General features: G+C 42.3%; 6 protein-coding genes and 1 non-coding gene across 11 annotated transcripts in view; 3 read left to right on the top strand and 4 right to left on the bottom strand.

Annotated features, from left to right (window-relative positions):
• DISP1 (dispatched RND transporter family member 1) overlaps positions 1-19,399 on the bottom strand; it is an 85,591-nt gene extending 66,192 nt beyond the window's left edge. For both annotated transcript variants that reach the window (XM_042823934.1, XM_042823961.1), the window contains exon 1: positions 19,307-19,399. The gene's annotated coding sequence lies outside the window, so the exon portion shown is untranslated. The remainder of the gene's footprint in view (positions 1-19,306) is intronic.
• An 8,652-nt stretch (positions 19,400-28,051) lies between these two features.
• Positions 28,052-50,798, bottom strand: BROX (BRO1 domain and CAAX motif containing). 2 transcript variants are annotated; one of them, XM_042817630.1, is made up of 14 exons: positions 50,697-50,798; positions 49,256-49,386; positions 48,373-48,479; positions 46,382-46,478; positions 44,852-44,947; positions 44,105-44,177; positions 43,672-43,777; positions 43,026-43,115; positions 42,201-42,286; positions 40,951-41,032; positions 40,070-40,220; positions 38,586-38,745; positions 38,001-38,096; positions 28,052-33,994 (listed from the first exon to the last, which is right to left on the bottom strand). In XM_042817630.1, exons 2-13 carry the CDS (start codon positions 49,354-49,356, stop codon positions 38,010-38,012), a joined length of 1,236 nt encoding a protein of 411 aa, XP_042673564.1. In that variant the 5' UTR covers positions 49,357-49,386; positions 50,697-50,798; the 3' UTR covers positions 28,052-33,994; positions 38,001-38,009. The 2 variants fall into 2 exon arrangements, with proteins under 2 accessions (XP_042673564.1, XP_042673555.1); XM_042817621.1 differs by lacking the exon at positions 28,052-33,994 and having other exon boundaries at positions 34,373-38,096.
• A 198-nt stretch (positions 50,799-50,996) lies between these two features.
• AIDA (axin interactor, dorsalization associated) lies at positions 50,997-77,700 on the top strand. Its single transcript, XM_042830300.1, has 10 exons — positions 50,997-51,167; positions 54,230-54,299; positions 60,132-60,185; positions 62,116-62,170; positions 65,845-65,908; positions 66,279-66,385; positions 71,438-71,560; positions 73,381-73,503; positions 73,954-74,071; positions 74,921-77,700. The coding sequence occupies exons 1-10, from the start codon at positions 51,058-51,060 to the stop codon at positions 75,015-75,017; spliced, it is 921 nt and encodes a 306-aa protein (XP_042686234.1). The 5' UTR covers positions 50,997-51,057; the 3' UTR covers positions 75,018-77,700.
• Positions 77,701-78,418: 718 nt separating this feature from the next.
• MIA3 (MIA SH3 domain ER export factor 3) lies at positions 78,419-103,693 on the bottom strand. Of its 3 annotated transcripts, none has more exons than XM_042830019.1 (29): positions 103,549-103,693; positions 102,762-102,895; positions 97,507-97,593; positions 93,589-96,526; positions 92,340-92,621; positions 91,472-91,584; positions 90,436-90,567; positions 89,267-89,288; positions 87,225-87,313; positions 86,996-87,073; positions 86,793-86,903; positions 85,918-85,989; positions 85,606-85,710; positions 84,723-84,845; positions 84,490-84,613; positions 83,601-83,650; positions 83,423-83,513; positions 83,158-83,296; positions 82,273-82,374; positions 82,114-82,174; positions 81,974-82,009; positions 81,815-81,882; positions 81,405-81,502; positions 81,130-81,261; positions 80,874-80,942; positions 80,670-80,746; positions 80,452-80,523; positions 79,668-79,830; positions 78,419-79,307 (listed from the first exon to the last, which is right to left on the bottom strand). In XM_042830019.1, the coding sequence occupies exons 1-29, from the start codon at positions 103,691-103,693 to the stop codon at positions 78,988-78,990; spliced, it is 6,033 nt and encodes a 2,010-aa protein (XP_042685953.1). In that variant the 3' UTR covers positions 78,419-78,987. The 3 variants fall into 3 exon arrangements, with proteins under 3 accessions (XP_042685953.1, XP_042686034.1, XP_042686113.1); XM_042830100.1 differs by having other exon boundaries at positions 80,452-80,520; XM_042830179.1 differs by lacking the exon at positions 80,452-80,523.
• A 3,252-nt stretch (positions 103,694-106,945) lies between these two features.
• TAF1A (TATA-box binding protein associated factor, RNA polymerase I subunit A) lies at positions 106,946-117,118 on the top strand. Its single transcript, XM_042814888.1, has 10 exons — positions 106,946-107,113; positions 107,398-107,567; positions 108,825-108,938; positions 110,104-110,302; positions 111,089-111,219; positions 112,054-112,212; positions 113,272-113,338; positions 114,533-114,653; positions 115,762-115,922; positions 116,799-117,118. Exons 1-10 carry the CDS (start codon positions 107,035-107,037, stop codon positions 116,918-116,920), a joined length of 1,323 nt encoding a protein of 440 aa, XP_042670822.1. The 5' UTR covers positions 106,946-107,034; the 3' UTR covers positions 116,921-117,118.
• A 1,955-nt stretch (positions 117,119-119,073) lies between these two features.
• HHIPL2 (HHIP like 2) lies at positions 119,074-135,770 on the top strand. Its single transcript, XM_042814878.1, has 9 exons — positions 119,074-120,998; positions 125,215-125,867; positions 126,815-126,958; positions 127,299-127,630; positions 128,940-129,066; positions 129,406-129,551; positions 131,500-131,581; positions 134,371-134,453; positions 135,203-135,770. The coding sequence occupies exons 1-9, from the start codon at positions 120,624-120,626 to the stop codon at positions 135,562-135,564; spliced, it is 2,304 nt and encodes a 767-aa protein (XP_042670812.1). The 5' UTR covers positions 119,074-120,623; the 3' UTR covers positions 135,565-135,770.
• Positions 135,771-136,314: 544 nt separating this feature from the next.
• On the bottom strand, positions 136,315-136,387 carry TRNAT-UGU. The gene has a single exon. It is a non-coding gene; the product is annotated as a tRNA-Thr (tRNA).
• Positions 136,388-142,135: the final 5,748 nt, after the last annotated feature.

Here is a 142,135-nt window from a genome sequence, read left to right as displayed (position 1 = left end):
ATGAAATACAGAAAGATTTAGTGCTCTGCACATTTCCACAGTCGACAAGAACATTTTAGCTGTTCATAGTGCAAATGCTGACAGTGACTTGGAAGAAAGATACAAGTCTGATGTTTAAGATGTTAAGCTTTGTAAGGCTAAACCCATAACAAATCGCTCTCTCTAAGGCAATAAGATTCATAACAAAAAGATTCCAATCCCATACCTACCTCCGGCAGCCCTGGTGCCCATCTGCCCCTGAATTGAGCTGCTTCTGTAGGCAAACACTAGGGAATATTAGCAAAGACCAGTGAAGATCATTCTGTTCTCCTCAAACAAACACCCTAGGTTGCGTTTCTCCCTTGGCATACTTCAACTGCTTCAAAAGTGGATCTGACACATGCCAGAGCTGGTGTGCACACACGTGAACTTTACTGCCTTGTGCTACTTCATCCCAGAAAGGGTAGAGTTTAACTGCTTGCTGAAACATTTATCTTGCCACTGCCTTCATACAGGACATTTTAAAGGTGCAAGTCTTTCCTCACTGATCATAAAGGAAGCCTGGATGACTTGTACTCACTAGGTACATAATCTTTCCAGTAGCCGAACTTACCCAAGAGGAGCTCTGTTCTAAGCTGTTGAGGCAAAAAAGCCTCAACAGATTCTCCCCAGCACAGCCCAGCCACAGGTACCAGACCCCAGCTAGGAAGCAGCCAGGTGGAATGAGACCGATTCAACTCACCCATTCCTATATTCTTTAAATGCCTTTTCTATTGAGAGCACGTCTTATTTTCATAGAATATCCTGAGTTGGAAGGGACCCAAAAGGATCATCAAATCCAACTCCCAGCTACACACAAGACCACCCAAAATCTAAACCCAGTGTCTGAGAGTATTATCCAAACACTCCTTGAACTCCAGCATCCTGTTCCGTGCCCACTGCCCTCTGGGGCAGAACCTTTCCTTAACCCCCACTTGATTCCCCCCCACACAGCTCCATGCCATCCCCTCGAGCCCAGTCACTGTCACCAGAGCGCTGTTCCTCTGCTCCATGTGAGGAGTTGCAGCTGCCATGAGGCCTTTTCTCAGCTCCTCTGCTCCAGGCTGAAGAAAACAAGGGAATCCAGCCACTCCTCGTGCACCTTGCCCTCCAGACTCTTTCTCATCTTTGTAGCCCTCCTTTGGGCACACATAATTGCATTAAGTACTTAAGCTGCGGTGCCCAGATGTGTGGTCAGTGCAGTAGATGAGGCCACACAGCACACAGCAGAACAGGACAAGCTCTCCCCTCACCCAGCAGCAGTGCCAGACCTGAAGCAGCCCAGGGTACAGTTGGCCTTGTGGCTGCCAGTGCACACTACTGGCTCAGGTTCAACTTGCTGCCAGCCAGAACCCCCACAGCCCTTTCCCACACAGCTGCTCGTCAGCCTCTTGCCCCTAGGTCTGACCACGTAGCCAGAGTTGCCCCATATCAGCTGCAGAATCCAACACCTAGTGCTGTTAAACTTCATGCAGTTGGTGATTGCCCAACTCTGTAATTTATCAAGGTCTCTCTGCAAGACCTCTCTGCCCTCAAAGGAGTCTGCAGCTCCTGCCAATTCATCGTTATCCACTAACTTAAATTCTCTCACAATTTCTCTCCTATGTACTTTCCCTGTTGTTCTTCAACTTGCTTTTTCTTCAGCTTTTCAACTAAGCACTCTTCCTGTTTACTCTGTTCCTTTACGCTTGCAAGAGCATTGCTCTTTCTATACACACCTGGCATTTCAACAGACCTTATTAAAAATCAGGACTTTCTTTTACTCTACTTACTCTGCCAACTCCCCTCAAACTACCAGAGTGTTAAAAGAAGAACTGAATAAATTGGTATAGCAAAGGAATACCAGACATCTCTCCCGTTATTAATAAACCTTTTCATACCTTAGGGTAGATTTGAAGTTTCTTTTCATGCTAACATCAGCAACATCAGCACCGTGTTAATATTTGCTTTTACTACCAAGATTACGGTGCTCCCAAAACAGTAATAAATATTGACTGAGTATTCTCAAGAAATAAAGTCCTAAGCTTAATCTACTAAAAATAATATATTTCTTAAATCCTCTAATGACTATTAGAATGGAGAAAGCCATAAAAACCAGAATCTGGCTGAAGAAATTTCAAAGCACCATATTATATGGAAGTTTCTGGTATTTCATGATCAGAAAATTGCGTTCTTCCTTATACAGAGCTACAAAGAGCTACTCAGTCCTCTGAGATTCAAATTCTTCCCATCCATTGAACAACATGGAACCAGTACTACCACAAGTCTCCAACTCAGGCAAGCTATCTCTAGTTTAAACAACAAAAAAAGAATCAACTTGAAGATTAGTATTAAAAAAGTCAAATATTAACATATCATTTGCAAAGTCAGGGTGAAAATCTTGACTTTCAGCCACTCACAGTTCACTACTTGTTTATGATAGATTTTAATCAGAACATTTTTAGTCAATTACAGCCAAATTATTTCATTAAGGTTACACTAAGAAGATACACCCATGAAAACCTGCATCTGTTCTATTTAGTTGTTCCCTGATTAGCTTCTTAGGTTTTGTTTTATATTGTTGCTGCCAGAAGAAACAGTAGTTTGCTCTAGTGATCAATTTCTAATAGCCTACATGAATTAATCTTGTCTTACCCTAATTGCCACTTAACCCTAAGTAATACGCAAGAAAAACCCCACAGGCACCAAAACCCAACATCATTTTGGTAGGCACCACCTACCACAGCATCCTGTGCCAAACACAGGCATTACTTCCTGGTGAAGCAGTTTATGAACACCTGAAACACCCTGGGTGAACAGCAGTACCTGACACAACACCTGCAGCATGATGCAGAATAAGAAATCCTCACCTTATGACACTTTAAACAACCTCCAGCTTCTCCCATGAATGTAAAGACATCATTTATTTTAGTTTATCAAAAACTAAGTCTGCATGCTAATATTTAAATCAGATTTTATTACCATTCTCTCCCAAAAGAAACTCAAGTATTACCCTGAAAAGTGTTTTTGAGAATTTCTGTAAGCAATCTAAGTGCTTTCCCTTGAAAGCAGGATTTCATTTTGTACATTCAGTTTAAAATAAGAAAAAAAACTTTTTTAAAAAAATACACAAACTCCTTGGTTAGGTTCTGGCTTTTCTTTTTTTTTTTTTTAATTAAAAGTACTGAAGCTTTAAATCGTACATTTTTTTCAGAGAACTGAGAGAGCTCTTTAACAAAGCAGCAACCTGTGCTACAACACGAATGCTGCCACTGTCTCCTTTTAGCAGATAGCTTCATTTATTTCACCAGCACCGGTTTTGCTGTAGCTATTTCTCCTCTCTCCAAGCTCTCCTGTCCTAACACAATGCAAACTCAACCTCACCCTCTGAAACAGCTTGGAAAAACCGGCACATGGCCAACTTGCAACTGATACCATGGTTTAAATACCTTCCCAGCAAAGTTGCACAAACTTCAAAATACTCTGGGATCAGTCATTAAAATGTTTTTGTTTCAGTTACAACGCTAATGAAAACCAAATGTCTACATTTATTTTAGCCAGCTTTACGGCCTAGGGACTTTGCTCAAGAGAGAGGCCTGTATCAATCCTCATTTACCCAGCTGAATAGATTAGTCACAACATTGTACAGAGATACGGAGAATACTTTTAAAAGATTTAATTATAAGAGTGTTTCAACCACAGATTTAATTAAGGAGGCTCAATTAATTGCCTCTGAAGTCTTCAATTACAGCGCACTTTCAGCTGCAATTTTACAAGGCTCCTTTTGCAAACAGATTGAAGTCTCAAAGCTAATGCTACAAGATAAGCTCTTACAAACTGGATAGCTTTATCTATCCAAATAAGGCACACAGTAACAGATCTTGCCTGAAATTTAACTTTCCCCAAAGCATTTGTCTGTAAGACCGCAGGAAGATTCATTGCATTATGCAAGTGTATCTCTACATATGTATACATGACACATTCAACAGACAGAAATATTCTAGGTGGGAAATGGAGACCACAAAACAAAGTGCTTTGTAAAAATCTGCCTCTCACCCTGATGCTGTGACATTCTGCTACTGGTTTAATCTTCACCCTCTACAGTTAGGTCAGCAAGTTACATTTTTACATACACGTTCAGCAGCCTATGGCCATATGATGCTTCAGCACCATTTACCCCTAAAATTCATTTTAGAGTACTTTGTACATAATTCTCTCCACAGCAAACAGTACCAAAGTTCTGATAAAACAAAATCAACATGTGCTGACAAATTGCTCTCAAGATTTTTGAAAATGCCTACAAGAACTTTCAACAAGGCGCTATTTACCATCTTCTGCACCTCACGACACCGGCAACATGCACCGCGTGTTTCCAGCTAGCATTCAAACTCTTCAACCTCACAATTAATGACAGCTGCTAAAATGCTTAAAATATCGCAGAAAAGGAACAAAAGCTTCACAGCTAAGTAGAATTCAGGCAAGCCAGAGCCCCTTACTAAATAAGAGACATTAGAATGCATGCAGTACTTGGGTGCATTCATTATGCAGTGTTCTCTTCAAGACCACTACAATCCACAAGCAAACAGTTAATCACATTTTTTCAGAAATTAAATTGTCTGTTTTAGAGGTCTGTATGTTTTTGTCCTTCTCCTCTTACCCAGAAATACAAAGAAATTCCAGTACTATATATGTGAAATGGTTTCATGTTAATCTCAAAATGAGGAGAAAGGAGTAACACAGCAAAATGGAGACTGGAGACTACTGCAGTTACATTTCACAAAAAAAATATGAAAAGCTATCTGAGGCCTTAGGACTCAGTGCTTTCATCATGACATTGAGGATTATTGACAATAGTTATCACATCAAAAGCAAAGAACTTTCTCAAAATTTCAGCTAAATCATCTCCGAAAGCAACTGCCAACATGATTAAGTAGCACAGCTATTTAAATGTGAATGAAAAATTATGAGAATTAAGAAATTATTCTTCCCATTAAGTCTATGCACTTATTTGTCACCATTTTAAGAAAAGAACATTAAGGCAACATTTATTCCTCGTACAAGAAATAAGTATCACAAGAGAAGACTGAGCAGTACGAATTCAACTACACCCTTTAAGAAACTATCTATAAACAATATCATTTCTCAGGACATATTTTCCTCAAAAGCTGGCAGCCTTACAGAACTGTCACAAACTATCCAGCAAAGATGTCCCCCTTTGAAATCTCAGATAGATGCAAAGATGCCTTCATTTATTAAACTGAGCATACCTACAGATCTTAATTTATTTCAGGCACTCGGCACATAACATTAATAAAAAGCATCTGGATTAAACAAGCAATACCCATAGAGATCAAGAATAACAAATCTCCTCAACACAGCCAGAGAGAAGCTCCTCCTAGAAGTGCAAATCACGAGCTTTCAGGGGGCTGCCACATCCTGTCTGCAAGACAGGGAACTTTAGGCAGTTTGAAACTTAGCCTATTGTTTGGGACCAACTTCTCAAAAGCAAATACATCAACCAGCATTCCATGGTCACCCCCCTCCTGTAGGCAAAGAATCACATCAAAAGCAGATTACAGAGAATCAACAATACTGACGAATGCAAATTCAGAATACTAAGACTGATTTCTACAGCCCATAGAAGAAGCTTGTCTCTCACACTGGAAACCACCTATGAACGTACTGAGGAAAAAAATGAATAGTTATTAACCCTTTCTCAGTGGAGAAGAACCTGGTACTTTGAATAGATCTAGCATTCTCACTTTGCAGTTTTATTCACTTCTGTAGCTGGTTCAAAAGACACATTATACCACTCTGATTGTTATGCAGCACTAACGTGGAGACAAGCACAGTTCAAGAACATTGTTCTCAGCTTCCTTCCCACCAACATGTTCACAGGAGCCATCGCTCCTCTGGAATACGAACAGGGCATTCAGTTAGCATTTAGGATTTTCTCCTTCCCGTGATTCTCCGTATCTGAGGTTTCTCACTGTGGGTTACGGGAAATCTGAGAACAGTTAAGGGACATCGCTCTAAGAATATTCCCGATTTCAAGGGCTGGTAGCATTAGCTTTGGAAGCCAGCTGCTGGAGCTGGCTAAAGGTACTGATGGAAAATAAGGTAATCCAGCAGATGTATGCTGCTCTTCGGGTTTTTTTCCCCTGTCACTAGCCCAAGTGGCCTTTCTCACTACAGCACCATTTCCAAACACAGAAAAACAGACACGTGGGATGATTAGAAAAAAGAAACCAACACAAAAAGGTTTTATCTAGAAATCTGCTTAGAGAGGAGGTCTGAGATTAAACCACCAAAGAAGCAGATTACCCAAAGCTCCAATTCATATCCACCTTCTTCCCAAAGAAGTTGAGTGTCGTCCAAGAAAACCACAGCTTGCCTAGCTGTACTGCAAGATGAAGCTTTCCCCACACACAGTGATTGGGTGCTTGGCTTGGAAGAAGGACGCTGTTAATGGCATCTCCAAACATGTACAGGAAGCACGGAACACACAGGGCAGATTCCGAATGGAAATGGAAGGTATTTAATGGCAGTGACTGCTAAGTGGAATTTATCTTGATGAATCACTCAAGATATTTTGCACTACATAGATAAAAGTAAAGCAAACTCTCTATAAAAGGCACAATCCATAACATATCTCCCTGTAACTCTCACTTCAGACAGACACCTCTGCAGCTATTGCTATGGATACCAAATGCAGGTTTATCAGCTCGGAAATTCAGCCCAGATGTACCTCACTAAAATTAGCACACTAAGGGTGTTTTACTTACACATTGTAAAATACACTAGATGCTCCTTTGTGGAATCATTTCAGTTTCATGATACACACATTGTCAAAAAACACCTTTAATACGCTTTACACGCAAAAGAACTTTAAAAGAAGGTCTACAGCTGAATTAATGTGGGACTGGCACCCAGTACTGTGCTACACTGGTGACTATGTCCAAGCTTCTGCCCCTAAAGACACTTTCCTTTGCATATGAAGTGGGATGGGACAGAGCCACCGTGACAGTGGAGTTCCAGAGCAATAATTGTATTCCTGGCACACACACAAGGCTACCTTTCACAAAGAAAATTGCTGCTGGTTTTTTGCCTCATTAAAATGGTTAACTATTTTCCGAAGGTCTACTAATATATGCTCTTCCTGACTCAGCCACGTGAGGACATTCCCATTTTCCACTTTGCATTTTCCTTTCCTCTGTGTTGCTTCTTTACTTCAGGCTTCTCTTTCAGCTTCTTCTGACAATGAAACCAGCCACATCTCCTATAGGAGTTGTTAGCCAAGTCCTTAGCACAGCTAAGGGTAAGATACTACCAGTATTTAGTCTACTTGTACCTTCCCTATAAAATAAAAGACAGGGTTCATTTTCATCAGATTTCAAACATGCCTGACCATGCCTCTACCAGTGTGATTGGGGTGCTAAGCAAGTCACCATTTGACTCCTGTTTTCGTCACACACTCTCCCCAGCAGCAGGCTCTGGCATGCTCTGCAGGTAGTTTGCATGGGCTTGGAAGTCAGTGCGCTGTGTCTCTGGATCAAGATTTGAGCAGCTGCACAAACACGTTTATCATCATGATCCTTATTTTGGAAAGGGAGAAAAATAAATCAGAAGTGATAGTTAAAAAAACAAGGAATAAACCAAAAAGAAACTTTGAGTGTTGTGTTAAGCAAGAAGTCTCTCCCAGGCATTCAATCTATTCACATCTCAAAGTATGCAGGAGATGTATGCTTTAATTTGCTTGCTATGTCAGCTTTTCACAAGACAAAAATCACCACCTCATTTTTCCACATCACAGGAAATTCTGGACCTTCCCTTGCTTCATGAAGATGCACAAAATTGAGCAGGTATTTTGTATTTAATACAGCAGAGGCAGTACTGCATTCCTCAGTTCTTGAGCTCTCATGTCTACCTATTTAAAAGCTGATTGACACAGTTCCAAAGTACTGCAGGGCACACAACAAGCAGGCTTACTTCACCACAGAGGGAAAAAAAAGTTACCTAGAAATGCACCTGGACAACTAAAAAGCTAATACAAAATAAAAATACACACAGACATTTCTGCATGAACTCATTCCAGAATGAGCTTAATCCATTCTCAAAGCAGACAGCAGAATTAATGGCCACTGGACAGGTAACTTTTGGTGAGAACAGCATCGTTTGGATGCAAAACAATTTGAAAATTTGAAAACAGCTAGCAAGAACCTTCTCTCCTTCATTGCTCTGCAAACAAACATTAAGATCCTGACATATCCATGGCAACTTGTGCTGTGGAAACCAGACTTCAACATAACCTTTTAAAATATGATGCCAGTTCTTTCACAGAGAATACACTGAAGGAACTATAAACCCTGTAGGGTGACACAGTAATAATAAATCTGAATGCAAACGTCAATAGAGCCCAAACTTAAAACCCACACCTGCAGAAAAAAACCTCACAGGGATTTCAGGCTGATGCCATCAGCTTTTAAAAAGGCATTTCGTTGTCCTAAAGACTCCACACACCCTCTCACTCTTCAGCACTGCTGGTTTGTCAAAACAGAATTAAATCATAACAGCATGCCCCCTGCCTTCTTAAGGAACTTCAGATTTAAAAAAAAATAATGAAATTGCTGTACCAACACTGCAAGTCACATCAGTTAACACTGACACAATCTCCTCACCTAGAAAGGCAACGTGATACAACAGCACTGGGATTCCAATAAAATGCAAGTTCTACAAACTACCTGTGTCGTTACAGAACTTGAAAGAAGTCAAGCAACTGTGCCACACAGTGAAACTATTTGAGAGAAGAGATTTTCAGCAGTAGTGGGGAGAAACAGAGCAAAGGAAGAAAAGAAACTGCGCTTTTCCAAATACAAAGGTTAAGAGAAATATGAACGGTAAGTCTTCTGTGATGGATATCTTCAAGCTCCTAAAATATTAACTAGTTTTTCTTCAATTTACGATATTGTAAGAGAAGCATCCAAACAACTTGGGAATCCAAGAATGAGAAAACGCTTGGGCTTACATATTACTTTTTTAATGCAGAACAGAGATACGTGTCTGAAGAATTTTCTCATCTGCAGCTACAGACAAAAATTAATCCTTAGAGCAATACACACTGCGCATGGAAAACAGGGCCAGGAACTAAACATGCCCTTCAGCAAATCATAATTCAGTGCCATATCTAAGATTAAGATGCTGACAATTCTGTCTCCTAGGTCCAAGTTCCTGCTGCCAGATTACACCGCCTCTCATTTGTGCATGTTAATTGCTAGTTTTAAGAAAAAGGGCATGCAAGATAAAGGCTGCTAATGAGGGTATGTTTTATTTCATATCTTAATTCTAACTCAGAGGAAGAGCAAAGTAGTCTGAAATCTCAGAGGTTCCTATCAAACTTACCACAGGGGTTTATGAGTGCAATTTCACCCGCGTCTCCAAAATTCTGTATGAAGTTGTCAAAGAAAGATGATTCTGGAAGTTTGTAGCCGCTGGTATATGCTTAGCATGTCAATTAGAAGATATTTACAGTCACAAGTGGAAGTGAGCCAGGAGATTCATAAAAGTATTTTTCCCTTGTTATGCAATATTACTTTTCTTTGAAGGGTTGGGAGTGGAAATGAGAGAGTACAGATGTGCTATTTTGATAGCAAGACCCATTAGCACAAAATGAGAAAGCGATTAATAACCCAACGCTATTAACCATTTTGATATCTCTTTAATTTGTATGGCCCAGCTTTCCAGAAACTATTCTAGGAGTTTCTAGTGCTATAAAGTGATGGTTGGAAAGAAGCTCAATAAATCAGCTAATTCAGCCTCTCAGAATGGGATTAGGAAAGCAAGGTCTAGACATAGTTAATCCATGCCTTAAAAGGCCCTCTGAAAATGGAAATACCACAGTCTCCCTAACCAATCTGTTCCAGCCATCCGCAGTTTTTTCTAGGGTCCATTTACACATCTCTGCTGCAATTTAAACCCATTACTGATGGTTCTGTCATCAGAACAGCTGTAGCAAACACCTTATTTTTTATATCTCGTTTGAACACAGTAGTTCCTTCTCCCTTTAGTCTTTGTTACTTAAAGGAATTTGTTCTCGTAAAAATACAACATCTTTTAAAAATTAAAAATGGTATTTTCAAGACTGTGTTCTCTTTATCTGCATCTATACCCTCTCCAACTGGTCTAGCACGCCTAAATCTAGACTGAAGAGCTATCACATTATTTATGGAGTTATTCTGCTTGTGTATTTCAGTATATCTAACTTACCTGCAACATTTCTGTTAACAGAATCACACCCAGTTTAAGTGCAACATTCCCCAGACCCTTTGCACAAAATTCATTCTATTTTTCCACTGTCCACCAGTGCAGACCACCATTAAAAAGACGACCTCGAGTCCTGCCCTCACCTGAAAGGTGCGTGAACCCCCAGGCTACTTTTCCAGTTCCTTTGAATAATTCAGAACCCTAACCCCACTTTCCAGCACACGTCCAGTGCCCCCCACCTCAGTACCATCTGTTGCTCACACTGCACTGCCTTTACTTTTCACCGAAGCCAAAAATCAGTGCCAGAACTCTGTAGAGACTGTTCAGCCAAGACAACCTTCTGCTCTGACAGTGCACCATGAAACTACTTCAGGTTTTTCACCAACTTTACAGCATTTAGAGAAACGTTTCCTTGCTTTTCCATATAGACAATGTCATTTGAATAAACTCAAACTAAAAACACATTTCATTCTCCCAAAGACATAAGACTTGATAGCGTGTCACGAGAGGAGATTCAACCGCTTGTCAATTTGGCTTTCAGAAAAATTATGTTCATTTACCACCTTTGTACCTTTTTTTCCCCACCAGAAAAGCTTACAAGATAGTTTGTATTTATTGCAGTGGTTTCACAAGCGGACTCCAGCTCTCCAGTAGCTCTTTACTACCTGGTCTCCTTACAGGTCAAACATGGTGAACAGATAGAAGTGATCTCAGTCAATAGTTCACAGAGAAAATCTGTGCTTTCATTCACATACGCAACCAGAAAAGTTCATCTAAACTAACTTTTTCCATCAAGGTTCCAACCAAATAATTTCTTCAAATATTTTCATCACTCAGCTTTACTGTTACTTATTTGAACAAAGTTCAAAGTTAGTAAACACCCAGCATTACGTTCGAGTAATCAATCAATTTGCTACACTGGGAAAACCAAGCCTTAATTTACAAATGGAAGTGATCTAACTGATTGCTGACTAGTTCACCAGCAATAAATAAGGCTTCCACCTCCTGTTCCAGTGAAGCTGTACCCGTCACCCTGCTGTGCATCTGATCACATGTAAAGCTGGAGCACCTCCCCTATGAGGACAGGCTGAGGGAGTTGGGCTTGTTCAGCCTGGAGAAGAGAAGGCTGCGGGGTGACCTCATTGCAGCCTATCAATACCTGAAGGGAACCTACACCCAGGAGGGGAGTAAACTCTTCAAAAGGGCTGACAACAGCAGGACTAGGGGAAATGGATCCAAGTTGAAGGAGGGAAGATTTAGGTTGGATGTTAGGGGGAAGTTCTTTACAAGGAGAGTGGTTAGGCCCTGGAACGGGTTGCCCAGGGAGGTTGTGGATGCCCCGTCCTTGGATGTGTTCAAGGCCAGGTTGGACGGGGTCCTGGGCAACCTGATCTGAATGTGTGTGTTTGGTGGCCCTGCTAGGCAGGGGGGTTGGAACTACATGATCCTTGAGGTCCCTTCCAACCCGGGTGATTCTGTGATTCTGTGATTCTGTAAAGCTCACTCAACCTGCTAACCAGAAAGCTAACCTAAGCAAGTAAAGCAAGTAGTTTCTTGCTGGCTTAGCAAATCGTATGGCCTTAGGCCATGAGTGTATCAGCATGAAGAATTTGCAAAGCAGGAAGCAAGACCACACTGCTGGGAAATTGTTGAGAAATACAAATTAGAAACTTCTACAAGTGTTGTCTTTGCAACTTAGAACATTACCACAGTGAAATCACAGCTGCTGCACGTGGCAGCCATAGCTACAACTCAACTAGCTGACCTTTACATTATAGATAAGAGTTTCAGGAAGCTGGTCTAGACAAGGTCAAGTTCACTGAGAAAAGGCAGCAATGAAAAAGAAGAAATGAAGAAGTGGAACAAAACTGCTGCATCCATGTGCTCTCCCCCTTGTAATGAACACGAGTGCTTGCTTTTGTCTGTGTTGTATTATAACAAAAAAAAAGACATTGCCAAAGACTACCCAGAAGCAGTTCACACAAAAGATAAACGCTTCTTAAGAACAACCAAAATAAATATTTACTTTGTTCAATCTTTTTGCTTACTGTATTTGTTTTCTACTCCACCCTGGTCATTCCGATTAGTTAGAGCTGTGACACAATGAAGAAAGTTTGCAACAAAAATACCAGTACAAGTTTCCAGTAAAAGCAAAGGAGATATCACAGAACATTCTCTTAACAGGGCTCACAAAAGCAGATGGCATTAAGCCTTGAAGAGAAAGCAGCACATTCATTTCAGGATATCATTCAGACCCAAAATTATCAGTCTGCTCAATTTTACCTTGGAAGCTCTGACCACCTACCCCTTTCCTCAAAGGGAGAGGGAAGCACTGAATAGCGGGGTAGACAAGCAGGAGCTCTGGTAATTATTGGTGGGCCTTAAATACACAGACCCCTTATTACAGCTTCAAATCTTTTTTTTGTTTTGTTTTACAGATTTAGCAGCCTAAGTTACACATTATTAAGGAACTTGAAATAGTATATTTGAATCATCACTGAGGGTTAGAGGAAAAGATGACAACTGAAGGAAAAACAAAAATACGCTTTGCACAGGCAAACAGAAGTGAGTCTGTCCTGCTTAGAAAGAAGTAGTTCAAATTTCCAAAAATTAATCCCTGTACCACATATCAGGAAAGCTGTGACAAACACTGAAGAGTCTCTGCAAAGTATAAGATTTTGGAAAGTTAAGAGAGAGAGAAAGACAACCTGCCCCAAAGAGCCACCTTCTAGAGACACTGGTGACGAAAGTCTGTTCCCAAAGAACCTCCTTCAAAACCTCCCCGTTTCACTGTAAAGCACTCTGGCTTGTAGGGCTCAATATTCAGGGCAATAACAAACAGCCATGTGACCCTCTCGTGGAAAGGCCATGGAAAAAAAAATCTGTCTGGAGTTTATGTTGGCTGGGCAGATCAATATACTTAGTCATAACTCGGCAGCACCACTCACAAAGCCAGTATTTGTTTTCACACTAATGCCATCTCTACCATTTTTTTTAAAGAGAGAACAAGTTGCCAAAGTACTGATATGCAGCAGATCTGAAACTGGCTTTGCCTAACAGCAGGTTAAGTAGGGAAAAACAGTTCCTGACCCAACAGGTCAGCAGCTACCTTTGGAAGGGCCAGTTGTGGTGCCTGGCCAACCACAACACTGAAACTGGTGACAAAAGAAATCTATTAACATCATCACAAAGCAATAAGTTTTACAAATACTGTATTTATCTTGAATTCTCCAAAAGCTTTGATGCAAATTCCACATTTTTTTCCTGTTTCCAACCATTAACTTCCAGAGAAAATACATGATGATTAATTCAGGCCCACAAAAGTTCTGTTTTTCAGACTCCCAGACTTTACTCTCACAGAAATGAGTTCTAAGCTACATTAACAACTTTAGCTTTTATTTTAATAATGATTTGTATGTCACGCTGATGCCTTTACAAACACACAATAGAATTAGAACACTTCACATGATTCAACTTCAAAGAGTTAAGATTAAGTTACCGAATTCTTGCAATACCTGCTGGAGTTTTTTTATGGTATTAAAGAAGCTATCAACAATAAGTGAGAACACATGTTTCAGACTAGGGTAAAGTTTATTCCAACAGGAAAAAAATTCCCTTCAGCTTTATGTAATTATTTTGAACAGCATATGTAATATTAAGGAAAATATTTTAACTTAGATATTTAAACTAGGTGGCACGGTACTCCGTAATTTTCTAAGCCCAAAACATCATAGCTGTGGCAATTCTTAATTAATTACTTTTGGTTCTCAAAATCCCCCTCCTTCCTTCCTCCCACCCAAAGCTATTTGCACAAAACCAAGTTCTCATGTGATCTCAAAAAACTGTTGCCCAGCATGCTATTTCAATATTGGAATACCAGCACGAGTATTACAGTATTAAATGCTTTCATCTTCAGAAGCATCTCTCATCAGCCATGTTGCTGAGCACAGTAACCACATTCAGAGAAAAGAAACCAGAAACAATTGAAAGAAAGCCTTCTAGTCTCACTTCTAGAAATACCTTGAGCCTCCATCTACAGGCATCAGGAACCCACCAAGTCTTACAACTAACAGGAACGTGTTTAACTCAGAAGAGCACAGATGAAGCCCCACGAAAAAAAGCTTCAATTCCAGCACTTCCCTGCAGCAAAACTGTAAACTGAGCTGCATCATTCCACTCACATTCCAGGTAGAATGGATTTTGTGTTTACAAAATGCATCTTCTCTAATCTCCCTCTTGATGCTCCATCCTGTACATAAATATTTAATCACAGACAGGCACTTTGTGAAAGGCAGTTTGAACACAGGGAGATCCATTTGCCTCAAGTATAAGCTAAAAAGGTTAAAAAAAAAAAAAAGTATGTTGTACATACAGTCAAATATGACACTGGTTCAGAAACTTTAAGAAGATGTGCACAGAAATAACTGATTTCTTATATTTGTCATATTACATCTGAAATAGTTGTAAAGAATATTCATTGATTAAACGGGTACAAGTTACACGACAATTGTAGCGTACTTGGAACATTCAAACTCAAAACAGTGCTCATCAATACCCTCTTCAAACGCCTAGGAAAACTGCAAATGTGGTACTTTGGGAAAGCAAGCAACAAGAACAGTGTCAGCTGTAGCAATAAAGCTGCTTGCCTTCGAGATTTACTCCTTACAGCTCCAACAGGCACACCTTATCACACACAAGGGCAGCAGCAGCACGGAGAAATATCAGGAAGCCTACAACAGATGCCTGCTCACAGCTCTTGCCCAACCTTAGTTACATAAAGATAGAAGATGAAGAATTAAAGCTCCAGGAGGTCAGAGATCCTTAGCAACGCAGGGATAACAGCAGCTGAATTTCCAACCACCGTGGCTCTGTGCAAGAAAGAACTACTGCTTAGAATACGCACTTGAGCCTGGAACATAAATGTTTTCAGATGACAAGAATACATTTCCTCCTATTAAAGCTAGAGCTGCCTCCTTACCATTTATCTGCATGTCAGGATCATTAACAAGGAGAGACTGTACAAGAAAAAAATACGGCACACATCTGTTAATAATTAAGGCTTAATTTAGTCATTTTTATTAATTTGTGCTACAAAAGCACAAGAATTGTGTTGTGCTAGAGACAGCATAAGAATGGTTTTATCATGCTGTGCTTGCCTGCCTCTACAAAAACAACTCAGTGCTTTAGATTAAGATACACAGCAAGAACTTTCTTCAGATACTTGCAAACAGAAGGCAGTTTCCAGACATCTGCTGAATACACCAGCCGACCAGAGCACAAGCTTTTCACCTTTACTACAGAAATATGTGATGGGAGGAATAAGAAAATGGGGAGCGGCTGAGGCCGCTGGGTTTGCTGAGCTCAGAGCAGAGGAGCTGAGGGGAGGCCTGATGGCGGCTGCAGCTCCTCACAGGTAGCAAAGGGCAGCGCTGAGCTCTGCTCTGTGTGACAGCGACAGGACCCGAGGAGATGGCAGGGAGCTGTCAAGGGAGGGGCAGCTGGGGGCTGGGGACAGGGTCTGCATCACAGGATGGATGGGCAAGGAATGGGCTGCCCAAGGCAGTGGGCACAGCCCCAATGGCAGAGTTCAAGGGGCATTTGGACAGCACTCCCAGACGTGGGGTTTGGATTTTGGGTGGTGCTGTGTGAAGCCGGGAGTGGGACTCAATGACCTTATGGGTCCCTTCCAACTTCGGATATTCCGTGATTCTGTATTTCTCACTCATCTATCCACCAACCAGCTACTCTCTGTCTCCCCTCAAAGCCACCTTCTCTCCCCACAAACCCTCATTCTTGCGAGCTCTATGCTATCCCACATCTCCACCAGCAGCCTTAATGGTGATCACCACTCCCCCACCCCATCCCCAGCACCTATCCTTGCTCCTCTTCACCCTGCTCATCCAGCCTTACCACTTCTGCTTTCAGATCTTCTCCCTCCCACACCACCGACTGACTCCAGTCCTCCTTCCCCACTGTCTACCAGCCAGATGTATTTATCTTAATATTGAATGCAAGAGAATCTGTCTCAGCGCAAGTTAAGCTGCGACTAATATGCACAGATAGCAGAGGATAGATAGCTTCAAGAATTCACCTTTTATCATCATAAAGTTCCTTCACACACAGGTTTCCTAGCTAAGGCCTCTTCTGTTACTCCATATGGGTTTTCACCAAGCCAGCTGCACCGTACTGTTGGCTTGTTGTATGTGGAGTTTCAAAAGTTATTTGACAGATGACAGACAGCCTTTGACAACCGCAAGTCTCAAAATCAAAGTTCAGATGGAAATTTCATCTTGCTGTTCTATTAATATCAGCACTCATTAGTTTATTATACTTCACTTAGGAGAGATCCTTTTAGAAGGGTAAGTTACAGTTACACAGCTTTCATTTTTAAGAGTTAAGAAGTATTTTGTTTACAACAAAACATGAATCTGACAAGTTTTGATTAAAACCCTCAGTGTCAAGCAAGGCTATTTTAGCATTATGGTCTCACTAAACATGTAATTTAGAGGTTACAGTCCACTCTTACACCACAAAGCAACATTATTTTCTTTTGGGCAGAAAAGCAACCAGTCTTTATTCTTTTTCTTTTAATATTAGAAAGAGCATTTTCACACCCTCCAGGAGTGTTTAATTTTTGTTGCACTTCACACCAGAGCACAGCTGACTTGGTAAGAGCTGCTCACAGGAAGTCACACTAAACTCAGAAATACCATATGGCTGCTGAACTAGAAAATAGCCATGGTTACCAAACCAAATTAATTCCATTGATCGCTTTGAAGAGAGATAACTGTGTGCTTGCTAATTATCTGAGGTGCTTATTATGTATTTCAAAGTTTGCAAGTAATTCTATACTTCTATCAAAGCTAATAAATCAATCATCTCTGTTAAAAGCTTAGAGGAAAGCAAAGCTTACGTCTCACATCTATGGTTAACATATGAGAAACATTACTATGAAAGCCATTCAAAAAGACTCCTCATGGGAAAGGGTAACATTATGAGAACTAAGTGTTTTCACATGTTCTTTTTACCTTTGTTCTTTTATGGTCTTATTTTTCACCTCTTCTACAGAGAGACTTTTTTGGAGGCTACTAAGCTGAATTCCATCTCTTTCTTCCCAAGGCCCTTTGGGATTGTTCTCCCCATATCAACATCTTTTGTTCCTGCTACAGTAATTTTCTGATCAGTGCAGAACAGCTTCATGTGCCTTTCTCCAGCAGAGCCGGCAACAGAAACAGGTTCAAAAAGATGAGGAAAAAGTCAAAAGAAAAAAATCTACCTTTCTCAGCAATGTGTGTGTCTGCTAACAATAAACAAATCCAGAGCAAGCTTTCTACTGAACTCATGTATTGCCTATTAATAATTAGCAGGAGAAGGCAAACAGATTGAAACAAAGCCCCTGAACAGGAAAACCCAAACGCCAGCACTGCTCTTCTCCAGCTCCTACACAGGTGAACACGCCTTACTGACACACTGCAACCTGTAAGTAACCTTGCATCTGCACTAGGAATTCAAAAGCAGATTAACAAGAAAAACCCAACGGCTGTGTTTTATTTAGTGCCCATAGACACTGCACCCAAAAGGAAAAAACTTTCCTGAGTTACACTATCAGGTCTCAAATGCTAATGTGGTCTTCAACATACTGCATCACTTTGTATAAGGCCTTAATTTCATCATCCATCTGCTTTTAACTGATGTAACGCATTTAAGCTTCTGGTCCCAAAATAACCATGTTCTCAAACTAGGCTACTATACTACTGCAGGATATCACTCACTTTGCTATGGAAGAGAAAATAAATCTTTCGGCAGGATATGATTCTGCTTTTCATTTAATGATTTCCAAAATACATAATGCAATGCCCTTGTTTAGTTTCCTAAACAGAATACTGTCAGCAAAGGCTGCTGTGCTCCGTAAGCTTCCAGTCTAAAGATAATTACTAAATCATCAAGTTTTTGTTTTGTTTTGTTTAGGCTTTTTAATTTGTATCTCAGCTCATTTGCACCATCAGCCCAGCAGCTTCCCAATAGCAGATGTGGTTTATAGGAGACGCTGAAAAGCTAAAGCACAATTTTTTCCTCCAAGCAAATGTTCATAACATTATTATTTGTTATGGTCAACAATTTAGTGACCACAAACTCGTGCTTGCAGCAAGAGCCTATAAAGGCTGATATTTTAAGTACCTACAGTTTTCTAATAAGCATGGGCAGCCTGATCTGGTGGGTGGCAATCCTGCCCATAGCAGGGGGTTGGAACTAGATGATCTTTAAGATCCTCTGCAGCCTAACCCATACTGTAATTTCATGTCCCCAGTCTGAAGGCTGTTCCACATCCTTGAACCCCTGCAGGCAGTTTGTTTCAGGCTCTGGTCTCTTTGCCAAGTAAAGGAATTCACTCTCAAGAAGATACTGCATGCTTATCTGCCCCAGTTGCTTTCTTGTCCCTTGATTCCCCTGCAGCTCTACTGACCAACACTTCTATAGCTGACCATGCTTAATAATGAGCCCAGTGACAATTAGGATGTGCTATCTCAAGGCCTTGTTACTGATTTACAGGTACATAACAGGGGCTTTTTTCTTCACATGTCCAAGCCAGCAGTTCCGTAAGTGTCCTCTCTAGCATGCTACTTGCACTGTGATCAGACAGCTCTGTTCATTTATAACACACCCACACCCTACAGACACATCTTTTGAGCAACTACAGCTCTTTGTGCCTCTCCTGAGGAAGAAACAGACCCTATTTTGGGCAGTGAGGCCCTAGCACAGCTGCTCACAGAGCTGTGGTGCCCCATCCCTGGAGGTGCTCCAGGTCAGGTTGGACGGGGCCCTGGACAGCCTGAACTGGGGGGCCAGCCCTGTCCACGGCTGGGGGTGAGGCTGGGTGGCTTTGCGATCCCTTGCAACCCAAACCACTCTGTGATGCCACTTGCCAACACAGTTTGAACCATCTCTCTTTACGCAGAGCCCTACTTTTCATTCTAAGCCAGAGGCTGAGAAAACAGCGAGCACCTTACTGCCTTCCACACAGGCGCGTTCTCTAGTGAACTTTTAATACCTTCCACCAGAAGAAGGGAAGAAGCCATCGGGCGCCGTTCCTCACGCCGGGGCAGCCGGCATCCCTCCGCCTCAGCGGCTCCTCCAGCCCACTTACAGCACGAGCCGGCGCCGAAGAGTTGCGGACCGAGCGCGCCGCCCCAGCGGAGCCCCGCTAACAGTCCGCACTAAGGCCAGGCCCGGAGGGAGGGACGCGGCGGAGCCGGGCGGAGCGTGGCCGCGCCCCGCAGGACGCCGTTCTCGAGCGCAGCCTAGTCCAAGCGGCCGCGAGCCGGGCGGGGCGCCAAGTGCCCTCCGGGGCCGGCCGCGGCCGTTACCGCCCTCCCGCCGCGGGGCCGCGCACGCACCTCGGCGCGCCGAGGGACCGCCTCCCCCGGCGGTTCTCCTCGCCTTCCCGCCCCGCACGCCGGGCGAGGAGGGGAGGCGGGAAGACGCCCGCCTCACGGCGCCTACCTGTGGGCTGCCCGCTGCGAGGTCACGGAGGCGGCCGCTGCTGCCCTGCCTGAGCCCGTCGTCGCGGCAGGAAGCGAGCGGCCCCCGCGGCGTCTCCACCGTGGCGCAGTTACCATGGGACGGACGCCCTCTCCCTCCGGAAGTCGGCGCCGGCGGCGGGGCGGGCCGCGGAGGCGGGGACGCAGCCATCTTGAGCGCGGCGCCGTGTTCGGCAGCTGCCGGCCGCCATCTTGAGTGCGGCGCGGCTCTGGGGACGGCCCCGTCGGTGCTGACCTCGGCCGTTGGGATTAGCGGCAGCCGCAATAAAGCCCTACGCCACAAGTCCCTGAGGTCGCAGGCGGCCCTGTCTGAAAAAACAATCCTAGAATCATTAAGGTTGGGAAAGACCTCTAAGATTATCTAGTCCAACCACCACCACCACGCCCACTGATAACATACGTGTGCCACAGCCTCACAGTTCTTGAGCCCCTCCACGGCAGCAAGTCCCTCACCGCCCGGGGCAGCCCGTGCTTCACAGCTCTGAGAATGAAAGTTCCCCAACGTCCAACACAAAGCTCTGGAAAAGAATTTGACAGCAAAAGGCTGACACAAGGGTTTCCCTGGCAGAGTGGCAAGCATAATCCCCGAAGTAGGATCGGTGTGCCTTGAGGAATGGGAGGGAGGGCACAAAGAGCCCAGGGAAGGGGGGGTTTGTAACACGCAGGGCAGTTTCTCCCCTGACGAAACACATCTCCAAAGGTTCCTTCTCTGCCCACCCCAAAAGGGCCACAGCATCAGGCTGTACACACACTTCCAGAACTAACACTTCCAGAACTAAAAGCCTAGTATTGTGCATGAAGTCACATATAGCAAAGGACATCTAGACAATTAAGTGCTGAAACACCAGGAAAAGCTTGCCTCAGCCATAACTGCGCTGTCTTGTGTGTTAGTTTTTAATTGCAAGAGCGGATGCCATTTGGTCCCAGAGGATCTCTGCCTCATTTAGCACACAGTTTGGGCCAAAATGCAGCTGCTCACAGATGTGGCATTGCCTAATTTTTGAGGGCTTGCTTTTACAGCTTAAGTAAAACCGTGTATTCGTTGCTTCTAAAGACCAGAATAAAGCATTACATACTTTGCAGTGAATCCCTCATACACCACAGGCTGCTTCACTTTCACCCCTTTGTGAGGATAACCAGTTCTTTAAAATCCTCTCATAATCATGTGGAACACCCAGGGTCGAACTGCCCATAGCTGGGAAGTCAGTGGTTGCAGCCTGAGTCAGAAATGCTGATTTGCTCCCTGCCCCTCTTCACTGGGCATGGTTTTAATTAAAAGCTCATTATAATTCTGCGTTCTGGCTCAGATTCCATCCCAAACACCAGGAATGTGGCTGTTGTATCAGCCTGATAAGTTGTGTTTGATCAGATGAGATCAGAACATGAAACGCTGTGGAAGATGACATTCTTAACTGTTGAGATTTGGGCTGGAGTATCGCTCTAGGAATGCAACAGTAAACAGGAAAGAACATACAAATTTAAGGAGATACCTCCTTTCTGCAAAGCACCAAGAGCAAATGAAAGAGGAAAGCTCAGCCCTTGCAGCTCCAAACAATTTTGCCGCCAGGCCTCATCACTTAATCCCACACTTTGCCATTTAATCTCTCACTGTGCTGATTTCTTCTCTAGACTCAAGAGACAGCTCAGTCACCTCATCCAGCTTTGTAATTCCTGTGACTCTTCCCCCTTTTTCCCCAAAATATATCGATTTATATCAAACAAGTTTTATTTCCACTCCCCAGTTCCTGTCTTTTATTGCCATCTAGTGTTCATCTTTGGAAGTGATGTAACTGATGGAATCCTTCCTCATCAGACCAATTTGCTGTAACTGACGGATTTTGGAAACTGACAGATGTGACAGGTAAAAAGTACCACTATGAAGAAACTTACCTATGTATAAGACAGAGATATATCTATGCATATGCATTATTTAAAATCAGTAACACTTGTAACTCAGGTATAGATTATATATACTAGTTATTTAGTTCTATCCACACTGCTCTTGGTAACTAATCAAAGCAGTTCAAAAAACACTGATTCAAAAGCAAGCAAACAAACAAACAACCCTTCCTGAAATAACCCTATTTTTATGTTCAGGTTCCCCTAAAAGGAGTAGCCCTGTCAAAATGTTACTTGCAAAGTAACCTTGCAAAGTTTGAATGGACAAATCATTCAATGCATCTGCAAAGGGTATTTTTTGAAACACAGAGAGAAAAAAGGGGGATTACCCAGAGATCATTTGTCTTCATTTTCTTATCTTTCCTGTTTGTTCTATTCCCTTGCAGTGACTTCCAATTCTCATTCTCAGCTTCTATCCATGATCAGCACACCATTCGTAACCATTCAAAACTGTTCTCTCTTTACTGTTAAACGCATAAACTTAAAAAGTTTGCCCATATTTCTATGAAGAGTTCACTGGCTAGTACAGATCATTACCTCTTGAAAAATCAAAGATTCTAAATCAAGTTACAAATTCTAAGTGAAAAATACAATAAAAGGTGTATGTACAAAGAAGTTTGTACAATTTTTTATTATTTTTATTTTATTTTTTTTGCATGCTCAGATCGTTACATATGTTTAAGAAACCTACCATCCCACCTAGTCATGAAAGAATCTGAAAGCTGCTATTATCTGAATTAGTCCAGTTAGGAAGGAGACAAAGCAAGGTGCTTAGCTACTTTCATTCCAGTGAAAATTTAATTTAATTAGAGCAATTTCAGATCACATTCCTGGCAGCTGTGTTTATCACACTTTCTTCAAAGGATAGGAATTAGCGTTGACTGACACTAACATCAAAGCTCATTTATTCACCCACCCACATCCTACCAGCCCTTCTGAGCTTGTCTGTTTATTTAGCACTTTAGTAATGCCACAGTAAATAAGATTTCATTTCAGAGCCTGCATGTTTGTTTTTTTTTTTTGTCAAAGCACTTAGCATAGGCTTCTTATAATATCACATTAGAATACATTTTTGTAGGTTTGATAAAGGATCAGCTAGATGCTTTCCTAAATAGATGTTTTAAATGGTTAGCAAAAGAACAGATGTGTAGACTGGAACCCGAAGTTTGTTTTTCTTTCTGTTTGTCAGCAACTACAAAATCTGGAGGGGAAGGGAGGGATTCCATTAGTCCATCAGCAATGTGGAGGATGTCAGAAATGATCTGTCACCCTTTAAGCTGCTTAAGTCCCAAGCCAGCCAGGTCATCGTGCCTTTGGACACAAGGTCCAGGGGAAGCTGTGTGGCACCCAAGGCTCAGCTCTCTGTTGCACAGCTGTTGTGTCCTTTCCAGCTCAGCTGGAGGCGTTAATGCCACCCCTTCACTCACAGTGCATACATAACCTGTTATCATCTCTTGTGAGCAACACGTAGCTTCCTGCTGGTGAATCATCTTTTATTTCATGTTTGTCCATCATCTGTCAAAACAGGACTTGATAGCCAATTAAAGTTTCTAGAGCACAGGAGCAAGGTAGATGCATCACAGCTCTGCTGCCTCTTTGGAGGCACACAGAGAAGTGCTGCCACATCAGACATGACACCTGACACATCAACAACAGTGATCTGCTGCCTATGCTTCAACCTCAAGCCCCGAGGGTGACAAAAACAAGCAGTTAGACTAGGAGCCCATATTTTATTCTCCAGTCATCAGCAGTATGAGTTGCATATAGTCGTGATTGCTCACAGATGGCCAAGAAAATGATGCCACTGGAAAAGATCCTTTCAATTGCTTTCATAAAAATAAGTAATCAAACAACTCAATTTTCCAACAGGTGGAACCCAACTGGGTTGGTGTACCAGTTTCACAGCTAAGCAGCCTTCCCCTAAAATTCCCTCCAGGCCTTGGCCACTTGTTTCCTCTTTCTCACTCTTACACACAGCTTGCCAACAAGATACCATCAGGTACCAAACAGAAACAGCAAAAAGAGGCAATCTGCCAAAAAGCAAAGAAGGTGCAACAAAACCTCTCTTACCTAGGCAGAAAAGGCTGCCTGCAAGCATCATTATGCTTCCTTCACTCATGAAAAGCAGGACCAAGCTGGTATGAGTGACTCCCCAAAGACACATTGTGACTACAAAAATTCTGATGCCTACCTGTACTTCAGGGCTAGGTGGTACAGACAGGAGTTACATCATATGTAGATTTCCTTGGAGATGCTGAAGAGGAAACTTAAATTCATAATCCACTTGATCCTTCCTTGGTTCTCCCAAAAAAATACAGAGGGCACCTTTTAACCCATTCTACATTCAGTTATTCCCATATTTGTTCCCCTTGGTTTACAGAGAAGGTCTGAGCAGTACTGGAGACAAGTCACTTCAGGATGCCTGCCTGGATTTTCAATGCCAGTTGTATATCCCACCCTTCCTTCTGAAATTTCTACACTTGATACTAGAGTAATTTCAGCTGCTTTGTCAGCATTGCAGGTCACAGTACAGTATATGCTGGTGTATTTTAAGAAGCCTGGGTGCCTTCATGGGTAACTTTTGCAGTGCAGCTGCTGGACCTTTGTGTAGCAAGGACAAGAGCACCCAGAGAAAGGTATACCTACACTGCTAGGAGCAGGAACTCTACCAGCCATAATGCTCTGCAGTCAGGCATTTCCACAAACCCAAGGCTAATTCACAGGATACAGGGCTGAAGAGATACCCCTTGCTCTTGTATTGGGCTCAGTAAAGCCATAGGAATAGCTGAACTGCATTAGCACATTTGCTATCTGAAGCTTAGTACACAAGCAGAAAAAGAATTTGTTCCTCCAGCATTTTCAAGGCTCTGTATTAGAAACAAAAGCCACAACCCCTGCTAGGAGAAATACAGAAGAAAAAAAAAAAAAAAGCAGAAAGAACAGATGAGAGAATGACTAATGGGACTGACAGGAATAAATTCCACCGGTTGGACTGACCACAGCCTTGCACTATAAAATCCTGGGACCTGATGCACAGTAAAGTTATCACAGGACCACAGGCCATGTAATGGAAATCATTTAAATTTCAATATTTCACCTGGTTGCGCAGACAAGGCCTGTGGAGTGTGTCATTTCAGCTGAAATATTTATTGAGGCTGCCCACTGGTTTATACAGCAGGAGTTTAAAGGCTAAGAATTCAACTCTCCAATTCTGAAACTGGGAAGAAACAAATGCTGGAGAAACGAGATACTCAACAGCCTATGAGAAAGTGATGGAAAATTCATTGCTTTCAGTCACTTACAGCACTTGTTATGCAGAAACGGACTGAACTCTTCAGTTTTGCTCGGAGGCTTATGTCATCTCCAATCTTCCCAGTGAGACTCAAGCATGATTTATCACAGCAATTTGCATGTAGATGAACGACATCTCTGCTTTCAGTGATTGCATTTCTGAAATTTGGTTTTCACTAGCTCAAAGAAAACAGCTTCAAAGGGGGAAATATAACTTCCTTAAAAACCCTTGTGCTCTAAACAACTGCACTCAGTCTAACCTGTTTTAAAAAAGGAAAATTAAAGTGCCAGCAGATAAAACAGAGCACCACAAATTTGCATTTTCAACTGCCAATGAAGCAACTGGAGAATTTTGTTTACTGTGTCATCAGCTAGAAATGGCACAGGCCCATGCAGAACCAAGTTTTGAATGCAGGTTGTTTTTTTCTCAAATACCATGGGTCTGTCAGGGAGAAACTATTTAGAAATCCCTTCAAAGTGTTGTCCAGGAAACTCATCCTGCATAGCATTGTTCATAATCCACTCCTCCAGATGTTCTTCTCACTTTCCTAAACACATTGTTGAAAAAGCCCAAGGCCCAGTGGCTTAAGACAGTACTCTGCATCTTGTAAGGAGGTTACTGATGTGGTACATCAACCAAAAAAGATACATTCTTATTTTATTCACTTGGTTCATCTAGAAAGCCAGCTCACCTTCCGATGAATACTGACTGTAGATTGCAAATAAAATACAGAAGCCAGAGAGCACGAATTCCTGAAATAATGATCACCATTCTGCCGTTTGCTTCATTAAATATTTTAAAAGATAAGTTTTACATGTTTTCAGCCAGCTAAAGGTTTCTTGCTTTTTTTCTTCTCTGTTCTGCTGCATTGACAAACAACAAAATATCCACAGCTGTCCAGAACCAAGCAGGACTTTGCAGGCTGATTTGGATGTACCAGAATATTGAATTGCATCATGCTCTCCTGTGCAGCAAGTTTTCCATATTCAGAAGCATCAACTAATGACAGGTCCAAGATTAGTTAAATGGAACCAGATGGCAGAAACTCCAACCATAGCTTAAATAAAGCAGTCAGTGCCACAGGGGCCACCGATGCTCACTGAACTCCTTTCTCTCTTCAGTGATTGTGTTGATTTTTTCACCATCCAAACACTAAAACCATGCTGTGGTTATATTGTGACACTGGAGACATGCTATGCCATAGCCTGCTAATGACTCATTCATAGCCTACAGATTGCCTTACTCAGAGACATATCAGAATGGCAGCATTCAGTATTTAGTAATCAAGAGATTACATGGGTCACATTCTGAAATCCCATCAATATTTGTAAAAGCACATTGAGCAAAACACACCATGTCCTTAACTGACCCATTCCCAACACCCTCTTTCCCAAAGAAGTTTTTTTCACCCAAATAGTCCACATAATTTCACTTGGAAGTTTATCCACCAACTCTGTATTCTAGAAGACAAAATAGAAGATATTAATTGTATAAAAGGTAAATAGCTGTGGTGCTGTCTGTTGAAAGCATAGGCAAACACTGTTCCAAGCGTTTCCAGTTACCATGAGAATTGAGGCTCTACTACACACAGCTGATTTACAGCTGCAGTTCACATGATAAAGACAGACCAACATATTTACAATACCAGAAGCTGGAAAACACATTTAAAACAGAAACTTGAAAAACAGCAGTGTAGAAACACCAGCTGCTGATCTGCTACTACACTCTAGAAGTGGAGCAGTTTTGCTTCAGCAACAACAAGCTACAAGAAGTTGGTGTCAGAGACAGCCTCTTCTGGAGCACTGGTTCTCCTCCGGCTCCGGGTTCTCATGGGGTTCCAGCCTCCTCTGTTACCCTGCTGCTCTCAAATTACTCCCTCCTCTATCTGAGCCTGATAAAATACAATTAAATGGGTTTGTCTGCCAAAGGCTCAGATTTAAGAAAATTACAGATAAAAGAGAATAACAACATTTGATGTGTGAGAATTGAGCTCAAGTCAAGATTGCAGAAAACACGAGCAGAGCTGAGATCTAAAATTTTGTTAAAACGCACCTAAAATTTGGGAAAGCAAATTTAGGAAAACATGCTGACATTTTTAAAGATCCCTTTTTCAAAGTAGACATTCATTTTGAAGAAAAACTGGAGCGAGCTGGCATCTCAGGCCTCAGGGGAAGATGTGCCATGCTCAAATTGCAAGAGCTCACACCTGATTCACCTCCAAAATTAAAATTCAGTTCTCAGAGGTGGAAAGTGAATGTAAAACGACAAAGTTTGTAAGCTTCTATTCCTCTATGTTAAAACAATCTTGTATTTTTATTTCTTTATTTATTTAAACAGAATTTTACTGCTACAAAAACTTGACTCCAACTCAACTTTCAGCAGCTTCCTCAAGAAACACTGGGACCTTGATCAACTAAATGCTGACCCATTATCATAGCAGTCGATTACCTCTCTCAGCATAACAAAGCAGAGCAGGTTATTGTGTTCCTGGCGGGACTTAGTAAAAGAGCTGTTGGAGTTGCACTACATTATTCAGCTGCGTTACCCAAGAGCCAACACCACTATTAAAAACAGGAGTGTTGCAACAGAGCTATACACTCAGAGACTTTCAGAGAGTTGGTGACAGCAAAAGAAAAGCATTCCATAATTTGGTTTTGGGGAATGGTTTTATATCAGTCGCATTCCCAAGAGTCTTTTCCACTTAGACAGTGTTTTCTAAGGTGCTTCTCTATTTCTAAAGATTTTTCTTTATTAGGTACTGCTAACACGATATCCTGACCCCTGTCCCCAGAACTGGGCCAGCATTCATCCCCAGGGCCCAGAATAATGTTGATTTCTGATTCTGCTATCAGAAAGCAGCTCTAAAACAAACAACCTGACTGCACACCTGCATCACCTCCCACCTCATCAGTCTGGGAAACAAACCCCTCAAGGCGGTATTAACTTCTTACCTGTTCAGTTTCATGAAGCATTTACAACAAAAATCCAGCTTCAACACAGTAACTGCAGAACATACCATACAGGACTGGAGCATGCAATAGCAAACTGATCACACTTCAGACTCTGAAGCTTCCAAATAGCTTTAATTGAAACTGCATTACAGAACCAAATTTACTTCAACAATAAATTGTTAAAAGCTGGTTTCAATCCTGAACATCTCTTGTGGCATAAAGCATAGGAGTAAAGTTAAATAAAGCACATCCTCTCCTGTATCCTCTATGGTACTCCTTTACTGCATATTTGTACTTAGGCTCATTCAGTCCATAAAGTACAGCACGTTACCCTCCAGGGAGTTCAAAAGCTGAAAACCCACAAAAGAAAAATAACACCTAGAATGTCATCCTTCTACTCAGGGGCTTTTTGCAAAGGGCATTTTATCCGATAGCAGAAAATGGTACAGCTGTGTTCACACCCATGTGGACATTAAGGATCAGCAAACAAGATGACACAGGGAGCAGCCTATTATATTACTGAAATGCACTTGGGATCCTCCTCTTTACTTACCTTCTTCATAACCCTGCCTTTAAATCTTTTTCCAGAAGGCTGGCCAGCATTTCTGGGGTAGTCAATCCCACTTACCACACTTGCTATCCACACTATGTTTCAATTGAACGAATTCATTTCGGTTTCATCCATTATAGGGTTCAACTGCATCTCATAAAAATGCAGTAGATTTAACTCCAACCCAACTTACTACCTACTAATTAATATACCTTTTAAGTCACACTGATTCTAAAACAGTAATGAAGGTCACAAACTTATCAGACAATATTTTTGTTAGTGCTGAGATATTTCGTGCCACATGGGGAAGAAAGGGACTTCCAAATGTTTGAAAACAGGGACAGGAGTAAAATAATGGATTTTCTCCAGTTCACATTAAAACAATTTAACAGTCATAAACCGTGGGGGAACGAGAGTGTCTCAGCACCTTGAGAACTGACAGAAGGGGTCACAGGTCCAGCTTTTGCTGTTCCTGGGAATGTCTGCCCATGCTCAAATACACAAGCTGTTGAGAAGATTCATGTGTGGAAGGCACACAGGGCAATCCTCAGAAATACTGTTGGTTTTTTTTGTTCCTTTTTTTTTTTTCCTGGAGTAGTTAAACTATTTGAAAAGACAATATTAGAGTGATTAGTTATAAGAAAGCTGAGTGGCAGAATTCAAACTTTGGACATGTTCCAGAGTGTTTCTTGCTGCATCTTTTCATTAAATCCCTTATTTACGTTGAATAATGGAAAAGAGACTGTATAGCCTCTATTTCCCTACATGAGTCACACCTCATTATCAGTGGGACTGAGCGGGCACTGCCTTTGCTGTGGGTCAGGACATCAGGGTGAAGGATAATGCTGTGCATAGGAACCCCACCCAAGGCCATGGAGGGCCTGGAAGATGCAAATGAAGAAAAGATGTTTGTATAGCAGAGGCAGCCTGAAGGTGATGGAGAAAGGTAGGTGCTACAGCAGCCTCTAAGCTAGAACTCCCATATAATCCCCATGTGAATTTTGACTGTTTATAGGTACCTGATGTGTGCTTGCTGGGCTCTGGCTTGAAATACCCACAGCCCCTGGGCAGAAGCCTTGACCACACGTAGCTGCTACAGAAGTGCACAATAGGAACACTATCCCCAATGTTCCATGCTAAGCGTCCCATGACCTTTTTAGCTGGACACTCTAAGTTAGCTGACTGCTGACAATTTTGACTCATCTTTGTATCATAAAAACATACACATGCAGAGCATTCAGATGCTTCCATGCCACCACTCTTTATAAACCCAAGAGGAGATGGTAAGGCCCCATTCTGTATTACATTTCAGCGTAGCACAGTAAATAGAATAAGACTGCACAGATGTATAAAAGACACTGAAAAACAGCCCATGCTCCCTTGAATAAGCAATTATTCAATTATCTTAAGGTCGGGCAGGTGGTGCAGGATCTTGTAATTGGAGCCTGTCAAGTTGCATAAAGACAGAGGATGGAATTCACACTCCGTATAGCCGTAAGTACATAACTTATTCCACCATCTCGGATCCTTTTTGCTGTTTAACAATAATGATTTTAATTTACAATACATCATGCAGTAATAAACAATAACTAATCTAAGCAGCAGCCATAATGCTATGCATAGCGATGTGGTGCTCATTCAAAAATTCACTATAGGAAAAAGCATAGTGAATGTAAGAGAAATGACAATAAGTAACATCGTGTTGCTTCAAATAAAAAGGGTCAGCCATGGGTTGGACTTTTCTTAGAAAAGTTGTTTTTTTAGCGCAAGAGCACGCAGGGATTGGCTACCAATAATTCACTGTCAGCACAAAGGGATACACAGAGCAAAGCTTTGGCTTGGACATCTATACTTGGTACTTTCACTAACAGATGGATTGATGCAATAGATGTACCTATGAATACATTTTTACAAACAGTTGCAAGGAGCATGAACAATGGGAATACAATTCAAAACATTATCTACAAAAGAAACATTCTGGGGGAAAAAAATCCTACCAGGATGTAAGAAAATTTCTGAAAATATCATTCTGTACACAGAGAAGATGGGAAACAGCTGCTTAGGTAGCAGTTATGCACTACTCTGTCTTGGTGAGCCCCAGCTGGAGGCTTCTGTTCTGTTTTGGGCATGACAACATTTGAAAAGCATGTGGACAAATGAGAGAAAGTCCAGAGGACGGCAGCAAGAATGAGTAAATATCTCAGGAAATAAGACCAAAGCAGAAAGATGCAGAGGCATGGTGTTTAGTCTACAGATAGAAAAGCTAAGGGAAGGCATGGTAACAGTCAAATATAGGAAAAGATCATGAAAGAGGATGATTTGTTGATAGGATAAGAGAGAAGCTTGAAACGTAGAAGGCATGATCTACATTAATAAAGAATTTTCAGTGGAAGCATTTCAAACCACCAGAATCAATTACTAAGTGAGCTGAGGCAGTAACAATAACCAGAAGTCTTTGAGAATAAAGTTAACAAGCCTGTCAAGAATGATTTGACCTGTCCTGGGGCAGGAGTCAGACAAAATGGCCTATCCTCAATTATAATCACTCCATTCGGATTCTTCTGCAAGTGTATTCTGCCACACTGCTCTAAATGTGAAGGCAGCACACAATTAACCTAACATACCATATCCTGGTTGTTACCTGCCTGTGTCATAACCAGGTTTTTTCCTACTATTTTCTAATTGCTCTTTTGCTCACAAGTAAGGCACTAGGTACCCAGAGACAAGGAAAACATCTTTCAGGCTACTGTAAAAGACCAGTAGGCTGATACCAAGCAGCCTATTCTAAATTATTTGTTGATTGATTATATTATTTGGCCAGAAGAAAATGCTTACATTTTAAAATTTCTACAGCAGGTCAGAGGTCAATTAAGCAGCAAATGCATTCCAGTTAGTCCATTGGTAAAATAAGAACAAAAAAAGAACAAACCTGAACTTACAAAGAAATGAAGTGGTTGCAATTTAAACTGTCCAAAACTAGAGACATGACCCCCAGGAGAGCAAAGACTACAGAGCAGAAAGCTTTAAAACCTAAAGAGAAGCTCATCCATGAAGTTGCACTAAACACAGTCCTGCATCACCTAGCTCATAATATGAAGTGATCTGAAACTTCACAAAGAAGCCTGTCATTGTGTAAATCCATCTCTCACAGATTGTTGCCCGTGGTTAGATTCAGTTAATATATTATTTATAGAATCCCACCACAAACAGTGTATTTTGGTAGGATAGTAAAGAAAGGCAACATCTGCACAGAAACCTGAAATTTGTGAAAAGATGTGTTTCAGAGATGCACCACCTGGAGGTGCTTGGGAGAGTAAAGCTGTTTTAATCTCTTCCAAGACTAGACCAAAATGAGATCAGCTTTAAGTATTTTTACGAAATACTTTTTCCCTCTCTATTTAGTAAGAACATCGTATTTCAGCTCAGTAATGTCTAGAAACTATGTTTCATTCCCGCGGCACACCCTGCTGGCTCCTGGAGAAACTATAGGGAGCTCACCAGGTCAACAGGCTGCTGCTGCTCCTCTCCCATGCTGTATGTCACAGTCTCACCATTTGCAAAACAATCCTTGGAGATTTTGCTCCATCAGAAACTTCACTGTCCTCCTCATTCTTCTGGAAAGTAGTATCCTCCTCCTGCTCAACAAACGGTATCTACTGGGAGCACAGTTCTAATGCAGCAGATACTGAGGGTACAAGTCAAACAACAAAAAACTCTGCATCACAGAGAAAGGTCAGAATCTCAGGAAATGTAATTTCAGGACAGTGGAAGGGTGACACACAGTAGCTCACAGATGTCACTCTCAAGACCTTACCATTTAAGAACATTACATACTAAATTCATTTATTTATTTTCCTTTCTTGGTTGTCTAAGGGAGTTGAACAGGAGAAACCTCAGTAAGGACTGCTGAAGTTCTGCAGTTCCACCTTGGTTCATATCAAAACCGGGAGATGCTGTAAATTACTCATAAGGATTATTTTGTTCTCTTAAACACTTGGTGCACTTACTTTTGTGTCGTGCCGTTAATTCTTTATATTTCTCTTGCTGTAAGCCAGCTAGGGAGAAGTATATTTTTCAGTGTTTTTACATGCAACTTGTTTACTGGATGAGAGCTGGAAGAATACAAAAAGTATAACAGCAAACAAATTAGTGAAGTTAACACTGCTGTGTTTTACAAGAGTAACGTCCCAAATCTCTTTATGGCAGAAGTTCAGTGTGGAGTTACCTTCTGAAGCTTCAAGAGCTGTAAAGGTTCCAGCAGACACATTTTGGAAAAATATTTGACATCAGTGAATCAAAAAGGAAGCTCACCTGTAGGAATTTACCAGGGACTTCTCATGACATGAAAACGGATGCAAAAGAGGAGTGTTATACAGGATAAACAAACAACCGGCACTAGAATCTGTGTGTTTAGTGATTTTGCAGGGAATCCATTCCGTTCAGATAGACCTGCCTTGTAGCATTAGCAGCAACGCAGGGCCAGTGGGAAATCAGGAAACCCAACCCTAAAGCCACAGGATGCATGGACTGCTTGTATTTGAACTGTGGGTGAGTTCTGGCTATTTGCAAACTTTGTATTAGACTCAGAACAGCTAAAACAGAAACCAGAGCAAGAAGAAGAGAGAAATAATAAAGCACAAAACATGAGCGCGTCAATTGCTACTGCTGAGGCAAGCATTAAAAAAGACAGTTGCAGGCTTTCTGCTTTACATAGCAGTCAGCATCTAATTCCCTTAGGCTACTTCTTTCTTATAGAAACCCAGCTAAACCCTCAGGGGCTGGAAGGCACCAGTAGATGTTTACAGAAAATTGAAACAGCCAGCTGATTCTCTGAAAATAATACATTTGTTACTCATTCATTTGCCACCTGCTGGCAATGTAGTGAAGTGTCCAGCAATCCGCATAGCACTAAAGTCCCTGACCAGAGGATACAGAATGTCCTGCACTCTCACAGGACTGGGTAAGTACTAGGACTTCATACAGGCTCACAGAATCGTGCTTAAATACTAAAAACAACCAAACAAAAACAACCAAACAGCCATGAGGTGCTTCATTATAATTACAATTTCTCTATGCACTCAATTCACGTTACTTCCCTGTGGCCATACTACAGAACCAAAGTATTCTCTATATAATTATTACATTCATATCGAATTGAAGTGACATTCAAAATAGATGCTGCTTCTTGCTACTATACTTAGTATTCTGAGTGGTGAAACAAAACACATTCAGGTTGTTTAAATATTCTGAAACTTGAGGTTACATACAAATTTACAAACCATGAAGCTGAAGATGGCATGGTAATTGTCTTCATAAAATAATGCTGCTTGGTTCAGTCTCATCAGAACTGGTTCTGATGAACTGAGGTTTGATCACAGTACAGATTTGTTTCCTATAGACTGAAATTCACAAGGGCCCAACCACCAAAGGAGGTAGGCCTTCCTACATCAACAGCTGATCCAGGAGCTCCTCAGCTGCCAGGTAACATTTGTTCAACTTCAGAGCACTGCCAGAAGAAAAAGACTTGAGTAAATTAAACCACCACTGTGGAAAAACCTACATTTTACACACTCTAAATCTAGAAACAGATATCCACTATGAGGAGCATCTGACAACACCAGCTGCTACTGCTGTGATAACACAATGACCCTTAAATATGGGTTACAGTTTATTTTTTCAGGGATAAGTAATATACACAAACAGGAGTTAAGTTAATGTTGGAACCTCAAGGTAGATAGGAGTTAGATAGTAGGTGCAGGGGACAAGGCGTAATGATGTATCAGCCCTCAGCCAATATAGAGAAACTTTCAGCTACTCTGAATTCACGTGGAACACAGAGGGATTACTGCCTCCTCTTGTGTTCCCTGAATACTGAAGACAGAGATAAGCTTCATGAGTTTATTTTACACATAGACAATTAAAAATACATTTTAGTAATGTTTCTCATAAAAATCGTATCAATAGCACAGTAGTGAAATCAGTGCAACCAAATCAAAAGGACAGGAAGGAATATTTACAATCACATGGTATTGTGCTAAAATTGTTACATCAGAAATTCTAAAGTGCAAAGGTGACTATATCCTACGCAGATACAGGTATCTGTTTTCTTGCTTATACTATGAACCAGCATTATCATTACAGACACACCACTTATTCATGCTGAACCATCAGGTGATCAAATATTATCCCTAGGCTGACAGGCAAAACTTCTCTATTGAAGGGAATTGGGCATCAGCATCCAAGGGCCAAATGCAGTCCTCTAGTTCTAGGAACCTCCACCCAGTATGTGAGACTAACTACTCTCAACCCAGAAACATGGAACATAGAAGAAGTGTATTAGAGATATTTAAATATAAATCTTACAAATAGTTCAATAGTTTGATTTATAGAAGATTAAAGACAATCAATACATTTTAAAAGGATGAAGTAGAGGGCCCAGCATTCAGTATTTTATTCAGTTGCAGTTTTGTCCTATCTGACCGAGCACAAGTTTATAAAGACTATTTACACCAACACCATTTGAAGGTTTGATCAGCAGAGCTTCTAAACCAGAGAGAGGCCACACAGGCAGGCTCTTGCAGCAAAAGAATATCAAAAGGTCATCTTTCAAAATACCTCACTCTTAAAAATTACAAAAGGAAGTTGTAATTGAAGGAACACAGCTGCTAAGTTTCTGAATTTCCTGAACTCTCAGTCAATTCACCTGTATTCTTGAGCACATTCAACAGGCAATCTATATATTATTTACAGTAATTCTTGCCACCATCCAACAAAACCAGAGGGAAAACTGCTCACCAGCTGGCCACACTCTATACTTTGCACACTAAGCAGTCTCCAGTTCCTTATTCTTGGGCAAAACTATCCAAAGCTCACCATAGGATTTTAACTACGAGTAAACAAAGTTTGTCTTGAAAAGCAACACATGTTAAGTGACTTAGTTTGTTCCATTAGTCTATTTTTAAGCTACTACATCATATTTACCGAAACAGCTATGGCATAAGAAGTTTCACAGCTAGGCTTAAGTAATGCCATCATCTGACACAACCCACTTGGTTATGCTCTGAACTATTTACAACGAGCTTGATTCAAACAAACCACTTGGTTGAAGAAAACGTCCAGGGAATTAAGAATTACAAGTCCTTAAAATAATCTTCCCTAAGCAGTTGTTTGGGAATGATTTAGTCATGATTTGTTCAAGATATTCATACACTGAAATACACCCATGGTCAAAGCCTCACTGGAAACGAGTCCTGGCATCTACATGCGCATTAGCAGACAAAGGTAAGTCTGTGCCACAGAGCGTAGCAGATGGAGAGGGAGGGGAGAAGGAAAAAAATGGAATACAGTCTGTCTAAAAAGAAAACTGATTGGGCTGGGAGATATAAATATTGATACACAGAGAGCTCTTAAGAACAATGAGCAACTACAAAAATTCACGATTTTGAAATGGAGTTTACTGCATCTTGATCCTTAAAGGGAGCAGGCTAAGCAAATGCAGATGACTACAGCTGTAATAAGCTTTGTAGAAGGATTAAAAATCTGTTCTGGCAAAACAGCTCCACACTCCATTTTGGCAAAATTTAAGCTGGTTTTTTTTTTTAAACAATGCAAGACATCTAAAAAGTTAGCCAATCAAGTTACAAACAGATTACATTCTGTTACAAACAGATCTGAATAACTCTTCATAAAATATACCCCAACTAATTCTGCAGCATTAGAAGAAAATGGACCTATTTTGGACATAAATTCTTCTTGATGGTTACTATTCCTACCCACATAAATCCTTAAAGATATGAAACTTCTTCCAAAGCAGCAACTCAGTTGATTTTACGATTATTTTTGTGTACAGACCTGGCCGAAAGAAAAATCCATCAACAGAAGGTGCAAGTTCTGCATTTGATTCACCACCATGGCCAGTATTAGATCCTCTTTACAGCAGTGAATTCTGCACTTTGGTCCATTACCATGAGAAGAGTCTTGGGGCTCATACTAACCTTATCAAAAGGTTTTAGATCCATAGGCCATCAAGGAGCTGTGCTCCAGCTCTACAAACTAAGCTACACTGGTCCAACGGAATGTTGAAAATAAAATAAAAAAAAAATACTGAATTACACCACAGTGGAAAGAGAACCAATCCAGACAGTGCGATGCAAAGAACATTTTTACAGCACACGTCATGTTAAGTGCACATGCCATCATGTTTTCCTGAAACGGGAACATTCTCAAGCTCAATTTCCTTCTCAGGTAGAGTGAAATGCAGTAACTAGTATCTAGAGACTGCAAGGCTCTCACTTCAATACATGCACTGTATTATTTTTTTTTTTCCTCTTACAACAAATTGGAAAGTTTTGTTGACATGGGTGGTGTTGAGTGCTCAGTACTAAAGAATGCTATCACATTTTCCACAGTAGGCAGATACAGAAAAAGCAAGTTCTGCAAAATACTTTCTCAGTCTTGACTGAGCTTGGCTTTCAGCAAAATCTCTTCAAAAGGAGCTGATTTCAGTGCACTGCTACAAAAACCTGACATACAGCACTGTCTTCACACAGCATAAAGGAAATCTAGAGCTTGGTTTCCCAGCTGTTCTTTCAGCAATTCACCTAATCTGACCTGTTATCTTAACTTCTTTTAGGCATTACCTGAATGGAAACACACCATCTTAGTTACCATTCTACTACCTTATGCATTACAGCTTCATATATTCAAACTGAGCTTTTCTAGTGTCAGGAGATTTCAAATATCTGCAGCTTTCAAAGTTACCAGCACTTTAAAAATTCAAAAGTTACGAATGTATGATGTTGCAATGCATCACTTTCAAGTATTTACTTATTACTTGCTGCATTACTTTCACATACAATGTGATAATAAAGGATTTTAATTTAAGGACAGACAAGCTAAAGTGCCTCACCACAAATTCTTATACAAGAACCTTAATCTAGAAAGGAAAGAACAGAGGCTCATAGTTTCAGAAGAATATACATTGTGCTCCAATTATGCAAAACTTAAGGTTTTCCAAGTCCTGTGAAATACCACCGGAGCATTAAATACAAACCTATATTTTCTTCACTCACTGCAATTAAGTAAATTACAACATGGCAAGATGCTAAGCCTGTATGAAAAACCTAAATAAATATAACTGCTCTTGCAAACTTCTGTTTACAGATTGTGACACTATACAGCATATTCTTTAATGGAAAATCCTCAAGCATTACAATCGTGATATTTCCTTTGCTACTTGTGGATAGAAACCCACAAAAAGAAACTCTCTAGAGGCACAATAGGAACATTTAAGCCCATTCATTCTATGATACCCCACTAAAGCAAAAAAAAAAAAAAGTCAGATATAAATAAACTGCTAGAAATGCGTCACATTCTTAAGCAAGATAGATGCATACTAACAAAAGTAAACCATATTAGTCTTCTAAATTAAAAAAGAAGAACCAGAAAAAGGGAGATCAGGAATAAAAGCCCCAGAGTCCAATTAATACAGTTTTAAAGTGAATTCAAAGCACCTATGGCACTTAAGAAATCTGGCATCCACTGTCTTTTTGAGGCTTTATATCTGGTTCCTTCAGAGGCTTTACTTCTTCATCTGGTTTTGGTTTAGCCTGCAAACAAGAAAAAGAAAAACCACAAGTACAAACCGCTGGGTCTCCACAGCATTCAAGCAGCACCAACTTACACACCCTCATCTGACAGCTCTCCCTCTTTTTAAGGCTTAAGACTTTGAGCAAAGACAAGGGAAGAAAACCAAATACTGACTGTTTCAGCATCTTTCAATGAATCATTTTCTTAAAAGGATCACTCTGTAGCATTCTCTGTGATATTATCTCAGCATCTTACATACATTAGAGAATTTCTTTTCATTCAGGACTTCAAAAAACATAACCTCTATTCTCCAGTAGCTGCTAGTGTGGCAGAGGGATTAACCAACTCGCCTCCTTGCACAGGGGAAACTCATAAGCTCAGGTGGTAGCCATGCATCTAAGTCTTTTCCTACTGAGGTGGGAAACATTATACAAGACTAAAATAGTAATTTATTATAGACAGAATAAAGATAATGGGAAAAAAAAAATATATATATAAGATTATCTTACAGTGTCATCCTTTGGTCTCTTGGTGAGATCAAATGCAGCAAGTGTTTCAGGAGTCCAGTGTGCATTCAAGGCAGAAAATTCAAAAGGAACAGGCTCTACTAAGCCATAGTTTGCTTTCAATTCCAGCTGGGGAGCCTCTGCAGGCACCTTCTGAAAATAGCTGTAATAGAATACAGCAACGTATTGAAAACAACACATTCTCTCTGAAAGTTTCATTTGCAATACTAAAGTAAAACAATTCAGGTTTTCACAGCACTACACTCATTCTGTTTCATAAAGGCATCATCCAGCATGCACTGTCAGCAAGATTTGCAACAAAAGCAATTCCTTCTTGGTATTGTTCATCCCCAAAGAGCCAGGTGGGTTCTTTCCTTCTTCGCACCCATCACTCCCAGCACTTCAATGAGAAGAGCATCTTTTGTCCAGAAAGATGTTAAAAAAAAAAATCTGAAAATATTTCCCAAGAAAAATGAAAGCAGCAGCTCTTTTTCTCCACTACTGCAAGACCAACCCTAATGTGCTACACTGAATATTAGCAGCAACACTGCAACACCCACGAAGACCTGACAGAATGCAAAGCCTGAATGAGGGTATAAAACTACCCATAGAAAACTAATATTAGCTGAAAACTGACCATCACTGCTACATGCTACCTTAGTTCCTGTGCTGTGGCAGGGTTCTGTGGCAGGTATATCACCCCCAACAAAAAACTCCTGAGTATCTAGTTTCCTTTCCTATTTGCAGTTCAGTTTGGCACATTTGACAATCCTTTTTTGTTAGTCAATTCTCCTACCACAGTGGTATTCAAATACTGTGAACAGGGGAATGAGCCAACTGTAGAATACTGTATTTATAAGAGGAGAGAAAGGGAGAAAGAAGTCATCAAGATAATTCTAAAGCCAAACTAATCTTACTATTTTAAACCATTACCAAAATCTTTCTTGAAAGGAGCATGAGCTCACAGAGTTTTATTGATGGTATTAATTAGACTTCTCAAGCTCCTAATATCTGAAGTATACTTCTCATGGAAGGCAGGGCTGTTTCATCTTCCCACTAGCAAATCAGAATCAGACACCAGTCTCATCAATTTCCCCTCTGTTCTCTTCTGTCTACTAGATCCCATCACCAGGGAAGAGGGCACTAAAGCAACACAGCAACTGCACAGGACTTTCTCCTGTGCAGAAGGAAAAGGAACAAAGTGGCTGTGGAACAAAGGAAGGAAACAGCTTAACGTTGCCAGTGTGTCAGTCCAACCTACACAGTCAGAGTGGTACAACAGACCCACATAGTCTGGAAAGAGGGAAAAAAAATAAATAAATAAATCAAAGAAAACTGCAATTCTGCAAGTTACATCTTACGCTCTATCACAGCATAAGTATTGGGAAATAACATTTACTGTTGTATCCTGAAGAACATCAGCAAAAAACAGCAGATAAGATATTAACAGGCCGTACAGAGTACTGCACCAATCCCAAATTACTTACATGAATCCATTCTCTCTCTGGCATTTTTCAAGTGTGTTCTTAATCAAAGTTCCTAACTTCCTAAAGAAGAGATGTCCAGAAGGTTTGGCAGTAGTCCCAGGTCCTTTGGTTTCTCCATACTCTTTGCACAGTGCCTCAGCCTTAGCAAAAACTGAGCAAGAAAGAAATATAATAAAAATCAGTTACACGAGTCTGTTAAATGACAGTTCTGATCTGCACTGCTTGAGCTTTAAGAAACATCAGACTCCATTCAGTCTTCTTGCTTCTCAGAAACAAAAATAAACTAAAAGGCAGCACTTCCAGCCAAGATTTACTGCATCCAAAAAATGACTAAGAACAGAAAAGAAAAAAAAAAAAAAAAAGTTTTTTGAGTAAAGAGAAGCGGGGAAATATTCTTACTTTGGGGGCAAAATGCGACAGTAAGCTTGAAAACTGTGCAACACTGTAGAGAACAAGAATAGATAGGAAGGTATCCATACAGAGCAGACATTAAAAAATAAACAATACTTAATATGGAGTTGGAAAAGAAGCACTCTTCTCTGAACAGCAGGCACAAAAAACTCAGTATCTGTTTTACCACAAGTAATCCAATTTAGCTTGTTCTTACTCTACTTTTTTGACTATTTTTAAAAGTTTTTATTGGATTATTTGAGCATTTTTACACATTGTGGTAAAGTTTAGCAGTGCAGGCCACTGGGATACAAAAGAAAAAGCCACCTGCTCTACATGATAAGTACAAAAAGTATCTCTGAATTTGTATGCTGGATTTTAGCCAGTTAAAAGATAAAAGCTTAAGTTTATAAGAAAGAAAATACCCCACAACATAGAAAAATAAAGGGGGCGTGCCATCAGATCCTACAATCCAGTCTCAGTCAACTTACATTTTTCTGATTCTTGAAGAGATCTAATTGCTTCCCCACACTTATCACTGGCCAGTAAAGTTTGACCATGGTAGCAGTAAGCCTAATGAGAGAGGACAAAATTGTTATCAGCGTCACCAGGCACCTCTCATATCAATCCACTTCTGTCCTTACTTACATCAAGTTGGCTGTCTTTGAAGCTGCCATTCCCTGCAGAGAGCTGACAATTTGGGAATGTAAGGCAAAGCAGCACTCACTGATGAGTAAGTACATTTACTTTGACTAACTGTATAATCAAAGAATATTAGGATGCTATAATCACAAAATAAACGAGAGTTAGGTAAAGCAGACTATGATAACAAAAGAGAATAAATGGAAGGCTTTTCCTATCCTGGGCTCACTCACAAAACACCAGCAGAGGCAAACTCCAAACAAGATCCTTCCCCACTGGCAGCCAGCTCTTAAATAGGTCTAGGATGGATGGAGCCTGGCTCCACCCCTTCCAGCAGCACAGGTGAATTGCCTTCACCTGAGCTCCTCTGGCTGACTCATGGCTCGCCTCAGGTGATCAATCAGAGGTTCAGGCCGTGACTCAGCAGTTCCCATACAACTAACATAATTCAACACAAACTCTTGAGCTGGGTCTAAAGCAAGATGTCTCAAGTCTAGCCAGGAGAACTGTGGAGCTTCATAGAAGCTTTCAAACCACAAATAGCGTACAGTCTAGTTCAAATCTCCTTTTCACTGTGTCAGTATGCAGCATTAAACCCCATCTACAAGGGAGAGGGAACTCCAGTAAGTTTACAAAGACTCTCAAAACTTTTGATTCCACCTCTGCAACCAGATCATGTTGCTGTGACATACTACAGGAAATCACCAGCACATTGAGCAGCTGATGATCTCAGTGCTACTATACTAACAGATCAGGCATGTCAAAAAGGACAGTACTTGGAATGGCACTTCACATTTGATGCAGCTTCCCTCAGGACTTTCAGAAAAGATAAGCAGATCTGAAATATGCCTAGAATCAGATTTTGATACATATAATGGAAAACTAATACTACACTCAATCTGATCTGCTTCAAATGTCACAATAAACTCCACAGTGAGGAAATTTCACCTGGCTCAGCAAAAACACTTTAAATGCGACCAACACTGCATAGTGTCTCTTCACAGCATGGAAATAAAAGTCAAGGCAATATGCAAATCCCACTCTCAATCCAGCCCACAGACAACATTAAAAACATGAATTACATCAACAAAATACTTACGTAAGCCATATAGAAACAGGACTTCAAGTTTAAGTACTTCCTCCATTTACCTGCATAGGTTGGATCCAAACTGGATAATGTTTGATCTGAAAATATGCATGTAAAGTTGTAGTTTGAAACATTTTCAAAAAGGAAATACCCCCTAGCCCTACTCAAAGATCAGAGCTCATAAACTTAGCAACAGATCTTAACTACAAAGTGGCTGGAAATCAACGACATAAATTATTCCTGCAGAAGCACAGAGAAGCTATGAGAAAAACAGAAACATGCAATTTACTGAGCTATCATGTAGTTATTCCTAGAATCCTTGAAAGAGCTGCCCACTGAGCTTGGAAAGTTAATTTTACTAAGAATCTTTAGGCAGCACTTCAAAGTTGGCTCCTAGGTCAATTTCACAAAGTGACCTACAGGTACCTACATACATGACAGTATTCTCCCTCGCATATCGACTCACAGACGTTTGCACTTTCACGATTCGTCCTCACAAAGCCACAGATCAGCCTGCTCATCTGTGCAGATGTACACAATTAATTTTTGCCTGGTTTGCCTGCCTGCATCATGCTTCACTGCCCAAAGACAGCTCAACATAGTTCACTTCCCCTCCGCTAACTACAGAAAAAGATTATCCCAAAAACAAAAGGTCTTAACAGAACGCGTTTGTTACAGCACTACCTGAAGACATAAAGGCACTAAATAGAAAACTAAATACACGAAGCATATCCACTGAGAAATAGCATTAATTTTGCAATTAACAAGCAGTTGAAGCACATCTGCTGGCAATAACACATACACCCAGTCACTAAGGATACAAAACAAGACACTCACCAGCTTTTTGGTAGAAGTTAGCCGTCTCATAAGCAAGGGCAGCTATTAGACCTGGATTGTGTTTCAGCTCAATAGCCCGAGCAATTGTCACTGAAAAAGAACCCCACACTATGGTATAAAGCCTAATTGAAAACATCACTCCAAGTTAGTGGAGGCATTTAGCATTTAGGAGTTTAAAACTCCTATATGAGCAGAAAACAAATATTACGTTCAAGCTGTAGGATGAAGATGGTCTGTTTCTTGAACAGACCAACAGCAAGCTAATGGGAAAGCTGGAAAAACATAGTCTAAAGACTAAGCAATGAACTGCAAATATTTTAAAGAAAAAGGACAATTTATAAAAAAGGGAATTTATGTTAGGCAAGCACAGAGGAGACTGCATAAAAGATGAGGAAAAAAAAGAGAAGCAATGTTGCACATAAGTTCTTCCAAATTGAATTTGTAGTATCAGACTGATTTGGGACATTTCCTCTATGTTTGTAACTTATGCTTCATTAAAAGCAACCCACCTCACTAAGACAAAGAACTTCAGTAGAAGGAAAAAAAACCAGCATTGCTGCAAAACAGACTTTGCAAGACATCACAGAAACCCACAGACAAAGGCTGTCACTTCCCACCCCCAGTAAACAAGTATATTTGAAAATACCTTCTTGAGCTTCAGCTTGGCACTGGATGATGTAAGAATCTATAAGTCGAGGTTCCAAATCTCTTCCTTTTTCTACAGGTGTAATCAATTTTGGAATATGACATTCCTAAGTAGAAAGCAAGCTTCTAAGTCAGTTTAGGCTCAATAACACTCGTCAATGCAAAGCACACCCTTTATTCTTAAAATGATAGAACACGCAGTGAAGGCCCCAAACCACCTGGCTGCACTTTTGCAGGCACTGGTGGATAGACAGACTGACTACTCTTCCATTGGGAAAAAGGGACTGAGCGACAGCAAAATACATCAACACATTCTCTTCCCTGAATCATCCAGGCAGTCTGAGATATTTGCTTACTCTATAGCCTCATCAGAAAAGCAAAGGTTTTTCTAAGACAAAAAGTACTCAAAGAACTGACAACGACAGTTTTTCTACCTTCAAATGCTTAAAAATCCCAGCTGCTATCTTCAGGCTTCTGTGAACATCTTTTGCTTCATCTTCTGTTATACTAAGAAAGGACAAAACATAGAATGAATCATTGACATTTTAGTTGGAAAGGAACTAAGTGTCATTTAGTGTCACCTCCAGTTTCGGAACAGGATTACAGCCAACAGCTGATCAGGCTTGCTATGGCTTTGTGTAGCTGAATCTTGAAAATTAAATGGAGAGTCCCCTGTAACTTGTAACTAAGTAACCTTCCCCAGTGCCGCACTACTCTCATACCAAAGAGCTTTGTATAGTGCTCAGACATTTAAAAAAATATATCAAATATAACTCACTTGAAAAAGGAACAGAAAGAAAAAGAAACATAGGACATTTAAGTAGAAGGGAGCCTTAGTGTTAAAAGACAAAGCGTTAAAAATCTGTGGGGCTGAGTCAGCAGAGCAGTGATTTTAAGAATCTGAACTTTGTAGTTAGGAATCTAGAGCAGGAAGGATGTGGGGTTTACACAAAACTGACACTTTCTCTATGCCATAGCCTAATGATATCAATGCTATTTGTCCATCAAAAGAAGAAGGGACTGAAGAGCATTTTGATGTTAAAGGCAGGCAAATGAAGATTAACAATCTCCTTGAACTCCTCCTGTCTCCACCGCACATGAGCTATAGCAAAATTCTGAACCTACTGATTTTTGCTGGAATATTGCTGCAATACAACAACTAAGAAAAGAAAAACACTTACTCTTCTTTTCCAGCGAGTCTTGATGCATATTTTGTGTACCACAGAGCTACATTAAAAGCCATGGAAACCAGCTCAAATACTGCATCCTGCTGGGCACTAAAGAGAGAAAAATAAGAGAGAACAACACCCTCAAACAATTCAACGTTTCCCATTTTGTTCTGACAAACTCTCTCTGCTGATAGTTTCCAGCAGAGGAAGGCATTCCCCTCCACAAGCCAACAATTTCCCATTCAGACATTTCTACTTGCTGAACTGCCTAGAAGACATTTCAGTTTTTACTTATTCCCTTTAAGAGTTCATAATTTTAACTTCCCATGTTCAGATGCCTACCCATACCACTCAGGAACTTTTATTTTAAAACAGTAACTTGAGATTTGTTTAGTTTTGGGTGTGGCTGACATTTTTTCTTTTTTTTTTTTTTTTCTTCTTTTTTTAATTGCACATTTTGTGGAAAGCCTTGCTCTGGAATGTCTTCTTTAAAAGTTGTAGCTGCTAAGTCAGAATCTATTACATCTCTCTCCAGTGAATGTTATTGCAAGTATTTATATAACTGCAGTCAATTGGCATGCACAACTAGGAGGAAGTTTCCAAAGCTAAAAACACAGAATGGTTTGGGACCTTTAAAACCATCTATTTCCAGACCCTGCTATAGGCAGGGATACCTCCCTCTAGATCAGGTTGCTCACAGCCCCATCCAGCCTGGTCTTGAATGCCTCCAGGGAAGAAGCATTCAAAACCTCTCTGGGCAACCTGTGCCAGTGTCTCACCACCCTCAACATGGCCTTTGAAAAGACTGCAACTTGCAATCCTAAATTCAATGCAGTTTAGGTACTAATCATTACAGAGAAAGGTGTGAAGGTGAGGAGAATAATGCTGGCACCAGAACAAATGTTTATATCCATGACAAAACTCTGACCAGCAGACAAGGCAATAGAAGCTTTGAGGAAGTGAAAAAAGCATGACAGATTTGTAAGCATAGTTATACAGCACTATTGCCTATGGTATCAAGAGATGATTGAGTAATCCAGAAGGTTCTCTCTAGACCTACATTCCTACTTAAAACAGCTGCTCTGTTTGCACTAGGAGTATATATACTAGGAGTTTCAGAGGAAAAGAACAAAAGTCAGGCCTTGCTCATCATCTGGACATCAATAAAAAAATTTAGAAGACAGTGGTGCCAAATGAAAAAGTTTTAAATTGCAGTAAACCATGCTTTCATACTCAGGTTCCTTTTTGCACTGTGTTAGCCAACTGCAGATTATAGTTTGTTTGCAAACTAAAAAACAGTGGGGTACTTTATCATTAACAAGCACTACCATGCCTCTACATAAAGCCAACAGATGCTTCAGAACATCTATCACAGTTTGGCAATTAGAAAAAATGCAAAACAACAAATTGTTGGAAACTACTTTGGGTCCAAAGTTCTGTTACATGTTCAAATTTTAATTCATCTGTGCTGTCATATGTACACACACGTAGTAGACCAAAAGAAAATAACTGCATACCACGCAATCATAAAAGCATACGTACCATGGAACATGTCCCTGCAATGTGTCTGTCCACTTGAAATTCTGAATGTATCGCAGCTTGCATTCTTGGGAAGAGTCATCCAGTGAAAGGATAAAACCTATACAATAAAATAAAATAATTTAAACAAAACACTACTGACAGCCAATTTCAAAATAAAGAACGAAAAGTAGTAACGAAAGAACAGGAATTGGTGAGAATATAGATAAAGGAATGTTTATTGCTGTACTGCTCAAAACGCAAACTACCTCCTGAGACTTCTGTTCTTCAGTATCTGGAGAATAAGACTTGAAAAATAAAAACTGGCTACCAGAAGAAAATCTTTGCACACCAGGTTACCAGCTTACAGAATTAGGGAATGGTTTGGGTTGGAGATCTTTAAAATATCATCTATACTGTGGGCAAGGGCATCTTTCATTAGGTAAGGTTGCAGGTCTTCAACCCAGCAAGTCTTCACAGCTCAAGAAAAAACCTTGCACATACCATATGGTGACTAGCTGAAGTTTGACTGAGTTGAGTACAGGATGCTTATGGCTGCTCCCTGCTACTGTAACAATGATAAGTAAAGTCAAGGAAAAGCTGTCTGGTCAACAGGGAAAGAGAAAAGGACTTACAAGCATGGATTTACATAATCACCAGCTACTCTGTCTCCCGGGCTACAAGAAATTGCTTCTGTACATGCAACTGCCCAGAAAGCAGGCATCAGTGAGACTGACCTTGTAGCAATTAGACAGACCAAGACAACAGGAAAGGGTTACAACAAAGATGTGATGACAAAAGGACTGGCACAACAGACAGGTGCTATAAAGGAAGGGAAGAACATTGCTCACCCATATCAAGAGGTTCCAGGTTTGCAGGGGAAAGTTTAACCAAGGAGGGATCTCCAACCAGAGATCCTTCCCCAGGGGCAGTCAGCCCTTAAAGAGGGGTCTAAGAGAGGTGCAGCCAGGCTTCATCCCGTCCAGTCACACAGCTGAATTGCCTTCACCTGTGCTCCCAGGGCTGACAGGATCCTTTCCCTGGTGCCCAATCAGTGGTTCAGGCCACGACTCAACAGTTACCATACAGAGCTCATCACGGATGTTCAGACGCTAGCAGGAAATCCCAGGCAGGAGAGACTAACTCAGCTCTGGTCAGGTCTTACAGATTTTAAGAACTCAAGAATTGCAACAGCAGCTATTTGGGCTACAATTAATTCTAGGTTCTGTCAGAGATTTATAGGGAAAGAAAATACTTTTTTTATATACAAGAAATTTTAGTGACAAAACATGTTTTCCTGAAGAAATTCTAAATTTTACATGCAGTAACTTTGTTATCTTGCTTTTATTTAGAATGTTTCATTAACTTACACCACTCAAGAGACTGAGGAAACTACACCAACTTGAGCTGCTTCCCTTTCCACAGACTGAAGGATAACTGAGTTTTCATCAATCATCTGATTCCTATAAATTTGCTCCTAAGTAACTTGTCTGAGAGTTTTCAAAAACCGTTGCTAAGAGAGAGTTATTGAAATACTGACAGAAGGAGGGCTTCAAGGGAACATAGCAACTACTGAAAATAAGAACCCAGGGACATACCTAAGATAAAGAGCAGAAACATAAGTTTGGAACAAGTTCTACTACCTAGCATTAGATAAACCAGGAGTTTACACTGAAGAGTGACTTATTAACTAAACCGTAGATTCAATTTATACTTCAGAAGCAATTCACAGTGTAAGAAATGACACTTTCTCCTCCAACAGGAAGCATAATGAAGATAAAAGCAAGAGGATAAGACAACCAAAGCTTTCTACTCAGAGTGCAAAAGGACACTGAAACTTGCAGAGAGGGTCTAGCCAGTGTTTGTGACTGGCATTAAGCACAGAGCCCACGAAGATACTCTCCTTCCTGAGAAGGGCAGAGTTTCATATAAGACTAGTTCAACACGTGTTCAGAGAAGCATTATTAAAACTCAAACGACATACTTGATTTATTAGCAGTTCTGCACGTTCCTACCTTGCAAGAGCGAAAAGTACAAGTCAGTTGCATTCTTCATCATCTCTGGATTACAGCTCAAGTCTGTAAACAGCTCCAGCAGTCGTGTCCGAGATAACCTCAAATCACTACAGGAAAGGGAAAAAAGAAGAAAAGAAAACTAAGAAGCTCTACCAAAGAATGTGGTGTTGAACCCACCCACATTACCACCACTCTTTTGGCTAAGGAAATTAAAATAAGCATTCAAGTCAGCCACCTTAACACAAGGAAAGGTACTCTGAAAGGAAGATGCCAATAAATTAAAAAAAAAAAAAAATCTTCCTTTCACCTCTTGATATGTAAGGTTGATTTTCTTTTTAAAAGCACAATCCATTGTGGACAGATAGCATTGAATAACAGCAAATAAATCAATGATTATCTGTAAGTTTTATCACAGACTAAAATGAATATTCCTTTATCTACCAAGAAGTTAGGTGCAAATGGAAGAAAGAACAGTAACAAGTAGGAGCATTCATCACTATAAGAACGGGGTGGGCATATGAAGAGATAAGAATAAATCTGCAAAATAAAGTGTGATTTCTTTTCCTTATATTTCTGACTACAAAAGAACATTTATGTCTTATTCACTTACAGAGTAATCTTTTGCAGAGGAATGCCCAGCCACCAGAAAGACAAAGAAACGTTTAGTCTTTTGCCTCTATATTATTACAATAGGTCTTGATATACACTAAGAAACTTGAAAACTGGATAATTTGTCCTTTGTTCAGTGCTATCAGTATTTCATTGTCTCTCAGCCTACACACTACCTCTAGTTATCTTCAGAACAAAATTAGGAGAACAACCATTACTTTTAAAAACATCCTCCAAACAGAGGCAGGCTTAAGTTGATTATAAGCACACTTACTTGCAAATCTTAGATGAAGCTGGAGTGGTAGCTACCCCATAATAATTGAACTGAACAGGAGCTGTAGCCTTCAAAGGATTGCGATGAAACCAGTGTGTCATTTTCCTCCTGTAATGTTGCTCACACCAAATCTGAAGCATAGAAAGAAACAAGCAGCTATAAGAACACATACAGCTGAGGCATTTCTCAGTTCACAAAAATGCATTTCAAATGCAAACAATCAGAAAATAAAATAATTTGAAAACTTACATATACAATTATACTAAGTATCATTTTTTCCATTTGAAAGATTGAGCCTTTGCCACCCATATACTTAGTTTTAGAATTTCATTCTCTTGGAATACCTATTTTCTATGAGGTAACTATTTTCTATGAGAGCAAAAAAAGCTATACCTTTGTTCTATATTACTGCATACTTTCTTACTCAAAACAATTGTTACTGCCTGTGCAAGGTTAAATATCTCCCATATTTACAGGTTGTATAGAAACTGTTGAGTCATGGCCTAAGCTACTGATTGAGCACCTGGAGAAAGGACAGTCAGCCCTGGAAGCACAGGTGAAGGCAATTCAGCTGGAAGGGTGGACCCCTCTTAGACCCCATTTAAGGGCTGACTGCCCCTGGGGAAGGATCTCTGGTTGGAGATCCCTCCCTGGTGGAGTTTTTTCCTGTAAGCCTGGATCTTTAGAGACCACTGCATATCTTTCCTTTGTAACACTAGTTACCACCATTGCACTAGTCCCTTTGTCATCACATCTCATGTATCACCATTCCACTGTGTTGATCTAATTGTTATGCAGCTGTATCTCAATTCATTGACGTCATTATATTGGAGGTGTTAAAAATATGTGGACGCATGACATTAAAGGATGTGGGTTACAGGTTTTCAGGATGTAACAGGACGAAGCCCTGAGCATCCTGCTCTGACCCCGCAGCCACTGTTGGACTGCAAAGCCCCTTGGAACCTCTCTAGCCTGAACCACCCTATGATCCTTTTTGGGGCTGTAAACTCCCTATTCTAATGCGCTGTGCAGCTTAGCCAAAACCCAAGAGGCCTGCTGAAAAAGAACATCCTGCCGCGTATCCTAGAGTCCAGGCCTTACGGGGGGGACCTTGTCCGCGACCTCTTTGTGCCTGCCCAGCTGCTCGCTGCTTACCTCGCGGCTCACCCAGCCGTTCCCAGCGCGGGCAGGCCGGGCTCCCTGCCCGGCCCCACACGAGATGCGTTCGGTCAGATAATGGAGTGCCCTGGGCACCGCCCCCCGGCAGCACGGCGGCCCGCCGGCAGAGCCCCGCTCATTGTTCACCGCCCCAACGACACCGGAGGCGTAGGGCCGGCCAGGCCGCACGTTCCGACAGCGGGCCCGCGCCGTAAAAGCCCCACCGCCGCTTTCGCTAGCGGCTGACGAAGGGAGGGAGACCTGTGGGAACCCCGCTACTCACCCGGGACCCTTCTGCCGGGAGCGGCGGGGCCCAGAGGAGACGAGCGATTCTTGCCCGGGCTACGGCCGGTTCTCGGCGGCGGCGGCGCCCTGCGCAATCACGTGACCGCCGCCATGACACATAGCGAGGCGGAACGAGGTTCGCGCGTACCGCCTCCGCCTCGGTAGCGATGGCGCGGGCGGGTGCGGCTGGCGCAGCCTCCCTCGCTGGGCGGCGCTGGCGGGAGGCGGCCGCCGCGTTTGGTTGTCGCGGCGGCTGGGCTGGGCCGGGCTGGGCAGGCGGCGGGCGTGGGGCTGGCGGGAGCGGCTGCCCGGCGCGGTGCCCCGGCCCGGGGTGAGCATGGTGCCCTAGTGCTGGGGCTATGTCGGAGGCGGCCCGGAGCCTCCTGCAGCGCTGGGGCGCCAGCTTCAGGAAAGGCACCGACTTCGACTCCTGGGGGCAGCTGGTGGAGGCGATCGACGAGTACCAGATGTGAGTGCGGCCCCCAGGGAAGGCGCGGAGGAGCGGGAGGGCGGGCGGCTCCCCGCAGCGCTTCCCTGCCGCCCGGCACGGCCCCGCCGGGCAGTCCGGGGCGGGGCGGGGCGGGTGGCTGCAGGGCCTAGGCCGCAGCCCCCCCGGCCTCGCTGCCGGTGCCGTTATGTAACGCGGGGCCGCCCCGCGAGGCGAGGCGGGACGCGGGACCCCGGCTGAGGGGAGCGGGGGCGGGCGGGACCCGCCCCGCCGGACCGAAGCCTCCCAGAGTGCGGGTGATTCAGAGCGCGGGGCAGCGTGGGGACCGTGGGGTCCGACTGGGCTGGTGGGCGCGCTGCGGAGTCCGCTGAGTGCCGGCGGGAACCTGAGCGAGCGGCTGGGAGCTGTGAGCTGAGCGCGATCCGTGCGAGCTGAGCGCTCCAGGCTCAGGTTCTCGCGGTGGGCGTCTGGAAGAAGTCCCGAGCGTTCTCCCCCGGTAGAATATCAGCCTAAGGGGCACCGTCCGAGAGGTCTTTACGGCTGCTCGGGGCTGGCGGTGCGGCTGCCTTGGCTCCCAGCTGAGTGCCGTTCCCGGGTGGGTGCTGCATGGTGAGGTGCTCGTCTCCTCAGCACGGTCCCTTAGCGGGTAGGACGGTGCGCGCTCAGTTATCTGCCGCTTGCAGCTCAGGGGAAGCTGTTACTACATGCCTTGGCACGGCAATAGAAAGGCGTTTTAATAAGTGCCCTTACATACACATTCATGAGGAGTGCATTACGACCCTAACGCTGCAACCCCCCTTGGCAGTATTAGGGGTCAGTTTCCTTCAAGGAATTTCCCTCGGAACAGAAAGTCCTCAGGCTTCTCCTTCAGAGCTTGCCTTGCTGAGAAGTAAGTTCACTTAATGATTGCAGCTGGACCAAGGGAAGAGCCAAGGTGTGATTTTCATTCCTTTTCTGTTGTGTCTGATAAGAACTGAGGTGATCTTGGTGCCCGTGCTTTATTCCAACTTTGTAGCAGTATGATATAGTTGTAAGAACGCTCCTCTGGGTAGCAGCGCTGTGAGCTGCCCTTGGAAGCTTTACCACTGAGCTCCTGAAGAGCAGTCAGCAGATGAACTCTGTGGCCCCAGGAGGAAGAAGAACAAAGATTGACAGGGATTTCCTGGGGAGGAGCAGAACCTTTTCAGTCTGTGCATCCACTTCTCTTCAGTGTAGCAGGTAGACCAACAACAGCTTCGATCCCTAGGATAGAGGCTACAGTTAAGAAGTGTAGGGTGAGATACCAGCCTCTAGATCTGGAGAAACATCCCATTGTGGCTTCATGCTACTTGCTGCTTTTTTAAATGGGAATTTGATCACGCTGGTGCAGCTGGCTGGATGCTTTTAGCAATTGGCCAGGTCTGTACAGATCAGTGTAGGAAGAATCATGGTAAACTATGTTGAGCTTGCTTACAATGAGAAAGATTTTTCTAGGCTGATTTCAAATCAGGGCTTGAATGGCTCTTGGCACAACTGCTTGCCTCCCTTGTCCAGGGGGCCTAAGTCTGCTCAGGTGTTTGCGTTGCTCCTTGAAGTTTGGTGCCGAGATTGACCCCTTGCTCATTCAGATGCATGCTTGTGTGCGAGCCTCAGCCACCAGCAGTACCTCCCACCACCTGTAGGACTTGGCCTGGTCCTACCTTGCACAAGCATCGGGTGGGACACCAGAGGCACTTATTTGAATTAGAGTGCTTTTTGTTGGTGGTTTTGTATTAGCAACAAATGCAAAGATCATTGTTGCTGATGTTCACAGAGGTGTTATTGCTAAGATGTTGTCTGTTGTGGGTGGTGTATTGCTGCTATGATTACTTGTTTTCTGAAATTGTTTTTTAAATGCCCAAGTGATGTATGTACATAGCTTTCTGTATCACTTGTGCTGTACCACTGAGGAAGGGATGACCACATGTTCAGGTTCAAGTGCCTGTGCTTTCTGACTTTTCTCTGCCACCATTTTCTTCCATTCCAAGGGAGGATGTTGTAACTAATCTGTGTCATTATCCCATTCTGCTGGTTCTTTGCTGCTTATAGCAGATAGCTACAGTGGCTTCAATCCTTGTGTCTTTTTAATAGCGCTTATTTCAGGAGGAGCAAAGGAACATTTGAGCTCTGCAGTTTATTCCTTTCACAGGCTTTGACTGTGATTGTGTCTGTTTTCACTCCCTCAGAAAAAAGCAGGTTAGTGCCTGTACACCCGTGGCAAGAAGTCGAATTTCTTTAAGAGCACAACATTACAAAGAGATTCCCAGTGGGAGTGTGTTGAGATGTCCACAGTGCTGTTGTTGTCTTCGGTTTTTCCCTCAACCCCTCTCTCCAGTGCCACTAAATGTATATTCACAGAGAATGGCAACAATTGCAGTTTCCAATTGCACGGTCTGGCTTGTTTAATTTTCTCCTTCCTCCCTAGAAGGAAACTGTAACTCTTCCCATAGATTCCCTCTAGCTTCCTTTCGCTTTCGTGAGCTGTTTGCTTGCTGTTACTTCCCAAACCCCTTGACACTGGTCTCTGTGGTGGTAATGGGTGGAGCTGCAGCTCTGCGTATGATGCTGACAGGCCCAAATAGGAACTGCTGCACCCTGGGAGGCTCAGCCACAGTGTCCCCATCTCCCTCATTGGGAGAGCGTGTGGCCATTGCCCACGCTACCTGCTGCTGCTCTGCCTGCACCCACTCCTCCTGGCAATCAGATTCTCCATGAGAAACATAGCACTTGTATCTCAGTGGGTCCTTTTCACAGGCAGTATAATTTATGATAGTTTAATTTAAAAAGATGGATGGGGAAAGAAAAAAGGTCAGTGCTCATAGAAGGGGCTGTTGGCTAGAAGGACCTTCATATCTATTTTGACACACTGTAAGTAGTTTTTCCTGCGTAATACTTTGTCTTCTGTTTGTTTTTATTTGGTGTAGCCTACTGTGGCTATCGAAATCTTTGTGAAAAAGAAACTGCTTGGAGCAGTAGCCTGTGGCACATTTTCTGTAGGTTGTGACAATGATGATGGGCTTCTGTGTTGTCCTCTCACTGTACAGTTTTCTCCCCTTCTCCTCTAGATTAGCAAGACATCTTCAAAAAGAAGCACAGTCTCAGCACAACAGCTCAGAATTCACAGAAGATCAAAAGGTAAGCGTTGCTGTTGGTGTAGTCAAGGAACTTGCCTCACAGATGTTGTTTTTGTGTCTGGCAGACCTGAGCTTTATGATACCTGTTTTCCACTCTTAATATGCAATAACAGAAGCAGAGCCCAGTGTGGCTGAAACTGCTACTGTCATTAGATGTGACAGATGCTCCGCTGTGTAATGTTGAATGTCTAATGTCTCACATGCTGGTCAGTGTCTCTCATAATCTGGGTGTTGTGTTTTCTTTTTTTCTGGTGACCTTATGATAACTTGCTTATACAAAATTAACGGGATTTATGTTATGAAGACTGAATACAAAATGTCTTGAGCTGTAGATGTCGAGGGTGTGTGTGGAGGATCTTAGCCTAATGTGTAATGCCTGACTGGGAAGGATCCTAGCTGCATACTCCTTACTAGTCTCAATGTTATTTATTTGTAATCTTTCAAAATATTGAGCTGTCTACTCTTTCCCCCCTTCTCTCAGCTGAAAAGGCTGGTTTTTGTCTGAGTATCACATAGTTGTCATTCTATGACAGGTTTTAGGAGGAATGTGCTAGTTGAGGTCCAACACACGCAAGTATCTTCAGCAGAATACAAGGAAATCTGGGATATGAGGCCTTGCCAATCTTTAGTACCTTGCATAAAGCCACATTTTTCGTAGGAATACTATATTAGAGAAAATATGTATTTCCAGGTTGTAAATCATGAGATCCCTTGTGTGAGCAGCAGTATTGCCTGAGCAGTGACATTTCCTAGCCTAGAATCCCATGTATGCTAAAAGGGTGCTAGAGTAATGGGGTCTGTGTTTGTTAATGTCACTCCTGAAAACAAGCTCTGGCTACAGAAATTGGAGATGAACTTGATCGTTTATCACTAGGAAATACACCTTTATGTGCAGTCTGACAGTGGTCTGTAAATGTTTTCTTGACGTATACCATCAAAAAGAGCCAAGAAGTGGCCTTCCCTTTTCTATTGCCCTTCTGTGAAGAAGAGGGTAAGGCTCGTAATAGTCTTAAACTGAGTCAGAATCTTGGAGAAGGGTTGGGGCAACCTTTCCTGAACTGGAGGATCCTTGTGAACATTGGGCAGATGTTTACTCATTCATTGCTTCTGCTCTCTATCCCTTTCTAAAATCTTTGTCCATATTTCTCAGCTATTATCATCTTTACTGCATGTTTCTCCTCTGGAGACTTTTGGAAAATATGGTTTGTATGGGAACTGCTGAGTCACAGCCTGAACCTCTGATTGATCACCTGAGGCGAGCCATGAGTCAGCCAGAGGAGCACAGCTGAAGGCAATTCACCTGTGCTGCAGGAAGGGGTGGAGCCAGGCTCCAGCCCTCCTAGACCTATTTAAGAGCTGGCTGCCAGCAGGGAAGGATCTCATCTGGAGTTTGCCTCCACTGATGTTTTGTGAGTGAGCCCAGGATAGGGGTGAGCCTTCTATTTATTCTCTTTTGTTATCATAGTCTGCTTTGCCTAAACTCTCTTGTTTATTTTGTGATTATAACATCCTAATATTCTTTGATTATACAGTGGTTATTTTAGCAAAGAGAAGCTGTTAGTGCCACTTTGGAGGCACCATCTCCTGAGAGCATAAGAACCATAATGACATAGGGTTTTGCTTACAGATGTTTCCTGAGTTTTGGGGAAAGTACTTCTGTCCTGATGGGGGAAGTAAGAGAGGTCAGACATGAGGAAAGGCCTGGGAGGTTCAGCAAGTCATGATAACTGGCCTCAGATGCAACTGCATTCATATACTAAGGGAACATCCTCTTAGCCCCATTTCTCACGAATCGTGCTAGTCACAGCAAAAAATGATAGTCCTGTCACTTTCTACAGATTTTAAGCTTTGGTGCTGCTAAGATCTTTTAGTCTGACAGCTGCTTACTCCTCTGGTGTTCCCTATTTCTGCAGAAGCTTGGCAATTATAATTCAGTGATCATGACAAATTACTATCATCTCTACTATTGTTCATCAGCATATAGGAATAGAGTTAAGCACATTTCTGGGTTTTCAGTCAATTTAGTTAACTAGGAGTATGTCTTCTCTCTTTCTACCTCTCAAAAATGTCCACAGTTGACCAGCTGGTTTTACTGAAATAAGTTCCTGTCAAGGCACTGGCCCTGCTCTTTGGTCTCAGGTCTGGAAAGTTACTCATTCCCTAATTTCTTGTCTTTTCTAGTTACTCTTTGCTATGTACTATTTGTTTATCTGAATTCATATGTGTTTGCTTCAGTTTACATATGTGATGTCATGGGCCAGGCTGTGCATAGAATTTCACTGTCCAGAGAAGGCAAGTTTGTGAAACTAATGATGATTTCCAGTTGCTCAGTCTGCCCTTGTTCCAGTCTTTGCCTGGATTTCTACCTAGCTGTTTTCTAAAGGACCATAAGTAGTACTAAGAATTACAGTAAGATTGTCACTGTTTTTGACTTGACATACCATGTAGAGTAGATGGATTTCAGTAGTGTTTCCTCTGTACCAAGGAAGAACTACTGGAACTCCTGGCTTTGCAACTACAAGGAAGAGACACTACTAAGTTAAAATTCTTGGCCCTGTCTGTATGTATAAACTTAACATTTTGGGGTTTATTTCATGCATCACAGGTACTGTTACTCTCCAGATGTGGCCACATCATATAATTGATGGTGTGTCACTTGCTAATGTAACTGTGCAATCCTGTAATCTAACAGCACTTCATAGATACTACCAATTTGTTTCACATAGATGTAGTGTGAGCAGTTATCATTTACCTTCTAATAAAGATATACCTTTAGGTAAGAACTCAGATATTTCAGTATTCACACATCTTCCTTTTTGCTAGAGATCTGGAGCGTGTTTTGAAGGATTTCATGCATCTTCATTTGATAGGAAAAACCAGTCTCCATAATTTGCAGTTCCCTGGGTTTTCTGTCTTCCATCTACTGCTACATGTCATTCTGGAGTTTCAGTACTTAGAAAAGGCTCTGTCTTGTCTTGCAAAACTGATGGTGCTGGAATCCTCATTAATGATTATGAGTTTTGTTGCAAACTCAAAAGTTTAAATCTAATTGCTCTGCAACAGCCTTAAGGAGGCTGTGCAGCAGTTTTGTCACTTAGAAGCTGTGAATGTTGGATATTATCAGCTATTGTCTGGTGGGCTGACCTCACTCTTAACATCAGCTTTCTGCTGTAATCTTTTACCTTCGTTCTCTAAAGTTCTGTCTTCATTTATGATCAACCGCTACGTTTTGCTGAGTTGATCCAGTTGGGTTTGGCTGTAACTGTCAGTTTTCCTCCAGCTATGGCTCAGTTCTCTACGCAGTAAATTTGACCTTTAAAGCCCTCTGCTGACCTCAGTTGTTGTTTCTCATGTGCCTTTTTTACTGCAGTTTTGGAAAATCATGCTTTTTGCACAGTGCTAATTTGCTGCAGTAAGAGCACTGTTGCACAGTCATAGCATGATTCATTAAACTAGTGGTCTCCCAACAGCCTAGGCTTCTCTTTAAAGCCAAAGTCTGCTCTGGCTCTGTATTTATGCAAACATCTTTGACTGCTTTACAGTTAGCACAGTCATTACTCACACAACTGCACCGAAGAAACCTTGACTACGAGATCAACTGACTTTATTCCCTTTCTAATCGCTCGTTTACATAAAACTGAATCTTCAAGACTTTAAACAAGCAAAATTAATAATGACTTCAGTCTTTTTAATGAGATGCAGAATGTTTTCTCTGCTGCAAAAATGAGTCTTTGCATGGGATAGCTGCAGCTGAAAATGATAGCAGTGTTTAGCTGCATTTTTAACTTTTGGGTTGGGTGTGGTCCCTTAAAAAAATAGTTATGAATAATGCCTGCTGGGAGCTTGCCATATTTCAATAGATTCCATATAAAACCTATTCTTTACTGTTTTAAGAATCCCAAACTCTCTTCAATTAATCTGTTCCTAGGGGCTTTATTGCCCTTCAGCCCCCAGGTGCCAGAGGGGGCTGTTTGTCCTGTCACAAGATCTCCAATTCAGGCAATGTTAGGAATACAGAGTGAAGTATCTGCAGGATTGGGAACGGTGGTGTTGCTGAGCTTCTCAGTGAGTTAACATAGGAGACGGGAGATGAGCCGTGTTTCTTGAGACCTGATTTATGGTGTGAGCTTCATGCTCTGTGCACGAGACAGTGAGAAGAGCCCCGTGAAAACCCATTTACAAGTTTTGATTCCATAGTGGAGACCATGAGCTGGCACCCTGCAAACACACTTATAGCTGCTTTTCTGGTGTAGTTGAAGGATGTTTGATCTAACGTGGATCTTTGCTCAGAGATTTCCTTTCCTTGGGGAATCTGTGCATTCCTCTCTTTTATCCTTTATTTCACACCTTTCTCTTCTTTGAGATTCTGCCCATGCAAACATATCTTTCCAGATGTTCTCTTATAAAAAGGAATTCCGTATGTTATGCAGCAGCTGTAGTGTGTTCTTTCCCCAGGGAGCAGAATCTGCTTCAGTAGCACTACCTGATTTCCTTCCACCCAGTCTGACTGTATGTAGATCTGTAGAACCTGAATGTGGGACTGAATGTGTTAAAATTAACCCGGGATTGCATGTGTTCCTTTACAATTCAGAAATGTCTCTCCCCAGTCTATGCTGGAGAAGCAGCTGTGAATCTCTGTTAAGTAACATAATTTAATAATATAGAAGTTTGTTGATTGAACCAAGATTGTGACACGGATCTTCATGGAAATGATGATATTTTGGTTCTGCCATGTTGCGTGCAAATGTACTGTTGAGTTTGGGAATTATAATACAGGGCAGCAAGGCACTGCTGTGTGTGCTGCATGTCCAAGAGAGCTGAGAACTGAGCAGGTAAAATTTGAGTTTTTCTGCACTGAAACGTTTTGGTTAATTAACCAACACGTGATGGTCAAAAACAATAAGAATAAACCACACAGATACATCCACTTGACATCCTACACAATTCTGAATCCCTCTTGATGTTTTTCAGCTGGTTGTAATAGAAACAGCTGCAACTGCTTCCCCAGCTTCTTATTTTGGGAGGTATAAAAGCTTTAGCAGTGCTATCCTAAACAGTACCACTGTTAGCAGTGGGCTGTTTTGAAGCCCTTCCCTTCTGTGTTTTAAAATCAGAATGGCAAATTACTTAGCAGTTTTGCTTGGGGATATTTTAGGCATCTGGCAGGTTTGAATCAAATAAAATCTGTTTCACACTTCTCTCAGACTTTCAATGCGTTAGCGAGTTGCAGAGGTTATAGTTAAAAAAAAAAAAAAAAAAAAAAAAATGTAATCCATCTTTTGTACCTCATCTCCCTTCAAAACCCTCAGAAGAGGATGGACCGCAGTTTTTCTGTGCTGATGTTCTAGGCATTGATGTCTGAGGAGGGCTGACTTGGTCTGTTGAGACTGTAAGCTAAAGCAACTGTAAGCATCGCTCCTTAAAGGGGCAAATTGCAGCAAACTGCTCGTTCTCAGAAGGTACAAATGTTGGTTTGTTTGGATTTCCTTTTTTTTTTTTTTTTTTTTTTTTGGCTCTCTCCTATCACTTCAGAATAGTTGAGTTTATAAACAGTTTATGATGTGGTAGGCATTATGACAGTTTCTGCTAAGTGAATGACCCCCATCTGTGCTGATGAGCTGTGGAAGAAAAGCTAAATGGCAGATGATTCATTTTCATCTATTACACTTTGAGAAAATCTTGCTTGTGTATTGAAGAGCTTTTGATGCTGGATGATCTGATACTGAGGAATAGATCTGAAGTCTTTGTAACTATTATTCACATGTTTTTAATATAAATAAGAACATGGATTGATGCAGTTTCAATACTTACTTATTTACGCTTTTATTTTCAGAAAACCATAGCTAAAATTGCAACATGCTTGGAACTGAGAAGTGCAGCTTTACAGGTACAGTTCTCTTTCTCGTGTGATTTCATACTTGGTGGTAGGCAACCCTAATGCTGTTTTCAGACAAAGCCAAAACTTCTGGAAGCAGAATGAACAGCTCCTTGAATGCTTGGACTTTCCAGGTTGTCAATGTGATGCCCCAGGCAGCTCCCTAAGAACTTATATGAGTATGTACACATTGCTTGTGTGTGAATGTATTATGATTTTTTTACTGGAATTTGGCTTCAGGTTTTGTATCTCTGGTTGCTCGCCTCACTTGCAACCCACAGAGCTTGTCTGCCTAATCTGTGCATGAGAGTAAAGGGACCCTTAGAGTCACCCTTGCGCTGAGCTGCCCACTTCATAGATCATAATGGAGTGCAAGGAGGATTGTGTCTTGAGTAAAAAGAGTGCAGGTAGGGAGGGATGAAGAGGTAAGTTAGGTAATTTGAGTTATTTAATTAACTCTTTCCCAATCAAGAGTGCTGACAGGGAATTTTTGCATCAAGTTACTAATAGCAGCACTTCTGAATGCTTCACGATGGTGTAAATAGTGCAACAGTGCCGTTGTGCTGCCTTCAGCTCTCTGAGAGCTTTCAATTTTCAATTGAAAATTCAGTCATTGTGGCATTCTGGAGCTGAGAATGAGAGTGAGGTTTGAGCAGGTTTGAGTCTAGATGCTAGGCAGCAGTCAGAATTATTTGATTAGCTCTCCTGTCTTTCTGTTTTGATCCAACCTGAACTGTTTGAACAGCATTGCATTTGTTATGAGTCACAGTGATTTTTGTGATAAGGGCAGGTTTGTTCCTTTGTAGGATGGTTTCATAGGTCAAATCACTTTCCAGAACAGAAGATACAGAAATGTGATAGGCTGCTGAACTGAAGGGAGGATGTCTTGCAAGAATAGTCTTCCTTGCTGTTGGTTCTTCAGCAGTAATTCCAGAATTTCAGAACTCAGTGAGAGGGTACAACAACTTCTCACCTACACACAGAGAGTGTTTCACATGTGCAGTTTTGTCATGATTTCTTAGCAGAGAATAGAGCAGTTAATGAGTATAGTCATCACCTCCAGACCGTGTGGTTATAGTAGCTTTCTGTCCTGCGGTCTTCTCAGGTCCCTACTGACACTTGAGTGAGAAAACCAAGACAGTAATTAGGCCTTAAGGAAATGTTGAAATGATGGGTAATCTTAGCAGATACCATGAGTGCAGTGGCACAGTAGTTAAGACCTGATCCTCTACCTAAAAGGGGATATCCAATGTCAATCCCCCTTACTTGCACTTTTCTTACACTAACTCTGCCACTTATCTCAGAAGTCGCTGGTTCAGCTTGCCAAACTGTGAACTAACTTGGAATAAAGAATAAAAAAGCTCTCTGAGTTAGTAAGTCAGTAGGCTTAGTGAGAGAAGCAGATGTGCTACAGGCTAGATGAGGAAGCTGTATCATCAGAGTTGGAGAAGGAGATGAGAATCCCTGTGGCGAGCTCTTAGGTCAGCTGAGTTGTTTAGTCAAGCCCATTCTGTAACTTCTGCCAGTGTTATAATGCTCCAAGTATGTCTTGAGCTGTGTGGGCTCCTTTGGGAGCATCGCTTTGTAGTTTTAGAGGTGATCTTGCTTCGGTATGACTTGGCTGGGGGAGAATGGAAACAAGTCTCTCTGTCCTAATGTACCTGTTTGTGATGGGAATGAAAGCTCAATGAGCTACTTGAAATGTCTTTATCTTATGGTGGGTACATTTTCTGTCAATAAATGATAAGAGGCATACTTGCTGCCTCATCTATGAACCTAGCCTCCCGTCAAGGAGATTTGTGGAGTTTCTTGTTTGTTTTAAGACATAGCTTTGAAGTAGCAGTGTGCTTGAACAAAGGGAACAGCTTGCATGCTTACTTTGAAATGTATTAGCTTTGAGGGGGAAGATGCATCCAAGATTAATTCTTTCTTTATTTCGTAGTCCACTCAATCACAGGATGAATTTAAGCTTGAGGATCTGAAGAAGTTGGAACCAAGTAAGTAATATCTTTGTATTTTAAGTGACATTCATAATTGCAGTGAAAAATATAGCAGCAACACGAATACTTACTGATCACAGTGTGGTTTGACAGTACTATTAACTACTAGTTCTTCCAAATATCTGTTACCACGTAGACAGAAGTTGATATGTACTGAGGAATGTAATGTGGGTAATTTCAAAGTGTACTGTGGGAATACAAGAAAAGCTGTTCAGAGCAGCAGCTGTGGAGCAAGATAAGCATGAGAACCAAGGACACCCCTAGAAGGAGAAAGAACGTCTCACAGCTCTGATGGGATAAGCGCCTGCATGAATGGTTGAAGAGTGTTTTGTAGAATGCTCTGTTGACGTGTAAAGGTGGATGGGAAAGTTGTAGGGGTGGGTGGATGGCAAAGCTAGAAAAAGAAAGCTTGCGAAAATATGTAAGTGATGTGAGAACTTGTAATAAATGATTTGGATCATTCACATCTGAGTCCGTGCATCAGACTGCAGTGTAGTAGCCCTATAACATTTCAGATGATGCATTAAGCTTTTTATTCTCAAGTAATGCTTTGGATACTGCTGACTTTGCACAGAATAGTGACTTAAGCTATCAGCGGTGCAGTATATATTCAGCTGGGAAATTTACCTGCACATAACTTATTTGAACACAATTCCAATGCTTCCTGCCTGTAGTATTGGATGTGTTTTTCTTCTGAAAATGTTTAACTTGTGCTGATGGTAGCCAATCACTCGCCACTTAGCCACAGTGATGTTGTGAGGCTAACAAAGTTACGAGTAGAAGTGAAGGACGTGAGTCAGTTTTTGAATGGTTCTGTGTGCTGTTGTTTTTTCCCAGCTGATCCTGGGTCAGTTTTTGATAGGTCTATCCAGGAAAAAAAACCCTCTGTTTTTCATGTAGGAATTACCTGCTTATCTGCTGCATATTCCTTTTGGTTACACTGGCTGACTTATTCTCAAAGCATCTTTCTGATCAGAGCTTCCATATCTAAGCAATATCATCATCAGTGCTAACATTTCTGTTGCTCTTAGGGAACAGGAGGTGTGGAAGATCTGTTTTCATGATGGGGGAGGGGGGAAGGGTTTATTTTGCTCTTTCCACGCATGTATCATTTAGGGAGATATTGGGGATAACTGATGGGCAGGCAGTGTTACCACTTTATGAGTAGTTGAATTTCTCTGCATTATGGCTCTCTAAGTAACTAGCACAGCATCCTACAGAAAAGGTTGTGGGGAAGCAGGATGTGGAACTGGGGTTCCTAATGTCAGTACCAAAATAGAGCGTCCAATAGAGCTTTTAATGGAGCTGCGTTACAGGACTGCTAGGTCTGTGAAGTCCATACACTCAGGAAAGGCTTTAACTCTGTGTTAAAACTATTAGGTCTGTCTTGCTCTGGGTGCTGCATGTGTGGCCTCTGCATCCTCTGGCTTGGATTTATTTCATACAAATACTCCTGCTGTCTATTTACAAAGTATATAAAGTGCTGTGGTAGTTTAGTGATTGCAGACCTTAGGCTCCATTAGGTAACGACCAGAGAGGAGCTGTGTTTTAATTGATCACTCTGTTCTACAAATCAAAGGAAGTGAACACTGAAGGTTCCTTTTAGATGCCTGCTTTTCTGAAAAGCCCAAATTTCAATTGCACTGTTGTTGCTTATTTTGCCCTTCCTCTGAGAATTGATTTCTAGCTGTCAAAACGCTGTTCAGCAGCATGAAGCCCGTTCAACCCACACTTCATACAAATTACTGTATTGAAGCTGAGGGGTGAGTGTGTGACCATCAGTCTTCAAAGACACTGAGTTATTTTCCTTGGAGGAGAATGAGTGCTTCTGCAGCAACAATTGAACATTGATGTTCTCGATGTTGCTGCCTGATTCAGATTGTTCTGGTCTCTTTCCATCTGAATTGTGTCTTTGTTGTGGTTTTTGAGTGTATCTTGAATAGGGTAAATATTAATCAGGCCAACACTGGCAATTTCATAAAATACACAATGATGTGGTATAATCTGTCTGTTGTCAATTTTCTCTTATTTCCCACCAGGAAAGGCTAAAAAAAAAAAAAAAGAATGGACAGGCGATGCAAATAAGCATTTCCTTTGTTAGGCCAAGTGATGCTAGGGTGAAATGAAAATAGCTGTTAAGAAAATTTAACAGCTATTTAATTCTTTTTGCACCTGAAGCTGTGGAAACGGATGGGAAATTTTGAATATTGTTGTAAATAATCAGAGCCCTAAGATTCAGGCTTTTTTTTCTCCTCTGTGCTGTCAATTTCCCACTTCTTTTACTTGTTATGCTTGCATTTCACGCTGAGGAACTTCACTGGTTTTGTTTGTTTATAGGATTTGTCACTGAATCTCTCGTGCTGGGACAATGCTGCAGGAGGGTCCGTACATGCAGATGGTGGTTTTGAGTCTATACTGTGTGAAATCATTGCTCACTGAAATGTGGAAATACTTTCCCTGTGAGAGTTTATACCAGTGTTATAATGCATTGTGTGCGTGTGTTGGCATTTGTGCATAGATGATATGAAGTGGATCAGGAAATGTTCTAGCTGAAAACCAGTGAGTTTTGGTGGGTGGGTTTGGTGACCTCCTGAGGTGTGAGAGTTACCTGGTGGAGTGGGGTCAATCAATCTGATATTATAACTGTGAAATTATTTACTGTTGGTGATTAGACAGAATTGAATGCATTTTAAAAACTTAGTTTAAAAATCTGCTGTGGAAGATTTGGGGTGATATTTCTAGAAACAGTTCTGATTTTAGCATTCTGCGTTTCATTTTTGTTGCTAACACTGCCAGGAATAAACTGTCATAAGCAGGGCTGATACCAACCTGTACATGTGGAGATGCAGCTGATGTGGCAGAAATGTGTATCCTTAACTCTGCATTCAGGCTGTGTCAAGGTTTCAGATGCTGTAAAGCTGTTCACGTCTTTCTCACAGTGCTGGTATCACTGTAGTACTGCATGCCCTCTAGTGATAACTGAGATTATTTGCAAGAAGGCTTTTTTCTTAGGGGATCTTCATTCACATGGAGGAGAAACCGATATTACTGGGAAGAGGGAGGAATCTCATGCATACCAAACTTTGGAAGAAGGGAGGAGAACAACTGCAGTTTTTTTGCTTCTGTTTAATGTGCACATGATCACTATGAGATTCTACTTCATTGAGGTTTTTCTGTTAGGGGCAGTTTTGCGTTCTGTGATGCATCTCTCTGAGGGTAAGAGGATTCTGTTCCTCAACCTCAGCTGTGCTGGAAGGCTGCCCAGCCTGGGTTCTTCATTCCCCACCTCTGAAAGCTTTCTTCTCTTTTTAGGTCTTTTAGCCATCATGAAATACTTGTTTATATGTTTCTGGAAATATCTACCCTTAGTAGTTAAGGTACCATTACCCCGGGGGCTTGTCACTATTCCTTATGATGCTTTTAATTGTTGCTGTGTTTATCCCCCCCACCTATATAAATATGTGGTGATGAAGTTCTGCAGACACAGTTTCAGATCTGAAAGTTGTAATGATATGCATTTCATCATGTTTATGCCTTTATTCATGTTTAAGGTATGAGTGTGGCAGGTTTTTTTCCTTATTATTTTTTTCAGTATAATCACTATAAAACATGTTAGATGCTTCATTAGAGGTATAGATTCTTACTGTTATTTTTTTTTTCCTTCTCTATAGTCTTAAAGAATATCCTCACTTACAATAAGGAGTTCCCCTTTGATGTTCAACCTGTCCCACTCAGGTAAGAAGAGAACTGCATCACTGTATGGTGTGCATCTGAGACATGAGAATTTCTTAGAACTGCCCACTTGCTGCCTTGCATTGGGTAAGCAGGTGAGGAAAAGTTTTGAAATCTAACTTTCCAGTTACCACTAAAATTCAAGTACAATGTTAGTAAAATCAATAGTTGGTAGATCCTACATCTCTGTAGATCTCCTGGTTTTTGACTCTGCTACATGTAATAAGAGGCTTTCTACAGTAGTAGCTGATCAGAAAAGTGAAATGGCATTGAAAAATGTTGCTCCTGCTTTTATACTCAGATGCTGCTGTGCGAGTTGAAAATCAGAGGATGAATGATCTTTGGTCACAGTCATCTTTTTCTATACTTACAGGAAGATATTAGCACCAGGAGAAGAGGAGCACTTGGAGTTTGAGGAGGATGATGAGGAAGGAGGAGCTGGAGCAGGGTCTCCAGACTCTTTTCCTGCTAGAGTTCCAGGTAGGAATACCACCTTTCCATCACCTGTGTGTAAATTCTGTCTCAGAGAAGCCCTTTTCTCCATCTTGATTTTAAAAGTTTGGATGAAGAGCAGCAAGCTGTATTGGAAACTCTAGTGTTGTACTGGAAAACCATGAGGGTGTTCAGTGGACTTTTTTTCTCAGCAAACTGTTTCCTGTTGCAAAACAGTTGTACCCATAATCTGCAAGATGGTGCTGTCTACCTCAGTTAATTTGTTCTTTCTTCAAACTCAATATTGTCATTCCATGTATTTTCTTAATGATATTATGTGAAGCATTCTGAACACGTTCAGATGTAACCTGCGGCAGCGTTTGCTCCTTCAAGGAGTATCACATCTTGCTAGAGATGTGAGAAGCTATTGCTGGTTAGTCCTCCATTGTATTATCTAGTAAGACAATAGTTTGAACTAAAGCCAAGCTCAAGGAGAAGAGGAGTAGCTTTGGCTGGAATGGATATACCTGCAGATTCTAGAGGTGTTCCTCCAATCTCAATTTTTGGGAGGTTAGCAATAAAGGAATAAAATGTTCCAACAGAGGGCTTTGAGGCTTTTTTTTTTTCTTTCCTTCTTGATGTAGTTTCTTTGAAGAAGAAACAAGTTTGTAGTTTTGGAGCAGACTGGAAAACTTCCTATTTCAAGAAGGTGATAACAAATAGGGGAACTAGAACTGGAATTATGTCTGAAAGACCTGAGTAATTTCAATATTTCGGCAACAATAATTGTATGAGTAATAATTAGCTGCTGTTGAGGAAGAAAATGTGTTTCTGTCTTTGGGTTTGAGACAGTGTGCACTACTGGATGCAGTCCCTGCTACTAGTGTTGGTGTAGATATGCACAGTCTATAGCTATTTATGCTGGGCACACTAAGAGGCTGTAATGTATGGGGATATTGTATTGCTGACTTACTGCTATCTTGATCTTTGCTATCCACTAGGATAAATCTGTTTATTAAGGTACATTCTATCTGTTCTAAGTACAGCATCTATCAGAAGATTCATTTAAGCTTCCTCTGGGTATGTGTGTATGGTGCACATCAATCTCAAATTTCTTTTGGATTGTGTAAGTCTACTCTGTTCTAGATTTTCCTGAGTGTTCTTTGACGTCTCTGTGTAACTAGATAAATGTCAAGTTTAAGGAAGAGGGATACTTCTGGGTTTATTTTGTTTATACCTTTCAGCACACTGTTTATTCAAGGTTTAAGCTGGGGAAAGGAGTTACTTGGAGTGAGTAACTCTTGCTGTGCTGGCAAACCAATGAGGCCATAACTGTTATTGTAGTTCTCTGTGCAAGCCGTTGGAGCTGTCTGCTGACGGTGGACAGAGACTGTTCATGTACTTAAGAAAGAATCTAAGCTGAGGGTAAGAAGGTTGTGTTTACAGCTAAATTATTCTCTAAGAATAATTCAGAAAGAAGAGAGCTGTGGGGTCTATACTTTCTTACAGAATTACTTCTTTGTAAAACGGTGCTTTTAGAGAAGTTGCTCACACCTCCTCCTCTTATTTACATTTTCTACTGTCATCTACTTCATGGTCTATCTGACTTTCTGGAAACTTCTGAATGAAGTTAAACCTATTTTGATCTGAACCTCTAAGATGGTTCAGTATGATTGGAACACAGATCTTGTTTTCCCGTTGAATTTGTGTGGTGTTTCTTACCTTTGGATGTGAATTGGTAGCTCTCTCTGTGGGCAGAGAGGCTTAAGCAAATGCAGTTTGCAGCCTTTTGAGGTGAGCTTCTTCAGTGTACTTTCCATGTTGAATTAAGAGTATTTTGTGTCCATTTCTGGGCTTCTCAGTTCAAGAAAGACAGGGGACTTCTAGAGAGAGTCCAGCAGAGAGCCACAAACTTGATGAGGGCCTGGAGCATCTCCTGCATGAGGAAAGGCTGAAAGACCTGGGGCTGTTCAGCCTGGAGGAGAAGAGACTGAGTGGGCATTGTAGAAAAGCTACTAAATATCTAAATGGATGGGAGTCAAATAGATAGGGCCAGGCTCTGTTTGGTGCTGGTGCCCAGTGACAGATCAAGGGGCAATGGGCATAAACTGGAACACCAGAAGTTCCATACAAACACGGCAAAAAACTTCTCTAGTTTGAGAGTGACAGAGCCCTGGAACAGGCTTCTCAGAGGGGCTGTCTCCTCCAAAGATACTTGCAACCTGCCATAAGGAACCTGCTTTAGCTGTAGGGTAGGACCAGATGATCTCCAAGGTCCCTTCCAACCACTGCGATTCTTTGATTCTGTGACTGTGTTGCACTCTGCTTCAGTATGCCTTTAATCCATCGTGCATAATTGTATTGTCTGACTGTCTTGTCTTCTACATGCATGGCTTCATCGTTACCACATTGCACCATTCATCTAACCCAGGAGTCAATGAAGGTACATTACTGTTATTTCTCTGATCATGGTCCTGTAACTGTGATGTCTGTCATTTGGCTCTTAATTTCAAAGCTCAAAGTACAATCTGAAGGGTAAAGATCACATTACTAGGTGTCAGTGTGTTAATCTTCATTTCCCTTCAGGGCCAGAAAAAGAGAAAGTCCTATTTGGTGTTGCATATAGCTCTCTAGAAGTCTTAATGTGCTGCTAAAGATATGCTGACTTGCAGTGTAGCCATACGTAGGAGTAGGTAGATTTTCTTTTGTGGAATGCACATTTGAAGGGGAAATCTTGCATTAACAGTATATACGTAGTTACAATTCTGGGCTGTGTGAAGATGATCTGACCATCTGAAGTGACTTGCAGCCACTTAACAGCAAAGGTTTCCTATCTGCCTTTCTCCTGGTTATACTGCCTTTACTAGACTGCTGTGCTGGCAGTAGATCCTTCTGTGACCTGTTTCTGTTGTGAACTCCGCAGGAGACCTGTTGTCTTCTCTCTGAATTGGGAACTGGGGCTGGAGAGACTGGGCACCCCTGTCCTGGTGTCAGCGAGCCTTCAGGTTGCTTCACTTCTGTATATCTGACACATAGCTGTGGGAGAACACTAAGAACACATTTGTGGGTGCTCTCCTTCAGTTCTGAGAATGACTCCTTTCAGTTGTGTTGGAAGCTGTTGATATTTTCCCATGAAAAGCCATGAAAAGTATGAGGCTGAGAAAGGATCATGGGCCCAAACTATAGCACTGCAATGGCCAGCCCTAGTAATGTTATTCCTTAAGCTACTGTCAGGTAATGGCCCCAATGTGAAGTGACTGCAGTAAAAGAGCTGCCTGGATGATTGTGGCTTGCATGGGACAGGATGGCCAGCTGCTTTAGCCAATGCCTGGAGTGACTAGTCCTTCAGCTGAGGCAGTAGTGAGACCCTGCTCCTTAGGGACCATCTGTCTACTGTCTTCCCACCCCCTGGAAGTGAGCCCAACTTTCCTGTTCGTTGCAACTCCATGGCTTTGTACATTCTGGAAAGCATTTTTCAGGAGCAGAAAAGCATTTCTAAAGCCAGAATGTTTATACTAAGTACTGGAGTCTGATAGATCTCATAGGTGATTTATGTGTGTTGGTTGTACTGTCATTTAGAGAGGGATGGGGAAAACCAAGCTACAGTTGTTCTTAGCTCTTGGCAAGGCGTACTGCTCTTAGGAGGCAACTGAAAGATGGCAGACCAGAGTTTTGTGTCCAAGAGAGGAAAGGTTTTGATCTACATTCCTCTAGATTGAAATAAAAAGTGGTTTCAAACATCTCTCCAGGAGGTAGCAACAAGATGAACTAGAGTGTGTGTGCTTCTTGATGGATGCTCTCTAATAAATTCAATTTAAACATTCTTCATGTTACGATCAGAAGCCCATCCCCTTACTTCAGAAGTGCGAGTCGGATACTGCCACGATCCCTTGTCAAGTGTACTGTATGTCTGGGACGTGGCTCTGCCAAGACAGGAAGGTACAGATGTGCTGTCACAGAGATGTGAATTCAGGCCTTGCTGTTCCTTGCCTTGAAAGAAGGACTGGGTGTAGGAATGCCTGTGAAATCTCGCTGTAGCTCTGCAGCAGAACACACTGCCCCTCTTTTAAAGCTAGTCCCTCCAATATAACAACGCCTCAGTTTTCCAACTCTTCAAGTGGATCAAAGGAAAAAAGGGATGAATGAAAACCCAGCTGGAACTTGCCAAAGGAAATTATTACTTTATTTAGATCTCAAGCCTTGGAATAACATTTCTTTTTAATTAGAAAACCAGAACTTTAATTTAAACTTGCTCATGACTCTGAGCATTTTCTGTCTTCGTGCTTATTCATCTAATACTAGAGACAGACTTGAAGCCTGTCAATTCTCTTTAAAATCAGCATGAAGAAACCTACCCTGTTATTGGTTATGGAATCTCACAGATGCTACCAAGTTTGGACAGTTTGGGTTTCCTGTCAGATGTGTTGTCTTCCTTCACTCTATAGGGATTTACCTACATTGTGGCCATGCACTGTGGACAAGAATTACCTGATTCTGAACTTTCTTGATGCAATGCTAGGAACTCCTTCTTTAATGCTTTGATATATAGGTACAGACCCATAGAACTCAGAAAGTTAAGAATCTCTCTTCTGGTTCCCTTGCATCCAGCAGGATTTGCAACAATGCCATTTTCTTCCTTGTTTTCCCAGCTTAAGTGTTCAGCATGAAGCCAAGTCATGTTCAGTGGGGTGGGTGCTCCTGATTAAGTGTCTGAACTTCCTGCAGCTGCAGATTGAATCCAGCTTCCCAAATTTAATCCTTAAAAACTATATAAATGGAATTCCATGCATGAGTTACTCTGCATGAGAGCAAGAAAGAATGCTTTAAACAAAGCTCTTCTCTGTTCTTAGGACATCCGTGTTTTTTTTATGAATTCATTTGACTTGAAGCAACCCTGGATCTCTTGGTGTGGACTTAGAAATCTGTCAAATTATGCGTGGCTGTGCGTGCATTCCTGTAGTGCTGTGTGCTGTTGGGTTAAGATCTGTGGGTTTGGAACTCCCATTGGAGAGCATTCTCTTCCATGAGAGGTGGTGGGATGCGCGTGGCCTCTGTTATAAGGTGACTCAGAGGGTTAACAGTGTGCTTTACTCTTTTCAGGTACTTTATTACCCAGATTGCCATCTGAACCCGGGATGACATTACTCACCATCAACATAGAGAAAATTGGTCTGAAAGATGCTGGGCAGTGCATTGATCCTTACATCACAGTCAGTGTAAAGGGTAATGATTTCTGTTCCTGGCTCCTTGTTCCCAGTTTGGAGGAAGTGTGCATTTCCTGAAAGCCGTGTGGATTTTTATTTTTATTTTCTGTCTGCAGGGAGCAGTTTGTTCTTACGTGTATTTGTTGTGGCGTTAAGGCTGATTCAAGGGTGGGGAAAATCTGTATGTAGGAGATAGCGGGAGGCAGATCGCTGCACTGAGGGGCGCTGCCCCGAGAAACAGCGACTTGGCAGGCTGCTCTTATCTGTTTCAGCTTTTGTGGCTGACTTTTAAGTGCAAGTGCTAGGATTCCTTGTATTCCCCAACACTTACTGGTCTCTGGGCTTCCTGGAGACAGCAAACCACAGTTCAGTGGCTGTCTTGCCCTGTCATTAAACCAATTAATTCTGTAAAACAAAGATCTTCTTACCAAGGTTTGAGATTTTAGGCGAATGGATATGAAGTTGGGAAGGAGTGGTTGAAAGTGAAACAAAATATAAAATATATTTTAGCCTTGGCACTAAAATATTTCAGCTGGTCTGGTGGGCTTACTGCCCCTTCTTGGAGAGTTTTTGTGAATCTGAAGGAATCAGTGCCTCTGTCAGCTGCAGATAAGCAGTTTCAGATGACAACATGGTTGATGGCTTATGCTTGAGAGGGAGATTTTCGGTATTCAGAGTCTCATGATGCTCACAGTGGGAGCATCTGCCCCTTCCCCATCTGTTAGCAGGAATCCACTATAGTCAGAATTGCTTATCTTTAACTCACCCTGTTTGACTTCTGCTTGTCTTTACAATCACTGGAAGCAAATGATTTCCCTTTATCAGACAAAAGCCTCTGCTCAGCTGTGGTGGTGACTTTGTGCTTGTCCTTTAGATGCACTATTAGATTCCAAAGGCAGTGCTGAAGTACTTATTAGGTGTATGATCAGGCTGCTTCATCTCCTGGCTGAGTTCTTTGGCAGGCACAAGGGGCACAGTACTGAACGTCAGTCGAGTCCCAGGATGTTCTCAAATGTTACTTATCAGAACATACAGGCAGAAAGCTTCATCTGACCCTGCTTCGTCTGATGGTTTTTCAGTGGTGAAGTTAAAACATGACCGACAAGGAAGGCAAGTCTTTAAAAACATGCAGTACTTGTGTTTACAGCATTGCAGCATTATTTTTAGCTGATGTAACTATTCCCAAACGTGCATTTCTCTAGTCATTTTGGATCTTTCTTTGCCTCCAGAATGCCAGAAAGCGGAGGGATGGGCACCTTCATTGGTGTGGTTAGTGGATAGATGTGGTTTAATCAGACTTCATTCTTTCCTGCTGAGTTTCTGCTGGCCAACAGGAAAACACCAGCACTAACAGGGTTCTCACATCAAATCCTGGAAAAGAATTTGTAAAGCAAAGATTTGTTGTTCCTTTCCCTCAGTATTTGTCTTTCTTAAATTATTGCATATTGTTAAAACCTGCTTGCCTTCAGAGCTAGCTTTCACTTCCTTTCTGGAACTGAGAAAGACTGCATATTTCTAGGCTCACATTTCCACCAAGGCTTTGTGTTAACATGATGCTCTGCTTGCAAGCTGAGAGGTTGTGATGTAGAACAAAGTCAGAAAGTGTGTGTGGGAGGAGCCTATCACCTGCTCTACTGATTGCGGATTCATTCTTTGTTTCTCAAGATGTTTTGGGAGCAGAAGCTTTGTGAGAAATGTCTGTGGTGGCTGGTGCTGGCAGCTGGAGTCCAGCCCACGGCCATCTGAAGATCCAGCAGAGATGAGCATGCTGCATCTGGGCAGCAAAGCAGGGACTGCAGGCAGTGCCTCTCCCATTCTCATTCTGTTTCTTTCTCACAGATTTGAATGGAATAGACCTGACTCCTGTACAAGATACTCCTGTGGCTTTGAGGAAAGAGGACACGTATGTCCATTTTAATGTGGACATCGAGATTCAGAAACATGTTGAAAAGCTAACAAAAGGTATGTAGTAGCAGAAAGCAGAAGTGGGGTTGGGGAGCTTGGAAAACATAGACACTGAGTTGCTCCTGATCTAATAAACAGGCTGAGCCCGAGCTGCAGCAGGGCTGAAGTTCCAGATGAAGATTAAAACAAACAACACCTTTGCATTGTGTTGTTTTCCAATGGGTCATTGTGATGATTTGAAGGCAGGGGAGGAATGAATGAAACCAAATAAAATGCAGCAGCCTGCTCTGCTACGAGGGGTATTGTGTTTGGACAGATCCCTGGGTATGAATCATGGAGTGTGGAATACAAACTCCTGTGAGTGTGATGAGCACTGTAAGAACACGGTGTCTCTTTGAAATGCTGGAGATGACTCCATCCAATGTGCACAGAGCATCTTAATGGCAGATAAGTTTTCTGATAAGTATTGGCCATAATTGCTAACATTTCTACCATTTTCCACTCTAGGTGCAGCTATTTTCTTTGAATTCAAACACTACAAGCCTAAGAAAAGGTTTACTAGCACCAAGTGCTTTGCTTTCATGGAGATGGATGAAATTAAACCTGGGGCAATTGTTATAGAACTGTAAGTTATTGATGATTACAGAGGAAATGAGCTATGCTTCAGTTCCAATGTGTAGATTGTTGTATCATGGAAGGTTTTATTAACTCATTGCACTGAGTTACATAAGGAATATTCTAATTTTAATAAAGAAGGGAAGATAACAGCCTTTAGACAAATAAAATGGCTAGAGACCTTTCTCAAAAACGAGACTATTTCCAGTGGAAATGCTGGTGTTTGTAACTGAATTTTATGTGAAGTTAGTAAGATCTGCAGGGAAGGCTTTTGTTTTGCCATCAGCTTGAATGTCAGATCAGCTGTATTTAAAAAATGAGTGTGAACCCCCATGATTTCCTTGTGCAGGACTTCTGTAAAAAAAAAAATATATATATATATATTAATAATATATATATATATTATATATATATATATATAAATAATAATCTGAGACTGATTTGAAATATTTTTATGAGCATTTCAAACCTTTGTTAGGTGATTAGTAGTGCTCCTTGTTTGTTTGTCTACTTTGGATAGATCAGGCTGTTACTCTGCAGTGCTTATGGTGTGAGTTTTAATGCTGTTGTGTAGGTGAAAGTCCACTGAGCGAGGGATTTCGAGGTTTTCTTTCAGGAAGAAAGTGAGCCTTGCAGTTCTCTGCTCTTCTGTAGGAAGAGTGCTGAAGTGAATCTGTGCTAGCTGGGGTTCTTTCTTGAGTTTCTTCCTGTAAATCCATTTATTTTTGTTCCAGTCAATCTTATCTGTTGTATTTAAAAGATTATGGTAATAGATCTGGACAGGACAAGCTTTCTGGCATGCTTTCACCTTCCTCATGGCCGTTAGCACTTGCATTAACTCACTTTCTTGTGGTTACAGGTACAAAAAGCCCACTGACTTTAAAAGGAAGAAATTGCAACTGTTGACCAAGAAACCACTTTACCTTCACCTCCATCAAACATTGCACAAGGAATGACCCTATTTGTGAGACTTCTGTGAACTGAACCACAAGTCATGGTAGCTGTGTGTAGTAGCCTTAGGCTTCGAAGGGCAGGAAAATGACTGTACTCATGCCAGTAGGTCAAATGGGACCATCACATACTGCACAGCACTACTTCAGGGTCAGAGGCAAACCTACCACCCAAGTGCAAAGTTTTTCAGTACCTTCCAGATGCAGGTTTTTCTGAGAGCCCTGAAATATTTTGACTGCTTTTCCCAGTTTTGCTGTTCGTCACCTTTATCTTAACCATTATTATCCTTTTGCCTCAAACTCCACCATAGGTCGGAGACTGCCCTTTTGCCAGACCTGTAGCAATAAAGATGTGGCAGGCCTACTAACCTGTTTACACTTGCTGTGCTATTGTAGTTCCTCTCATCTGCATTTCAGAGTCCTGGGTAGCAGGCTGGGTGGCAGAAGAGCAGGAGAGAGAGAAGGTGGGGAGGGAAGAGCTTGAGCTGCTGGAAGTGGTGGTGAAGTGAGTGGGAGGAGGATGGGTCAAGTGAGGTGGCCGCAGAAGAGCTCCTCGGCCAGCTGGTGTGCTTTGCTTGGGCCAGGAAGAGGACGACTGCAGATGAGAAAACTGAGCTATGATTTGAACAGCTGAATCCTAGTTCTTAGCCTTGCCTGATCCACTCTTCCCAAGTTTTGGACGCAGTACGTATCGCAGTCCTTTAAATCGCAGTTATTCCCTAGAGCTGATTTTTCTGTATCTTGTCACAGAATGATTTGTGAAGATGGGTGGGGGAAGGAGAAAGGCTTTCTTCGAGGCTTCATCCTCACAGCAGTGGGTATTTCTCCGTTCCAGAGGTAGCAGGATGGGCCCCTCAGTGTTCAACAGTCAATTTTCCAGAGCTTTTGTTGCAGTAGATCTGGCTAGCGGGTTGGAACCCCACTCCCCCCCCTTTTACAAGAAACTGCTGTTCTTATGGAAACTGATTGTATGCAGTTTTCTGCATATGCTGTGCGAGTCTGGAAACTTACTCCAAAAATCACCTTTTTATGTAAGTAGATAGGATTATCATTTATTTTCTATATTTTTGATGCAGTGTGTGATTAAGCTGCAGGACATTGGCTTATTATGACACACTTGCATTCACCTTTTGACCTAATAAAGGGACAGAAGTAGGCCCCAGTCAAATCTTTCATATATTTAATACAATACTTTAATGTTTGATATACTTCTTACGTACCTAACTAGTGCCTAACTACTCTGCTATGCTAACAGAAGACCCAGCTCCCCAGCTGGTGCCAAACACGAGGTTTATTTCTGGCAGTCTGGATGCAGGTGTCTCACCAGTTCCTTTTCTCTGTCCTGTAGCCCCGAGATGTTGCGGTATGCTTTACAGGGACAGGATGTTACTTTTCCTTGTCTGTGTAGACAGCTCTTCAACATATTATGAGGATAAGAAGCTATTTTTGAATGTGCTGATTTTTTTTTTTTTTTTTTTTTTTTTTTTTTTCTCTCCTCACCTTCCTTCCATTCTGGCTTAGGTAGGGATAAATTTTCTTAACTTCTCACTGAGTAACTGATCAGCTATTATTACAAAAGCCAGCAGCGCTTCTTCAAGTACTACCAGTAGTTGGAGGTGGTTGTTTTTCTCTTAAAGGAAGAAAAAGTGCAATTGAATTCTCCTGTTTACGGGTCTTCACAATGCCCCAATGGTGTTACGCCGTGATAACATCTGGATATCAAGCCCTGGAAAAGATCTCCCTGTGAGTTGCAGAATACCTCTGAATGAAGCATTCTAAATACCACACAAAAGGAGGATGCCTAAGTTGTCTTTTCTTTTTTAAATCCTTCAAATTCTGCTAAAGGATAGAGCAGAGGCATTAGTTAGCTTCTATGGCTGCAAATAAATCTGAGTTAGGGCAATAGCTGGGTTAATTGCCAACTCTCCTTGGCTGGCTCAGGTCTCTTTCTGATTAGGAAATTAGAGTGCCAAGCCTTAGAGTCTCACGCTGCAGGCCCCAGCTCTGGCTCTGTCCCTGCCATCCTCTTGCTTCTTCTGGTGCCATTCAATGCCCAGTGAAAGCACTGAAGTAAGTTATATGTGATTGCCTGTGACTGACAGCACGCTCGGCCTCCTGGTGCTCCCAGAGGATGATTCCTTCCGGCTTTGTCTTAACTCACTGGGTGAGGAAGGGAAGAGACATTAAGCATCACAAAGCTTGGTGTTGGGAAGATCCTGACTCTTACTTATTGCTCACATGTATGTAATTACCCGCTATTCAAATTGAATGTTCTCACTTAACGTTTCAAACCCATTGTTTCAGCTGCTTACCTTGACTCCTCTCCAGCTTGTACGTGTCTGTATTAACTCCAGTTATAGGAAATGTCAACTTTGAAGTGTTTTTGTTAAATACACAAGTAGAGCTTTGTATTTAACTAATTGTGAATTAATGGCTGTGGAGTGTGAGATACCATTTTTGAAGTTGCTTTTTTTCCTCCTGTGAACTGTCTTTCATGGAAAGGACTACTACCCCTCACACCACGAGCTCCTACTTGTATTATTTTATGCGTTAGTGATGTTCTACCTATCTTGTCCTTCATCTTAAACCTGAAGCTTATTACTTGTACTGTAAGACTGTGTAACACCTACATGGCAAGTTTAATGGCTGCTTGTACTCTGGCAGTAAAGCTGTAATGGCCTTCATTAGATTTTTATTATTCCTAGTTTTTTCTTCCCTTTTTTTTTTCCTACCTTGCTAAGAAGTACTTCAGCACAGAGCGCTGTTGAAATCCCAGAACGTGGGCCCACTATGCCACATACTGCACCATCCCTGTGTTGTTCAAGTTTTACATTCATGGACTTCTTTGAATGTCTGTAAATGTAAGGTGTGTTTTTAAAGCTGTCCAGTGTTCTGTGTGTATAAACTGATTGAAAACAAAACAGCTTAATACGGTTTACATAAAACCACTTTGCTTTAGTGAAAGGTAGATTTTATTATTATATAAATATGAAATACAGACTTAGCGCCAAGGAAGCTAAATTACTATTTTATACTGAGGTGCAAACTGACTTCCCAGCCCTTGCTTAGAGTGCTGCAAGTCAGTATTGGAGGTGGTTGTTACATCTTAAGTTCTGGAGCCCTATCCTTTATTTCTGTACTGGCTGTGTGACCACAGAGCCCAAGAGCTCAGGGCCTCCATACAGCTTCCAGCTCCCTCCTGCCCTCAGCATCCCTTGGTGCAGGAAGCAGGTCAGCCTTATGCTGGACTAGTCTGGCACGTTACTCATTCAATTCTAAACCTTGTGACATCTGCAGTTACTCAGCTTTGACTCGGTTCTTCAACTTGGTCGTAGCTGCAGCATTCTCTGGTTAAATTACTAAACCAACGTTCTTTCTGAACAAAAAAATGGCACTGAACCAAAGCCTTCAGGGTTTAGCAAAAGGAATTTTGCTTTTTATTATAACTTTCCTTTGAATACAGTGTCATTTGTGCTTCTGATCTCTGACCAGACAGTTTGGTTTTTTTTAAAAAGAAAAATAAAACCACACCTCACAGTCCTCATGTAAACTCCTGGCCTACAACAACTGCAGCTTAATGATGTGATGGAGAAGGCAGGTAAGATGGCATTTTACTTAAAAATTATTTCCACAGGAAATGATTTGATTTACATTTTTCAAGAAATTAATTCATTCACCAACTGGTAACAAAGGCTACATTTAATTAAAACTAGCCACACAGGTATTTCCGTTCTATTGCACGTTTCGAGTAGATTCAAGTCCATCACAAAAAGGTTCTTGCAGCCCAAGAGGATGGATGAGTTTAAGGTGATCGTAAATGTTTGCAGCGACCGGATAAAAATTACTCCTGAAAAAACTGAGATAGACTGAAATGAAACAAATGGCTTCAACTAGAGAACCAGCCACCGTTTCTGCAGCGCGCAGGAAGCGCACAGGAGGCCGTTCCACTGAGCTGCTGACCAACCGGAGGCTGCAGTTAGGGCTTCTGCACAGGAGGCTGTGTGTAGTCTTTCGAGGCCGCCGGCGGCGGTGCAGGGCAGTCCCTGGGTCCTGCTGCAGGCAAGTCTCTGCTCCGAGAAGGTGCGTAGTCCCTGGAGGCAGGCGGGGGTAGCGGCGGGCCTGGTGGAAAATCGCGTGGGCCAGGAGGAGCCGGGGGTCGGAAATGAGGGGGCCCACGTCTGTAGCTTCTGGGATCCGGAAAGGGCGGCAGGGGGCCGGGAGGCAGATCTCTTATTCCTAAGGGTGGGCCAGGTAAGAAATCTCTTGCAGCTGGCGGTGGTAAGGGAGCACCACAAACTGGAAGGAAAGGAGAAGGCGGAGTTAAATTTTACTTGAGCCTGACTCGTTCTTCATCTCTGCATTCATTGGAGGGCTCTGGGGTAGGTCACTGCCACATGCAAGACTGCAGCAGTCATTAGTTCTATCCTAGTGCCTGTTGGCTGCTGGTTTCTGTTACAGCCTAATCAAGGAAGAGCACCTTGGTGGGACGGAGACTTGGGGAGACACTCACTCATCCAAACATTTGGAGCAAGACAGCTAAACCTCATGAAGCATGAGGAAACTGGTGCTACCCGATGGCATTGCCAGTTCTACGGTACGCTTCTGAGGAGCTCAGTGGGAAAAGTTCCGTTTGAGCACAAGGCAATGCAACTGTACCTAGGGGCACAGGGAGAGGTCGAGGCCCAGGCCCGTAGTGTCCAGGAAAAGGAGCTGGTGGTGGACCATAGTTAACAGGTGCTGGAGGCAGAGGTCCCATCACTGGAGAGGTCATGACGGGCGTCCCAGGGAAAGAAGGTGGGCCTTTGGGACCAACATTAACCTGTGTGAGATAAGGTTAATATTCCACCATGTTAGTCACTACCTGAGGAATACCGACACCGCTGAGCGCCGCAACCACTCACCACAGGCCAAGAGACAGAGGGGGAGTGGGGGGGAAAGACATCCCAAAAGTCATTAACTGAGTAGAACACAAGGAGGTGTGTTGCATCATCATCCCCTCAACCAGAACACTGTGTGCACTACCTAGGAGTGAACAGTTTGTGCATCTTCTCAGATGACAAATTTTCCACATACAGCTTTAGCTGGAGAGTGATCACTCTTGTGAAGCATCCTCAGGTGGATACCCCTTTGGTGTAGGGCCTGGCACCCAACGTTAAATATGGAATGCAGTTAAACACACAAGTAAGAGTACTTAAGATTATTATTGTCACGCTGAAATGAAGTGTTTCCCTGCAGCCCTTAAAAGAAAGGTCTAATTTCATTAACTCCATTTAAAACAAACAAACCACAGACAGGAGGTGTTCATTAGAGAAACCTTTGAGACAGAAGTGTCAGCCTGTAGTTAGTTTTGCAGTGTTTTGTTATTGAGCAGTTCAGAACACCAAGCCTGTTATTCTCCATGAAAGCAGTGCACCACCATGTTCAGCCTCTGAATACTCACTGTAGCTGGTTCAATAGATGAAGGTGAATCAGTAGTTACACAGGGGGCTTCAGGCTCTTTGGGAGAGGGCTGCTTTTTTTGGGGAAAGGGGCAGACATCAAATAAAGTAGTGACAGGACATAGACAAGACAGAACATGACACAGTTAAAGCAGCAGCAGAAGTACAGTGAATCGTGTATTAGCAATGTTTCCTGAAGGTTGTTTCTTTTGCAGCTTACCGCCCTGTCCTTTGCTGTGGCAGGAGAGGAGGTTCTCGGCCCACTGCTGATCAGGGATGCTACAGCAGGCCCAAGATCTGCAGAGAGAGCCACAAAGGCAAGTCTCAGTCACGCTTTTGGAAAAGGAATGTGGTTCTTCAGGTTCCATTTCTGAACTGAAAGACTGAGTAGACTGTGCACCTGGGGGCAGGCCACATAACTTACCAGGAACAGACATCCTTCCAGGGAGCTCTGGTGGCCTCCGTGGAGCAGGGGGGCCGTCTACCACTGTACCTTAAGAGAAACAACACCAGAGATTCTAATCAACACGTGCCCGAGCTACTTTAAATTAAAATAAATCCATTTGTGTGTTAACAAAGCAGGTATCAATACTTACACGACCCCTAGAATCAAAATCAGACCTTAGCATTCTTCGCAGCACGTAAGGTAGGCGTGACAGAAAGGAACCCCCTCTCCTTACCAAATTCAGCTCTTGATCCTTCCCTCTGAGGAGCAGAAAGGGGCCTACTGGGAACTTCCATCATCTGTGTGGGTGATGGATTTCCTCCACTCACAGGAGATGGACCAAAAGAACCATCTCTACTTAAAGGCACTACATCAGGTAAGAAAAATCAACAAAGAAAAGTAAATCACACCGATTTTATTACTATATCGTGGCTGTTTTTTGTGTTGTTTTTTTTTTAAAGAATAAGGTGATTCTAAGACCAGAGTTTTGGGAGAAACAGGAGCACTTACTTCGTCGTGGTGGGACCTGGCGATCAGGTCTGCCTGGGGTTGGCTTTACAATTAGAGGTCTTTGAAGCATGATGGTTTTTTGGTTCACTTCCATTAATCTAAATTTAACAAATAGTTTTTTAACTTATAATGTATAATGACTCTCAAATATTTTTTATATATTTATGTATATATAGAGAGTAAAATGTTTGAGCTTTTACCAAGTAATCCTATTTCTAACCATCAAAACAAGTTAAAAGCTTGAAGTTCTTATTCATATGTGCACCACAAGGTATTCAAGGAGGTCAAACCGACCTCTCCTTCTCACACGTTGTACAGAAACCAGCTGACCATGCACCTTGCAGAATGTTAGCTCCTCCTTGCCTAAGAAACAATCCCAGAGCAATAAAACCAGCCTGTACTGTACTCACTTCTGTCTCAGGTTGGCCGCTTCTCTTTTCTCTTCAGCCAGAGCTCTCTCAGCAGAGCGGGCAATAAGCTGCCAGGGAAAATTTTGCCAGCTGCATTAACTGCACCAGCCCAAAGCCAAATACCAAATGTTCGTACCAAAAAGGGAAGAACACTCTTACCCAGTTGTCGTGTGCTTTTTTCTCATGAGCAGCAATCTTGAGAAGAAAATAAGTATATTAATTTTTTTCTTCCACCAACTTGGTTTCCAAGAACTCATTACAGAGCATTAGAATGATGCAGTAATTGGCAGCTAATGTACCTGGTTTTTATAAGATCTCTCTGTTTTTAGCAATTCCTCTTCCATATCTTGAATCCTCTGCCTTTATAAAAAGAGAAGGAGGGGAAAGAGGAAAATTAAATGAGTTTTCTTCAGTAGCTGAAATAAAGAAAAACAACAGCTTTCAGAAACCAAAGTTACTTGTAAACTTTCACTTCCTCGATAGCCAGCACGGCCTTTTCATCTGCAGCAGACAACTTCTGCTCCTTCTCCTGGCGCTCATACTCTTCTTGAGTTAGTTTTCTACACAGGGAAAAAACAAAATCAAACAGATTAAAAAACAGAGTATTTCACCATCCTACATCTACTATGCAATAATTTTTCACACCCTTTTTAACCTTATACTTCACTAACTGTATGGTTTTTGACATTTCTCTACAAGTACTGAGGAAGTTCCTAATGTCTTCCTCTCTTACAAGAGCTATCCCACAGCACAGAACTACTCACAAGTGAACTATTCCTAATGCACAGTTCAACTCACATGTGCAAACAGCTTCCCAGAAAAAAAAAATACGGGAAGCCCTAAACTGAAATCAATCAACCCAGTAACAGGCAGTCTCACTTCCTACACGTTTTGGAAGGAATATAAATCCCTCAGTTAGAGAGGACAGCTTCTCTTCTCGAAAGCTGGGCTCTCCTTTTCCTCTCCAGTATGTGTTTATTACATCTGGATCCTGAGGTTATAAGATCAGAAGCTTTGGCACTGAGGTACTGCAGAACCTCAACTATTGAGATTCTCCCAGTGCTGTTTCCTCCAACCCAACACACCTGAGCCTTACATCTTTCAATTGCTTCGCCATCAGAACCTCAGTCTTACAGCATCTAGCTGAAAACATCCCTGAATGTTTTCCCCACTGAGCTGAGATTGTATAACAGATATCTCAGTAAGAAAACAAAGCAATACATGAATGACAAATGAATACAGATACACAAGTAGTTCTTCAGTGCTAGTGATTCATTCACCTCAGCTATCAACATGAACTCAAACAGTTTAGTTATCTCGTGGAAGAGTGACTGAAGGCTTACTTCTGAAGTGCCATTTCTTTCTGCTGGTAAAGTTCACCAAGAATCTCCACTTTCTGCTGTAGTGTTTTACATTCATTTTCCAGTCGAGCTTTGGCTGACTGCAGTGAGGAGGAGTCGTGTTCTAATTTTTTTATTTGCTCTGTTGGAGAAGCAAAGGTAAGTGAGGAATTTGCAACTGGAACTGTTATGCACCTTAAGCGATCTGTTCCTTTTAAAATCAGAAACAGAATTTCATTCTAAGCAATTTTTTACTAAGTCTACCCACCCTCCAGCTCATGTCTTGCTGCCACTTCATCACTCAGCTTGGACTGCAGAGAATTTCTGTCTTCTTCAACTAGGGATAACATAGTTTTTACCTGAAAAAAAAAAAGTCAGCAGAAAGTTTACAATCTCAGGCATAGCAGTAATGTAACTGTATTTATTCGTCCTCTTGTGTAGCATACCCTGGAGGCATCCATCATCTGCTTAATCTGAGTCTTCATCTTCTCATTATCTAGAAGAGAAAAATACATTTGTTTTTGGTGCTTCTTAATCCCAATTCCCTGGACTCTACAGCTGTTAAAAGTAACATTCCCCACCTTTCAATGGCGGATAGGTCCAAAGAAAAAAAGGCAGGGAGTTGTGTAGGAAACAAGACACAATAGTAATTCACCCCCCAGCATAAGGGAACTTGTAGGATTACTCCAAAAAGCATTCCAGAAGATTGCTCCTTGCAGCTTTTCTTTCTAGCCACCAGTATAACATTAGTGTGAACAGTGTCCGATACTGGACACAGTTTGTGAAATTCAAGCCATGAGAATTTTCATCCTAACTACACTGTAGGCCTAGAAAAACTCAGGAGGCTGGAAGGAGGGAATCAGAGACACAACAGAGTGCCCCAGAATCACAGACATTGTGAACATGTCCAACATCACGGAAGATATACTTCCTAAATAGTTTTGCCAACTTCTGTTTCAGTCTTTCAGATTAAAAGACACCATTACCTAAGTGGATCCTGAGATAACCAGGATTCCTGACTAAAAACTTGTATTAACATAAATGTAGCACAACAAGGCAGAGATTTTAGCTTTCAGAATGGTCTTAATTGCTAGCTTCTATACAGTTAATCTTTAGAACCGTCATTACATCTACAACACACCTGAACAGCAAACTAAAAGCAATTATGGACCTTTTAAGCATTTGGCCATTCAGTACTTTGTGTTGTCTGAAGATCAACTCTTGCAGCACAAGCAGCTACACACACTGTTCTCCTCGTTCCCCCCATGAGATGTATAAATCACCTGATGTGCTTTAGCTGCTGTGTGCCCCAGCCAGCAGGTCGGACTACTGTACCTGGCAACTCTCCGTTGGCCAGATCGTCTCTTGTGCTCCATTCGAGCCCTTCACCGTCCTTCTTGGCTTCAGATGCTGAATCTGTGTCAAGTTGCTTCAGCTGCATAATGCAGTTAGTTAAAACCTAGTACAGAAATCAAAGGGTCACTGAAGGAGGACTGCTCTGCGTTTTGTAAAGTATACTGAAGTATTTTACAACGCGCAATGTTTACCGCTTGTTACAAAGAACCTACTTCAATTTCGTTTTCTTTGTAGGCAAGTGCTTCTTCTATGTCCTTCTGAGACTTCCGATACAGTTTGATCTGCTCAGTGAGCTCAGTGTGCCTCTCACTCCAACCTTCAGCTTCTTTTAGCAGCTGTATGAAACACAGAAGCAAGACAGTTTTTTGGTTTATTTTTAGAATGTGTAACAGAAGTCTGTTTCACTACCACCTCCTCAGAGATCTGATCATCACAGGCCACAGATGAAGTGCAAGCTTAATGCTTATGACACACACTGCCAGTCTGCTGGCAGAGCTGGATGCTTAAAATCTTTCTGCAAGTTACACGATGAGGTGATTTTACAAACTCGACACCTTCTCTAGTATTTCAACATCAGAAACAAACACGTCAGAATATCAGGAGTTAACTGCAGCTCAGAGATAACTGTATCACCACATTTCTTAGATCAGCATTTGTGTCACATACGGAGAATGAAAACAGAGATACTGTCAACTGCCCACAGAAGCACTGTCATGGCATTTCAGGGCTAAAGGGGATCTGCATTAACTTTGCTTTGGAATTGATTTTTGGCAACTCTTTGCTATAACATCCTTCAGCCCTGATCCCAAGTAGCAATTTCTTGATCACACAGCGACCATCAGATGAGTACAAACCTTCTGATCAATTACTGACAAAAATCGAATGAATGGAACTGGCATAACAGAGATGTGTGGCTTGTTTGCACAAACAGCTCGTGGGGCCCAAGGGGTTTAAATTTAATCTTAACACAAAATGTGAGATTCTGCTGTTAAAAAAACAAAGACACTGTGAAGACACACTCAAGAAAACCAGGAGTAAAGTGCTAGTGTTTAACTCAAAGGAGAAACGATGTTGCCTCCCCTGGGCAGAACCTACTTGCTCTTTGCTCTTTTTCAGCCTAGCATTCTCTTCTTGCACATGCTGGAGCTCTGCTTTTACCTTTTCTTCACTTAGTTTAGATTCATTAAGGGCTATCTGCACCTGAAACAAAAAGGAACAAAAAGAGGCATAAAAAAAACACTGTAAGGGAGTAAGAGCTATGTATTACCTGCTAACAGAAAAGAAGGCATGCACGCACAGACAGCTGAAATCTGTCAAGCTAGCATTTTCTATCAGGTTCTAGGTAAGAGTTTTCCTGGTACAGAACTGACACCTGTAACTGTCAGAAGGACTCAGATAATGCTTTACCTCTGACAGCTCTGCAGAATGCATACTGAAAGCCTCTTCAAACTTCTCCAAGGACTTCTGGGTTTCAGAAAGCTAAGTAAGAAAAAGAAGAACAGTGAGCTCTATTGATCTAGTAAGGAGCTGAGCCTGAGTTTATTATTACTGTAATCTGTGCATTTTGGAAGCAGAAATGGAAATTCAGAGCACCAACGGATTTCCATTCAGAGCAACCATCAGACTAGAAGCAACGCAGTGCTGCCTTCTCAGTGAAGCAAGGAACAGAAACACAGTGCACATTAGAACCAACTTTCCCCTCTGACTCAGGCTGTGCATGGCAGGGAAAGCTCCCTTTAGACCTACACAGCCCAGAATGGAAGCACCACGTGTTGCTGCCATTAGCAACAACCTTTGATCAAAACACCAAAGAACACGTTGGAACTTACTATTATTACAGCAAATCAAACTTTAAAAAAGGGAAGAAAAAAAATAGTGTGTGGTTTTGTTTTGTTTTTTTAAGTACCACCTCTGGATGCAAATTAGGGGCAGCTTAGAGATTCTCACATTTGTTACAGAATTACATGTTTCCTCTGAGCACAAGGAAACCTCTCTTACCAACCTAAAAACTTCAGCCCATACTGTTATGGAACTTCCTGGCTTTGGCTCAAAATCCATTTATGTGTGAAAGCACAACCACAGAAGTTGATAAAAATCTTGTAAGAAAAAAGACGAGCGAATCTCCCCCTTGAACTTGGAATGAACCCAAAGTTTAATTCCAGGTCTTTCTGAGGTGGTTCATCTCATTTTCTCTACCTCTATCTGTTAACCAACAGACTGTGAGCAGTTTGTAGGGCACGCTTAAGGTAAGGACAGTGCAAGACAGGTGTGACTGCTCTTACTTTTTTCTGCTTCTTCGCATTTTGTTTTCTCTCTGTGTCAAGCATTGTGCACAGACTTTTTATTTTGTCATCTAGCTGATGATTTGTTTCTTCTAGTCCTTTGACTGTGTCCTACAAAAAAAGAGCATAAGATCAACTAAAGCAAGTCATGTCATAAACATTTCTGGTGGCAGTACAAATGTAGACTATTGACTGCTCCTTACCTTAAGCCCCGCAATTTCATCTGAGAGAATGCTTTTTTGTTCTTGGGCCACTTTCATCGATTCCTTTGCTTGCTTTATCTAAGCATGAAAACAACCACCCGAATTGAGGACATTTCAACACAATATTCAGTAAGAATGGAAAACAAAAATTTACTAGCCATTGCACTGACTGTGCCATTAAACCAATAACAAAATCAGCAAGCAAGGGGACAAGAACCTAGAATGATACCTTTTCATCGCATTCTGAAAACTTGTCTAACATTTCTGTTTTTTCTTGTAGGAGGTTTTGAATCTTCTCAGCCAGCTGCTTTTCAGTCACTAGAAAGAAAAAGGAAGCTTACAATAATTGTACTTCACATACTGGGGAAAAAAAAAAACAAAACAACAAAATCAGAGCTATCGGTTCAGGGAGCATTTGTAAGAAAGGACTACAGCACAGACCAGGAGAGTTGTCCACTTCCTCCTAACCAGCTCATTCTGCAGGAGTCTGAGCACTTCCAGCTTTCATTTAAAGTTAGGACTGAAAACAAGACAGTAAAGCTTGTTAAACACTGATGCCAATCATTTAGCTCTTGCATCTGCTTGGTGGGAGCTGCTCACAAACAGCACAGCTAAGCAGAGTGAGGTGCTGGCGACACACAAGAGCTACTTCAAAAGAAGTGCCAGTCAGAATGCTGAAGATGTCTCAGACTGCTGCTCTGATAGTCAAGGAGATGCAGCTGCCTTCCCTGAACAACAACCTGTTTCTGTAATATTGAAAACTGCATGGTCAGCAAAAGTAATGGGATGAAAGCTCTTAAAGAACTTCAGTATGCTCAAGGAGCTGCATGGCTTCCTAACAGACACTGTGTCTGGACACCTGAAATGGCTGTGATCAAGCAGCAGTTGTTTAGACACATACTTTGTTTCTCTCCAACCAACCTTTAGGATACATTCTACATCACTGCAAAAAAATAACTGAAGTGCAATAAATTAAAGAATTGTCCAATTAGCATTACTTTATTTGAGCACCACAAGCCCCACGTGCTGCACAGCAAATTCTGCAGCACAAACAAGAAGCACTGGTTGCTCCAACCACATCCTACACACTGTGATGGCAACTGCTGCTCCTCCCTCCTCTCCTCTCCCATACGGGTGCTCCTGGCAGAGAGGATCCTCAGCCCTTCTGCTCGCAGGAGAGGAGGGCAACAAGGGACTGCTGAGGTACAAAATGCTTTCAAACACTTTAAGGGCAGGAATGCCCAATTAAATTGATCTTCAATTTAAATGCAGTGACAAACAATGAGTAATAGGTTACAGCTGGAATCCAGAAAGTAAGATCCTTCAATGCATTTTTATCACTGCTAATGTTCTTGTATTTGTATAAAGATTTTTACTGACATTCATTTCATCGTGCTTGAAAATCATGTATTTGCTCTTAGCTTTAGCAGTTACTATGTAGTATCATACGAGAAAATATTTTGTGGAAAAAAAGTTAGACCTATGTTCTTCATTCTTTTGAAGAAGGCTGCTAAGTAATTTCTGTACCAGCAGTACAATTTTTCCCCTCTCCAAAAACATCTTTTTTTCAGCCCAGAAATCTCCTTACAGATCTAAGACAGACTTTTTCATCTCACCAACCCGCATACAATGAACTGTATGAAAGAAAACTGCAGTATAACTGAAATGAAACTACAGAGTACTGACAAGTAAGCAGTATGGTTTGTGGTGAGGAAACACGGCAGAGTTAGTGTGAAGACAGTTCTTTCATATTTTCATTTTGTATTCAAATACAAATTGCTCCACTTTAAATTCTTTTTCTACTGAATACAAGTCAATTGCACACACTTCAAACTACATGCATATTTAGATTGCATGTAGGAAGCCTTTCCTAACTGCACAGCAGCCGGTTTTGGACTCCCTGCAACCCTCTAAATGACAAGAGAAGCACCAAGGAAAGGAAAATGCACTGCAAGTCTGAAAACCAAACATTCTCCCCCACTGCCATTGCACCAGTTAACCCAGGGATCACATTTATGTTGAACCACACTGAGCTTTCCCTTGCCTGTTCTTTAATCCACAGGTGTGGGTCACATTGTTTCTCTTAACTCAAAGCATATTCAAAATCCTCACTCAGGTAAGCAACATCTCCCAGCCCAGCTGACTCCATAACCCTGAACTCGGTGCTCTCCTTGAAAGGAACTGAAGATTAACACTCGGTTCTCTGAAACAACTTTCCAAACTTTTAAGTGCCTCAGTAGGAAGCACACCAAAAAGCACAGAGAAACTCACCTTGATACATTCTACTCTTCACCTATAGAAGAAAAAAGAAAGTAGTCATAAGTAATAGAGACGTTAATATTTCCTATGGAAGCAAGTTGCCATGTATACACAGATTAAAGCAGCACATGGAAAGTACATCCCTTCCTGCCAACTGGAGTTGAATAACACTACAAACAGGCTTAAGCTGTTTTCTAATAAAAGCTTCTAGGCTAATGACCTGTCCTAGAGCCTAAGCAAGTATCTGTTTACTCAGACACTAAAAGGATAACAGTAAGTGGCTGCATCCCATGAGGAATAAAGAAAATTAAACCACTTTGCAAAGAACAATCATGAATTCGCTAACATAAAAAAGCATGCACCTCACTTCGATCCTCTGTTTTCACAGCAATTGCTCATTTCAAAACACCAATACAGGAACTCAGAAGATTTCTTTTTTGTGCTGTTAAAGCACAACAGTACTGGGGAGTTGAGACTGATCTAGTGTATTAGATATCAGAACTCAAGTGAGGAAAAAAAAATTAGCAATTTTGTTTCAGATAATATTTGGTTGTTAAGCAAAGATGAAGTATTTCACAGACTTCCAATGCACATCACTGAAAAGGATATCTATAAAATAAACAGTCCTAAGCAATTTTCACCCTCAGAGATGCAGTGGTACACCTGAGAGCTACTGATGGCATTTATCTTTCACAGAAGGTTATCTGTGTATGAAAGAGCAGCAGAACACAGAGTGAGGAGCAGAGCATGGAAGGAGCTCTGTGGTGAAAATTACTATTAGGTTTTTCGGTTTCTAAGCATGGTGCAGCTGGGCAATATGAAGGAGTATTAACTGCTTGTTTTGGAGACCGCCAGCAATGGGCTCAAGTACACGGAAGGTTTCTCACACCAGAGCTATGGTGATCTTTTCTTTCCTCAACCTTTTAGGTTTATACTGCATTCTGCTATTTTGATTTGGAAGCCATCACTTACAAGGAAATCTTCAATACATAGCATAAAAGGAACACCATCTTAGTTAATAAAAAAATTACAAATTTTAGTAACGAAGCTCAGCATTTAACTGATACTAACACTACATGGAAAAACCTACTGCTTTGACATCCCCAACGCCAAAACAGTTTGGTGCCACAAACAACAGTCCCTGAAGTATCAGCAGGCTTACGAGCACGAGATACACTCACCGAAAGGCAGGTTCTCCAGAAAACGATAGCAAGTGTGGCCATCCCCACTAAGGCAGTGACAATGACAGGCTCCCATGGAAGCCCGTGGAAATCAGGCCCAGGACGGATATCCTCAGGCAGGGTGGCAGCCAGCTGAAAGCCAACAACACAGACAGCAGTGAACACGTTCCTGTTAAGCGCTCAGGTAAAGCGAGCAGTAAAGTAAGGGCTGACAAGTAAAGCGAGCAGTCTGACAAACGTTTCTGTGCCTCTCGCAGAGCCTGAGAAGCATCTAGAGCTTTCCCGCAATTCTTCTGTATGAAACCGAAAACCAAAGAGGAAGAAAACCACACGGCAGCTCGGCGCTCGTGTTTCTGCTCAGAAGTGAGAGCGTTTGAAAGACAGCCGGCAACCCCACCTGCTAGCGAAGAACACACAGCCACACACACATCTCGTTACAAAGCACCGGCAGCCACCCGATCCCTTTCCACACACAGCCGCGAAGCCAGAAAAACAGGGGAAAAAATACAACTTTGCAGCCGGACGTTATTAAGAAAGCGGCGCCAACAGCTCTTTAATTGCCGCTCACCCTTGTCACAGGGTCATATGCCATCTATCTCGTGATACGCCTTTCCCCAGAGGCCCTGAGCGAGCGCTGCCACCGGTCAGCACGGCTCTCCGCGTCGTGCGCGCACCGCAGCCGACAGCAGTTCGGCGCGGCCCCGAGACCCACGGCCGGCGCCCTGCCGCAGCTGTCAGGCGCCACGAGCGGCCCCCCGCCGCGCTGCGGGATCCCCCCTCGGAGCCGCCCGTCCCGAGGAGGAGGGCTGAGGCTCCGCGCGCCGCCCGACGCAGCCGCCCACCCGCTAACGGCCCACCGGCCAGCCGCCCGGCGCGGCGCGCCCCCACCTGCAGCAGCCGTTGTGCCGGGGGCTCGGCGCCGCCCGCCGGCTCCATGGCGGCGCCGGCCGACTCGCAGGCACACGTCAGCCCGGCGCTGCCCCCCGCCCCGCGCTACGTCATCGCCGCGCGCCGCCGCCGCCGGCCCGCCACTCACCTGGCGCAGCAAACGGCGCGTCGCCCCGCTCGGCGCTTCCCCTGAGGCGCCGCCTCCTGGCGGCACGGCGCTGGAGTCTGGAGGGACGGAGGGCGAGACGTCCGGAGCGCGGTCTGAAACACAGCAGAACCCCACCAGCCGTTTAAACATCGCTAGGGATCTTTATAGGCAGGTTTCGCTCAGAAGCTGCTCGGTCGCGGGGTGGCACGGTACCTCACGAGGTACGAAGGCTAAGCGAGGTGTGCCTGCGTTTTATCTTAGTGCTCGGCAAAGCCTCAAAGTGGAATCAGAGCTGAATGCAGAGCAGCAAAGCCGAGCTGAGCAAAGCAAGCGGCCCACAGCAAAACAGAGCGAGAGAAGGCGGCAGCAGCAGGATCCCTGCTTGGCACTCGCTCCAGAAGGGCCGATTTCTCCCCCACAGCAGACCCAAGTCAAATCTTTCCAAGTTATGGGTTTAAAAGAACAGGACAAGATCGTGGTTCTACAGCCCAATGGCCGAATCACCAATCCCTTCCGCAAGTGGAGAAAACCTGGGCTGCCAGTCATTGCTGCCCCCATATCTGCTGCCACCCTGACTCAGCCCACCAGCCCCAGCACTGAGCTCCAATTACGGTGCTCACAAGAGAACATTACTCTTCTTGTTTCTAAAGAGCAAAAATACAGCAGAAAAATCTTTACCAAGGCAAGCGGCAGTTACACAACAGTACCACTAGAGGGGATGTCAGCGATTAGTAAAAACTACCAGGCTTACACCAACATTCAATGAAAACATCAGTGAAAACCCCTGCAATATCCCTCAAAGAACTATTCAGCCAATTCACTCCTCTTTAGGAGCAAAATAACAAAACAACCGAATTCAGAAGGTTACCTGGAGCAGTATCTCCCTCGGCACTCCCTCCTGCACCAGTTCCCCCAAAGGAATCAGCCAGCAGCAATTCTCTTTCACTGTTGTACCCATCTGCAGCTTCTCTGTCATCTGAGAAGGTGGCTTCCTCATCCTCAGGTGGAATATTTACAGCTGCTTCCTCCTCCTCCTCCATAGGAAGAAATGGCCTCTTGTCCTCAAGCTGCTGAAACTTCTGACTGCTCTCATCAATGCCATGTAAGTTTCTGACAGGAGCTGTGTCATATTCAGCTTCTTTTGCAGCACCTGTGACAGAAAGACAAGAATTTAAGCATTGAAGTGATGTGTAGTTCTTGCTGGCAGCTGTCTCCAGAGAAATACTGCATTGACAAAGCTTTCTTGATACTTTTTGAACTTATACAAGAACTTACACTATACTTGAACTTATACGAGTTTCAGTGGTGTCTAATTAAATGTCTCTCTGGAATTTATGCAAAGTATCAACCACTGACCACACAGTGAGATATTTTTACTGGTTTTGATGGGACTTTATAAGAAACCACATATTGAATATTTATTGCTGTGAAAGGAATCTTGCTAAGAGCACATCTTACCACCTTACATATTAATTAGATAATAGCAAGACTATAACAGACTCAAGGACTGGTTCTAATCCCATCAAAAGATCAGTTTGTTCAGTATTTATACACACACTTTTATGAACGTGGACAAAAACAAGATGGTAGGAACACCTGAGATTTAGGCACACAGATTTAGTGCCTGAAATTTGCATTAGTCACTGCACGTCCCATAATAGGGTAGCTAGTTCAGAAAAGACTGCTCCAAGCATTCTAGCAAATTCAGTGCATTAGTGTATGTGAATCCATAACTTCTTGAAAGAGGAGTTCAACATCTCCTCCTAGCCATGTTCATCCTCCGATCCCCCTTTCTTACACAGAAGCTGGCCCACAAGAACAGGCACACTGAATGCACTGTTTTCTCACAGGATTTCCTATCCAGAACAACAGCAAAAATATGCATTAAAAATAAAGGAAAACACCAGCAGATTCTGTAGGGCCTCTTCCAATTCTGCTCCCTCACCCTCTTAAAGCTTTTTTAGAGTACACAGTGTTGTTTGGGATATAGTTTTACTTCCACTTTATCAATTTAAATGCCAAGCCAGTTAACAATGACTTATTTTTCTTTTTGGTCTTCTTATGCAGAACAGAAAGCTCTCTCAAACTCTCCATATACGTGCATTCTGATATCCTACCTTGAGCATGCAGCTCATCTTCTTCCTGTTGTAGAAAAGAAGCAAGTGGGACACTCTCACTAGCAGATGAGTATTTACTTCTTAAAGAGTATATTAATTCTTGAATATCGTCCATCAGTGCACTTTCTTCATCATACAAATCCATTTCTTTTACCACCTCCTCTTGATTTTCTGCCACTCTGGAATCCAGGACCTTTCCTACAACATCCATAATGCTTGAGTCTGAAGACTTAAGTATCTGGTCCAAAGCTTTTTCTATTTCTTCATTGTCCTGGCTTGCCTTTCGAGCAAGCTCCATCTCTATCTTCATGTCCTGAAACATGGCTTCAATCCTAATCACATTTTGGAGCCCAAGGTACTTCTGTAGGCGTATCACACGCTTTTCATCAAGGAAATCTCTTGTTATTGTGAGTCGCTTCACAGACTCACTGTAGTCTGTTACAGTGTCATTTGTGGCTGCTGACATGTCAGCAGGGCTGGGGAAATGTGCAGAATGTTGGTGGGTGTTTCTTGTATCCTCTGAATTTTGAATCTCTTTTGAGTCTCCCAGTGAAATGCCCTCTGGGAGATGGTCTTTCCTTTGGTTAAAGTCTTTGCTGTCCTTTCTGTCAGGAGATTTGAAAATATATTCTTCCACAGCTGATGGGTCCTCAGCTTCCGTGTTGTCTCCCACGGCATGTTCAATCTCATCTAATTTGGTATCTTCACTCACCAGTTCATCAACCTCTTTGTTTCCAGCCTCATGTGCATCCTGCAGCTTGCTTATTTTTTTAGTCTCCTCAGAAAATGAGTTTGTTTCCTCTGCTGTTTCGTAAGTAGGATTTGCAGTTCCTGAAAGAGCTTCGCTCAGTACTCCTAAGTCAGGATTTGTACTTCTAGTTGTCTGAGCGTTACCCTGAACATTTGCAAGCCTTGCTTGCAACAGCTTTGCACTTGCAGCGTTCTCATCTTCCAGTAGTTCTTCCTCTTGCTTCAAGTCAGGGTCTTCTTCAGCATCTGGCTCTTCAGACTGCAATTTTAGCCTTGGGGCTTTTTCTCTAGCTGAACTTGTGCCAAGATTTCTGTCTGAGTCTTCATTATCAGTATGAACAGCTCCTTGCTGTGCAGAATTCTCTGCATTAGTATTCTGTGTAGCACTTTCTGATTTTTCTTCAGGGGAACTTTTCTCAATACTTTCTTCAAATACTGTCATCTTGCCAAGATTTCTTGAAAGCTCTTCTTTCACATCTGCCTCTGAATACTCAGTCTCATTTTCCCATGGCCTGGGTCGTTCAGCAGTTCCTCCGTGGCTTGGGTCTCCCTCATTTGCAGAGGTTTCTTTCATGTTTCCCCTCTCTATTTCTGGTTCTTTCTTAACAGAGATGGGCTTTTGATCTTCACGATCAGCCTCCTCTGTTTGTTTCAAATCTTCTTCCTGTCTCAGGACTTCTTTTTCCACCGCAGGCACTCCTTGCTCCAGTTTGTCTTTTAGAAGGTCAGTATCTCCTGCATCACTCCGAGATGCATTTTGCACATCTTCCACTGGTTTTGCTGGAACATCACCAGAAGGCTCATACTTAGCTTTTTCTTTCTCCTTCATTTTCTCCCATAACTTTCTGTGCTTAAAATTACTTTCAGAGCTCTCCTTCAAGGTGTCACCCTCAAACTTTTCCTCTTCCTTCTCTATTTCAGCAAGTGGCACTCCTTCTGGACTTTGGTTCACATCACCAGCAGGTGGACTTAAAGCATCTTGCCTACTTTCAACAAACGATTTGAACTTCAGACCATCTCCTGGACCAGGCAAAACACGAGGATCAGGCACAACTGTACTCTTCAGCTCTTCAGGATGCAACACCATTTCATCAGTCACGAGCTGCTCTTCAAACTGTTCAGTTTTGTTTGTTTTTTCTTTTAAATCTGCGTCACTTGCACCTACAGGTTCTCTTCTAATGAGCTGTTTGGAGAGACCATCAAGTTGAGTTGCTGTTGGTGCTTCTCTCTTGCTGACTGGCATCGCTTCATCCCGCTTCTCCTTTGTTTGTTCGGATTCAAACTTGTCCATATTTACACTACTGCCCAACTTCTCATTCTCACTGAAGGCATCCTCAGTAATTAATGCATCTGAATCACGTTCTTCCTCATTGTCTCTTTGGTTGTGTAGCTCTGTAGCACCATTTGCATATTCATCAAGTTTATGATGTTTTGACTCAAAGCCATTGCTTTCATCAGCTTCTGAACCCACTAGGGATATGCTTTCTTCTTCTGTCATAAATGACAGCAAGGGAATTTCTTCAAACTGATCTACAAAGTCTGACTCCTCCTCTGCATCATAAGCATTAATGCTTAAATCTTCATTAAAATCATTTTCCACTGATGTAACGAGGCGAGTCACTTCATCATCTGATACAACAGCATCAGCAGTTGAGCCAAATTTTGTTTTCAAGTTCACAGAGAGCTCTCTGTTTAAAAGCGTATAGGCATTGATTTCTTCACTCTCTTTTTCAAGTTGACTAGTTTCACCCTGAGGAATACTAGAGTTTTTGGTATTTTCACTTTCTAGCCCTTTCAGATTCTCACTTAACATTCCTTGTAAGTGCTCATGTGCAATTTGTTCTCCCTGAGAGATTTCTTCATGACTATTAACAGTGGGGTTTATCTCAGCATTTTCAGTTCCTTCTTTAAGAGAACTGTCTGCCTCTTCCGTCATGGCAAGGGCTTCCCTGTCTTCAAGTCCTGTTAGTTCGAGATTGTCTGTCTCCAAAGCATCATGGAACGCTACTGTATCAACCTTTCCCTCCTCTTTCTCTCTTTCAGTTCTTTCAGCTGGTTTTGTCCCTGGATCACTTGATTCAGCATCCCTTTCATTTGCTATCGTCTCTTCCGATGACTTCAAAAGTTCATCCACATTATAGTTATCAAAATCATCTCTTCCGTCTTGAAAGCAAACAAAGTCTGTTTCCTGAAATGAAGAACAGTATGTAGTCATAATTACTTATTTATTTTGCATTTTACAATGATGAGACCCAACCCTCTTGTTCAGCTACAGAAATACAGAGATACAGCAGTAACGTTATTAATCACGCAGAATTCCTAAACTCTTTCAAATCAGTTGAACTTTTGCCAAAGGACTCATAAAAACTTACATAAAAAGAAAATGGCTTAATCTCTTCCAAGACCTTCTATTAAAGAACAAAAGGGAAGCCAACAATGGACTCAACAGTGTTTCGATTTAATCATCACATTAATTAAAAAGAATTCAGAACAATTCTATTGCTGACTGCTACTAAGGAGAAGAAAGCAAATGTCACTGTCCCAAGCTTTATTAGCTGGTTTCTCCTCAACCGACTGAGCCCTCCAAGCAGGAGCTGCCTGCCACACAGTTTCTGAAATAATAAACTGCAGCACCAGCCACTGAATACAATTCATCAGGTTCTGAAGCTGCATCTGCAGCAGTAGTTCTGGAGTTACCAGCTATTACTGCTGTGACTGAGTGTCATTTGCGTAAGCTTTGAAGGATCAATTCTAAAACCAAAAGACCAACAGCACAATGGGTTTTGCTTGTTTCTGATAGCACTTTCAAACTTCTGCAGTTGGGAAAATAAACAGTTCTGAATACACAGCAAACACCTTATGCGTGCCAGCCAGCAGCATTTCTAGAACTCAACCAAAACAAATTTTATTTTAACAAAGCATCATTATTCAAGAAGTGAAACATCAAAGCCCAGAATTTGAGCTGCTGATTGCAGATGCATATCTATACAAACATTTCACCTCCCAACACATACTTGAACATACTTAGTTGGCTGCTTACTGAAAAAAAAAGAGTAACTGAGGATTGCTGGCACTCCCCATTCTCCTTCTCAGTGATTTTATTGAATGCTGACGTAGGAAACAGTAAAAAGCCCAACTAAAAAAGCAATAACAACATATAAGACTTACTTCTGTTGGTAACTCTAGCTCCTCATTGGTATAATTATGATTTATTTCAAGTAAATCCTTTGGAAAATATCCAAAATCACTTCCAATCTGCAGGAAAACAAAAGCATGCAAACAAAAAGTGGTTTAAAAAAAAAAAAGCTTCTGAAATCATATGACTGTTAAAATCCTAATTACAGACACTGTAACAAAAGCATCAATCTCATTCTCAAGTATTTCTAGATGAAAATTAACACCGTGACTAGAAGAAAAAGGTTAGCAACACCTTGTTTATACAATAGTTGCCATTGATTTTATGCTTACATTTCACCATAGTTTGTGAAGTCACTATGTTTTATGGCTTGTGTTTTAAAGACCAATATATAGAATTAGCAGAGTTGGGAGTGAAACCCAAGCACTGCGGCTCACACGTGCTTTAACTGCTATCCTATGCTCTCTCATCAGCACCATATTTGCACCAGGAATGTTTTCAATTAGTAAGCAGAAGAGTGCCTCTGAGCATGAATGTAAACCTTAGTAGTCAATATTTCAGTAAATACACTCACTTTGAAGTTCAAGGCAAAAAGTAGATGTTAGGAAAGCTCAAAACTGCCCCTGAGGTAATACTGTAGTCTATTTAAAAACCCGTATGGAAAATATGCCCCCTTCTGCAACGTCACTGTCGATCTGCACTGAGCAACAACTGGTTACAGATGGCTGTTTCAAAGACAGGCAACATGCTACGCCAATGCAAATAGCAGAAGACATGAAACTCCCTTATCACTAACAGGATAAGATCAATACCGTACTGCTTGCTCGAGAGCCCTGACAACAGCTGTCAAGAAGCCAATATTAAAAGCATATTATCGCTACACAGATTAGATAGTTTGGGCAATTAGTGCCCAGTGGACACACCCAGAAAGGTACAGGGCTCCTGGAGGCCAAAAATCTGGAAGAGAGAAAAGTGTTGGTCATTTCTTGGTTTTTTGTTTTGTCAGTTTTTGTTGTTGTAGGAGGAAGAAGAGAATTACCAATTTGCATGACATTGCTTTGGGAAGTGCAGACAGTTAAAAATCAAATCAAAAAGGAAAAAAAAAAAGGAAAGCAACTACGTTAAAATAGGAAGGAATATGCAGGCAAGTATTGCTACACTGATATTACTGAAACAGGCTCAACTGGACTGAAATCTTCTGAATCTATCAAGGCAGGGAGAAAAATCGTACCCAGAAGATAATACTTATCAACATTTTTTTAAACTATGCAAGCAAGGTAAGTACTGGTACATAGCAGGATTTCCTTCGTTAGCTATTTCCCACTCAAAACCTCTCATCCATAGTTTTGACTGCTAAGTTAGAGACAAGGAAAAAGATAGATCTATTACATCCCCATAGGCACAACTTATTTTGTGAACACACCACAGAGACAACCAGTTATGCTCTTACAGAAAAGATGCAGGCTTTTGTCCTTGTGCTGCATAGTACAGTTTTATTCTAACCTGACTTATTTCTCTCCATGAACTTGTATTTCAGTTTTAAATGACCTTTCTTGAAAGCAAAAGCTTCAAAGTAGCTCTCTTACAGACTAATCTCAGTGACAAACATTATAATTAGACATCACAATTTGAAACTCATTTGGTGTAATCCTAGCTGCTGACCATACAACTCCTCTGCAGTGACCCAGTTTGCCATTTATGTGGTTTATGAACCATACAGGATCTGCATGCCCCAAATTTTATCTGTTCCTCTCTCTGCAGGTCCAGTCTTGTACAGGAAAATAATGCTCCACTGTGCAAGTGAAGGAAACACTCCTCATTCTATACAGACACGATAGAGAAAAGGCATTGGGAACACCAAGTAAAGAAGGGAGATGCACCCTTCAGACCACTTTAAAAGACAATTTCACTCCCTTCCCAGATAAAATGCTCTGGGGGGACAAAACCATGCAGCAATGCATACAGCATCTGTCCCCTCCAACGCCCACATGCGACACCAACAGCTTCAGCAAACACTGCTGACCAAAAAGCCAGCCCCACACACTAAATACCTCCACAAGACAACAGTTAGTTGGAAAAACAGGAGTTCAAAGGATTTTCAATCTTAAAACTCTAGAGCACTGACATCACAAGTACTCCAAACTGCCAAAAGAAGGAAGCAGATATGGTCGGCCCATTCTGAACGCTGGCAACATCAAGGAATACAGATGATGGGAATAAATTCCCTCGTCCTCCAGGACCTGAGAGACACGTTTTCCTGGCTTATCTGAAATCTAAATTTATCCCACCTTCCCATTCTGCTACCCTATGCATGAGATTGGGAGGAGCATGATCCACAGCAAAGTCTATGTCTTGTAACATAAGGCCAGAAATAGTTTTCTCAACATTGAATCAGAGCAAAAAAAAAAAAGCCTTTGCCATAAGATGAAATAGCCTTTTTCAGCAAGAACTTGAAGTGTCTTTGCTGTAATGCCTTGCAAAAAAGGATCAGTTTTGAATTACCTACATAGCTTTGGTGCTCTGGACCCTATTAAAGCTGAGGGCAGAGTGCAGGTGAGCTGCACAGGAGAAAAATCTACATTGCAAAACACAACACTGTAAACAGTGAGATGTGAACACTAAAGAGGAGGATAGCTGTGGAGCAGGATGTGTGTGTGGGGCAGTGACAGCACCAGATATGCTCCACCTTCTGGTTATGGGAAAACCTCACGTATTTCCTTAGAACTGAGTTATTCATGAAATTCATAATATAAAATCACAAATAAATAATGTTTGTGGAATACTGCCCTAGCGTTTGGCTTTGCTGTACTAGTGCCAAAAGCAGCCTGCCATGTCACGTGCAGAATATATACTACAGCTGAGCTCCAGAAATTTTTCACATGAAGAATACTGAACTCAATGGAAATTCTGCAAAAAATAAAGTACACAAGGCTCTATTTTGTTACATCACAACATGTTTGCCAGCACAGGGCAAAAGATCAACAACAGCTTGAAAAGGGTGGAGTGAATTTTGCAAAGGCAAATAAAGCCCAAATCCAACTGATACAGACTGTTCACCCTTAGTGAATCCTTCCTTAAGGGATCATCTCCCTTCAGGTCAGAAATGGTGCTGTAATTCTCATGGCTCCTCAAAAACAGCTCCAGGACTATAGTCCATATTTCTAACTCATTTGAAACAAACCCCAGCATGCAGTAATCCAAACTTCCCACGCACACATTCTCCTAACCTCTGCCTCCATCTGAAGGTCACAAAGTGAAAGCTGTCTCTTGAATTCATTGTTTCTATTCGATTCTAATAAATCATTTCCTCTAAAATTCCAGCAAAGGGAAGAAGTCAGCAGGGTAAACACATGTGATCAAATGACACGAGCTCACGCAGCAAGACACTAAACAGGCTGTGGCAGAAGGAATTTGTTTGAACGCAGAGCCCACTAGGTAGCCTGATTTTAATTAGCCAACAAGAGCCTCCCCTTAGCTCCAAGACTGCACACAAGAGACATGGCTGGTCACCAAAATCAAGCTGCAAAAGCTGGCATAAGAAGTCAGTGTGCATGAGAGAAGCCACAGCACAACCCACAAGTGCACGACTGCAGGGTCAGCAGCAGGGTTCGATGTGCCAGTCCCCTGCTGAATGTGCATGGGCAGGCACCTCTGGTCCCTCCACAGCATTTGCAAGCTAGTTGCTCTACTACCAGCTGAGCATCAGCCAGCAGGACAACCAGAGAAATGAGAAAAAGAGACTGAATTAGCCCGTGATCATTATAAGAAACGCAGAAAAGCACGTAACACAATTAAAAATGACAGTAAACGATTGGAGTTTCACCATTCCTCTAGACCTGCCAACTTCAGCTTTTTCTTGGTAAACATGGGGAGGAGAAACCCCTTCTAACTTGGAGACACACCTGGCATGAACTGCCAGTCGGTGAACAGGGTTGAACTGCACATTAACACAGCAATTACCTTAAAGCTGCTGTTTGATCTTACAGTCTGGACTACACCTTGTCAGTAGGAGATGCACAGTTGGCCCCACGTTACTACTCCTCATCTTAGGAACTGGCAGCTCTGCAAACCCGCACCATCTAATTAGCCAGATTATTTATGGCCCAGTACATGTCAGAAGGGAATTACCAGCACGATACAATTATGAATTTTTCTTTAACTGCGTGCTGCAGCTTTCTTTTCTCTTCTATATTGTTCTAATTGGATTCAGCTCCTGCTGAGAGCTTGCCTGTCCACACCCAGCCTGAGCAGGTCAGAGAAAGCCACGCATCCTGCTCATCACCAAACCACCAGGCCCTCAGCACACGGCCAGATGTGGCTTCCACCAGCGTGCACCATAGTGACAGGCAGCTGCCTTCCCTTGACAGCAGAGCAAGGAGCGAGGTGGAAATAAACAGTTCAGACACAAGAAAAAGGTGTGGGAGAAGCAAGGGCAGGGGGTAACAGGGAGATGGACTAAACAACCTTCCAGATTTTCAGTGGAAGCCCACAAAAACAACTCCTCCTCTAGGGTATCACAGCTCTGCTTCTACCAGACAAATAACACGCACAGCATTAAATCCCAGAGGAGTTTCTTGGTGGTTGTGCTTTATTCATTTTTTAAAATAACTCTAAGCTCACACCTAGAGAAGGGCTTGCTCCATGAATACTCCTTTCCCTTTACTGCTGCCTGCTCAGATTGCCCAAAGAAAATGACAACTCAGATACGGTCACTATTCTGCAAGCTGCTACAATGAGCCACTAAAGCTGAATGACAGACACAGACCTCTTAAAGTCCAATTTACCATAATTCCTCTTAATTTTATTACTTTTCTTCCCTTTAATTCCACATGTAGCTTAAAAAAAAAAAAAGACAAGCTGGCTGGCAGCAGAATACTAAGAAGAGGACCAACATTAAGACACATTTAAGGGACAATCTTTAGCAAGATCACACTAAGGGCAGAATGACACCTCCTCATGGGTAAACACAAGTGCAGGCTTAAGTCTCGCTAGATGAGATGGGAAGTTCAGCTTCTAGGCTCTTCATGAGCCACCAGTTCCAGTGCTGCAATGCAAGTCCTTCAACACTAATCTTTCTAAAAGAAACAGTTTTTAATTCCATGTTAGCATGCCTTGAGTTTGATGCAAATGCAGCCCATTTCACATCAGCCTCGAGATCAAATGGCATTCATCACACTGTGTTTCCAGGTGAAAAACTTGAGTTTTCTTGTACAAAGAAAAACAAACAAAACGTTAAGGCAGGAAAATATCAAGAAAAGCAAGAGAACAAATGCTTTGCAGCACTTACACTTCCAGCCCAAAGTTCAGTTGACATTCCTATTAGTTTGTAATACACGTATATTGTTTCTCCTTTCTTAAAATTTACAAAACGACAGTCTGGACCTTGAAAATCCTTCATTGCTTTCCCTCGGCACATTAGCTCTGCATAGAGAAAATAAAAAGAGTATTACTTAAAATAATAACAATTTAAAAAAAAAGTATTATGACAGGAGCCTTGCCTAATTGGCAGAAAATAAGATCTCGCCACGCTCACAGGGGTGAATCTCAGGTCGAGAGATGAAGATGTAACAGAAAATATCAGATCGGAGATAAAACGTAAGCTCACCGATGGAGTGCTTGATAAAACACTTCAGAATTACATCTGAGAAGCGCTCTACGAGGCTAATTATTAATATTAAATAAGACGGGCTGAAACTCGTCTCGTAGCGAATAAGGCTCACGCTATCCAAAGCGTATAAAATACCCGGAGAGCACAGAAGAAAAAGAGCCGATGTGCTCTGAAACTTGCCGCGGAGGACGAGCTCGGCCAGCGCCGGCGCCCGCGGCGCGGTAGGGAACGCGTCCCACTCGGAGCGGCTCTGCCCCGTCCCCACGCCAACCCTCGACCCCACGCGGGCTGACAGAACGGAGAGCCCCCCGCCGGAATTCGACATCGACACGCATCCCGTGGGCGACCGGACCCGCACCGCCCGGCACTCCCAGAAGCGCCGACCGCCCCGCGGGTGCGTTTTTCTGCCCAGCGCGAAGGATAAGAAGGGCCCCCCGCCGCCCGCACCGCCCCGCACGGCACTCACTGCTGCACTCGGGGTCGGCGCAGCGCTTGCGCTCGGTGAAGCGGCGGCTCAGCTCGGGCCCGGCGGCGCAGAGCGGGCCCGGCGGCGGCAGGAGCAGCAGCACGGCCAGGAGCAGCCGGGGGTCCGGCGGCGCCGCTGCGGCCATGTTGGCGGGCGCCGGCGGCAGGGAGGGAGCAGACACGTCAGCGGCGCCGGCGGGGAGGCGAGGCGGCGGGGGAGGGCGCTGTGCGGGCGGAGGCGGCGGGCAGATCCTCCTCCCTCCGTCGGAAAAGGAGTAGGAAGCACGCGGGGCGGGAGGGGCCGGCGCTGGAATTGAGCGTTACTGATGAGCTATCGGATGTCAGGGGAAAGCTAAATCGCTCTCTCCAATGGACGAATGCTGAGGCCGCTCCAAAAACAAAGAGGTGCTTGGCGGAACTGGCGGTCGAGTTGAAGGATTCTGCCCGCACGTGCGAAGGACAGCTCCTGGCAGCTGGCTTCAGCCTGTCTCCCTTGTACTTAAGAGCACCCTCAACATTTGTCCTTTGGGGTTTGCCCTGCGATGGAAGCAGCTGATCGTACTGCTGCACTTAGTGCCAGCTTCCATCGCAGCACTCACCAAATCGCTGCTAATTGCGCTAGAGCTGCTGCTCGTGTTCTTATTGTATCCTCACCATTATTGGGTTTTGCTTTCCACACGTTCATTTCCACAGCCTCATCATACGGGTCTGAGATCCGAGCTTAGTTGATTCAGCCGCACCTCTGAGAAAGCTTAAGCACTTCATCTTCACCCTCCACCTGCACCAGCTTAGGATTTCGATCACATTGTGGAAAACCATCAAGCAGAAGCAGATCACCTTCCATAGCACTGCAGTAGCTCCACCAAACTTAGCTGGGACAGCCTGCCCTTCCTTACAGCCTGGCCCAGCCTGAGAATAAAGGCGACACGCAAACACTACAGAAATACAGCAGCTCAAGAGACAGAATGCCCACAGATATTCTCTCAGGCCTAGCACGGTATTGTGGATGTAGCATGCAGTACTGCTGATGGCCTCCCTGGGATTTTGCTGACTTTCTTTGCATTTCATAGCCTGTAAAAAGAGATGGTACCTATTAGCCATTGCTAATACTGTCTGCTGAAAACTCTAAGAAAGACTGATTTATAAAATTCTGATGGCAGTTGTATCGGTTTGCAACCAGTTTGAGTTGTTTGCTGCACTTCTCCTGAGAAATATCTCAAAAGAACATGTACCTCCTAATGTAACCTTAAAAACACACAGAAATTGTATCAAGAAATAAGAGCGTACAAACATAGCAAACTTAAAAGACTGTAAAACACTACTGTATATGGAAGTAAGTATATTCCAGTTATATTTTATGATGACTGAAGAATGAAAGACAAACCAGTTTTCCTTTAACGTTAATTTCCTTGTGCCTTAATTCCTAGCCTGGTCTCCAGCTCCACTTGCTTGTGAAGACAGAGCTGTTCAACACTGTCGGTACAAGGTTATCAAGCTTATCCACATTAAAAGACCAAGATAAAAGGTAACGGTGTCTGTAGTCATAAAGACAAGGGCCAGAAAGGGAGATGTGAAAAGAAACAACATTACGTACTTGTTGCATAAGTCATTATTTTTATTGTGCAATGAGTACCTTGCAGTCAATAGGTGTACATGACTTTCATCACTACAACCATGAAGCGTTCCCTACATCTTCAATTACTTGATTGCAACAATGTACCCATAGCTTCTTCTAATGCAGGACATAAAAGAAATATTTCATGTCGTTTTAGCTATTTCAGGCAAAAGTTATTTCAGCCTTCAACACAAATCATAGAAATGCATGTATTCCAATAAGAGAGTTCACTTATGTTCAGAGAATGTAAAGTTTTGTATGTTTACACTTAGAAAGTAGTTTTTCTGCTTTAAAGTATGACCACATTAATAATTAGTAGTTATTAACAAGATCAACTGGCATTGTTCACGTAAGAACCAACAAAAATTCATTCATGTATGACACAAGATAAAAGTATATAAAAAGTAACAAGCCAAATGCGAGTACTCTTGTAGGCAAATTTAGGACTTCAAGAAATAAATTGGGGCAAGCAAGATAGTAAAACTAGGATACTGATGTAATGAGAACAGAAATGTTGTGGGATGTGACACCATAGTTCGTTATCAACACTGATCAGTGAGACACTCATAGGAGGGACAAATTGTAAAGAACAGACAAGGATATCATCAGTAAAGAACCTGTACCACAGACCAGAGACAGTTTTTGGCCATGTTAACTATCAGCAAATAATACCAAATACTTATGAACTGAAATTCTTGTTGAAAACTAGAACACAAGATTAATCTAAAAAAAAAAAAAAAAAAAAAAAAAAGCTGTACAGGGACACTTCTTTGAACAGCCCCCAGATCTATTAAATGTCATAAAGAAATGATACTAAGAGTGTTGAGACACTACAAGCAGCTGCTCTGCAACATACTTTTCCCCTTGACAACTGTTACTGATCATGGATGAACCAGAACACCAGATGAGATGAACCCATAAACTGAGTCAGGTCATTACTTACTCATCCCAGATAGGTGAGTTTTTACGGAAAAACAAAAAAAACAGAATCAAGCAACCAACAATGAAACCAAGTTGCATTCTTACTTGGAAAACATCCCAAAGAACTCCACCATGGTCAGTAGCTGAACAAGTGAACAAAACAAGTTCTACCACAAAGGTGCAAGCAACATTGTGGAGCTGATGCAAACAGATCCCTAAGATCCAGGCACTGCGTGAAGGCATGGGCACTGCTATTACTCTACAATACAGAACGTATTACCAGAATCGTGGGCAGACTGTGGTAATACAGGAGGGAATGGCTACAAATGAAAAGAGAGGAAGTTTATATTAGATGTTAGGAGGAAATTCTTCATTCAGAGGGTGGTGAGGCCCTGGCACAGCTACCTATAGAGCTGTGGTGCCCCATCGCTGGAGGTGCTCCAGGCCAGGTAGGATGAGGCCCTGGGCAGCTGAGTTGGGGGGGCAGCCCTGCCCATGGCTGGGGGTTGGGGCTGGGTGGGCTTTGAGGTCCCCTCCAACCGAACCCATCGCAAACTAACAAAAAATCAACATAGAAAACGGAAAAAGTAACTACAGGATCTAATCAGCCATTACTTTTAGAGTAACCTTTGCACCAGGCACGGCCCTTGCACTCCCTCGGCACGAACTCGGAGGGCGGCAGAACCCCCCTCCCTTTCCCTCACGACGACGGAGCGCCTCGATGCCCTCAGCGCGCAGGCGCAAGAGACGATCCGCTCCCAACATGGCCGCCGCTCTGCGCCACGCCTTACAGAGCGCATGCGCTTTCTCCCGGCCTTCTCCACATAACTGGCAGCTGAAGCCCGCCCCCTTCCCGCCAGGCTCAAAAATGGCCGCCGCCCTCAGGCGCCGTTTGGTGTAGTTACAAAAGTGGTTTGTTGTCTAGCCGCTCCGGCTGCTCGCTGTGGGGCCATGGATGGTCCCCAGGTGGGGAGCGCCCTGCAGCCGGCCCTGCACCTGCCCTTCCTGCCGCGACACCTCTACCGAGCGGGTAAGGGTAGCGGGAGCCCCTCACGGCCGGCCTGCCGCCCTCGCTGAGGCGAGCGGGGGCCCCGGCGCGGCCGTTGTGCTGTTCCCGCTCCGTGTTTCCAGTCTTTTTCGCCCCTGCGGAAAATGGGTGTGCTTAGCTTCTAAACCACGTAGCTTACTGTTATCTTCTGTAGTGGCTGAGAGAGCTCCTGAAAGAGGGGTAGTTGAAGTAGCAGGCAGGTTGTTACCTGGTAAAAGCTCTGATTCCTGGGTTTAGCTGACTTTTTCGTGTTTTGCTTCGTTTAGCATCTTCCAATGAGCGCAGGTTAAACTTCTGGAGGAGCAAGGAGTTGTGTTTGAATTACATCCAGGATGCGCTGCTGCAGAAGCAGTGGAAGAGAGCTGCGGAGTTCCTGACCTCCTACATCGAGTCACTGGAGAAAGACTTCTCTACAGAATACATGGGGCCGTCAGAGGTAAGCCTGTGTCCCTTAGCTCAGTTCTGCAGTTGATAAGATACTTGCAAGAAGTGCCTATGGTATTTCAGGGCCCTTATTTTCTTTAACTATTCATAAGCTTAATTAAAAAGTATGTTTGTAACTTGAAAAGTTAAGAAACATTCATAAGTTAAAATTAGCTCATTTAAAAAAAAAATTAATGATAGAGGCATTGGAGCTTCTAAAAACAGTTAAGAAACCGTTGGATGGTATGTGGCAGGAGGAACACCGATCTTCATCATTGATAGTGCTGAAGGCAGCCTGCTGTCCATTAAATGTCTCTCAGGCTACCTTTAAACAAGTATGCCTTTGTGCTGGGAGGTTAGCTGATCTTGCTGGAGCCTGGATTTTGCTGAGATCTCCCTCTCAGGGCTGCTGTGGATCTATAGTGCTCTCTGATGTATCTTTTCTGGCTGTACTTCTGAAAAGTTCTCTAGGCTTACAGACAGTGTTGTGGGTTTTTTGGTCATTCTTTTTGTTTGTTTGCTTTTTCAATTTATTTACGGAGGTCAGTAGCACAACAGATGAAAACTTGGCTTAAGTTAATTCCATCAGTAGCATATCTACAGAAATTGTTCTTCATGTAGTCTTCTGAAATGGAGAAGCAGTGAATATGTTTGCAACTTGCATGCCATCAATCAGAATCTGAAAGCCAGTGGCTCACTGAATTCAGTGCTAGCTCTTCCAGTACTTTGAAAACTCCTAAGCAGGTACTGAGCTAGAAGCAGCAGGAAGGGAATCAAATGATGTTGGTAAATGAACTGATTTGATTGCCTTCTGCATGCAGGCCTTGAAAACAAATTATGTTGACGGAGGAGCTACATCTGATTGGGAACAATTTTTATTGCTAAATTTAAGAATTGTGTGTGTTACATCACAGTGGGAACAAGTAAAAGGGAAGCAGAAATTTTCAATAACTTTGAAGCGTATTTTTTTTATTAAGAAGCGAGGTAACAAATATGGTTTTCATAAGTTTTGCTGATGTGCTGTATTTATAAGGAGCAGTTGTGAAGCACACATGGAATGTCAGTTTAAAAAAGAAACAACAAAACTCTAGATTAATGTGTGTAACTGTAACAGTAGACAGCACAATACTCACTTTTTATTTGCAGTGCAGATGTGCATTTTATTCATATGTTACAGTAATTATAGGGTTGATAAATCTGTGTAATATGGTGACTGCTCCCACTTTTGTACTAAAGTTTTTTTGCATTTTTTTTTCCCCCATATCAATAGGTGATTTGGAGAATAGGAACAGAAATTCTGTGTAATCATTCCCCCAGGAACATAAGAGAATTCAATTCTTTCATAGAACAGATGAAAACTTTAGGAGTAAAAAGGTATTTGAAGGTGAGTGTACTTAATGCAGTCTTGATGGTTTTTTCCACACGTTTACCTGAACGTCTATCTGAGTGTTACTGCTTCTGAAAGCTCTCTTGAAATATCACTGGCAACAGTGTCAAAAAAGATAGTGCAACTGAGTGACCAGTTGTGTGATGTTTCAAGGGCTGTTCCTTAGCTGACCACATCTCATTTGGACGATACATTTTTGTCTGCTTTCAGTAATGCTTAGATTCTTTAATTACTCTTCAAACTGTTAGATTCATTTTCATACATGCCCCATTAATGGCTGATTGTACCTGTGAAGTCTTGTTTCCAGTCCTTAATTTGACCCCTGTGCTCCTGGTCAAACAGCTGTAATTAAACTTTGCTCGCTTTTCAAGTAGCTAATTTGTGTATAAAATAGAAAAGCTTATTCTGGGGACACCTGTGTCACTCAGAACCCAGTTCTTTTCCGATGATGACTTATTCAAACTTGTTTTGGTTTCCTTGGCTGTTTCTGATTTCTGATGTTTCTGTCTTTCAGTCTGTTGTATTTGTTCAAAGTCCTCCAACACTAGTTCCATACACGAGTTTGCTAACTGAAAGCTTAGACTCTCATCCAGTACCTAACCAATATGATAGTGTGGTTGGGTGTTCTTTTTTTTCAGGTGTTTGGCAGTTGCATAACAAACTGAAACTGAGCGTAACCTACTAGGTTTCTTCAGGTCATTTCTAGCTCTTCTGAAATAGATTCAGCACTTAATAATGACAAGTGAGGTTTTGGGCCATGTGCTTTCAGCTGCCTTGATAATAGTAAGTACAGCTGAAATTTACTACCTGACTGATGACTTTCACCCACTCAGATTTCAAGAGCCTTGTAATAATCTTTCTACACCATCTTCAAACAGCAAAAAATTACTTAAGTTCTTGATGCCTACTTCAGTCTCCTAGTGACAACTTGCCTTCTCCCATTCTTGCTTTTTGCCAAAGTTCCCTATGAATATACAGTTTGAATAAAACAATGTGTGAAACCTGCTTCTAATAAAAATATTTTGCTATGTTTGTGTTTTTTATTTTGATGTCAGTAATGAGTGTCTCTTCCCTTTCGCTTCCTTGCAGATGTTTGCTATATTATTGAGATTCTTTCGAGTTATGATGTGAAATACTGTGGTATGGACTGCTTGAATTGCAGGTTTGTTTAGAGCACGCCTTTCACCTCCTTTGTAATGGACGGATAGATGAAGCCTACCAAAACCTGTTGCTGGCAGAGAGTTGGAGGTTTGGAGAACGAACAGTTGCTCAGGATGAAGAAATGAAGCTGATTCAGGCTTACAGGGGACTGCTGGACTACTATAGCTGGTCCAATCAGAAGAACATACTGTTAGAGTATGGTAAGTCCAAATTCTGCTTTTGTATTGAGCTGTAGACTTCTTATTCTTGCAGGCATCACTGTTGCAGTCATATTTCCACATAGACTGCTCTTCTGTCTGAATTTACATATGAAAGCACTAAAAGGAAGTACTAGTCTTCAAAAGCTTTGGGTTTTGATGGTGTACAGATAATCCTGCAACAATGGTGGTGCCAAAATAGAATACTAACATGCACTTTTCTAGTGTCCTGGAATACTGTTCTGAAACAAAGCAGTGTTTTCACCCCGAATCATAATTCTTGTATTCAGCATCACTCAATTCTTGTACAATTCTTGTACTCAGCATCACCTAAAACAATCATCAAAGGCGTGTTTTCATCTATATCAGTGTCTTCTTTGTACTGCTGCTAGAACTTTGAGAGGTAACAGAAGCCACCCAAACTTGAGTTTTCCTGATTTTTTTTTTTTTATTGAAAGGTGAAGATGCAGAGGTTGCCACTTGGATGTGGCATCTAATTCAGCATACACCTGCTGGCTGCATGGCTGAATCTCTACTTGTTTATTTGACAAGATAAACAGACTTTATACTGGTATCTTAGAACACTGCCCATCATGAGTTTGGTTGTAGGCTGGGATACAGAGCAATGCAAATCTCTTGTTCCAGTACTGGTGGATCTGAAGCCTTTTTTCTTAAAAAGCTTTGACTGGAGCCCTGGCTTTGCAAGATGTGATCACCTTGTAGATACACCACTTCAAGATATTTCTGAACTAATAAAGCTAACTATGGCGTTCCTTCGTGTTTTCACAGAGAAGGATGGAGTTGAAGACTTGTCTGTTGAACAGGAAATGCACGGCTCCTTTCGGAAGGCAGCAGTGAACTTAAAGGAGATCATTAAAGTACCTGGAGTCTGGGATCTCTTTGTGAAACCCTATGTGGATGTAAGAGTGTATTTTTATAGGTCTCTTCCTTTTGTCTCTTTTGGTTCTTTGTCTCATTTTCATTTAGATGCAAGTCTGCAGTTCAGCTGTGTGTGGATGACAAGTAGTTTTAAAAACAACATATGTAGTGATATCCCACTAGCTTTGATTTAGGTATGTTTGTGGGACTGTAGGGCCTGCAGGGCCTGCATAGTGTACAAAAAGAGCTTTATCTGTGGGCTGCCAAGAAAAAGAGACATCCAACTTGCACATTCTGTTTTCCTGGTGCTAGCAGAGAAATTGGAGCACAGCTGCTTTGTTTAAATTCCTGAAAGCAAGTTGTCTTTTTGGCAGGGCAATGTTTTTCCTGGTGGCACTAAATCTTGAACACCAAACATGCAGTCTTTTTTTTTTTTTTTTTTTAAGTATCTACTTACAAATTTTAACTAATAAATAAAGTTAATCTTAAAATTGAGAAGATTTACTCTCAGTGCAGACGAGCTCTGACTTCTTTGAGTGTTTCTTATGGAATTTTACTAGGTGCTGACGGCTGCCAAGTTCTCTGAGTTCTCTTCAAAGACATGGCAGTCTGCTTCAATTTTTTTTTCCAGTGAGGAATGATGATAATTCTTTAACGAGCAGGGAAGTGCAAATGTGATTTTCTTCTGTAGCTGCTTCTATGTGTCAGTTCTTAGCTACCTATGTTAAAGGTAACCAGTAAAATTAAAATACTGCAGTGTAACTCGCATCCAGTTTTCTGTGGTGCTGTTGGATAGTTCTGTAGCAGCCTAGAATGAACTGTAAGAAGTTTAATTGCTAACATGAAGCAAACTAATGACAAGCTTAACTTCTTAGCTGTTGGAATTCTATGGAGACCACCAAGAAGCTCGTGAAGTATTAACGGATTATGCTTACAACTCAAAGTTTCCTGCAAATCCCAATGCTCATGTTTACCTCTATCAGTTCTTAAAGAGACATGGTGCACCAAAGAAATCACTGATATCTGCACTCAAGGTATATATAACACTGTAATTGCAGTCTGTGGTTGTTCACTTTGCATGGTGCTATGATGGTTCAGTTGTCTCCTGTTGTAGTATTTGCCTTACTGTATTTTTTTGTGGGAAGCAAAGGGTTGGGAAGGGTGTTCTAACAGGTGGAGCAAATAGTGCATCTTACTGTCTTTGCTGTCACTGTGAAACTGGTGCATCAAAAGCTCTGTAAACAAGCTCCCATCAATTTTTCATGGCTCAGGAAGTGCATGTATATAAACATGCATTGATTTCCATTGTAGTTTGATCTTTATTCAATAAACGATTAGGTGCTTGCTTTTCTCACATGCCAGTTCTGTCCAGCAGTTAGTTTTGTTGTTCTCAGTAAGCAGTGAACTTAAGGTTCAGTAGAAGTTTACTTCTGGCTGTCAGGAAAAGCCCTGCTGCGTCGTGGCCCTTTGTGTATCTGCTTTTAGATTCCCTCTTTTGTTGCCCTTGCACGCTGATAACTTTTCCAGCAATGTTTTTCAATCTCTTTTGCCACTTGATGGCACTAAAATGCTTTTGTTTGGGCAAATGGTTTCAAAACAGCTTCATAAGTTTAGACTTAGATGGCAGCCTGTATATATAAAGTTTCATCTTCACAGTATTTTTTTTTTTTTTTAGCATTAATTTTATAGACTTAATTTTATCTTATAAGATAGTGGCAGATCTGAGAACTGGTCTGATACATCCTGCAAATGCACAGAGCAGTAGATGGGAGCTAGAACAGGTGTAGGAATGAAAGAATGTAGTTTTCTAAAAAAGACAGTGGTATGGGCTGCTCCTGGGAATGTTGCATTTGTTGCAGGGTTTTTCAGTAGTCATGAGGGCATTTTATGTGCTGTGTCACCAAGCAGTGTTACAGATGTGCAAATTAGCTCTTGATAGTCATTCTTTGTATCAAGGCAATTGGGTTACCTGATTGCACAGCTTTCCTAAGGCACCAAAGAGCTCTGAAGACATTGCTGCTTTGGATGCAGTAGAAACATTTGGAAGCTTTCACATTGTTTCAATGTATGTTTTGGGTGTTGGTTTTTTCCAGATCTTGCATGATATTGTTCCCTGTCATGAACTAATGATACATTTTAATACGATGCTTCAAAAATCAAGTAAGTCTTTAAATATATTTGCTCTTTATGCTTAATCTAGAATATAATTGTTCTACAGCCTTCTTTTACTGAAGTAGTAGTACTTATTATAAGAAAAATCCTAGCCTGACTTTCTGATCACAGAAAAACATTCAATGCAGGCAAGTAGGTATTTACAGGCTTGTGTGAACAAATACCTGTCAGAGCTCAAAGGCTGACCAAGCAGTAGGTCATAATGCACGGTCAGGACCTCAAAAATAATTTGTTTGGAGGTGCACTAGTCTGAATGCTAGTTTCACTACTTCCAAGGTATGCTGTTCTAAATGCTAAACTCAGTATTTGCATTTGGAGGGGCCTTTTCTCTTTTGTGGAGGAGTTGAAATGGATTTATGCATTGGTTTGTTATGTATTGAAAGAATAGCATCTACTGGTGAGTTTTATCTTCAAGCTGGTGGAAAAAAGTCTTCTCATTTGGAGACTGCTTTTCCATGCTGATCCATTGCTTTCCAAAATGGGCATCTTCTTGCAACCTGGTATGTAAGTCTGCAGATAGATAGAATGTCTGGGAATCAAAATTATTCTCTTCTGTTGTTCCTCTATGTGAAAAATAAAAATCCCTTTTGGCTGAAACCTCCCTTTTTCTGTTCACACATGACTCATTTGTTAAATTCTTGTAGCTCTTGAAAGCAATCTGATTTTTGGAGTAATAATTTACCCTGGTAAATATTTCCAGCTTTTACCTGCTGTGGTAGGTCGTTTTTAAGAACACCTTTGGTATAGTAGCTGCTGTTGTGAAATGCCTGTTCTATTCATGTCAGTCCAATTTCTTTGTTTTGATATCTCAGGACTTGAAACGTTCCAGGGCACTGTGTTCTCTTCCCATAGGAAGAACGTGTTGAACAACAGCACTGGCTGGAAGCAGTGATTATAACAGCAGCATCTGTTGTAAGCAAGGCAGTGTGGGATAAGTGAGTGGTCTTGTGTGCCTCTTTGAGTCAGCAGCATTTAAGGAGGGTCTCTGCTGTGAATTGTGCTCTAGACCCAAGAACACTTAACTTTCTCTCTTGGAAGAGGCAGAAAGCAGTGGGGGGAGCCCTCAGTAAAAGGGAAAGCAGCAGTATGTGGGAAGGAAGTTTGGAGAATATTTTAATTGTTACTTACTAGTGAGTTCAGATTAATCCAGCTAATTCATTAATCAGCCTAATCTCTTTCCAGAGAAACGAAAAAGACGTCGACTGGGGCTAGAAGTTATCTTTGCAGTCTTGGATTATGCTGGCTGGAAGAAAAATGTGAAAGCATGGAGTTGCTTGGCAAGACAGGTGAAACAAATTGTAATGTAAGTGTAACTGATGTAAAGTGCTAAGAAAGGAATTTGTGTGTCAAATCTCCACCTCTGGACAATTGACAAAGTGATTCTTTTGTAACCATTGTCTTTCATGCTGGTAGGTGGAATACTGGGCTGGCCTGTACTGAGTTCTGTGGCTGTGCTTGGCTGCAGGGTGCTTTCAGTGGCAGGCTAGAAGAAATTATTACTAAGGGCAATTCTTAAATTTTCACTGTAATCATTAGCTGAAAAAGGTTTTTACCAGGTCGTGTTTATGCAGAAAATGCTGTTCAAATGTCTGGATAACATTTACTGCCTGTCACTGTTCTCCTTCTTCCAGGAGAAAAACAATAGTTAGGTCTTTGCTGTTAAACATACATTGGCTGTAACAGGTTTGGGCATCAGTGGACTGCGAAGGGGTCATGGTGTGTTGTGTTCTCCTTTGTTGGTAACTTACAGAATACAATGTGTTCTTAACAGCTAAGTCAGATGCCTGGGGATTGATACATACTTGCTTATGTGTTCAGAGGAGGACTCTGATTTCAGGAGTCCCATCTCCAGGCAATCCATGCCCAGAAGATCTCTAATGTCTGGGTTTTTTTTTCCAAAAAAAAAAAAGAGGTTTTAGTTTTTTTTTTTTTAAGCCTTGCATATTTATGGTGAATCAATTCAGTACTGTTTGACCATTTTGCTATTTTATTGCTGCAACTACCTATGCACAAGGTCCAGAAGTTAATGGGTTAAAACTGGGGATGTTGTTGCATACGGTTAGGAAAAATGGTACAATGCTTGAACTTTGCAGTTTTGTTTTTGAGGACACAGCTTCAGAGTACCTTGAAATACAGGGCATTGTGGTCACTTCCCTGGTGTATAGATTGTTTTCATTTCTGACATGCTGTAAGGTCTTCAGTGCCGAAGATAATGGGATAAGGAAGTATTTGCAATACAGTAGTGTTTGATTATGCATAGATTAACCCAAAGTTTTCTTTAAATACTGCTGCTTAAATTCTTCAGTCTGCAGTGTAGTGTCAAAGTCTGCTAACATACCAAGCTGATTGTAAAACTCAGTGCCTCCTCTTCACTATTTCATCTCAATTTTTCTTGTTTTACCTTTTTGCAGTTCTGAGAAGCATCTTGACTGGATTAAGCGGGAGTGGAGCTCCAGGAAGGACTGGTGGCCAGCCTTCCATTTTAGCCGCTACTTAGCAAAGAGCAATTGGCAGGAAAATGAAAGCCTTTCGTATGAAAAAGCTCTGGTGGCTGGAGTTCTTCTAGGAAAGGGTAATACTAAATGTTCTTTCTCACTACATACACTAGAAATAACATCTAGTTCTAGCCCTAATGAGATAAGATGCATCTGTTCTGCTCCCTGGAAGAAATGCTGTTTCTTTCTTCTAGGGAAGATTGTGGTCTTTGAAGTTAAATGGGAGAAAAATGTTTAAAACAGTTTGATGTTCCTCTCTAAGAGACCTAGCTTGCATAACTTGCCTTCTCCTGGGTTTGAGTTCAATTTTACTTGGCCTTGTTGAGCAGTCACAATACCACAGACTCTGTTTATAACCTTGAAACCACAATTTCAAAAATATACAGCAGGATCCTGAGTGAATGTTGTGAGGGATACAGAAAGTTTGCTCTCTGGGCTACAGTCTAAGCAGTGTCTTAGCAAATACTGAGGATTAGGTGGTCCTTAAGGATCTTGTGAGTGATGTAACATAGAAAAGAGGAGGAAGGAGGTCTTGAGTGAAATTAGTGACAGTTCAATAAAAAAGTGAAAGTCAGGACTTTTGAGGTAGTATTCATTGAAATGTTGCTGAAACCAGTTAGAACATCTGACCAGGAAGTGGTGACAAAATTAAGAATGAGAATGTGGTGTGAGAGCATAATTTATCTGTAAGTTTGGGCCTTCAGTTAGTTAGAAGATTTATTCTTTCCATTCTTTTAACTTCCAGACTCTGTAGAACAGTTTCTTGTGTTGAAAGTCTGTTCAGCTCTCAGTAATTTGGTGCTGCAGTTATGTTGGTAATGTGCATGTCTTGGATTGTTTTATTGCCTTCTGAAATAGAGAACTTGCATACTTGCATGCTACTTAAAAAGTAGAAGTGTTTTGTTTGCTTGCGTTGTGGTAAAGCTGACATTACTTTTTCTTCTCTTGCTTAGACTGCAAGTACTTTAAATACGTGTCGCACCATGGCTGCAAAGCTCAGGTGAAAAGGTTTCGGACACTCAAGAAGTTTGTGAATAAGCACAGCAGTGCCTACCTGAGCATATCTGGTCTTTGAGATTCCTCTGTACAGCTGTGATTAAAAGGTGTCCTCAAGGGTCTTGCTGCATTTTTTTCCCCTTGTGAAACTGGCTTTTGTATTAGCATTAGTCTAAAATCTGCTCTAAAGAGAAACTGTCAACTCTAGTAGATTATTTTTTTTTCTGTTAAAAGCACTAGGTTTGTATTTATTTCATAATAAAATTATGTAAATCAATGGATGATGCTGAAGAATTTCTTTAAGTTTTTGATTTCTGTGAAATGCAAACATCAGTAATTTCATGCATACCTTGAGAACTACTTGGTAATTATGGTATAGAGTTTCTCTGATATTGTAGGGTGGCTCTTATGTTCACTTGTATGGATGCTGATTTAAATGGCTGCTGGAAAACCCACTCAGGGCTAGTTGTGGCAATCATAAGTGGGATGCTTTAACCTACAAACAGTGTGTGATGCAGCATGAAGCAAGTTTCTCACTACAAGTGTTGTATAACTTGTTTATGGCTGATTTCCTGAAATATGTGGAAATTTGAGAGGCCTGTACTTCACTCTTTCCATTGTATATTGAGATATATAGGCCATGAAGCAACCTGTTCACATAGCTGAGGCATTTTGACGTACCCTAGTCAGTTTCCATGCGTTGTATTCATGGCTTGTGTCCTGTTCAAGGGAAGTCCTCATACTGTTGGGGGGGGAGCTGAAGGTAGGATTGCTGCTGTATTGTGGTGATGGGAAAGCTGGTGTTGCAGAGCTTCAGAGAGAAACAGCACTGAACTACTGAAAATGTTACGAGCTGCAAAGAGGATTGCTACAGCCTCTTCTGCAGTCCTGCCTGTGAGTTGAACTGCACACTGTTGCTGTGTTTGGAAAGCAAATGTTAATGTGTTGTCACAAACTAGCATTCCAATTCATTTAAAAACAACAACAAAAATCTTTCCAAGTACTACTTCTGTTTTAATGACAGCTCTGTAGAATTCAGTTGGGTGGCTGGCTTGAGCCACCACTGGGAATGACTAAAGATGTCTTTAACAGTGTGGTACTATATGGATAAGTTCAGCTGTGCTTTTAATAGACGAGTGTTTATCTGGGAGTTTAGTCTAGGTTAGTGTTGGGTCTTGTGATGTGCTCTGAGTATTTGAACAGTGCAAACTACTTTCCATAACTGCTTCTTTATTTCTGTCTTCATAAGAAGGCTGCTGCCTTGTTTTGTGATGATCTACTGCTTTATTATGGGTCTTAAGTTGAATTTTGATTGTTTCAAAATGCTCTGCCTCTATTGAAGTATCCCACACCATCAGGAAGCAGCTCCCTTTAGTCCGAAGGATGATCCTAACAGCTGTGTGCAGTGATTCATCTTGATGGGATTTGTGCATGGACAGTGGGGCTTTCCTGGGACAGCCCTGGGAGGCGACCAGACAGGATGCCCCTTCCTTGGAGTCGTTAATTTGGATTTCTGCCTGACACTGTGTTCCTCTGGGCTTCAGAATTGGGCCATTGATAGAGCAGATGACTCCCTGGAGGTGGGCCTGGGTGTGTTTTGATAGTATTTGTCTTCTGTGCCACTTTCCCTCATCTCTGTGCTGGTGTGCAGATGAGTTGATATCGTATGACTTAACACAGAGTTACAAAACTAGATGCTCATTCCTCTTATGTCCCCTTAGCTGCCTGTGGGAACCATGTGCACCCTTTCGATAAAGAGGGGGAAAAAAATGCGGGACAGCAGCAGAGATTCGCGTGGCAGTAAGAATGTGAGAACAAGAAGGAGTTGATGTCTTTGAAAAAATCTGTTAATCCACTGTGCTCAGAGCTTTCTCCTGTCACCTTCTCTGGGAACAAGATTGCTGCCAGGGATCATGTTCTAGTGACAGAAGGGAACTGCAGAGCTGCAGTCAGCACTGGAAGATGAGCATGGTACTAGTTTTTGCATGACAGTCTTGAGTATTACTTTCATGTCTTATGGGAAATCACAAGTTTCTTTACGTGTAGGACTTGGATCTGAAAGAAAAAAAAACCCCAAACTTGTTAATCTCAAGTCCTGAGTGGAATTTTCTATTCATGCTATTGAATGCCATACTGTGTTCTCAAGCCTGTGCATTGTACTTTGAATATGTTGACTCCTAGTGCATTGGAATATTCTGCTTTGGCTCTGAATTCTGTGGTCAAGGTTTGGTTTTCTTCTGAATTGATTCCTCATCCTGCGTACAAAACTTGTGAGGTGTTTCCATGAAGCAAATAGCAAATCTTTCCTTGCCTCGTTTATGTTGAAGCAAGGAACTTGCTAAGGGAATCCAAATCTCTTGGTCCACGTGCCCAGTGTGTTGTCCTTCAGATATTCCATCTCCTGTTCTGGAATTTCATTTCCAAAGACTTGCACAAGACTTGGATTTGCATTTGGAGCACTGTAGGCACGTTGTCAGCACTACACAGGTGTCAGCACTAAGCAGATGTGTACTCTACCCTCGGTTAGTCCCTGCAGAACCAGTGTTGGTGTGCTTTATACTGCTTTGAATTTGGAGTCCTTTAGGGCTTTCCATAGTTGATTGTATCTGTGATGGTAAATGGAAAGTTCCACTCAGTCTTGTCTGGTTGCATTTAGAGTGATGTGAGATGGTATGTTTGCAGTGGGGTTTTTCTTCAGCTAAGAGTGTTTGGGTAAAGTGAGCAGTAGATGTCCTCTGTGGGACATCGTGTTCTGTCCTTATCTAAATGCAAGTAAAACTGTTGCGGCTTTCTCACCTCATTGTGAAAGCAGTGATGTGTGTTGCCTCTGCTGTTGTGCATTAACTTGAAAGTGAAGTTCTCTGCATATGTAAATATTCTGGGTTGTTTTGTCTGCAGATGGCATATCTCTAGGGAAGGAGGAGGGAGGTTTAAGTTCTAACAGGAAAAGTTCAAACTGGTGGACAAGGTTAGTTAACACGAAGAGCTCAACGCTGAAGGAATGAGGAGTGAGACAAGTGTTGTCCTCAGAATGCCAGGCTGAGGGCAGTGTGTGCAAGCACAGTGCACGTGCAGCTGATGCTGTACCAGGCAACTGGGAGAAGCGCTGCATGTTCTTCACAAGAGAGAAAAGTGGACAAAAATCTGATGTGATGTTAAACAGTCTTCAAGATGCATCACTAAAGTCAATCAGCTTAAGTACAGGGTTGCCACATAATGCAGTCAATTTCAGGTTCTGGTACCTTAGAACTGTTTTCTCCTTCACTCTTTCGAGTACCTCTTCATATTAATTCCCACCTAGGCTTGTGGGTAACAGCAGTACCTCTGTAAAATGGTCTTGTCCTGGAATGACTTGTACACATGGTTAGCTACTGCCTCCTCAGTTTGGTTCTAAATTATTACTTACCCCTATTCAGTCTCAAACCAGATTCAAAGTGATAGCAATTGGAAACTGTTCATCTTCTGTTTTGCTAATGGAGAGGTTATCCTGTTCTGTGTGTAACAATCATAACTTACACTCCCATCTTTGTATTTCTTGGGGAATGATTTCTCAGTTAATTTAACTAAGCTGTGGGGATTAGATTTGTGAGTGCTCCTAGGGACGTGAGAAATATCCAGGGGGGAGTGTTCAGCCATGTGACGTGTGAAATACCAAAGGGGCAGGCTGGAAGGTTTCTCTCCAGCCAAATAGTAAACTTCAGAGAAAAAGGAAGCGGGAATGTAAGCAAACCTGAGCGAGTGAGTGTGGAGCTCTGTGGCTGGCAATTAATAAAGCGGAGAGAATGAATGAACCAGAGGTCCAAGATTTCCATACATCTGACCTCAGGAAGCCTACACTGAAGAAAGTGAATGTTTGGCCAGGCGCTGGAAGGAGAAGCAGTAGCTCTAGAGCTTCCTTTTCTTGCCCATGTGTCTGTCTTTGTCTCTGCTTGTTCTGCTGCGTAGGCAGTGTCCTAGGGCATCCTCAATGCCTGGATTATGGGCCACCTTTCCAGCCTCCTTTCCACCTGGAGTTCTGCTCTGCCTATGAAAACTTTGGCTGCTGTGACCGGGAGAGAGACAATAGCATTGCAGCAAAATACCATGAGATCCTGGATTATATTGATCCTCGGGGGCATAAGCTGTGTGGAACATATATCAAAGATATTCTCTGTCAGGTAGGGTGGAAAATCTGTAGCTTTGTCCTGTGTTTTGGGCTTACTTGGGGTCAGTTGTAGTTCTGATAGTCTGTTATGGATGTCTTGCTGGGAGAAGAGGTGAGGGAGCATGGGAGAAGTAGGTGGACAGAGTAATGGCATCAAATCTTCAGCATGCATTTAGCAAAGTGCTTTGGCAAGATATAGTGACATTTGATAGCAGTAATGGTTTACGAAAGCTTTGCCCGATTCAGGTGATGATGGGAATCTCGCTGCTCTGCTAGTTTTCCTGTAGCAAAGGGGAGAGTTATAGGTCTATACTTTATTTTCTGCTTGCAGTTAGTAGGTTCTGGACTACAAATTCTACAGGATGAAATGATGCAAGAATTATCAGGCAAAGCACTTAGATCCCTGGATCACAAGAAGGAGATATCCTGATTATGATCCTGCTGAGGATGCTTCAAATGGTGGTTAGAAGTATAGCAGTTTATTAGGAAGTAGGTTCATGCAGCAGCAGCAAAATCCTGAGTCTTCAGCTGCTGTTTCTATTGGTGCTGTCTGCATGATGTCCATCTGCCTCACAGAAGCAGGCATTGTGTGGTGACAAAAGACCACAGGCACTGCTCTGTTCTCCCTGAGCTCTCCTTCTCTGTCCCCCTAATTAAAGAACAGATCTGAGCTCCTTTTTAACAGTTCTTAGTCATGCAGAGCAGCACTTACTGCATGCCAAAAGACCAAGCAGCCAAAAGCCACACTTCTTACTAAGAACATATAAAACTATCCTAGTTAAAATTTCCTTTGCCCTAAAACTTCATCTGTGTACCAAAATGTTACCATCCTTTTGGATGCTGGCAAGGTGCTGGCATCTGCATGGGGGATGAGAACTTTTTCAGCATTAGGGCTGAGTGGAGTAACAGCAGGGTTCTGTTTGTCACTTTACAGTCAGTAAACCAGCAAGCAGTGCATTGCAGGTACTGGCAGGATGGCCGGTGTTGGTGTTACAAATGTTTTCTGCATGATCCAAGTAGAAAAGAAACGCTGTAAAAACGTGGCTATTTCCTCTTCAGATTTAGGTTGTTCACTCAGGGTGTGATTTCAATTTGGATTTCTTATAAATATATTTTGTAGCAAGAGTCCTTCTCCTCAATTGAGACATACACTTTTCGAAGTAGTAAGTTATGGCTTTCTTTATTTTTCTGGAATTCACTTGCTCATTATTTGATGGGGAGGAACTTGGGTTTGTTACATCTTGCTGCTCCTATAAAGTTTGTTCCTGTTTGTGCTGTCACAACCATGTTGAGTTTTTTGACAATTGTTATTTGGCTGTTGAAATAGTGGAGAAGCAAATATCTACAGAGTGATTTCACTTAAGCAATGTCATTTTGCTGGATCAAATTGTTACTGATCTCATCTGAAAGGGATGGAAAGTAGTCTTTATTCTACTACCTCCACAGCATCACAATAATTAGTAGTTGCTGCAGCAATCTCAGTGGTCCTGCAGAGCCCAGGCACAATGCCACAGAGTGCATTTTACCTCTGCAATGAGCTGTGTTCCTTTGAAGACAGAAGAGGATTCAATGAGGATGTGCTCAGGACCACGGATTTCCTGCTGTAACTCTAAACCTACTTTGTTTCTCTTGATAACTGACTTGGGGAGGTTTCCAAGCAGACTCTAAAGCCATCTGTCTTTGCTGATAGAGTTGCTTCATTTTGCGGTATTTCTGCTAGCTAAGCGTGCTGTAAGCATTGGTAGCTTTTTGAGTCTGACACTCAGCTGTGTAGTTTGAGGATTTAGCCCAAAAATGGAAAATGAAACTCTGAAAACTGCCTGTGATGTTCTTAAGATGGTGCTGTTCAAGTTGAAGGCTGTGAAATCTCCCTGGATGCAAACCGTGCTCCATGTGCTAGGACAGCTGTTTGGCTGCTGGCTGAGAGGATGTTTCTCTGCTCAGGAAGCTGCTGAAGGAGAGGCTGGAAAAAGCAAAACCAAAAAATAAACCGAAGGCAAAATAAGCCTTTTTAAAGCTGATTGAAAGCCGTGAGTATGGAATAGGAAAACGTAGCATGGGATAGGAAGTACAGACAATCACACTTCTAAGGGAGTTTTAAATCTCAGGCCTCGCTTTATTGCTGAATGCACACTCTTTTTGCAGGCAAGCTATTAGAAAATAGCAAAGAGTTATTAATATTATCTCAGCAGCTTCTGCTGATTCTGCTCTGTAGTGTAGCTGGATTAACTCTATTGTTTCATACACACTTGAGCAAAATGAAGGCAGACTCACAGTAACTACTGTAAGGCCATCTAATCCTTGAAGTTTCTGTGGAGCGTAAGGGATGTTCAATTTTGTTTAAGCAGATTTATTTAATGTAGCAGTAAAGATACTAGTGTAGTAATTCTCCTTTCTTGAGCTTGTCTGTGTAGCTACCTTCAGGTGTAGGATTTGGAGTACAAGCTTTACGGGGGGCAGCTGAGGGAACTGGAGTTGTTCAGTCTGGAGAAGAGGAGGATCAGGGAGACCTTATTGCTCTCTACAGCTCCTGCAGGGAGTTTGTGGTGAGCTGGTGGTCAGCCTCTCCTCCTGGTTAACACTGATGGGGTGAGAAGTAGTGGCTGTAAGTTGTGCTGGGGAGGAACAGGTTGAATATAACAACAACAAAAAAATCTCAGTACGAGTGGTGAGGCACTGGCACAGGCTGCTCAGGGAGGTGGTAACCATCCCTGGCCATCCCTGGCAGTGTTCAAGAACCCCTAACCAAGGGATGTGGTTAGTGGGCATGGTGCAGATGGCTGATGGTTGATGTGATGGACTTGGTGGTCTTTCCTACTTGAATGATTCTGTAACGTATCTGACCAATAAAAACTCTGGACAGATTATTTTAGGCTGCTGGCATGAAAACCAGTAAAATAATCTGTCTGCAGCTCCTTTGCTTTTAAATTAAATTAAAAATAAATTTTAAATTTATATTAGTTTTTTACTGACTAATATAAATTTGTGAGATTTTAATAAATGTTTTATGGAAGTTCTGGCCACATTTTTTTTTTGCAAGATGGTGAATTTGGATATAGTAACAAATTCAAGCCTACTGCTTGATTTTTTTTTATTACTGCACATGCTAAAATCTAATGACAGATGAAGGGAGTTTCAGATGCACAATATTTGAAAGCATTTCTTGCAGTTCTTTTTTTGCTGAAGATTGCATATGGAGTTAATGGTAGCTACATGAATTGCATAGGATGAGATTCATTTTCTCAGAATAGTTCTAAATCTCAACCACAATTGAGATTTATGCACTTTTATGCATGTCAGAATGTAGTTGAAGTTGTACAGCTTCAGACCAATTCAGCCCAGTGTCCTGTCTGAAAGTAGCCAAAAGCTGCTGGAGGAGCATGTAACAGGAGGGTGAATGCACAGAATGTGCTCCTAGCTTCCAGTTGTTTTCAGCTCAGGCACTTCTGAAATCACATGTGACTTTCTTGGCACTCAATCATCAGTGGTTTTCTCTTCCATTCGGTCATCTAGTCTTGCTGTGAGCCAGTGTACATGTCTAGTAACTGCAATTTTCTCTGGCAAAGAAAGTATTTTGCTTCCTTTTCTAACTTATCTCCTGCTAATCTTATCTGATGCTCCTCATTTTTCTTCTGGGGTAGAGGTTGAACAAGCAATGCTCATTCATCATTTCAATGTCTCATGACTTTTACAGACCTCTGTCATGCTGTCATCCTGCTCCTGTGCATCTCTTCAGAACTGCTCACTGACAGCCTACTGAGCTGATCAGTGCCTCTTTCCTTGTCACTTTTTTCTTGTGGGAGAGCAGAGCAAAAGATCCCTACAGCAAGGTAGAAAACATAACCTGCTTTTAACAGACAGAGAATAAAATGCCTGGCTTAAAATCTAGCAGATGAAACAAAGGGAGACTTCTAATAGCAGAGGTCAGAGTAGATTGATAGAAAAATCTCTTAATAAATCCATAGGAGCCTGTAGCGATGGAGGATTCCACAGCGTAGATGTCTTTCTTTTGGGAGTAACTTAGGTGCAGCTGATAGTGCTTTGCTGAAGGAAGCTGCTACTGAGCTCTGAGTTCCTTTTAGCTGTATATTGAGTGGCTTTCTACTACTCCAAAGATGACTCATTGTGCTCTCTACCGTATTAATTTTTCATTTCACTGCTTTGCTTCTACAAAGAGGAGCCTTGGCTTTTCCTAGATGTGTGCACAACTGCATTCTTTAACTTTCTAGGAATGTTCTCCGTATGCTGCACATCTCTATGATGCTGAAAACCCAAGGACGCCTCTCAGAAACCTTCCAGGACTTTGTTTCGACTACTGCTCTGAGTTTCATTTCAGTTGCCGCTCTGCCATCAGCTTGCTCACCAGTGATAAGCACATTCAAGAATGCTGTGAGACCAATAAGACTCGCTTCTGCAACCTCCTTCGCCTGCATGACGAGGACTATTGCTTCCCCAACGTGCTGAGGAACACGGCCCTCAACCGCAACCTGGGCTCAGTGGTGGAGGACCGCAGGGGCTGCCTCCAGCTCTGCCTTACCGAGGTTGCCAATGGCCTGAGGAACCCGGTCCTCATGCTGCATGCCAACGACCAGACCCACCGTATGTTTGTAGCTGAGCAGGTGGGGATCATCTGGGTCTACCTACCTGATGGCAGCCGGCTGGAGGAGCCATTTTTGGATATTAAAAGTATCGTGCTGGCAACGCCGTGGATAGGGGATGAAAGAGGCTTTTTGGGGATGGCTTTCCACCCCAACTACAAGAACAATGGGAAATTTTACATCTATTATTCATATATGGATAAGAAGCAAGTGGAAAAAATCAGAATCAGTGAATTGAAGGTTTTGGCCTCTGATGCCAACAGAGCAGATCCACACTCAGAAAGGTAACGTTTATGTTGAATGCTACTGTGTGCCATGGTAAGAAATGTTTTTCTATGTTCTTGTCTTTCCCCCTTGCAGAACTGGCACTGTTCCCATGTTGAGTGTGTCTGTTAAAAAGCTAATGGGGCAAGTTGGCTGAAGTCTGCACAGCAAACTAAAAAGACGTGAAAACAACCCAGGATCCAGACTTTTGAATCGTTCTGTCTTTCTGTACTCTTGCCTTTTTAAAGAGCAGTAATAACTTCAAGCCTTGAAGCTTGTAAAGCACAACTTTCCTTGGAAGTTTTTTGTGCTCTGGGGGAACAAGGATGTTTCAGTACAGTACTGTACATTCATTTGATCTGGTGTTTCCCCACCCCCTGCCAAAACTAGTCTCAGTGATAGAGAAGAACTTGTTAATAGCAGACTTATTTTCTTTCAAGTTTTGCAGTCACCATATGATACTCCAAAGATGGTGCTGAAGCCTTTAGAACCACCAGCTACTTTTCATATAAGAAAGTAGAACCCAGCTTCCACAATTGGAGTTCACAGGGCAACAACTCTTTGCTTTAGTGAACGCATTGTGTGTTTCTGCTTGTGTTAGCAAGTGAGCTGTGACACTGCTCTGCCTATAGTGCTAGGTGAGCACTGCAGCTAGTGCTAGAGGTATTGAGGCAGTGCAGGTTAAAGCTGTGGTACATGGAGCAGGAGTGTGCTACATGGCTTGTGGTTATTGTTCATCAAGGGGTGCCATAAAGTGCACTGCTACAAGGCATGCAGCCAGCTCTAAGCTGCAGGCTCACAAGAACTAGGGTGTAGCTGAGCCCTTGCACTGCATCTGAGGAATCTGCACAGCTAGGTGATTTTGCTTTCTTCTACAGTAGGAATGCACTACTTCTGTGGCCTGCCTTGAATGGTCAGTTCCTTCCAGTAACTACATCTGGATTTCATTTATTTTGTTTTCTTTTAGGAATCTTTTGGAACTTGAAGAACCAGCTGCAAATCATAATGGTGGGCAACTGCTCTTTGGTGTGGATGGCTATCTGTATCTATTCATAGGGGATGGAGGGAAAGCTGGAGACCCTTTTGGGAAATTTGGGAATGCTCAGAACAAGTAAGTAGGAGTGCAGGCGAAAACATTGAGCTCATCTACCAAGTCGCAGGGCTTAGAAATGAGACAGTATGGAAGAGTAAAGTAACAGTGCTTCTGGGAAGTGCTTGTTCATAATTACAAAACTTAGTTAAAATTTTGTGTTTTGAAAGTAGAGGGGACCCAATTCACTGAGAAGAGTGGAAGAGTTTTCTGTGATTTAGTTGCAAAACATACCAGCTGTTGTTTTACTCTTTTGAACAGATAATTTTTCCTTGGGGAAGAAGGGAGGGAACTGTCCATGTCTTCACTTGTTTCTCACACTCATGCTTGTAAATCTGTCTTTATCTGTTGCTCTCTTTAGGAGTGTTTTGCTGGGGAAAGTCTTGAGGATTGATGTGGATGGAAGAGGTCCTGATGGCAAGCCATATCGCATCCCTCCTGATAACCCTTTTGTGTCTGATCTCAAGGCTCGCCCTGAGGTTTATGCTTATGGGGTCAGGAATATGTGGCGCTGTGCGGTTGACCGGGGGGATCCTGTCACAAAGAAGGGAAGAGGGAGGATATTCTGTGGGGACGTTGGACAGAACAGGTTTGAAGAAGTCGACATAATTGTTAAAGGAGGAAACTATGGCTGGAGAGCGAAAGAGGGATTTGAATGCTATGACACAAAGCTTTGCCATAATTCCTCCTTGGGTAAGGAAGAAGCTTCTCATAGGAGCTTACTTTATTTTTATACTACTTGTATTTAGTTGGCTATAGTATTACTTTTCCATGTAGCTGAACAATCCAGTTCCTTGTTGATTGGGGATTGTTTACTTAAAAGCAGAAATCTCTTCTCCCCAGCCCTTGTGTTGATATGAAATGCTGACCACCTTCAGGGAGGGAATTCCTTGTCCTACACTGAAAGTGGAACTTAAGGTCAAAGCCTGTGGCTTTTCCAGACTGCTTTCCTTGGGAACCCAATAGATTGGGTCTACATACAAAACTGATGCTCTGTTTCCTTCAGAGCTTTCTTCAGAAGCTCTGAGCGTGGCTATGGAAAAGGCAGGGCAACCAGGCTGGTGCTGGGACCATGAAACACATCTTACAAAAGAGCCAGTGTATCCCAGTGAGTAGAGTGCTCCAGCAGAACACACACTCTGTGCTCTGGATCTGGATGTAGGTGTGACCAGACAAACTTGACTCACTTGGCTTCCTTCAACAAAGAGTGGATACTGATGGTCTTTGTAGAGCATGGTAGTAGGACTGGGTATTATGTTATGTAATGTTCCTTCAGTTCTTGGAGGAAAACATCTGATCTCAAGCTGGTATGGATGTTTCTGAAACATCTGCATGAGCAAACTTGCATTTACAAGTATGAGTATTTGTCATCAACAGCTCTCCTATGCTTGTACTCATGGCTCTTTTTAAAAATAAACCACTTTAGATTTTGCCTTTAATTTTTAGTGAGCTACATTTGTGATCTGTATCCTCATTAAGATCAAAGATGAAATATAGTCCTGTCTTCACTTTTTCCCCCAGGCTGCATAATTTTGTAGGATCTGATTCTGGGCTTCAAGAAGTGTTGAATTCAGCATTAATGTTGCCTGAAACAAAGCATTTATCTTCAGAAATCTTATGACAAATTGTTTGTAGGTTACATATTTATGCATGTTCTGTTCTGAGAATGGCAGCAAGCCCATGAAGATGCTGAGCTGCCTTGCAATTGTTTGATTCTATCCTCTAGGAACTCGTAAAGGCAATCTGCTGGGTGGTGCAGTGACAGATCTGTAAGATATTTCTGCCTACAGGTTGCTACCTTTCTGCAGAGAGCTCTCTAAAGCCCTGGGTTGGTTCTGTCCTGGAATAAATGACTGAATCCCCATTGAAGTTTAAATTATGCCATTTATTCAACTCTTCTACTCCTTAATGTCACTTTGTGCCCGTTAGTATTACTGAACAACTGCTTTTTGATTCTCTTTGGATATAAATTTCTCTGTTCTCATGTTTCTGTGTTTAACAGATGATATTCTTCCAATATTTGCTTATGGCCGCAATGTGGGCAAGTCTGTCACTGGAGGTTATGTGTACAGAGGATGTGAATCGCCCAACCTGAATGGCCTCTATATCTTCGGTGATTTCATGAATGGGTGAGATGAGTCACTTTCTCTGCATCTCCTGTTCTGCATACGTATGGACCTTAACAATGTAACAGAGACCTTTTGAACTGGAGTAAATGAGAACCCAATATACTTGTGTATTAGATTAAGGGCTGTAACCATTGTGACAACATTTTGGTGAGATTCTAAACTTCTTCCAAGTTAGGTCCTTAAGATGAGTTTGCTTTTGCTCAGGCTTTTTTTTTTTCTGAAAGAGATGATCAAAGCTAGTCAACAGTTGGGGTCTTAACTGACACTTCAGTGTCAGTAATGCATGATTTTGGCAGGAACAAATCTTGATAAAACATAAAAGTTTTATTTTTCATCTAGTCGACTTATGGCTTTACGGGAAGATGAGAAGACAAATAAGTGGAAGAAGCAAGATATCTGCATTGGCAGCACAAAAGCTTGTGCTTTCCCTGGGATGATCAGATCTTACAGTAAATTCATCATCTCATTTGCTGAGGATGAAGCAGGTAGAGTATCTTGCCAGTCCTACCTTCATTGGAAATAATACCGTCAGTTTTGTGCTCTGGGGCGAACACTGAACTTATGCTGCTTCTCACAAGTGTTGCTAAAGAGTAAGCGCTAAACGACAGGTTTGTAGCCATTTCAGTGTGGCAGGAAGGGGGTTCTGAGGTGTCCTGTATCCTGTGAAGCTGTTGCAGGCTGGCTTCGTGAAGTTCAGGAATCAGATCCTCAAGTGAACTTCACTTGGAATGCTCCAGGTTCCTTACAGAGTTTGAACTGCTGTTGATTTTATGGTACACCTTCTTTTTTTATTAGTTATTTTATTAATGAAAAGGCTACATCAAGACAGTTTGTTCCTCCATTGTGACAGTTCATGTAGAATGTAGTGTCCGGTTCCGTGCTCCCCAGTTTAAAAAGGGATCTCCTCAGAGGAGTCCAGTGGAGGGCCACAAAGATGATAAAGGGCCTGGAGTTTCTCCCCTATGAGGAAAGGCTGAGTGAACAGGGTTAGTTTAGGCTGGGGAAAAGAAGACTGAGAGGGGATCTGATAAATGTTTTTAATGTCTAATGGGAGGTGGGAGGCAAACAGATGATATCACTCCATGATATGTAGTGATAGGACCAAGAGTCATGGCCTAAAACTTAAGTTCTGTACTAACATGTGGGAGAACATCTTTGTGGTAAGGGTTATGGAGCACTGGAATGGGCTGCTTAAATAGGTTTGTGGAGTCTTCCTCCACAGCAATATTCAAGACCCTTCTGGACCTGGTTGTGTGGCCTATTGTAGGTACCTGCTTTGGCAGAGAATTGGACTCTATCTCTTGAAGTCCTTTCCAACCCTTGTGATTCCATGATTCATTCTTGCTTGAATTCTTGTAGTTAATCTGAATCTCTTCCTCTTATTAGTTTAAATTCCTCCATCTATTCAAAGCAACAATACTTCACACTAGGATTACAGACCAGAAGATTTTACTGGCAATGAAAACAGAGGCTGGTTTTCAGAGTTCTGTGGAAATGTCTCAGTGCATAGAGATATTTTGTGGTCATGGTGACAAGACTTTCACAGAGATTAAATGCATACTTCGTTTACTTCTACACAGTCTCCTGACAAAGGTCTATGCAACATAAAAAACCAAAGCAAATTTATGGGATGCTCAGATATGCTCTAGGGAGAGATTTCATGATTTAGCAGAGAAGAGCTTTACTTGTCAGAAGAAGATCCTAGGCCATTTGTCTGGCACGTTTTGTCAGATTTAGCCTTTAGCATGAACTATGTACAATTTTTAATTGTTCTAAGTGTGGGGTGAGTGGATGTTAAATGTCTCTTCTACTTGTTGCTGTTCAGAAACTATTATGGTGCTGTAATTTGAAATGCTACAATAATTTTTTCTCTTTTACAAGTTGCTGTAATTTGCCTGAATATTATTTTAGTGGGTGCTGAAGGAAAGACATCAAGAGCAGTTGCTCTCCTTGGCAGCCATACAGTAATAAGAAGCTTTTGCCTTGCATGGATAGCCAGTTTAGATCCTTTGCATGCTTTTTTTTTATTTTTTTTTTGTGCCTCTGAGAGATGGCTAAATAATTTTGTAGTTTTCCTTTCTAATTTCTAGCTTCTGGATGTTTCTTTGGTAAAAACAATTTTAAAAAGCATGTCTTTATACATAGGAAAGTAACCATGTAGAAGGTCATCTTCATGAAGGCCCTGCTCATGCTCTGTGTTTGGTTGAGGTCTGCTCTTGTGTGAAACTCTGCTGCATTCAGGAGATCGCTTGTTGTCCCCAGAAGTCAGCCTACAATAGGGCAGGGTGAAGTAAGGCACGACTGAGAGAGCAACCAAAAGGGTTCTCTTTCTGACCATGTTAACTAGTGAAGAGACAGAAAACAGGGAAAAGTGGAACCGGGTTTCAGTTTGGACTCTTAAACCTGAAACTGCTTTTCTTCACTTCCATTTAGGTGAGCTGTATTTTATGTCCACTTCTTATCCCAGTGCCTATGCGCCACATGGATCTCTTTACAAGTTTGTTGATCCTGCAAGGTTAGTAACTAAAGACGTTTTTAATGTCAAATTCTTCTGTAATCACCACACATTCTTTAACTGCCATGGGAGACAGAATTCAAAGTACTTCTGAAACATAATCTCACTACCTTCTACCTCCAGACCTTGATTTCTGTTGACCCACTGTACATCTGGTGCAACTTCTCGGTTTCAGTGAACTTGTTCCTCACTTATCGTGTGTGTACCCAAAAGTGGACCAAGTTCTGATAACTTTAAGATCTGGGACAGTGAGAATCAAAATTGGATCTCCTTGTTTGTGCCTTTAAAGTATAACACAGTGATATCTAAATGCATGTTCTTCAGGGTTATGAGAGGGGAACATTTTGTTTACACTTCAACCAGAGATCTTGTAAATCAAAGAAAATTGATTTGATAACAGCAAGGATACTTTTCTTTTTTGATTTTACTTTATGCTGTCATCATGTTCCTTTCCATAATGAAAGGGAAGTCAGAAAATGAATTGATAAACCATAAAGTAGTAAAGCACAATGAAAGGCTGACATGTGGCAACACGAAAGCAAATAGTTATGGTCAAGGCTCTTGGCCCATCTGATAAATTCAAACCTAGCCTAAGCTGTGAAGGGTTGAATGTATTTCCACTTACTAGCAAATTAAAGGTGCAAATCAGTTGTCTTACCATGCATCTTACCAGGGCTTGTTTTCTCCAACTCAAATCTGCCTGGCACGGTTCATCTGTGAGAGGAAAAAAGATACTGCCAACCCTCATAGCACCCAATTTCTGTGTATGAAGGACTTTGTTATCTTGCATGGTCACTGCAGCGTTGACTGTTCCCTGCTGCTAAAGCAATCTAAATGGAAAACAGAACATGCTGCTGAGGCCAAGGCTCTTGTGAACTGTGCTGTTACATGTTGAGGCTGATGCAGTTTAATAAGATCAGCCATGAACATTCCCTAGGACATTTAACAGTGACCTTTTGCTAATTGAAAAGTACTGGTAATCTGATTCTTCGATGTCTTACTGCACTTTTTGACACAAGGACTGCAAGGATGTCTGTCCCTAATTTTATGCAAGGAAATTGGCTTACAGGAGTCAACCTCATGTGCTCTTAAGAACTACAACATGGAAGGCAGATAATTTTGAATCTTGTTTAATTTTCCATATGAAAATTCTCCTCTCCATGTGAACTGAGAAATATTAAAGCTGATGAGGCAAAGGGAAAAGCAGGTTGCAAGATCATCCCTTGCAGGTTGAGCACCCAGTTCTCCCTGAGATCAGCAGGAATTAGTCCATCTTCTAAAGGAAGACGATTAGTCTAGTCGTCTAATGGAAGAATCCCAAAAATGTGTACTAGCATTTACAGAGTCTGGAAGTGATGGCAGGTATTTGTGATGTACTTTGAGTTTTAGTATTAAATAAAAATAAAAATGCAGTCCAAGGTTTAGCTACAATTCCTCTTAACAAAGAGAAGTGAAACCTGGCAGTTCATGCAGCATTCAAACAGTTGGAGTGTGAACCTGAGTTTTCCAAGCAAAATGTTTTTTCCACTTTATGTAAGTATCCCTGCAGAAGTCTGTTTTTGTGAGTATACTTATGCAACTTTTTTTCAAACTTTTGGGTTAAAAAAAAAAAATACAATATTGTGAGCAACCACTTTAAATATGCTCCATTTCTTCTCACATTTCCTATAATATGAAGATTGTGATAAGTCCTCTCCTATCCCTGCAAGTGTGGCCTTCTGTTTCCCTGCAGGAGCCTCTCCAGGAGGCCTCCTGCCCAGGAATTGCTGTGCAGTAATGCACTGCATTAGGATGGCTCCATGGGAGCAGCAAGCCCTCTGGCAGGAATGTGATGCTTTCACTGCTCTGAAAGGCTTGCTGGAAACAAGCCAGCTCTGTCCAGTGCTTCTGGAGCTTCATATCCATTGTTTTTAGGTGGATCTCTGGAATGTATTCTTGTATTTTCTGGCTTCCATTAGCCTGGATGCAGAACTGCTCAGGTTTGTCCTTGTCTGTCAGGTTAAGTGCTTGGCAAGTTTGTCTGGGGTGTGCAAAGCTTGGCCCTGGAGTAGAATGCTGATGCCTCCAGCTCCTGGGCTGCACTCTGGCCTTCTGACCATACTCTCAGTGGAGATTGTCTTCCCATTCTTCTTTGGAATTTCATGCTTTTTATGGGATTATTCTATTTCTACCCCACATGGCTGGCATGCTTCTACCTGGAGTGGCATCAAACTCCTCAGTCAAGAGTGGAGGGAGAAGAGGTGTTAGAAGGTGCTTTAAAAGTTAGGGAAGAGGGAGAAACAACAAAAGCCACCACCAAGCCTGCCCTAGTAGCTTGTCTTTTTTTTTTTTTTCTTTTTAATTGACGTGGTGTGGGGAAAGCACTCACTTGGCTGTTGCCCATGTCTGAAGGAGAATGCTGATCACAAGAAAATGCTGTGCCTGAGGTCATGCTCTGCTGTGCTCTGTGCCTAAAAGCACGCCAAATTGGAAGAGCGTGTTCTTATTTGTCATTTTTCTCTCCAGCCCTTCTCTTGGTGAAGATCAGAAAACATAGGTAAATGTAGGTCTATTGCTCTATGCAGTCCCTTCGGTTATGTCCGAAGCAGCACCCTTTGGATGTCACACCAAATTCTGTGGGGCTGGCTGGAGCTCCTTATGCTGTACTGTCAGTGGGCAAAAAGAGCTCTGTCAGTAGCGATCAGCAGCCCTGCTCATGGCAGGGGGCTGGGACGAGGTGATCTTGTAAACTTCTGGACAGTTTCTCAGGTATCTGTGCATCTTTCTGTTTTTTTTTTTTTTTCTTCAAGGCGAGCTCCACCAGGGAAATGTAAATACAAGCCTGTAACAGTGAAAATAAAGAGCAAACGGATCGCATTTGTTCCACGTGCAAGTAAGTTGGGCTTTAATTTTACCAAGAAACAAAGCTGTCAGTGGTCTTACATGTATATGATTGATGTAGCTAGTGAAGTTAAAAGCCAAAGTGCTGAGCAGGACCTATCTTGAAGTCAGGTAATCACATGTACTGTGTGCTTCTGTTGACTGATAGACCTTGGTATTTGAATTTTCCTAAATGTTGTGAAGCAACAGTGCTCACAGCCATCACAGGGGAATTGATGGCTCTGCCTAGGCATTGGGTTTGGTGCCTGTCCTTGCTTTGTGAAAAGCTCCTCAGGTCAAATCACATCATTCTTCCTCTGTGAATCTAGGGGAGTCATCTCTCCTTTCTTCTTTTTTATTTTTTTTCTGTCCTATTAGACCAGAGCAGAGGTTACATTGTGTCATTAAGTAGAAAAAACATTTAGCAAGCTGAAACTGCCTTATCTGGGATTTCTAGATACTGGTGTAATGTGAAAAATTCATAGTCTGAAGTTGGCCAGAGAAAAGTGTGCAGGGCTTTCTTACATTCCTTCAGGGCTTATTTTCCTAAATAGACATTCATAATTTCTAAGATTAAACAGACTTTATTTCCAAGAAACCCAAGAATCTTTTGATAAATGTTTATGCAACCTGTTTATTCTTTTTAGAATGCCAGATATTTTTCTAAGCTGCGCTTCTATTAAGAGTTTGTATCAGTATTTTTCTAAATTAGCCTTCTGCCTGAAAGTAGGGATAAAGAAACATCTCAATTACTCTTCTCAGAGACTGTCCTTGAGTTCCTTAATGAACCTTCACCAACCAAGCCCCCAAAAAGGTCTTCCAGCCCCCCTGGAGCTACCCCAACAGCTTCTTCTAAGAAATCTAAAAAGATGGCATCCTCCAAGACAAAAGCATCGACAGTGAAACCGGCTCTGTCCAATAAAAAGACACTGAAAACCAGGGCTGATGGTGAACACAAGGCAAAGCAGAAACAGCAGAAGGTTGCAAGGGTCCCCAGAACAACACCAGCACCATCTCTGCCGAAAAGGAAGAGCTCCCAGCTAACTGAAGCCAAGAAGCTTCTGCCAAAGAAAGCTGCACAAGCTAAGGGAGAAGTGGGAAGGAGAAGGAAGGAGAGTAGATGAAGCAGCAGCTTTTGAACCTCATGGCAATCCCTCAAACAAGCAAGTTATATGTAAGGTGGTGGAACAAATGCTCTGAATCCACTCTTTCCTTTGGTTCCTCACTGTTGCTCTCCTTCCTTTCTGTCAGTGTTAGCGGTCTGTATGTGTTCTATTAAACCTTAATGGCATTAAACCTTAAGTATTAAACCTTAACTGCATTTAAAATATTTTACTGAAGTTACGAACAACGTGTGAGTTCCTGAGGGCCGTGACGTGGGCTGGCACTGTTAGGAGCACCGTGAGATCGGCGCACCTGGGGCTGCTGCGTTCTCGGCGGCTGTGGCCTGTAACGAACCGCCATTTTTTTTTTTTTCCCCAGTGCGGTGCATTTACTGGAGCAACGGGGCCGCGGCGTTACCGAGGCTGTGCCCGCGTACCGCCTTCCCCTCGGGCGAGGTTGGAGCCGCAGCGCGCGGCACCATTTTGCAGTTCGGGCTTCAGCCGGCGCTGCTTCCCGCGTTGGGCTTCCTGCTGCTGCCACCTGCTGGCTGCAGCCATGCCGCGAGGCCGGCTGCGAGCTGGGTCTGCAGCGCAGGGTGCTAGCGACCAGCCCTCGGGCCGAGCTGCGTGGGAGCGGGGCAGGGACGGCGACGCGTTCTCCCTGCGGCCGTGCGTGTTTTTTTTCCCAGTGGAGTGGGGAGGCGGGTTCGGAACGGAACTATTCGATAGGAAAGAGAAAGTTAACGAAAAAAAGAAAGCCAAAAGCTTGCGAGGCCCCAGCGAGGATCGAACTCGCGACCCCTGGTTTACAAGACCAGTGCTCTAACCACTGAGCTATGGAGCCACCTATCAGTTCCAGCCCTGCCGATGCCTCCTGTGCCTGGGGACGTCGGGCGCCGCGTGCTCCAGCACGCGCCGCGCCTTGCAGCCCAGCTCCGCGTTCTGCTGCCTCCTCGCCCCCACCCGAGGCTCCGAGCAGCTGGAGCTGCGTTAGGCCACAGGCAAAGAACGGCAAGCCCCGCCTTGCCTCTTGCTTCTAGGATCTCCGAGGGCGATTTGGCTTGCGCGGCTCCCCTCAGTCCCGCCCTGCAGTTTCTCCGTAGCCGTTTCTTCTGGCGGGAAATGCTGACGGAAGGCGAGCGCCGAAGTTCACTTGTCTGTGAGCAGCGGGTCGGCCCGACCAGCTTATCAACAGGACAGCGAGTGCAGCTGTATAAGCGTGGAATAAAGCAGCATTTGCACGTGATCAAATATGCTGTTTCAGCAAGAAGGATTCAGTGATGAAGTGAAGCTTTACGGAATGGTTTCTTCAGTGTTCTCTTGAGCCCACCACAGTGACCTGCTATGCAGGGGGAGGTGATTCTAGCTTCGCAAGGCAGGGCATGATGTAAGCTTCCCCACCAAAGACACCTCTAAGCCCAACCACCACAAACAAAACCAGTGTAACTGAGTGATTGCAACCAGTTTGGTGTTGCAAGTGTCCTCAGGTTTGGTGAAATAACTGCTGCAGAACGATTTTTCTTGCAGATAAACCACAAGCATAGGCTGGACCCAACAACGAGAAAGACGTGTTGTGGCCTCAGTTTCTCTCTTCATTTTTGGCAGAGCAAGAAAACAAAACTGTGGAAGTTGCCTCCTTTTCTTTGCATAGAGGAGCCAGTTGTCTTCATGTGACCAAAAGTAAAGCTCCTTGAAATAAGAATGGACAGAAAAAGCTGCCCTAAGGCAAATATAGACTGTTCATCCATTCCACAAATCATGAAATTGAGTTGTTTTAAATGTTATTACAGTTTTCCTATGCTACGAAGAACCTACTTTAGCCAGTTTAATAGAACTGAACAGTAGGGTGAGATGTATTCCGACGGAATAGTATTGAAAGCTAGTTTTCTGTGGTGGTGTATCTACTTGTCACTGTTGTTTTTTAAGTGCAAAGTGCTGTAATACTCCTGCTTCCAGGCTCCCTTTCCCGTCTTCCTAGAGCTCACTGGGAGATGGGGGAACAAACGGACCCGTATGCACATCGCAGGGGGGTTGAAACTTGCTGCTCATTGTGGTCCTTTTCAATGCAGGCCGTTCTATGAATCCTACTTGACCAACCTGATGGCCTTTTATGATGGTGTCACTGCATCAATGGACAAGGGAAGAGCCACTGATGACATTTATCTTCAGTAAGGCCTTTGATGCCACAACAAATTAGAAATATATGGATGGGTGGACTGTTCAGTGTACAAAGAATTGGCTGCAAGATTGAGTCCAGAGAGTGGTGGTTAATGGCTCAGTGTCTGGATGCAGATCAGTGACAAGTGGCATCCTCCAGGGGCCAGTGCTGGGACCAATACTCTTTGATATCTTCATAAATGACATTGATACTGGGGTTGGGTGCACCCTCAGCAATTTGCTGATGACACCAATCTGTGGGGCTCAGTCAACATGCCCAAGGGATGGGATGCCCTCCAGAGGGACCAAAGACAGGCTTGAGCAGTGGGCCCAGGTGAATCTCTTGAGGTTCAAAGAATCAAAATGTAAGGTCTTGCACCTGGGTCTAGGCAATCCCCACTAGAAATACAAGCTAAGAGATGAAAGGATTGAGCGCAACCTTGCTGAAAAAGAGTTGGGGAGTACTGGTGGATAGGAAGCCGAACATGAGCCAGCATTGTGCCCTCACAGTCCAGAAAGTCGACTGTATCCTGGGCTACATCAAAAGAAGGAAGGTCAGCAGGGTGAGGGAGGTGATCCTGCCCCTCTATTCCATACTGGTGAGGCCTCACCTGGAGCACTGCAGCCACATGTGGAATCCTCTGTACGGGAGAGACATGGACCTGTTGGAGTGCATCCAGAGAGCCCTAAAAAACTATCCAAGGGATGGGACGCCTCCCCTACGAGGACAGGCTGAGAGAGCTGGGGCTGTTCTGCCTGGAGAAGAGAAGGCTCCGAGATGACCTGATAGCGGCCTTTCAGCATCCAAAGGTGAGTTACAGGAAAGAAAGGGACAGACTCTTTAGCAGGGTCTGTGGTGATAGAACAAGGGGAAATGGTTTCAAGCTTGATGGGGGTAGATTTAGGTTAGATATAAGGAAAAACTGTTTTATAGTGAGGAAAAGGTTGCCCAGAGATGTGATGGATGCCCTGTCCCTAGAGACTGAAAACCTAGGTGAGGCTAGGTTGGGCCCTGGGCAACCTGATCTAGCAGTAGGTGTCCTTGTTCATTGCAGGTGAGTTGGACTAGATGACCTTTAAATGTCCTTTCAACTCTTAACGATTCTATGACTTTATGAAAATAAGCATGTTTTGTTTCTGTTCTTACTTGTGGATGCCTGTGGAGCTTTCAACACACTCTGAGCTGTGGCTGATGCAAACATATTTGTTACTCTACAACACCGAGCACTCAGGCGCCAACCCCACCTATTTCCATGGCCCACGCACCTCCTGACAGGCACAGCAGTGGTGTCTCAGGTGGGAAGCTGGTTTGGGGATGTTTAGGTTTGATATCAGGGGGAAGTTCTTTACCAAGAGAGTGGTGAGGTGCTGGCACAGGCTGCCTGGAGAGGTTGTGGTTGCCCTGTCCTTGGAGGTGTTCAAGGCCAGGTTGGATGGGGCCCTGGGCAGCCTCGTCTAGCATTAAATGTGGAGGTTGGTGGCCCTGTATGCAGCAGCAAGGTTGGAGCTTGATGATCCTTGAAGTCCCTTCCAACCTAAGCTGTTCTATGGTTCTACATACTGTGCAGCACAGTTTTTGTTAGGTGCCATGGGTGGGATTTAAGATGTGATGCAGATGCCATCGTATCAATGAGCTCCTTGGAGCGTCCTTATAACAGAAATGAGGAAGTGAGACACTTCCAAGATAAAATTCATCTCACCCAAAGGCGAACATCTCAAATAGGTATCTGAATCACAGTCTAGTAAGCACTTGTTTCTTGCTTGACTCTGAAGGGATTCTGAGCTGAAAATGTCAACTGTTTTCAGGCTGAATATTACAAAAAAGCTTCTTCTCAGAAAGAAGTGAGGCAGTGGCACAGGCTGCCCTGGGGGGTGGTGGAGTCACTGTCCCTGCAGGTGTTGCAGAACCGTGTAGATGTGGTACTGAGGAACGTAGTCAGTGGGCGTGGTGGGGATTGGTTGGACTAGAGGATCTTAGAAGTCTTTTCATCCTTAATGATATAATTCTATGAAATGAGACAGATTTTACCAGTCGTGACAGATTTGTTACCAGTTGACTTCTGCTAGTAACCAGACACTACCCTGCAATACATGGCTGGAGTTAGACACAGGAACTGCTTTATTTAATAGACAACAGTGCTGTCCAGCTCCTGTATGCAAGGTGCTAATGCTCTTAGCTAGCCCATCTTCACACTCATATTCGCACAGCTATGTGCTTTAGTTTGATATAAAACCTTTTTAGGGCTGAAGAAAATCTCCAAAGAAGGGCTGAGGGAGCTATGACTGTTCAGTGTGGAGAAGGCTCTGAGGAGATCTCGTTGTGGCCTTCTAGTATTTAAAAAGGAGCTTATAATCAGGAGGGAGAGTGACTTTTTAAGGGAGAATGGCCTTTAAACTAAAAGAGAAGAGATTTATATTAGATGTTAGGAGGAAATTCTTCACTCAGACGGCAGTGAGGCCCTGGCACAGCTGCCCGTAGAGCTGTGGTGCCCCATTACTGGAGGTGCTCCAGGCCAGGTAGGATGGGGCTCTGGGCAGCTGAGCTGGGGTGCAGCCCTGCCCATGGCTGGGGGTTGGACTGGGAGGGCTTTAGGGTCCTTTCCATTCCAACCTAAGCCCTTCTTTGATTATTTAAGTTTAAAACAGATTAAGGGTAGCTGAAGAATTCCTGTCAGAGGGCCAAGAGAACCTTTAGAGAGATGGAAAGATAAATTACATGTCTAAAGAAGAGTAAGATTGGTTCTGCAAGTAAACACACATTTTGAAAATTAAGCATTTAGGCAATAAAATGTGTTGTCTTCTGTCTGGCGTTATTGCTGTTGAAAGCCACTAGGTGGAACTTAAGTACTGCATGAAAAGATGAGGGAAATTCTCCTGATTTAACAGACTCAAAATGTAGAAAAGTGTGATTTCTCTAACATGCATTAAAAAAAAACCTAAAAAAACCACAACAACAACAAAAAAACCCAAACCTAAATCTGTGGGACCTCTCCTTCTTTACAAGGAGAGTGGTTAGGCCCTGGAACGGGCTGCCCAGGGAGGTTGTGGATGCCCCGTCCTTGGATGTGTTCAAGGCCAGGTTGGATGGGGTCCTGGGCAACCTGATCTAAATGTGTGTGTTTGGTGGCCCTGCTAGGCAGGGGGGTTGGAACTACATGATCCTTAAGGTCCCTTCCAACCCGGGTGATTCTGTGATTCTGTGACAATTTACCTTTAAGGATGTGCCAAATGTGAAACATCTTTGTCTATATATGATCTGTAAAATTTCTGCAACTTTGCAGTAAGGTAAACTTTTTATGTGTCCTCCTTACTATATACAACCTTTACCAGACATTCATTCTATTCATTTGTTTCAGTGCGTTACTGCTAATAGAAATAGAGGGCAAATAGCAGTTGTTCAGTAAAAGCAGTGTGAAAGCAAGCAGGCAGGCCCTCTCAAACTGCCTACTCGGTGTAACCCATTGAGTTTTTTTCTGTTGTATGGGGCAGTTTTGCAAGAGTCACTCCTAAGGTAAGGAGGAGTGCTGAAGGTCATTGAGGGCAGCACACAGGAAAGTTTCCCTTCCCTGATTAAAGCTGTTAAAAAGGAGGAGGATTTGAAAGAGAGCACTTAGACCTTTCTGACTCCAAGGGTAGGAGTTGAGCTTGAAAATAAGGTGGCCAGTGCAAGGACAGATGTAGTCTGACCATCAGTTTGGACCAAGGCCATCATTAATAAAATGAATTACTTGTTCCTGATCAGCTGCTTGAATATCCTTAACAGCCCCACTGAACAAATATGTGTTGAAATGTGTGTAAAGCTGGTGTCAGTCTGCAGATGCCAACCACGTTGCTGTGAATTTACATCCATCTCATTGTGAAGAACAGTGAGCCAAGCTCATGCATATTCCATATCTTGTCACCGTATCTTGCATTCAACTGCTTACAGCAGAAGTAAAGCAAGGGAATGACTTTTCAGACAGCTGGTTCATGAATTATCCCTAGGCATTCTCTTACTCTATGGTATTTTCTTTTCTAAAGTCCTTCTTGAACTCAGTTTTACTGGTATTTTGCAGGATTCCTTCCCTTATTGCACAGATAGCTTTGGACTGCTTTGATCTGCAGTAAATAGCAGTGACAGTTTTCTCTGCAGATGTGTGTCTCCTAACAGGTTGCCACGGCTTGCCTACCTTTGTCCTCTTCACATCTGATGCTCTGTGTCCCAGGGCAGCTGGGTGCACCAGGGATTATCTCAGCAGAGGTATAGATCAGCAAAACTGGTGTGCTTGCCTTTCCTCATCAACCTCTGTGAGAAGGGACTTGCAGCACCGCCTCAGTCTTCTTGTGAAACGTGATGTTCTGGGCATTTTGTTTTGACAGATTCAGTGAAGTCAGTTTTTGTTTCTTAAAGAAACTCTGTAGTAATCTAAAGTTGCTTAATGAGTTCCTTTTAATT

This window comes from Centrocercus urophasianus, unplaced genomic scaffold (assembly GCF_019232065.1).
Source record: "Centrocercus urophasianus isolate 14NV4802_14NV808 unplaced genomic scaffold, USGS_Curo_1.0 seq_10, whole genome shotgun sequence".
Classification (NCBI taxonomy): domain Eukaryota; kingdom Metazoa; phylum Chordata; class Aves; order Galliformes; family Phasianidae; genus Centrocercus; species Centrocercus urophasianus.
The sequence above is the reverse complement of the archived record's forward strand: the minus strand, read 5'-3'. Positions and strand labels throughout refer to the sequence as shown.

Excerpts from the sequence above, each read along its gene's own strand:
- HHIPL2 (XM_042814878.1), top strand. The coding sequence starts at position 120,624 with ATGAATGAACCAGAGGTCCAAGATTTCCATACATCTGACCTCAGGAAG. Across the intron at positions 129,067-129,405 it reads TTCGGTGATTTCATGAATGG|TCGACTTATGGCTTTACGGG; the intron begins GTGAGATGAGTC and ends TTTTTCATCTAG. Across the intron at positions 134,454-135,202 it reads CGCATTTGTTCCACGTGCAA|AGACTGTCCTTGAGTTCCTT; the intron begins GTAAGTTGGGCT and ends TACTCTTCTCAG.
- TAF1A (XM_042814888.1), top strand. The coding sequence starts at position 107,035 with ATGGATGGTCCCCAGGTGGGGAGCGCCCTGCAGCCGGCCCTGCACCTG. Across the intron at positions 114,654-115,761 it reads CAGGTGAAACAAATTGTAAT|TTCTGAGAAGCATCTTGACT; the intron begins GTAAGTGTAACT and ends ACCTTTTTGCAG. Across the intron at positions 115,923-116,798 it reads TGGAGTTCTTCTAGGAAAGG|ACTGCAAGTACTTTAAATAC; the intron begins GTAATACTAAAT and ends TCTCTTGCTTAG.
- AIDA (XM_042830300.1), top strand. The coding sequence starts at position 51,058 with ATGTCGGAGGCGGCCCGGAGCCTCCTGCAGCGCTGGGGCGCCAGCTTC. Across the intron at positions 51,168-54,229 it reads GCGATCGACGAGTACCAGAT|ATTAGCAAGACATCTTCAAA; the intron begins GTGAGTGCGGCC and ends CTTCTCCTCTAG. Across the intron at positions 74,072-74,920 it reads GGGGCAATTGTTATAGAACT|GTACAAAAAGCCCACTGACT; the intron begins GTAAGTTATTGA and ends TTGTGGTTACAG.
- BROX (XM_042817630.1), bottom strand. The coding sequence starts at position 49,356 with ATGACACACTGGTTTCATCGCAATCCTTTGAAGGCTACAGCTCCTGTT. Across the intron at positions 44,948-46,381 it reads TTGCAGGGACATGTTCCATG|TGCCCAGCAGGATGCAGTAT; the intron begins GTACGTATGCTT and ends TTCTCTCTTTAG. Across the intron at positions 38,746-40,069 it reads CAGAGAGAGAATGGATTCAT|CTATTTTCAGAAGGTGCCTG; the intron begins GTAAGTAATTTG and ends ATTCTATTACAG.
- MIA3 (XM_042830019.1), bottom strand. The coding sequence starts at position 103,693 with ATGGCCGCAGCGGCGCCGCCGGACCCCCGGCTGCTCCTGGCCGTGCTG. Across the intron at positions 84,846-85,605 it reads TGAAAAAGAGCAAAGAGCAA|CTGCTAAAAGAAGCTGAAGG; the intron begins GTAGGTTCTGCC and ends TGTTTCATACAG. Across the intron at positions 80,747-80,873 it reads TGGAAGGATGTCTGTTCCTG|ATCTTGGGCCTGCTGTAGCA; the intron begins GTAAGTTATGTG and ends CTCTCTCTGCAG.